The 101,954-nt window shown below is 34.4% G+C and overlaps 11 protein-coding genes across 14 annotated transcripts; 8 read left to right on the top strand and 3 right to left on the bottom strand.

Moving 5' to 3' along the window:
- Nucleotides 1–25,353: 25,353 nt before the first annotated feature.
- Nucleotides 25,354–30,850, top strand: LOC108214701 (uncharacterized). The gene is made up of 6 exons (XM_017386856.2): nt 25,354–25,557; nt 26,793–26,906; nt 28,025–28,221; nt 28,398–28,595; nt 30,188–30,247; nt 30,481–30,850. The coding sequence occupies exons 2-6, from the start codon at nt 26,798–26,800 to the stop codon at nt 30,640–30,642; spliced, it is 726 nt and encodes a 241-aa protein (XP_017242345.1). The 5' UTR covers nt 25,354–25,557; nt 26,793–26,797; the 3' UTR covers nt 30,643–30,850.
- A 1,406-nt stretch (nt 30,851–32,256) lies between these two features.
- Nucleotides 32,257–34,394, top strand: LOC108214700 (CBL-interacting protein kinase 18-like). Of its 2 annotated transcripts, none has more exons than XM_064089048.1 (2): nt 32,257–32,369; nt 32,680–34,394. In XM_064089048.1, the coding sequence occupies exon 2, from the start codon at nt 32,855–32,857 to the stop codon at nt 34,136–34,138; it is 1,284 nt and encodes a 427-aa protein (XP_063945118.1). In that variant the 5' UTR covers nt 32,257–32,369; nt 32,680–32,854; the 3' UTR covers nt 34,139–34,394. The 2 variants fall into 2 exon arrangements, with proteins under 2 accessions (XP_063945118.1, XP_063945119.1); XM_064089049.1 differs by having other exon boundaries at nt 32,262–32,397.
- A 1,787-nt stretch (nt 34,395–36,181) lies between these two features.
- On the top strand, nt 36,182–39,319 carry LOC135146739 (CBL-interacting protein kinase 18-like). Its single transcript, XM_064089050.1, has 2 exons — nt 36,182–36,378; nt 36,646–39,319. Exon 2 carries the CDS (start codon nt 37,073–37,075, stop codon nt 38,351–38,353), a length of 1,281 nt encoding a protein of 426 aa, XP_063945120.1. The 5' UTR covers nt 36,182–36,378; nt 36,646–37,072; the 3' UTR covers nt 38,354–39,319.
- A 2,674-nt stretch (nt 39,320–41,993) lies between these two features.
- Nucleotides 41,994–44,770, top strand: LOC108214159 (CBL-interacting protein kinase 18-like). Of its 3 annotated transcripts, none has more exons than XM_064089052.1 (3): nt 41,994–42,134; nt 42,904–44,607; nt 44,645–44,770. In XM_064089052.1, the coding sequence occupies exons 2-3, from the start codon at nt 43,332–43,334 to the stop codon at nt 44,683–44,685; spliced, it is 1,317 nt and encodes a 438-aa protein (XP_063945122.1). In that variant the 5' UTR covers nt 41,994–42,134; nt 42,904–43,331; the 3' UTR covers nt 44,686–44,770. The 3 variants fall into 3 exon arrangements, with proteins under 3 accessions (XP_063945122.1, XP_063945121.1, XP_017241473.1); XM_064089051.1 differs by lacking the exon at nt 41,994–42,134 and adding an exon at nt 42,315–42,596; XM_017385984.2 differs by lacking the exon at nt 41,994–42,134 and adding an exon at nt 42,315–42,596 and having other exon boundaries at nt 42,904–44,770.
- Nucleotides 44,771–46,780: 2,010 nt separating this feature from the next.
- LOC108214158 (uncharacterized) lies at nt 46,781–58,927 on the bottom strand. The gene is made up of 4 exons (XM_017385981.2): nt 58,672–58,927; nt 56,871–58,515; nt 53,130–54,178; nt 46,781–47,158 (listed from the first exon to the last, which is right to left on the bottom strand). Exons 2-4 carry the CDS (start codon nt 58,335–58,337, stop codon nt 47,035–47,037), a joined length of 2,640 nt encoding a protein of 879 aa, XP_017241470.1. The 5' UTR covers nt 58,338–58,515; nt 58,672–58,927; the 3' UTR covers nt 46,781–47,034.
- A 9,110-nt stretch (nt 58,928–68,037) lies between these two features.
- LOC108212549 (receptor like protein 24) lies at nt 68,038–70,563 on the top strand. Its single transcript, XM_017384276.1, has one exon. It carries the CDS (start codon nt 68,038–68,040, stop codon nt 70,561–70,563), a length of 2,526 nt encoding a protein of 841 aa, XP_017239765.1.
- A 4,156-nt stretch (nt 70,564–74,719) lies between these two features.
- LOC108212088 (receptor like protein 22) lies at nt 74,720–77,501 on the top strand. The gene has a single exon (XM_064089053.1). The coding sequence runs from the start codon at nt 74,830–74,832 to the stop codon at nt 77,353–77,355; it is 2,526 nt and encodes an 841-aa protein (XP_063945123.1). The 5' UTR covers nt 74,720–74,829; the 3' UTR covers nt 77,356–77,501.
- Nucleotides 77,502–80,100: 2,599 nt separating this feature from the next.
- Nucleotides 80,101–82,795, top strand: LOC108212550 (receptor-like protein 54). The gene has a single exon (XM_017384277.2). It carries the CDS (start codon nt 80,135–80,137, stop codon nt 82,658–82,660), a length of 2,526 nt encoding a protein of 841 aa, XP_017239766.1. The 5' UTR covers nt 80,101–80,134; the 3' UTR covers nt 82,661–82,795.
- Nucleotides 82,796–83,703: 908 nt separating this feature from the next.
- Nucleotides 83,704–85,506, top strand: LOC108213649 (serine/threonine receptor-like kinase NFP). Its single transcript, XM_017385451.2, has one exon. The coding sequence runs from the start codon at nt 83,704–83,706 to the stop codon at nt 85,504–85,506; it is 1,803 nt and encodes a 600-aa protein (XP_017240940.1).
- Nucleotides 85,507–85,803: 297 nt separating this feature from the next.
- LOC108212551 (lysM domain receptor-like kinase 4) lies at nt 85,804–87,633 on the bottom strand. The gene has a single exon (XM_017384278.1). The coding sequence runs from the start codon at nt 87,631–87,633 to the stop codon at nt 85,804–85,806; it is 1,830 nt and encodes a 609-aa protein (XP_017239767.1).
- A 1,319-nt stretch (nt 87,634–88,952) lies between these two features.
- On the bottom strand, nt 88,953–91,229 carry LOC108211737 (lysM domain receptor-like kinase 4). Its single transcript, XM_017383415.2, has one exon. The coding sequence runs from the start codon at nt 91,000–91,002 to the stop codon at nt 89,068–89,070; it is 1,935 nt and encodes a 644-aa protein (XP_017238904.1). The 5' UTR covers nt 91,003–91,229; the 3' UTR covers nt 88,953–89,067.
- Nucleotides 91,230–101,954: the final 10,725 nt, after the last annotated feature.

Raw genomic sequence — 101,954 nt, forward strand, 5'->3', positions numbered from 1 at the left:
TTAACGGTTTTCTTGTAGTGATGTTGGGGATTTTAGAAAATAATTTTTATTTCTTCCGAAAGAAGGATGTGCTTAAATTTTATTATCTGCACATTATATGCGATACAAATTATAACAGATCTGTTTAGTTTGATTTCATAGCATATAAGAGCATCTCCAACAGTGTCCTAAGGAGGTTCCCTAAATATATAATAAATATTTCAAATTTTAAATAACAGAGATCCTATGTTGATTGACAACTCCAACAATAATCCTTATTTGTCTTCCCTATTATTATTATAATATTAAATTCAAATTCTTTTAACAAAGAGATAACAAAAAATATGTGGGGAAGAGTGTGCAAAAGGTGAGAGTTGAACATTTAATCATTAAAAATGAAATGAGTAGGGATTCTGCTAGAGTGAATTTTTGTGCATATTTCTTAAAATAATAACTTAAGATCTCATATAACTAATCTGCTGGAGATGCTCTCACTAGATTCAAAACTCACCGAAGAAGCCTGAAAAGGAAAAAAGACTCGCCCAAGAAAAAAAAAAACTAAACCATCTCAATTCACCGACTATCGATTACAGTTAATTTTTACGATGTCTACCTAGATTAAGAAACAACTAATAGAAAATGAATATATGTCTACATGAAAAAACAACGACGTACTTAGAAAGGGTAAGGATGAAAAATTAAAGTATATATGTGGGGTTCATGTAATATATTAACTGCAAATTGAGGTTGTGTTTTTAACAGAAAAGGATGGTGATGCTATATCATCATGTCACGGATCGACCGGTAAGTTTTTGTCTAGCTTTGAAGGGTAAGAGGATCCAGAAGCCTCACAGTGCTTTTATTAAAAATTAAGTATTTCCTCTGTCTCTTATTATTACATTGCTTGTTTGATAGGTGTGTTTTTAACATAATTTATAAAATTAAATATAGTTGTAAGTGATTTTGTTGGATTCGTACCATTAATACTTTAATATGATTTATATTTGATACTATTGCAAAATTATAAAAATTTACGATAAAATTGTGTGTTGACAAACGTGATTAAAACAAAGAGGAAAAATTTTTTAGAGACGGAGGGAGTAGTTTTCTAGTAATTTAATATTGTAAATATTATAATTCTAATAATTTTTTGTTAAATTTATAATCATAATAATCAGGAGAAACAAAGGAAAAGAAAAGAAGATTATATATTTAAAATTTCAATATTTTATTTACTGTCAGATTAGCAAATGATGATGTACAAAACTGAAGATGATACAAACCAAATACAGCACTATCATTATAATTCTTCTGAAAAACTACATTACTTGAACACATCAAGACTGCTTGGCTATTTATACAGTTAAAGAGAAAGATCTGGAAGGTTTAAGAGCATGTTTCAGCTTAACTAACTAACAAACTTTCTAACTGAAATTGTACAACTGGATGGACAGCTCAACTAGCACAGCTGGCTCCCTCTGCTGCAGTTGTATTCTTCTTAAGATTTGTGACATCCCCCCTCAAGGTGGATGGCTGAAAAAGATTGCAGATATTTAGCTTGGAACATAGAAGAGATAGCTGGCAAGTTGGTCATTCTTTTATTAATATAGCTGCAGGCTGAAGAGCTGAAGGTACGTGTAGTGTGGAAATGATACCAAGCTGAAGTTTCTCACGAACAATGTGATAATCAATTTCAATGTGTTTAGTTCGCTAATGAAAAATAGAGTTGGATGCAACGTAGAGAGTAGATTTATTGTCACAATGAAGCTGAACACGAGTTAGATTATTAAAGCCACATACTCTGAATATGGCTAGCAACCAAACGATTTCAACTGATGATTGGGAAACAGTGTGCTGGTTTTTACACTTCCAGGAAAAATGAGATGGACCAAATTGTATGCAATATACTGTTAAAGAATGACAAGATAACAGATCTCTTTCCCAATCTGAGTCTGAGAATACTGTAAGTACGTAAAGGGAATTTTAGTAAAGTAGAAGAGGGCTTGGCCTCGAGACCTTTTGACAAACCTCAGAATTTTAAGCACTGCGGTTAAATGATATGCTCTAGGCTGAGTAATAAATTGTGAGAGCACTTGGACGTAATAAGCTAGCTCAGGACGAATAATGGTGAGATACAACAGTCGGCCAACCAATCCTTTATGGAGAAGAGTCCTGAGAATTTAAGAATGAACTTTCACTTTTCTGCAGGGTATGATTTTGCTCCATAGGAATTTTGGTGGCTTAAAATCAGTAAGACCAACATCAACAAGTGATGGAGATAAATGCCTACAGATGATCTAGCAATTTCAATGCCTAGATAGTATTTCAAGGGTCCAAGATCCTTTAACTTGAATTGAGAAGCCATGAAGGTTTTGACATGAGAGATGGCATCATTTTTGTTACTAGTGATTAGAATGTCATTGAAAGGCATATGTTCAGCCTATTTGTATTTAAAGAGGTACAACTCAACTCAGATCAGAAAGCTCAGTAAATAGCAAGTCATCGGAATCCGTACGAAGAACGTCAAATGATTTATGGGAATTATATGTCAGATAAATTCCAGGATGCTGCTGCACGCCACTGAAAGAAGTTCATTAATATGTTCAAGCCTCAGTGCACAAATAATCTTTTGTGGCACGTCCAGGAGTTCAGAAGACATAAGGTTTCTATACTTTATTTCATCAGAAGATTCCATTTAATGAAGATGTACGTACAAGACGAAGACTCGACGAACTAACCAAATTCATATTGTTTATATGACGAAGAATATTTGATTTAACTAGATACAGATGAACCAGACAGTACATCTGTGTATCAGTTATTCAAATTAAATATTTGAAGTCAAGCAGAAGTGGTAGTTCGTTCGTTCGACAAATCAAGAAGAAGTTATTAAAGTTTAAAGAAGACAGGAAGCAGTTCTACTGAAGATTGGGTGATTAAATATTTAATAGACTATTATTTCACTTCTCAAATAGTTATATTAATTATGTAATTTATTTATTAAATTAATTCACTCTCGAATTAATTTAATTTATGAATTTATATGATTAACTTAATTAAGTGAATAATTTTCTATTTTATATTTACTACATTATTACTTCTTTTTATCACCAAAACCACCCAGCAAGACAATCTGTGATTGTCTTGCCGATCTGCCCACTTGGAATGAAATCAGTGTGCAAGACAATTCAGTTGTCTTGTCTTGCCGAGTGTTTCAATGGTGTGCAAGACAATTCAACTGAATTGTCTTGCCGAAGGACTTGTGTGGCAGCAAGACAATCCTTTTGTCTTGTCTTGCCGAGAGTCACACATCCTGCAAGACAATCCTGTTGTCTTGTCTTGCCGAATGCTTGAAGGCGTGCAAGACAATCTTCAATTGTCTTGCCGTTTGTAGTGTTTGTCTTTTTGTCAAAGAGATTGTCATACCTTCCCTTCTGATTGTCTTTCTGGCTAGTTTAAGGCTTGGTAGACAATCTGAAATTGTCTTTCCTTGCCTTGGTTTGTCTTGCCCAAGCCTAGATTGTCATACCCTCTTAGTAATTGTCTTGTCTAGTGTTTGTCTTGCATGTACAATGCTTTGCCTATAAATATGGCATTCATTCTTCATTTCTAAGTGTTCATCACTTTGATATTCAAAGCATTTGTAAAGCTTTCAAGTTGTTCGTAACTTGCTTGATCGTTATATCCACAGTTTTCTGTGCTTTGATAGCCCCGTTGTTTTAATCACTAAATCTAGAATATACCCTGTCAAATTTATTCTACGAACTTTAGTGGACATTAAAACTGAACCATTTTAATTATATAACGACTTCAAACATTGTTATATTAATTAATTATAATCTGATTAACAAATCATATTCAATCAGATTCACTTCCGCGATAATTTGGTATTGATTGTATTCAACCCCCCCCCCCTTCTACAATCATATCTAGACCTAACAGTCATCCACGTATACTAAAACAACAACAAAGATCAATCCTATTTTAAAAGTGAATAAGCTATTGTCTACATGACATTGACAGAACCCATATGAGAGAAGGGTCTTTCAAAATTTTGTAAACTAGCATCCGGGGCCTGTTTTAGGCCATAAATAGACTTGACCAATTTACAGACAAGAGTGGATGTAACAGTGGCCGGATCAAGACAATAATGAGTGGATAAATTAATATATCCAGGAGGAAATCTCATGTATACTCTCTCGTGAAGGTCACCATGCAAAAATGCATTAGTGACATCCAACTGATTTAATTAAAGACCAGCCTTGAGTGGAGGCAACATCAATTAGCACTCTGACTGTAGTCATTTTTGCAACAGGAGATGAATTTTCAGAATATTCCAGTACAAAATTTTGTGTGAACCTTTTGGCAACAAGTATTTTTTTGTATCTGTCAATAGAACCATCATGCAGATACTTGATTTTAAAAATTCATTTGCAATCAACCACATGTTTGTTTGAAGGTTTGGTACTGGTTCCTAGGTGTGATTGCTTTCCAAAGCATCAAGTTCTAGCTTCATAGCCTTAAGCTAGTTGGAGTTTATGGAAGCCTATTTTTAAGTGTAGAGAATGGGTTCTTGAGCAGTAACAGCCATATACTGTGTATAGGTAGATGTGAAGGCATCATAACAAAGATAAGTTTGAATAGGATAAGGACTGGAATCATCAATAGTGCATAAGTTTGAGTTAAGGCTTGGTGGCAGATCCACATGATCTTGGAGCTTTTTTGGTATTTGTGTCTTTCTTGTAGGTCTGGTAGTATTGGTAGTTGGATGAGTTGCAGTGGTACTGTGGTCATTATTTAAATCAATATCATGATTCGTTTGTGAAGCACGGAGGTAGTAGAATCAGAGACTATAGGTATTGTTTGACCAGTATCCAATTAAAAAAATAATAGATCAGATGGTGTAAACATGAGCATTGTATCTGTGACAGGAGTAGGCTGTTGTGCGGATTGTTGGAGTGGAAAACAATCTTCCAAAATATTATGTCTCTGGAGACATAGCTTTTTTTGAATCCAAATCTATAACTCTGTATCTTTTTTTGTTGAATCGATACCGGATACCCTAAGAATACACACTTTTTGCTTTTGGGTACAAATTTGTCTGGAGTTGGTGAAATATTTGAGATGTAGCATAAACATCCAAATGTTCTGAGTAGAGAATAATCTGGTATTGTTTGAACAGTACTTCATAAAGACTCTTAAAATTCAGAGATTTTATAGGCAGTAAGTTAATGAGATGCGCTGCAGTTAGAAAACAATCCCCTAGAAAGAGATGGGTAGATTTGATTAGAATTTTAAGAGCCAGACAACATTTAATAAGTGTTGTTGTTTGCTCTCAACCACCCCATTTTGTTGGGGTGTATGAGAGCAGCTAATCTGACGTACAATGTTTGGAGAAAGAAAATATATAATGTACAAAATAATTAGGTCCTAAAAATAAAAAAGAAGAGTGATCACTTAACAAAAAATCGAAGGAAAATGCTGTTAGAAATTAGAAAAGAGAGAGTTTTAAGATGTCACTGGAAGAGGGACAGGGCGAAGTTTTTGTTTCAGAATTTTAATATGTGAACCAGAAATCGGCCACTTAGAATTGCTCTTATTATGATCAGGCCTAATGTGATTGCCTCGATCATAACTGCATAAACATTTATTCAAGTAGAGCGTGATTTAATTATTGAATAGCAAAAATATACTTTGTAAATTTAATTTTTATTCATCTTAAAATTTTTCCGAACCATATCAAGTACCGACCATTTCAAATTTACAAATCGAATACCATACTTATTACTCCCTCCGTTTCAAAATACATGTCCACTTTAAAAAATAAAATTTGTTTCAAATTACTTGTCCATTTCAACTTTCAATGTAAATTTATATTTCCAAAATTAACTCTCCTTCACATATTACTAATTTATATTTCCAAAATCAACCATACACCACATATTATGTTCAATTAATGACTTAGCACACATCTTTTTTCTCACAATCCACTTTTCTTAAACTGTGTGATTTTTTTAAAGTGGACATGTAATTTGAAACGGAGGGAGTATATTGGATTTTTGAATCACTACAAACAGAATTGTTTATTTTATATATATAACTCTGTTTGTGTAGGTATGAACAGATACATTTTTGGTCAACATGTGTGGATATTTTTCGAATATATAAGTTTATTTTAATAATTCGTATGATGTACGAATATTTTTGAAATATAAATTTTTATTGATATATGTAATATAATATATTATTATTTGATTTATTTTATGAATTGTTTTACTAATATTCTCTATGCTTACTAATATTCTATACGCTGATTTATACTCCCTCCGTCCCCTCCAATTCTTATCGTTTAGAATGGAGTGTTCGGCACGCATTTAGATTTTTATTCAGAAAAAGAAAATTATAAAAATAAGTTATAGAACTATATTATATATGAGTTTTAAAATGCGTGTCGAGCCCTCCATTCCAAATGATAAGAATTGGAGGGGACGGAGGGAGTATGTGTTTAGAGTCGAGATTTTTAAATAAGTGAAAATAAATGAATTTAGTGATGATTTAACAATTATATTTGAATTAGAACGGAGAATAGAAATGAGAAAATAATTATGAATTTTATAATAAAAATCGTATTCTATTTAAAAAAAGTTATTTTTACTTTTATATTCTAATTACAAATTTTTTTTTTTCGATTTTACAAAATATATTTATAATTTGTTTATAGTATAAAAATAATACGAAAATGTATTCTATTTACAAAACTTTCTTCAAATCGATTTTTGTACTACAAGGTTTCTTTTTAAAACCCGTCTAATTAAACAGGGATCATCTGACCAAGGAAGTTGAGTTGGTATCTTTCTATTAAACAGATAAGTTGCGAGTATTTATGAGTTGCAGGTATATACAGATTTTTTTAAAGTTTCAATTTTCAAGTCACAATTATACGTAGAGTGATTGACACCGCACTCTTTATATTTAGGCGTTTTTTTGATTTGGTTTCAAACAATTTTTTTAATAGTATGCACCCTATAATTTGAAAAGCGCTTCGCTTTGCACCCGTTTGACAACTCTCCATTTAATTGATCGTTAAAGTTAACAGATTTGAAATCTCCCTTTCCAGGTGCATACTGCCAAAAAAAATTATTTGAGACCAAATCAAAAAAACGTCTAAACATGGGGTATAAAGTGTCAATTACTTTTATAAATATCATGTTAGAATATATTTGTTAAGGCTAAAATTAACACTTAACAACAGAAAAAAAAAAGGGACTGAAATCAACAAACAGAACTCTCAACAACTTTATCCACGGCGACATGAACTCTCAAATCTCAATTCTCACTCACTATTCCTGATATCGTAAACTTATCAAAATGCGGTAACAGTAGTATTGTTTAGAATGCTTATACATCCAATCGAATCAGCTGCGTTGAACTCCATTCCCCAATTGCGTGCGATATCATTTATAATCGAATATCTTTTCTTGCATATAGAGGTGACAGTAACATTTCCTCAAACTATTAATTCCTAACAGTCTGAATATTTTAATTCCTAAATTATTGAAATGAAAATGTGTTGAAGACCAAATTTTTCCAAGGAACCTTTTACCTAATGATGTGAAAGACTACCAACGATATAAAGAGTGTCCATTGAAGTGGATCGGATCTTCTTAGATCTTATATTTGTGTTTATATATTATGCAACCAAAAGCCTGCTCTCTATTTTAATTTATATCCCAACCTACGGTCTCCTACGTTAATTGGCCACCTAGGATTATAATATTTACACCTTTCTTTATTATTTGCTCTTTCATTGGCTTGTAAAGTTGAATTCTATCTCTTTTCCGAACGTATATGATGAGAGTATCATTACAATAGTAGCCTCGTATTTTATATTAGTACATGTCTATTTCACGGTGCCATTCACGTCACACGCTACTAATTTAAATAAAAAGGTTTTTAACTTAAATATAAAATTTTAATCCAACAAAAAAAGGCACGAATTCAAGTTTAAGTGAAGACATCTTATGCGGACCGAAACTTACAAACCAGCAAAACAGATTCTTAAATGAATAATGTGTCTAGACAAAAATATGATTGGTGCGAGTTAAATAGAAATAGCGAAGAGCTAGAAAACCAAAGGGGGCTTTTATTAAGTAGACACTAGACATTCTCGATTGAGTCACTTTCGACTCTGATGATAAGAAACAGACATTCTCATGGTATGGCTGCAGATGGCTGCACACTTTCCAAGTTCATTCTTTTTTTTGCTACTTTTTCCCTTTCATCTTATACCCCATAATACTGTTTACATGGATGATATGTGTTGTTATGTTATAATCTCTCCCTCCATAAAATTTCAAAGGAATATACAAGGAGCCAAAGAAGAGAGAAATGAAAAGGAAAAAAGCATTAAAATGAAGACAAATGTGGGTGGTCAAGTCCAGATGAGGTTTGACACCTTTAGACGATAATGGCCGTGGTCCCGTAACAGGGCATCATGATTTAATTGAAACCAAAAGACTTCGAGTCCCTTCTTCCTTTCATTTTCATTCAGCCTCTGTTATAAATATTATTCGAGATGATTCGAGTTATTTCACGACTGTTATTTTAAAATATTAATTCTTGTACCTGTCCACTTTATTTTTTAAAAATCGTAACAAGGTTTCCGAACTGAAAGAAAAGAAGTGTTAAAAATAGAGAAATAGGAAGAAACAAAAGAGGGATAGGAGTTGAAGGGTTAAATGGATGGAGGGCAAGTAGAATCAAAGGGATAGGTGGTCCATGGAAGGCGGGTGGGGTGGCACGGTCGGCAAGAATGGCCACGTCGGAAATGTGGTCCGAAAGAGTCATGAATCATGACATGTTATGTAAGCTGACACCACCTGTATTTGTGGGGAGAGCAAGCAAGCTATATATGTGACAGCCTGTTAACCAGCAAGATACAAACTTATAATTTATATATACCCACAGCCCACAGCCCAAAGGCCACAACTTCTCAACCATGGCTATGTGTAATTGGAAGATGACGAATTTTAGGAACATTTATACATTTATCGTATGTTCGACATAAATTAGTCATTTAATATAGATTTTAATACTTATTACTCTCGAATTATGAGTTGGTGCACGTATGGCAAAAGATGTTCTTTCCATTCTAGCAAGTAGTGTGGTAAGTAAATCCTCAGTGTACAAACTAGAGAAGTGCCCTTGGGCCTGATAAAGTACAACCTTTAGTTTGTACTTGCCAGTTGCCAATATAAACATAACTACCTAGATTCTTAACGTAACTAATTTTACTACCCCTGCAGCATGCACCTATGCAAGCCATCCTGATTCCAGCTCTTATGTTCTTCTGTCTCAATCACGAAGCCACTTCTTGAAAATTCTTCGTATGATCGAGCACGGATACTGATACAAGATATGAATGGTTGCTCCTGGGAGTCCTTGAGTCTTAATCACATCACCTGCCATGAGTGCCACTGTGCCAGTCTGCCAGCTTGTAGCTTGCTGGGCGCATCGAATGAACTCATTGAGTTACCTTATGTTGAGCTACATGAATTGTACAGTCCAACTAGCATCTTCGGATCTTCCCTCAAGCTATGAAGTGGAAACAAGTTGATCACACATACCTGGATGAAATATAAGACTTAACGAGAAGGTAGAGAATTTGTAAATAGTTATGGTGGACAAAAAACAGGCATTGGTATAAATCCGATTTGCAATTTCTCGCCAAGAGACCATCAATTTCAATGTGTGTTGTTCTTTAACAAGATTGGAGTAGAATTTAGAAAAAGATATAGAGAGAGCTGCTTTATTATTATCTCAGAGTAAAGTAACATCTTTAAGACTTGTTGCCACACATCATGTAGGCAGATTTATTTGGGATCAATCGGGCGTCAGAGGATTAATAAACTTGGATAATATCTTGATAGCAAAGTGGGTGTTTGGGTCACCATCTAAGTCGCTTATATAATATTGGGCCTATTTTCAAATTTAATAGACCGTTCGGTGATTAGCAATTGGGCATTTGGGCTTATATTATACAGGAGATGCGACTGCGACATGCTCAAGCTTAACTAATCACTATAATCGGAATTGCGAATATCACGAGTTTGGACAACAAAACCTATATTCCCGCAAATTTTACGGGTATTCATGGTATCCTTCTTTCATTCTTCTTTTACTTTTTGTGCTAGAAAAACTAAAATACAAAAAATCAAAATGACAAAAAAATGGATGAATATTACAAAAAATATTTGACTATATATTAAACATTGTAATCATATAAATAAGTAAAAATAGTAAGAACAAACTTTTATTATTCTAATCAAAGGATTCTTAAAACAGCTCCAATAACTGTGCTATTTAGAATCTTAGACTAAAATATGAGGAGTATCAGAAGAAAAAAAAACCCATTACAACAGTATGATCTTCTTCGCATTTTTCTTTATCTTTAGCGAACCTTTCTCCTTCCCTATCTCTTATTTTTTTAATATATGTTATAAACAAACACCTTCTCCCTCTTCAATTTTTATAATAATGCTATATTTTAATAATAAAATATTATATAAATATAAGGAATGTTGTTGAAAATCGAGAATAATTATTGATGTATTAAGTTACCAGGATCCGATATTTTATATTAAATTTGAGGAAAACCCTGAATCAGTTAATGTTTTTTTTGGTTTGTTCTTTTTTTTTCAATAATATTCCTCACTGGATCTGCTTATGGATGTTAGATTTGCTCGATTTTCAAGATTTTGATTCGGTGATGAATCAATTGTAATAAGTCAATGACGAGTGAGGCAACTATAATTCAATTTTAGTCATATCCGGTATCTACATCTATTTACATTCGGGAAGATAAGAATCGTGTAAGTTGACCTCATAATATGAATTTAAAATCTTTTATCTTAGTGCTTTCAAATGTATTGGTTATATAGTTCGTAACTGGACTATATATGTAATTCATTTATAGCTATATTTATGTAAATTGTGTTATAATCTTTTGAATATTTAGTTTTAATTATTGTGTTTTTTTCGAGTGAGTGTTATAGTTGATGATTTTTTGATTATATATTGTAATTTTATTTTTTCGTTAATTAATGATTGTGTCATTTTGATGATCTGTTTCAGTGCCTGGCGACTTTGTGCTTGATTCTTTCTTTTCTTTCCTCATACTTTTCACTCTTTTTTTTTCCTTTCTGCGGATCTTATATCTTATATCTAGATATTCTTTTCGGTCATTAAAATTTTATTGACTAAATTTACTTGACCATCTCTTATGATTTTTGGTTAGTTGATAGAATTTTTTAAATGAAACTCTTCTTTTCAACATCGTTTTTCAATTTTTGTTTGGGTCGAAGCGTATAGACGGGCGAGTAGAGCTCACAAAACATGAAAGCTCGTCATAGAGAGTCATAGAGAGAGCAGTTGACTAAAGACAGAAGATTGCTGCCCTACCCTGAGAGGGGGCGGTCTCTCTCGGGGAAAGATGGCCCAATTTCTTTTGTTTCTTTTTTAGCTCGTTAGCTTTTTTTTCTGGGTGAATGTCAAGGACACCTGGGATGGATGTTAATAAGTTAAAAGGGGGTTCCATAGGGCTGAGTTACCCGATGCTGGCGAAAAGTAATTACACGGTGTGGGCTCTTAAGATGAAGGTGTTTATGCAGGCACAAGGAGTTTGGAGTGCTGTTGAACCGAGTGACCCAAAAGCTGCTGTCGAAGAGAAGAGTGACAAAATTGCCATGGCTATGATTTACCAGGGTATTCCAGAGGAAGTGTTGTTGTCACTTGCGGCGAAAAAGACGGCAAAGGATGTGTGGGAGGCGATAAAGACTTTGTGTCAAGGAGCAGATCGAGTCAAGAAGGCACGGATTCAAACTTTGAAATCCGAATTTGAGGCGTTGAGTATGAAAGAAAGTGAACAGGTTGATGATTTCCACCTGAGAATGAATGGATTGGTGACAAACATTAGAGCTTTGGGGGAGGAAATGGGAGAAGCATATGTTGTGAAAAAACTTCTACGAGTAGTGCCTTCGAGATTTTTACAAATTACATCCACCATGGAGCAATTTGGAAATCTTGAAACTATGTCCGTGGAGGAGGCAGTAGGCTCTCTCAAGGCACATGAGGAGCGTTTAAAGGGCAAAACAGAGACGAAAGAGACGAAGGAAAGTCAATTGTTGTTGACTAAAGAAGAGTGGGAAAAGAGAGAAGGTGATGAGAAAAAATTGTTGTTTACCAGGGAAGAGTGGCTAAGACATTCAAACAATGAGGGATCATCAAGTTTCAGGGGCCGAGGGAGTCGTGACAAGAGCAAAATTCGATGCTATAATTGTCAAAATTACGGACATATAGCTGCAGAGTGTCGAAAGCCTAAGAAAACACGAGAATATAGGCAGGAGGCAAATATGGCGTTAGTGGATGACGATGAGCCAGCTTTGTTGATGGTAAAAGTCGATGACGGGGCACCAGGGCTGAAAGTCATTGAAGAAAATCATGTAGTGCATACTTTGCTGACAACTAAAGAAGAGAAGGCGAGTGATTCGGCTGTGTGGTACCTCGACAATGGAGCCAGCAACCACATGACTGGCTCCAAAACAAAATTTGTAGACTTGGATGAAAGCATAACTGGTCAGGTCAGATTTGGAGATGGGTCGACTGTTGAGATTGCAGGAAAGGGTACAGTGATGATGATTTGTAAAACCGGGGAAGAAAGGATCTTGCGAGATGTGTATTTCATTCCCAGTTTAAAGAACAACATTATAAGTCTTGGCCAATTGTCCGAAGATGGTAACAAGGTGGTGCTAAGAGGTGACTTTTTATGGGTTTTCGACAAACAGGAGCGTCTACTAATGAAGGTGAAAAGGTCCTCAAATCGTTTGTACAAGATAACTATTGAGACTGAAAAACGTGTGTGCCTGATGTCTAAGGTGGAGGAGGTATCCAAGTTGTGGCATAATCGCCTTGGTCATGTTAATTACCAAGCCATGTCACTGATGACAAGAAATAAGATGGTAACAGGGATGCCAAACATTCAAAAGCCAAAGGGAACGTGTGATGGGTGTCTCATGTCCAAGCAGACTCGTAAGCAGATCCCAAGCAAAGCTAGTTATAGTGCCAAAAAAGCACTTGAATTAATTCACGCGGATCTGTGTGGACCAATTTCTCCAGAGACAACATCAGGTAACAAGTACTTTCTGCTTCTTGTAGATGATTTCAGCAGATACATGTGGGTTTATTTTCTTAAAACAAAGGATGAAGCACTCAAATCTTTTAAAGTGTTTTGTGCCTTGGTCGAAAAGGGTTCAGAAAAATATATTAAAACTTTGAGGACTGACAGAGGAGGGGAGTTCTGCTCGAATGAGTTCAAGGAATTCTGTGAGAGTGTTGGCATCGAAAGACACTACACGACGCCCTATACGCCACAACAAAACGGCGTAGTAGAGCGTCGAAACAGAACAGTGGTCGAAATGGCAAGGAGCTGCTTGAAGGAGATGGGTTTACCAGCTATGTTGTGGGCAGAGGCAGTAAGAAATGCAGTGTATGTTCTGAACAGATTACCCACCCGAGCTTTAACCGGTTTGACGCCCTATGAGGCCTGGACAGAAAATAAACCAGATGTGGGTCATTTCCGAGTTTTTGGGTGCTTAGTACATATGAAGACTCCTGGAAATCATGTTGGAAAGCTTGATGATCGAAGTAGTCGAGTTATTAATTTGGGGAGGGAGCCAGGAACAAAGGGATATCGATTATATGACCCGATCAGTAGACGTGTTCATGTAAGTCGTGATGTTGTGTTTGAAGAGTCAAAAACGTGGGACTGGAGTCAATTGGAGGAAAGTGAAAATAGAGTTACATATTTCTCAATTCTGAATGAACAAGAAGCAGATGATGGAAACAAAGAATTGGAACATGACATAGAAGAACAGGGTACACCTACAACACAGTCGACTATATCGAGAATCGATACAGATGTTTTCGATGATAGCACTGAACCAAAGAAGTTCAGGTCTCTCAGTGAAGTGTACGATGAATCAGAGCAAGTGACCTTGGATGAAGAATTGTACCTTATGGGGATTGATGAGCCTGCAAATTTCAGAGAAGCAGCAACTGACAGCAACTGGAAGAGAGCTATGAAACAAGAAATTGAATCCATTGAGGCAAATAAAACATGGGTATTGACTACTCTCCCACCTGGCCAAAAGAAAATCGGTTTGAAATGGATATACAAATTAAAGAAAGATGCAGAAGGAAAGATTATAAAGCACAAAGCCCGTTTAGTTGCAAAAGGGTATGTTCAAGAGCATGGTGTTGATTTTGATGAAGTGTACGCTCCAGTGACTCGGCTTGAGACAGTGAGACTACTGTTAGCTTTAGCAGCTAAAAACAGTTGGGAAGTTCATCATTTGGATGTTAAAACGGCGTTCCTCAATGGAGATATAAAAGAGGACGTATATGTTTCACAGCCCGAGGGTTTCGAGAAGGAAGGTCAGGAACATATGGTTTATAAGTTGTTAAAGGCATTGTATGGATTGCACCAAGCACCCCGTGCATGGTATGAAAAATTGAATGCTTGTCTTGTGAATCTTGGTTTTGTGCGCTGTCCCTATGAACATGCTGTTTACACTCGTAAAGAAGGAGAGGAAAGCATGGTCGTAGCTGTTTACGTTGATGATTTATTGATAACTGGTTCGAATGTGAGCATGATAGAGATGTTCAAGAAACAGATGAATGATAATTTTGAGATGAGCGATATGGGCAAGCTCAGGTACTATTTGGGTATTGAGGTAACACAGGGTGATGGTTTTATCGAACTAAAACAGACGGGTTATGCACGCAAAATCCTTGAGAAAGCAGGTTTAAGTGATTGTAATTATGCTAAGTATCCAATGGATTTGAAAGAGCAACTCTGTCGTGATGAAAAGGGAGAAGCTGTGGATGCTGCAAAGTATAGAAGCATGATAGGTGGTCTGCGATATCTGGTTCATACTCGTCCAGATATTGCATATTCCGTAGGAATTGCTAGCAGATATATGGAGAGGCCTACAAAATTGCACCTAAATGCAGTTAAGAGAATCATGAGGTATGTAAAGGGTACAACTCAATATGGCTTGGTGTATTCTAAAGATAGTGGCAATAATGTCTTGACAGGGTTTTCGGATAGTGACTTGGGAGGACATTTAGATGATAGACGAAGTACTGGAGGCATGGTGTTTTACTTGAACGAAAGCATAATAACATGGGTTTCTCAGAAACAAAGGTGTGTTGCTTTATCGTCTTGTGAGGCTGAATTCATGGCTGCTACAGCAGCAGCGTGTCAAGGAGTTTGGTTACGGAATCTGTTGGGTCAAATTACTTCTGAGCAAATTGGTCCAGTTATACTGTGCATTGATAACAAGTCGGCCATTGATCTTGCGAAGAACCCCATGTTCCATGGACGGAGCAAGCATATAGACATACGCTTTCATTTCATCAGGGAGTGTGTGGAACGTGGGGATGTGGTCTTGAAACATGTGAGCAGTAACAATCAGCGTGCAGATATCATGACAAAAGCACTGGCAACAGTCAAGTTTGAGAGGATGCGCCAACTGCTAGGTGTTAAGGATCTGGTGACTTGAGTTTGAGATTAAAGGGGGGAATGTTGGAACTTAATCTCAAATGAGTTGTTATTTCAGATATGTTAGTATTTTATTTTGTCTGAGTCAATAATGCAGGTGGCTGCTAGTCTTCATCTGTAGTAGTTATCGTTAGTTTGCAATAGTAATCTAGTATGAAGGATTATGGGAATAAGCCATAGTAGTTAAGAGTTTTCAGCAGGAGGTAGTTTGTTTAAGTTAGGAGTCTTTCTATCAAGAAATCTAGATTATACTATTAGAAATGGAATATAAAACAAGACTCTTTATTTTATAACGTGTTTTATGGGATATTTTTCTTATCGGTCTTTCTAATGTGTGTCCAAGGGCACACAATAATCACTAAATTCTATAAAAATGGCCTATTTTGATTGGTGGAGTTGATGTGAATGCAGGGGCCATTATCATTTATTATTCATCCACCAATCAAAAGGAACTATTTTTATTGGAGTTAGGGACTATTGTGTGCCGCACACCATAGAAAATCCATTTTATTATAACTAACACATTTAAACATTTTCATTAAAAACATATGTTCAAACTTTAAACAAGTACCAGCAAGTGTCCGTTAAACTAACCGGAAAAGAAAACCTCTGAAAGTAAATTCTTTTTGTCCATTGGCAAAAAGGTTAGTAAACCAAAAAAATTTCTTTTTTTATCGTATATATGAATTTGCAGTTTCAGTATTGGTGATTATTATTATACGTTCTTGGCAATGAAAACTGGGTGTACAAGTACAATTCCCTGTATCCAGTCCAAAATCTAAGAAAATACATAAAATCGAACATGGTAAAATTTCAACTAATTCATCATAAACAGTTACATTAATACAACTTTCACCCCCTCACTAAACAATTTACTTCTTCTGTCCCAAAACAGACATGTTTAAACAAAAAAGAATAAAAGGCTTACTAATTCAACAAGGCCACACATATGGTTACAAAAACTATATGAATATCACTCATGAAGATTAAACTTGATATTCATACAGATGAATAAGGAGGAAGCGGCTCGAAAGAAAGAATTACAGTCAGTAGATTTGGTGGTTTGCTTCTTCTCCTTTCTAAGAAACCAGTTCTTGGCTCTCTGAGCAGGACTCATCATCTGTTTTGGCTTGTTATTGTAGTTAGCATCCAGAGTGTAGCTTCTGAGATATCTCTGTCGGCAAGCATAGTCTCTCCCGGGGCTGGGAACAATGCTGATCAAAGGAGAAGGCGATGACATATATATAATCGGATCTAAGGAAACTGATTTCTCCAGCTGTCGAAGCTCTTGCTGCTTCGGGTTCATCGGGCTGTCACCTTTAGTCTTGTAACTATTGCTCACCATTCTTAAGAACTCTCTGTCCTCTTCAGCCCATTGATGGAGTCTTATCAAGCGTGGATTTTCAACATCCAAACAACCTGCTATACAACTAGATGATCTCATCTCTCTCTCTCTCCCTCTCTCTCAAATCTCGCCCACAAAATATATATTGTTGTAAATATGAGGTGAAGAGAGATTGTCCTGGGATCTCCTGTCGTTGAGTGTGTGTTTATATAGGAAAGGGCATGCTTGGTCTATGTCACAAGTGAAAATGACACAAAAGTCCTTTCGTAAATCCTACTATACTGCATTTGATTTGGATTTGCGATCAAAGTTTATATTTCTATTTTTAATAATAAAGTTCAATTCGAGTCCAATTAGTACCAGGGTGTTGATAATTACTACTACTTAGAGTTTGAGACCAGGCAGTGGCCACATTTGACTTGTTCCTCTGCTTTCTCAACTTACTCAAGAGTCTAACCATTTTGCTAAATACAACTAATCCACCTTTGGCTTACTGTGGAGGCGTGCGTACGTCATCTTTGAATATACTATAGAGCCACCACCGGTTAATGTCAAATTCACACAATTAAATTTCTTGACCACTACGTCAAAATTCAGATTAATACGATTGAAATTTAAAGTTATCACTAATATATCTTTTTTATTACTCTACTAGTGTTTTTGTTATATGGGTCCTATTCCCTGACAATTGATTGTGAGGGAACGTTTACACAACGTCCCAGCCGTTGGATTAACGCTCTGCACCAAAATCTAGGTCTGAAAATGAAATTATACTCTACTTTTTAAATTTACTAGCCTTAAACCCGTGCAGAGCACGGGCGGCTATATAATTTTAAATTTATTATATATAATTTAAATTTAATATATATTAATAAATTTACTTTTTTTATTTATTAACTAATTATAAATTATATTTAAGAGAATAATGGTGGAGTTTTTATCTTGTAGTATATAAACTGTTTAGAGATGTAAGACTACGAGAACTCCACGTGTAGCAAACTTTTAGTTATAAAGTGAATCAACAAACCAACATGACCAAACCAAAATCTTATACGACTACAAATTATACAAATGTTGGCTTAGTATAGTATAGATAGATGGATCTAGATGATTCTCCTAATTAGACTAATTTTGTTTTGAATAAATAACATTTAACTTTATTTTATATTGTGTGTTTAGAATTCTTTGTTTATATAATTTTAATAGTTAGTCGATTATTTTTAAAATTATCATTATTACATATACATTCTTATGTTAGTATTTTATTATAAATTTAATTATTATTACTTAGACAATGTATGCTACTTAAAACAAGAAAAACGTCTAAAAACATACATTGTCTAAGTAGCATATTTTATATTTTTGTTAAATAAATTAAATATACAAATATATTTTATATAACACAAAAAATAAATAATAATTATAATATAATATATGACAAGAATAAAAATTATATATTAATCATTCACAAAAAAAACATACATTGTCTAAGTAGCATTTTATATTTTTGTTAAATAAGTTAAATTTAAATATATTTTATATAACACAAAAAATAAATAATAATTATAATATATAATATGTGACAAGAATAAAAAATATATATTAATTATTCACAAAAAAAATTAGTCAATCAATAAAGAAACCTAAAAAAATAACAATTAAATTAAATTTATAATAAAATAATAACATAAGAATGTATATGTATAATGATAATTTTAATAATAATCGACTAACTATTAAAAATATATAAACAAAGATTTCTAAACATACAATATAAAATAAAGTTAATTGTTATTTATTCAAAATAAAATTAGTTTAATTAGGAAAATCATCTAGATCCAAAAATTTAGAAAGGCTAGTATAATTTTATTTTTACGGAGAAGGAGAGACCTAGGGTTTTGGTTCAGAAGTCGAAACTCTTCTATGTTGTCCGCTGTTATTTTCAACGTACCTCTGTGTGTCCGCGTAAAAACACGCCGAAAGACTTAGTGTCCGCGGATATTTTCGACGGATACTTAAAAAAATTTCCTTTTGTCCCATCTGTTGGATCGTCGATCTAACAGCAGGGACCCAGTATGTTGTGTAAATGTTCCCTGACAATCAATTGTCGGAGAACATGACCTTTGTTATATATATATCAAACATACTCCCTCCATCCCAAATTAGATGACCTTATTTGACTTTGAGCACGCAATTTAAAATTCATTGACCGCATAGCTACATGACTTATTTTTAAAATTTTATTTTTGCAAATAAAAATTATAATATGAAATTTTCATTTACAAAAGAAAAAAAAATTCAGAAGTAGACGGTCAATGCACCTAAAGTTGTGTTCCCAAAGTCAACAGGGTCATCTAATTTGAGATGGAGGTAGTAATATTCTATTTGTGGTTTTTGTTGGTTGTCAAATTGTATACCCCTGCATTGATTTGATCCATTGAATCATTTTTTTTACGTATTTTAATACACTCAACTAGATAGAGGTACTTGCATATAGTGTTTTTATTGTTGCGTTGTATAAAAAACAAAAATTTATATTTAATAAAAAAACAAAAAATCCAGTATATACTTTGCAAGTGCGTTGAAATAGAGGCAGTTTTTCCAACTTCAAGAGAGAATCTTTGTTCTGTCCCATATTGTAGTTTTCTTGCCAACAAAATTTATCTATTCAAGCTCCCCCTATTCGTGCAAACATTTTATCAATTTGTCTTCATCATTACCGATTTATTACAAAAAATCCCATTTTACTCACCCTTTTTAACGTTAATCAACTACTATGGCTTAGCCTCGGCAACTCTGTAGCCTCGACAGGAACAAATGGACGTAAACATAACTTTTGGTGTCTCCCAAAAACATTGGACGAAAGTAAATTTATATAGTATTGTTTTTCAGAAAATAAATATTGAAAGTGAGTTTAATAATTTTATCACTAACTTTCATAACCAATATGAAATTATACTTTCTTCCTAAAAGTTATTTTTTTTACTATTTGTCACATTTTAATAATAATCATATACTAATTTCAAAATATTTATCACATCTTATTATTAATGATTGCTTTTTTCTGAGAAAAATGTTTATCACTATATCAAGTTGTCACAATTAAATTATATTATTTAAAATAATAATATAGTGTCAAAATATTCAGTATTATTAGATTGGGTAGCTCCCGGCATGCAAATATAGTGAATCATGTATATATATATATATATATATATATATATATATATATATATATATATATATATATATATATATATAATTTCTGCGTTGACATGTTAAATGAATATTTCAATTAAATAATTTGTCCTTCCGGAGATTCTGAAATTTTGGATACCAGAACTAATCATTACTTAGACTAGATAATCACACTCTTCGATATAATTAATTATACAATGATTTAGTTATATTAAATCACTTATTATTAACTAAAATTTATACAAAATAACTGCACGAGCGTGCACTTTCAAATCCGATTTGACTTGGATTTCAATTTTACTTTCACTTTGCATTCTCCTCTCGTTTCTTCGTTCCCGTCCATGCATGGAATGACCCAGCAGAGGGAACGCATATTAAAAAAATGTTTGCATCACGTGGTGTATAGATTTAATAAAATAAATTAACGAGCAATACAGTTAGAAATTCCAATATAACCACCTTCACGAGGGTAGGGTTGTTTCGCGCATAAACTTACATTCCAAACACAAGATCAACATGATAGTCATTTGGCACTCCATTTAAACAGATTAAAAGTAGTCTATCTGATGAACGAGTCAATAAACAACAAAGAATATGACCACAATTTCTTGGAGAAGTCTTAAATTCTCCAGTCATCTGCGGGTGCACAAACATGTAACACAACTTACATAATATCAATATGAGTATTGCATGTGCACTCAGCAACCCTCGATTTTGAATGGTGGCTAATCTTATTACAGTGATTAATTAAACTAGAGCGTATCATTGTCATGTGTTAGTTTCTCACTTTCATGTCATTCGTGGGGTTCCCAACTGCTAGCTAGGGTGCGCGCTTATGAACTTCATTAATTAATTCGAATACAGTTAAGATTATATGAAAACTAGCTAGCGTACCAATTTTCGTGCTCGAATCTCGATTTTATTATTCCTTTACCAATTAAGCTGCTCGCGATAGACTAAAAGGCTGTTTGGGCAAATTTAAAAAAAATGATTAATTGCTTAATGTAAAGAATTGGATGAGAAGTGAGAATTAAATTAGTTAATAAAGTGTTTGGAAAAGAAGTCTCTGAGAGAAGGTAGTGGCTTCTTAAAAGTGTTCTACTTATTTAGACAAACGAGTCAAAAGAAGCAAGAGTTAGAAGCAGCTTCTGCTCTTTGAAACAAACAAGCCTAAGTGTCTCTGTTTGACAACACGAGCTTTCTTATTTTTTTATAAGAAGCTGACTTCATTATTCTTACCTGTTTGCGTACAAAATCATAAGCATCTATAAAAAGTTGAGAATATTAACTCACTTATGAATTTTAATTTATTTCTCATTTATAATTCAATTTTTTATTTTAAACGGAAAACATTTTATTTTAAAATTGCTCAAACGATCCTAAGTTCTATGTCCTACCCGACCAATTGTAACATACAAAATCTTAATAAAGAGAAAGTCCTCTCGAAAATATCCATCTTTCCTCTTATTTGGTTCGCAAAAGAAACTATTACAGCAAATTTTACGCGAAATTCATGGATGGAGGGTCCTTGAAGATGCTCATCGAAAATATTCAATGTCTCTACTTTTGGCAAGATATTAATTACCAAACACCACTATTCATTTTAAATAATAATTAATGACAACTATCAAACTCCAGTATAGAATAATCCACATAGTTAAATCACTAATTTGATACGAAATTCTATTTTTGCCTAAGTTCCTAACTTTTAGACATGATCTTACTATAAACTCGACTATGTGATCTATGGAAATCAATGTCGTGAAAAGCGCAAATCCGTTTCAAGCGGTAAAAGGACCTTCTGATGCCTAAGCGGTAAAGCGGACGCTTAAGCGGAATTTAAAGCGGGTCGATAAGCGGATTTATTATATATAACTAAATATTTAATTATAATATTAATATATTTAAAAATAATATTATATTGTGGTAAGAATTTAAATTTATAATATTTATAATAAACTATATATTTTTAATATTTTAATATAATTATAGTTATATTATAAAAAAATTAATATTTTAAAATTGAAAAAATTAACAATTCAACATCATTTTGACCGCTTAATCCGCTTAATAGTCCGCTTAATTTTAAAAAACGCTTAATTATCCGCTTTGTACAAAATCGAAGCGTTTTTAGACCGATTTTGTTTAGACGGCCGCTGAAACGCCAGCTTAATGCGTTTTTTTAACACCGATGGAAATAAACACAAAACTGTAGCGTCACAAGGATGAATTTAAATGATTAAGGATATATCATGAATTATGATTTTAGATATTGGATTCAACTCCCACTCTCCTTCCTTTAAAAAAACACATATTAAATTTGGAAAACTTTATTTCCGCTCACTTCCAAGAGTTATTGAAGTAGTACTCATTTGTCATTTCTAAGGTGTCTGAGTGTTTTGCCCACGAGCTCTGAGCTCGTTGTCTATGCTTAAATTTCAGATAAAAATTCATTGTCGTATTTATGTTAAAAATATTTGTCTATATAATAAGTGAAAAATCGATTTAGTTTTAAAATAATTAGAAATTGAATTTACAGAGTTAGTAGATGTATTTTTTTATCAACTTAATTTATTTTAGTAAATTTCTGTGATAAAAGTTAATATTATCATTTAACTAAATAAGTCATCAATAATATTTTATAGTTATATTTTTATAATTATTAAATTATTAACGATACAGAATTAGCCGAATCGACACTTATTTCACTAATAACTTTAACCTACTTCGAATTATACTTTCACTCGAAACTTTAACCGATTTTAAATAATTAAGTAAATGTCCTGAATTTTTATTTTTTTTAAACTAAATGTCCTGAATCCTGATTAGAGTTTTTTCGCTGACAGTAAAATGGGCCAATATATCTGAATTCCTGTATCAGAAAATATCACTAAGCAGGCAGCCTATTTAAATTGACGGGCTTCCGTATTCCAGTTATTCCTCCTGATGTTGCTATCATCCAGGCCATTAATGTCAACAAAAGCCCGGTCTCCTTCGGGGTAACGTAGACGGTATCTTTTGGACAATACAAAATGGGCTAAAATGGCTTTATCATACTTAAACTGATCCTTAATTTGTAAGCTGATAATTAAATTCATAAAGTTCGTTTTTAATACACTAGATCAATTTCTACTTAAAATTAAATAATTAAGCTGACTTTGTCAAAAAAAAATAAAATAATTAAGCTGACTAAAATTTGTGCGTCCCGTCAAATAATGTCAATTTTAACTAAGTATGGTAAAAAAAAAAAGATTGACACTTTGCCCCCCTTATGTTTAGGCGTTTTTCCGATTCGGTCACAAATTATTATTTTTGACAGTATGCACTCTAAAATTTGAAAAGCGCTTCGCTTTGCACCCTTTTGACCACTCTCCATTAAATTGACCGTTAAAGTTAACAGATGTGGGGTTTTCATTTTACACTCTACAATTTTAATTTTTTTTTCATGAGTATTTTGAAATATTTTTTTATTATATTAATATTTTTGCTAGTGTAATTTCTAAGAATATATAATTATTGACTAGTTATCGTATTAGGATTTGGTAACTTGTTGCTTTATGCATAAATCTTGAAAAGCTTCATTATATAGTGTAATTTCTAAGAATATTAAAGCATGTAATTCATTCTTTATCACATTTGGCAAAAAAAAAAAAAGTGTATCTAGAGACCTTACAAAATTTTGGGGATGTTCCTGGTAAATACGATTCGTTATATTACAAAATTGAATTTGAAATTAAGTTGGTCAACAATAAGTCATTGCCTGAAGTTGCTGAGTATTTTAAGAGTTGTAAACATGTGGCTACATTTTTTTTTAATGTGTCATCCCATCTGAGGTTGATTTTGATAGAGAAGATGAGTCTGATATAGATGATAAGGATGATAGAGATGGACATAGCTACATTGATGATGAATTTGTTGAAATAAGAAAATAAATTTGACGAACTTCAAGAAGAGAATTACAATAATAAAGATATTGAATTTGATAGTTCACTTAACAGAATATCCCTAAATTATAAAGATATTGAAAAAGAATCAGATAATGAGATTTGTTATGCAACACCTCCCACTTATGTCAAAGAAAAAAACATGTACTATTCAATAAAATGACCCCTACTAATATATAAAGCTGATAAAGTTGAAGGTGGGACATATTTTTGTTGACAGAAAATGATTAAAAAATATTATAAGGTCTAGCTCAATGGAGACATGTAAACCCTATCATTATTTATGTTAGAAGTATGTCAATCTTGATGATAAGTCGCAACACGTTAAAAATTATTAGCCGTAAATGAACAGAGTCGTTCGTAAACAAAACTTAAGTTCAGCGCGTTTATCAGCTCAGTTTTGTTTGTTAATTAAAAAGAACTCGATATTGATCATTGAACATGAAAATCTGTTTGATTAATAAACAAACTCGAGCCGAGCTTTTTGCTAGTTCAATTCGAGCTCGACATATTTAGTTCAGTATTGTTTTAGTTTGAGTCTGGTTCATCATAACTCATTCTCATTAAATTTGTATATATTATAACCCGATTCAACCCAGTTCGTTTGCAGTCTATTCAAAATCCTGATTTAGCCTCGACTGTAGGTATGATATAATTAAAAATTGTTCAATTTATGCGAATAATGTCAAGAGTATTAAATTCACTCGCGTATTTTTTTAATTCATTATATCTAATTGTACATTGGTTTTAAAATTGATTTGCTAATTTTATAAGTTAAGGATAGAAAATTCACTTGCGTATTTTTGTAAATCTTTATATCTAATTGTATTTTGGTTCTAAAATTGATTTACCAATTTTATATTTACGGTTTTTCTGATGTGTGCCCATGGGTACATGCTAAGCACCAAATTCTATAAGAATGGTAGATTTTAATTGGTTCTCACTCCTTTATAATGGTGGACCATCCGGCAAATTCACCAACCACACCAATTAAAATCCACCATTCTTATAGAATTTGGTGCTTAGCATGTGCCCATGGACACACACTAGACAAACCACTATATTTATAATAAACCAAATATTTGCAGTCTTAAAATTTTCCTCAATGCATTTTTTTTTCCAGAAAATGACGCGTTTATTATTTTCAGAGAGAGAGAGCAGAAACACAAGCGTGCAAGGCAAAATTAATAGGTGTCTGACGTGGAAAGATATTGATTGCACATGAAAAAATACTGTATATACAAACCTGTATTTAACCTAAAATAAAGGTACAAACCAAACTAAACACAAACACACAGATTGACGAAGAAGTAGAAAAAGGACAAGACACGAAACTTCACAATAATTGTTAATCATAACTATTTGGTACAAAAGAAAATCATAAATTACTCGTGATCCCCTTGTTCTTTTTCTTCATCTTCTTCTTCACTTTCTCAATCAACCCATCCAACTCTAACCTTCAACCTACTCAGGTATCATCGTCATTTAACTTCAGCTTTTTTCAATATATGCTTCTTTACATGTACTTGTGTGTGTGTCTTGATTGAAAAACTGGTGGTTCTTTTTTCTAATCTATATATATTGATTGTTTGGTGTTTTTTACTTCAATGATTTCTGTTGCACTTTGAATCTGTGTATGTGAGTATGTATGATGTGATTAATAATAATAACCTGATTTCTTATAGTTTAAACCCTATTTTTTCACTGTTTATATTAGTTACGTTAATAAGAACTGAATAGACTAGAACTATAGTCAATTGGATGATTCAAGAATTGAATATGATGTGAATTGTGAAGCTAGAGAAACTGACTTAATAATCTAGTTATTTTCAATCCTATGGAACAAACATGGCCTAAGTTTTTTCCTGGATTTCCGGCTAATTGTGTGCCGGATATAGGTAAAGAACCTGAGGATATCCACATAAGTCTTTTTATGATAATTTTTGGCAGCATTTATGTTGGGAGAATTGGTAGGAAAAGAGGAATTGTGATTCTATGGACAATTGAATGAAAAGGAACATGGCTCCATAAACATAATGAATAGGAAAAGACAAACAAAGTAAACAAAATGATTAGTTGCAAATTACGGCTGATTTTAATGCTAAAGCCAAACAAAAAGATACTCAAGAAAGAGAGATAAGAATACAAAAAGATTGTACGCACTGAAAGGTGTTAGTTACTACGAAAAAGTGCAACTCAAAAGTGACAGGAGGCATCCAAATGAGAAGTCACATGATAAACAGATTCATCCTTGTTACTTTGCATTCTCTTCCAAATATTATTTATCCAATCTTTAATTGAATGTACTGTTAAGATCTGTGTTCATTTAGGTTTGTCCACAACTTTCATTTAGTTATTGTGAAGTCAGTCTAAGCTCATTGACCACCTGACAAAAGACTAGATTAGGTTCTTCCTGTCATTCTGTCAATGCTTGAACGAAATTGAGATGAGGGATCCATGTGATTACGATTTCCAAGTTTATAACCCCTTCTTAAATGTAATTGATCGGCCATATAAAATTATGCACCTAATTGTGTTGCTTGGCTATTAAATGCAATTTGACTCTATCCATCCTTCGTTGTGCCATATTTGTTGAATGATGTCGGTGTTTGTTCCCTACTTTAGATATTTTTAACAAACTAATTAATTGTGCATGTCTTGTGTATTTATGTGTATAGATTAATTGATTAAATCGTCTTGGTTTTAGGCAACATGGGCATGAGACTGGAGTTCACAGTTCTCTTTTTGTTGGGGGCTAGCTTGGTGTGTCATTCTAGGGACCTGGGGATCAAGAATTCTTTTGCTGGAAAAACTTATTCAGGTAAAAAGAAAATACATCTTTGTTGGATATATGCCCTTGTCCATCTCGAAAGACTTGAACAGTTTCTTGGTACAGATGCACAGTTTCTTGGTATAGATATCCTTGCATAGTCTCACTTTAGATTTGTTAATCCTTTTAATGGAAGAACTTATTCAGGTAAAAAGAAAATACATTCCCTTGTCAATAATGTAGATGAGGATGAAAACTTGCATAGTTAGTTTTGCTTAAGATATCAGACAAGTTTATCGTACCAGATATTTCGAGCTACTTAACTCTTGCCTAATCGCTTCTATGTCATCAAGCAGCGCTGTCTCAACTAAATTCGAGGCTCTAAGTGAGATTTTAACAGATGGCCTTTTTATATATATAAAAATATATTATTTTATATATAAAATTTATATATTGTTTATAATAAATTATCATATTATACTTATTTTTTTATATTTAAAATAGTTTATATTTTAAGTTATTATAAAATGATTATATGTAAAAATTATTTATGGTAACATAATAATTATATTTACATTTTACACAAAATGTTTACATCATTTTATATATTGTTCTTTTTACTTATTATTAGGTTAATTTGTATATTAATGTAACGTTTAAACTAATTAAACATTAAAAAAATATTACAACACAAAAGATAAAAATCACATAATTTATAATAACGTAAAACTTATGAAAAACAAAAATAGATATTATTTATCTAAAAGTAAGTTTTATTACATTTACTAAGTACTTACACATATCACTAAAAAATTCAAAATCATATAATTCATCTAATTCTCATTTTTTTAAATCAATCTTATTTATATTTAGTAATATTTCATACCATTTATATATTTCTTAAAGTATATAATTCATATTTGTTAGATATATATTTTTTTTCAATTTAACACAAATAAAAATATAACTATTATAACTTAAATATATATAACTATAAACAATTTGGGGGCCTTTTTAGGGTTGGGGGCCCTAAGCAACCGCTTATTGGCCTTACTGTTGAGCTGGCCCTGTCATCAAGTTATCTAAAGAAATCTGTAGGACTTTCATGCTTTTTCTAAACCGAGTTTGAATCTAGAAGTCACACGACTAAGGGCGTGTAATTGTTGCAGTCTCACAGGCAAATTATCTGGACTTAAAATGGGAAACTAAAGCTTCCAAAGATATTGGCAAGAAAGAAAATGTTTGCACGCTGTGTGAAGAATTTGCTACGGATGCGCAGAATTACTTTTCTGCAAACAAAACTCAAAAGGAAGTTGTGGACATGCTTCAGAAGTCCTGCTCAAAGCTGCACTCTTTCAAGCAAGAGGTGAGTCCTTTATACTTCTTTAAAAGCCTCAAAGATATAAGTGTGGTTTAATCTTTTCATTTAATATCACAAGTGCCAGAGTCTTTTAGGAATCAAATTTATCAAAAAGCAAGCACATTTAATTCCTTGTTCTTCTGTTACTTTATTCTTCTCTGATTTTCTGTTTCTTCTTCCAGTGTCTCACGTTGGTGGATTATTATGTTCCTCTTTTCTTCATGGAGATCGCCTCTCTAGAGCCTGCAGATTTCTGCCAAAAGGTCGATCTTTGTGAACAAGTAGCTTTTGTATCTGAGCATCTCAAGAAAGATAGCTGTGAGTTTTGCCAGAAAACCGTTGCAGAAGCTTTGTTAAAGTTGAAAGATCCCGAGACTGAGGTACGTGCTTACACTTATGAACTGTCCAGGGGTTGTTCTCACTGCAAAGCATATATTGTATATATGTAAATGCCAATGCTTTCATAAACCAATCTTGTGATAAAAAAAATTTATGTTAAGCATGTACAGTGTAATACTTGCTTCATCACCATATACCTTTAAAGTCCAAGAAAGATAGGTTCTAATTAATATTTTGTTTGTATAATGAGGTAACTTTAATAAATTAAGGTTCTCTACTTGGATCAGGTAATTACGATTTGTACTTGTATAAAGGCCCAAAACGCTAATGTTGTGTTTGGTTGGGGTGAATGAATATGGAAGGAATGGAATGAAGTTTGACTATGTTATGGGCAAATGTTTATAAATTTCATTCCTTCCTCCATTCCATTCCTTACACCATATATTAGAGATCACGCCCCCAATTTGTGAAGGAATGCTCCATTCCTTCATATACTCATTTTCTTTTCAAATCTCATCATAACAATATTACGCACTCTCAACTTTTTTCAAAAACTTTCCTCCTACCTCTACTATTTCCATTTCTTTTTAGTCATTCCATTCCATTCTCCCCCACCAAACACAACATAACAATAATCCAAAATAACCAAATCTAAGATTTCTTCCGGAGTTGGCTTGTTGGTTTCTATATTGATAAGTTCTTGTTTTGTGTCATGCTAGTCTTGGTACTCAAATTGTGGGTGGACTATTCAGGATTTTAGTTTCATAGGTTAAGACTAACTGGAAAGTTCAGAAAGAGGAATTTTGGTAACAAAAGCAATACCTGGTGTGCTTGAGTTCTCTATCTAAAACTGGAAACCTTTGGTTTTTAGTTTATCACTGTGCTAAGTACTGCCAAATAGCCAAAACACATAAGTAAATTTCTATGAAAGACTTTAATTTTAAGTTTAAATTTTAATTTTAGATGCCTATATTTATCTGTCCTAGATTTTGTTGCTTCCTGTGAGACTGTAAGGTCCATCGGACCCTAATGGGCCTTTGTGCATCATATTAAATTATGTCCTATGGATATATGCAATTCCGCAGTCATTTACTAATATTCAGCGTAAAACCCCCTTAACCAGCAATTCTAAAGGTTTCGGGGGATTAATCCTTTACATATTTTAAGCGGGAGTGGCATAGGCTCTTGTAACTTCTTTGTTGAGTGTTTTGTTTTCAGTTTGGGCTTTTGGTGATCATCTTTGTTTTGGTTGTTTCATTCCATGGTATTCCTTGGCCTTAAGTGAGGGTTCTCACTTGGATATCAGTGTCAAGGACATCTCTCTCTTTCAAAAACCAAAGAATAATTTTTTATTTGAAAGTGTCACAATAATGGCCTTGGATTAGGTAGTGTTCTGTGTGTGAGTACATGAGATATAGGTTAATAGTTGGTCAGGTTTCAGGAAGTCATGGCCGGGTGATTTAAAACTCTAATTAAAAGAAAGAGATATGATGAATTTATATACTTGCCCATCCTCTTGGCATTATATCAACTCACATGTGCAAACTGTAAGACCTCTGAAGAATGCATGCAATAATGACCTGTTGTCATTTTTGACTTATCTGATTAGTATTTTCATCAAAATTTCTTGCAGTTGGAATTGGTTGAAATGCTGCTGAAGGTTTGCAACTCGGTGAAGGGATATGAGAAACAGGTTGGCTAGAATTCTCTTAAAATCTTGAACTCTTGAACAGGCACTTTGTTCCTCTATACCACTGTGCTGAAGCTTGTACAAAGTATTTTAATCTTAAGCGTGGGTGTTTTTTGCCTCGAGGATTCTGGCATATCCTAGTTAACTAATATTCACGGCCATTTTTTTTGTTTCTAATTTTATCAAGCTGTGTTTGTAGTTTGAAATTTGTAACATCACTTCATTTTGATTTGCAGTGTAAGAAGATGGTGTTTGAGTACGGACCTATACTACTTGTAAACGCAGAGCATTTGCTAGAATCAAACGACATATGCACCATGCTACATGCGTGTGAGTCACCCAAATTAAATATGGAACAAGCATCCACAGGAGAAACAATCATGCTTGCTTCATCTTAAATACGGATGAGCTAAAAGAATTGTGTCTGCTGGTGAGGATTGGCATATACTCCTCATCATTACCAATTTGCACTCCCTGTAAATTACTGTGGTTTCTGAACAGTACTTGGTAACCATATTCTACGCTTCATGTATGAAGATCCCTTTTTTTTTTTTTTTTATGTCTGCAAATATGTTGCTAATTTTATATATCTATTGAAGTTGTGTATCTCTAGTTTATTTATTTTCAATTTGTTTCCAGTGGTACCGAGCTTGGATGGGTAAAGAATATCAACTTATCATGGATTGTCATTTCAGTTGATTAAAATGCTTTACAAGTAAAATGACTCATCCGAACCTTACAAGGGTGATGTCCACCAAGATTATAATCTCAATCAGGGGATATCCAAGAATATTATAATCTTTAGAATACCTAATACACCTATGAGGAAAAGATAATAACTCATAGCAAAACATCATTTGATGAGTCATTTGTGGCTTGTGCTTATCAAATTATTTTCTGCTCTAAGCAAACAAGACAGCTGCTAGATCACATAGATGATGGCTAATCCTGACAAAAAAAAAAACAAGAAGATGCTGTCTAAATATTCCCACTCTGATTATTTTAATGGGTGTATGCCTGTACCGACCCCAGACTTGGTACATTTAAAAATACATATGATTAAATATGATTAAAGTAACAAACTGTAGCTGTTGTCATCATAATCAAAATGCATGCTGTACTATATTAATCCATTCAAGGATAAGACTGAGTTACGCTACGCCTTTGTATATTTGTTACGCCGAATGTTAGGTATCTCATATTATTTTTTCAAAATGTTCACAAATAAGTGATTGTGTCAATTTGGAATGATTTTGTTGATGAGATTGATGTAACTGTAGAGGGGTCCAAATCTATTTAATAGCTCGATATCCAACAAAAAGATGACAAGAGAAATTTGAGAAAGTTTTTGAAATACCTAACATTTTTCATTTGTTATTAGTCATTTGTCGGTCTTAAGGTTGCTTAGAGCATCTCCAACGGCGTTGGCTATAATCGTTGGTTAAATTGGACCTGTAAGACATTATGTAAAATTTGCTCAACCTGTAAGACATTTTGCTTCAATGGTACTGGCTATATTGGTTGGCTATAATTTAAAAATAGTATGTTATTAATATTTTAAAATTTTAAAATAGAATATATCAGTTTAATATGGTAATAAATGATGTACAATCTTCATACAGATTTTCTTACAGACCTGTAGAGGTTCGACAAATTTAGCCATCCATAGGAGGTTGGCTAAATTTTATAGACAACAGCTAAGTATGGTTGGAGGTGAGTTTCTGGAGCTGTTGGCTAAATTTTTTTATTTTAAGTATGCCAACTCACCTTTTAGACAAGTGCTTTAGATGGTTGTAGATGCTCTTAGCAGTGTTCTTATTCCTTAACGGCTACTAAGTTGAGACACATAATTATGATTTATGATCTATCGTGATTTCAAATGAATATCTGTGGGGATGAGATGAGTTCTAATATTTCTGAGGATAAAATGAGTCAGAATCGAACATGGGTGTCCGAGACAACATACGATAAAACCCATCACTTGATCCACTTGAGTTATATTTTTAGTACGCCAGAGGTGAATATTTAGTACATTCATATGTAGTACTTTCATCTTTTCTGTTTCGCACCCTTGTCTATTTCATTATATCATTCAACTTTTTTTTTTTAAAGGGAAACTAAGGAGGTAAGCCTGCTATCTTTCTGATTTTATGGTATGTAATAATGAGAATTATAAATATTCAATCTCAGATCGGAATTTATTGCTTGTATGTTCTTGTATGATCTGTAGTTTGCTACGATATCTATTTGAAATTAATTTGCATCCTTGACTTGCATATGAGTATTCTTATTGTACATTTTTTTACATGTAACCTTGTTCCTTGGATAGATTGGAACACTTTGATTGCTTCAAACAATCATAGTCCTCGATATGTTTACTCTTGTTTCTTGCATCCTTAACAAGTCTTATGTTACAAAGTATTTTCGTTTTTCAGGTAAATATCTGTTACAATGCCTGTCTTTGCTGAATGTGTCAGAAGTCGCATTTTGTGATGAGTTGTAGTGAATGTAATTGATTTGAAATCTAGACCTAAAAAATACAAGCGCGGTAGATTGAATCAGCTGGAGGAATTGTTGTATGTTATTGTGCATTAATTTTGATATATTGTTATGGAACACAAACCAGTTGTGTTGATGGAGCGCTATGAGTTGGGGAGACTTTTAGGAAAAGGCAACTTTGCCAAGGTCTATCATGCAAGGAACATTAAAACAGGGATGAGTGTTGCCATTAAGATGATCGACAAAGAAAAGATTATGAAGGTTGGGATGATTGAGCAAATTAAAAGAGAGATTTCAGTTATGAGATTGGTTAAACACCCCAACATAGTGCAGCTTCACGAAGTTATGGCTAGCAAATCCAAGGTTTATTTTGTAATGGAACATGTTAGAGGCGGTGAGCTGTTTAGTAAGGTGGCAAAAGGGAAGCTGAATGAAGATGCTGCAAAGATGTATTTTAAGCAGTTGATTAGTGCTGTAGATTTCTGTCATAGTAGAGGAGTGTATCACAGGGATTTGAAACTAGAGAACATATTGTTAGATGAGAATGGGAATCTTAAGGTCACGGATTTCGGATTGAGTGCTCTTGCTGAATCAAAGCGTCAAGATGGATTGCTTCACACGACGTGTGGGACGCCTGCTTATGTTGCTCCAGAAGTGATTGGTAAAACAGGTTATGATGGATGTAAAGCTGATATCTGGTCATGTGGAGTGATTTTGTATGTTCTTCTGGCTGGATATCTCCCATTCTATGATTCTAATTTAATAGAAATGTATAGGAAGATTGTCAAGGCAGAGTTCAAGTATCCCAGTAAATTCCCAATAGAAGCACGCAGATTAGTATCAAAGATGTTGGATCCGGATCCGAGTACCAGAATATCCATAACCAAGATTATGCAAAAACCTTGGTTCCAGATAGGGTTCGACTCCAACACCAGAAAAGCTGAGAAAGCAGAAAAAGGACCTGAAGTTTTCAGCTCTTTAGAGAGTAGCAGCAACTTATTAGAACGACCAGAACGTGACAAGCTAGGTGACCTAACTGCTTTCGATATCATCTCCCTTTCAGCAGGCTTTGACTTGTCATGTCTGTTTGAGAAGAAGTGTCAAAAGAAGGAAGTAAGGATAACATCCATGCATCCACTCGAGACCATTGTTTCTAAGTTTGAAGACATAGCTAAAAAGCTAAGATTGCAACTAACTAAGGAAGGTGGTGTGTTGAAAATGGAAGGGTCAAGAGAAGGTCGAAAAGGGGTTTTGTCCATTTATGCAGGAATCTTTGAGATTACACCAAATTTTCATCTGGTTGAGGTCAAGAAGGCAAGGGGAGATAGCTTGGAGTATCAGAAGGTGGTGACAGAGGACATACAGCCAGCACTGAAAGACATTGTTTGTACTTAACAGGGTTATCTAGCAAAATCTAACCAGTAGTAATAAGAAACAGTGTCTCACATAAGAGGATTTATGAAATATTGTGATAATGGTCCGTTTGTTCATATCAGATTGTAACACTTAAGTTTGTTCATGAGTGCTTCCATCGCAAGCTTGTAGGTGTAGCTTCCTTATCTTTATAGGAAATCTTCATGCAGCCACTATGTTGTGCTGTAATCTAAATATGATTGCAGTGGCAGATGCTCTGCCCTTGCGTTTTGAGACATTTGGTGGCCAATTGAATACAATGACAATCAAGACCCAATTCATTCATCCATTGATAGGCTACCTAATCAATCAACGGAACATATAAGAGTATGATATCCGTTGAGTAGTTATATTTACTCAAAATTATACTTTTGACTTATCGAAGTTAACATATTTCTAAGCCATGCAACAAACATTGGCAGTGTTTTGGAAGCCGACCTCTTTTTATTTCAGTTTTATCACGAAGTTGATGTTAAGAGGGTTATGGATGGCTGCCCATGGTCATTTAATAGTAGAGCATTAGTCATGTCTCGGATGAAGGAAGGGGATAATCCACGTTGCGTTGATTTGAACTCCATGTATCTGTGATTTCAAATATATGATCTTAAGGCAGGAAGGAAGTTGATACTTATATTGGCAACTTTGTGGCCTCTGCTTCTAGTGATTTCATGGGAGTTTGGAGAGATTGTTCAAGTATGAGAACATCCCTACCTTTAATTTGTTATCATAGATGACACTAAACCTCTCAAACGCAGAATGAAAGTTAGAAATGCAGGAGGGGAGTGGGTTTTGAATATCTTTCAAGTATGAGAACGTCCCTACCTTTAATTTGTTTTATTTGTGATGTCCCGGGACACACTGAGAAATTCTGTAGTCGTTTATTTGTAACACCAGAATCAGGAATTGTTAAAGCCTTATTTGTGGTGATTTCATGAGAGCACCCTTGGCATGTGAAACCTATTGGTACGAAATGGCCCTGTAATGGAACAGATGGTGGTTGTGACCATCCTCAGATCCGGGTCTGGATCTGGTGTTCACATAAAAATCATCTAGCAATTTCATAATCCCGCTAAATGATATGGAATTTTATATTTTGAATAATAAATATGTTGTTCTCTGTAGCGTCTTTCGAATTACATGCCATGTATTTGAATTTATAATTTATTTTATAATATATATCAACTAAAACAAATCATATTTTACTGCGTTTAACTTGCTTATTGCGTTTAATTATGACTCATTTGATATATTATTATGGGTCATTTGACGTAACTTAAAAAATGTTTATTACTTATAAATGAGAAGTTAATAATAAGTGTAACTTTTATTTATGTGTTCGGATATGTTGTTTACAACTTATTAGATATAAAAATTATTAATATAATCATAGATTAATATAAATTATTGATAAAACGGTTATCTACATATTTGTAAAATCAACAAGTCACAAAAAATTAGGATTTTCAAATTTCTTGGATTCCACCTTACAGTTGATTTATAAATTTATTACTTCTTTGTCAAAAAAATAAAATAAATGTATTACTTCAAACGATACAAATTGCTGCTATTAATCTCTTAAATCCAGAAACTAAGCCCAGTCAAACACCCATTATCTTTTGTGCTTCTCATAATATTTTCTGCTCCAAGCACAAGTGCACAACTAACACAGCTGTTATATCGCAGAAAAGATGATGTACTAGTGGTTGTAAATTATTCGCACTCTTGATTATTTTAATTAGCTTATGAATTATGCCTGTAATTACCTCAAACTTATTGTATCATAAATTATACTACTATGACACTATGACAGAGATTGAAGCAGGTGATGGAGCATTTATGATTAATAAGCTGAAATCGGAATTTCAAATTTAATTTTAAATTAAAGATTTTGTTATATAGAACAAAAATATCATTTTACTTGCTTGATAAAATCATTCATTTCTCATTTTTAAGATTACCACTCCCGTATTCTATAGCTCTGGTCCGCATTCCCACTTGGCATCCAAATTATGGTTAGCTATATCAATCTGTTCAAGGATAAGACTGAGTTTGTTGTTACTCATCTGTCGATCTTAATGTTGTTTGTCATTGTTTTCATTACTTACCTTCAGCTAATTTTAAGTCAACACAAATACTCAACTTGCAAGGAGTAGTACTTAACAAAGGGGAACTAAAGAGGAGCATCATCATATATTTAAGCTGCCTCTCTTTCTGATTTTATGGTATGTAATAATGAAAATTATGAATATTCAATCTCAAATCGGAATTTGTAGCATGTATATTCTTGTATGATCTGTGGTTTGCTGCAATAGCTATTGCATATGAGGAGTATTGTTATACTACAATTTTGACATGTAACCTGTTCATTTGATATATTTAAGCACTTTGATTTGCTTCAAAGAATCATTGTAGTCAATACAGTATGTTTTAGGCTTACTTCCCTTGTCCGTATCTAATCCGAACCTATTGACTTTGTTTTCGGTTTTCAGGTAATTTATCTCTTACAATGCCTGCTTTCGCTCAATGTCTTAGCAGTTTGCATTTTGTGACATGATGGGCCGTTTGGATAAGCTTAATAAAAGTGTTTCTTGCTTAAATTAGAGAAACTGATTAGAAATGAGAAGTAAATTACGACTTATAAGTGATTAAACAGTTTGGAAAAGAACTAGAAGTCCTGAAACAAAAGGTAGCATTCTCAGCTTCTTGTAAGTGTTTCTGGCTTTTTACACAAACGAGTCAAGAAAAGTAGATGGCGGCTTCCTATCGGAAAATGCCGGAAGTAGCGTTTCCCAAACAGGCACGATGTTGTGGTGATTGTATATGATTTGAAATCTAGAGCTACAAGATATAAGCCGTAGATTGCATCAGCCGGAGAAATTATTGTATTGTATTGTGTATTAAATTTGATATATTGTTATGGAACATAAACCGGATGTGTTGATGGAGCGCTATGAGTTGGGGAGACTTTTAGGGAAAGGCACCTTTGCCAAGGTCTATTTTGCAAGGAACATTAAAACTGGCATGACTGTTGCCATTAAGATGATCGACAAAGAAAAGGTTATGAAGGTTGGGATGATTGAGCAAATTAAAAGAGAGATTTCAGTCATGAGATTGGTTAAACACCCCAACATAGTGCAGCTTTACGAAGTTATGGCTAGCAAATCCAAGGTTTATTTTGTAATGGAACATGTTAGAGGTGGTGAGCTGTTTAATAAGGTGTCGAAAGGAAAGCTTAATGAAGATGCTGCAAAGATGTATTTTAAGCAGTTGATTAGTGCTGTAGATTTCTGTCATAGTAGAGGAGTGTATCACAGGGATTTGAAACTAGAGAACATATTGTTAGATGAGAATGGGAATCTTAAGGTCACAGATTTCGGATTGAGTGCTCTTGCTGAATCAAAGCGTCAAGATGGAATGCTTCACACGACGTGTGGGACGCCTGCTTATGTTGCTCCAGAAGTGATTGGTAAAACAGGTTATGATGGATGTAAAGCTGATATCTGGTCATGTGGAGTGATTTTGTATGTTCTTCTGGCTGGATATCTCCCATTCTATGATTCTAATTTAATAGAAATGTATAGGAAGATTGTCAAGGCAGAGTTCAAGTATCCCAGTAAATTCCCAATAGAAGCACGCAGTTTAGTATCAAAGATGTTGGATCCGGATCCGAGTACCAGAATATCCATAACCAAGATTATGCAAAAACCTTGGTTCCAGATAGGGTTCGACTCCAACACCAGAAAAGCTGAGAAAGCAGAAAAAGAGCCTGATGTTTTCAGCTGTTTAGAGAGTTGCAGCAACTTATTAGAACGAATACCAGAACGTGACAAGCTAGGTGACCTAAATGCTTTTGATATCATCTCCCTTTCAGCAGGCTTTGACTTGTCATGTCTGTTTGAGAAGAAGTATCAAAAGAAGGAAGTAAGGATAACATCCATGCAGCCACTCGAGACCATCGTTTCTACGTTTGAAGACATAGCTAAAAAGCTAAGATTGCAACTAACTAAGGAAGGAGGTATGTTGAAAATGGAAGGGTCAAGAGAAGGTCGAAAAGGTGTCTTGTCCATTTATGCAGAAATCTTTGAGATTACACTAAATTTTCATCTGGTTGAGGTGAAGAAGGCAAGGGGAGATAGCTTGGAGTATTTGAAGGTGGTGACAGAGGACATAGAGCCAGCACTGAAAGACATTATCTGAACTTGGCAGGGTTACCTATCAAAATCTAACCAGCAGTAATAAGAAACAGTACATCAGAGGAATTATGAAATATTGTGATAATGGTCCGTTCGTTCATACGAGCTTGTAACACTTAAGTTCTGTGCATGAGTGCTTCCATCGCAGGCTTGTGGATAGCTTCCTTATCTTTATAGGAAATCTTTATGCAGCCACTATATTGTGATGTAATCTAAATAAGTTTGCAGTGGCAGATGCTCTGCCCTTGCGTTTTGAGACATTTGGTGGCCAATTGAATACAATGACAATCAGGACCCAATCGTCTATTTCGTATTTCTCCATTCATTCATCCATTGATAGGCTACCTAATCAATCAACGGAACATATAAGAGTATGATATCCCTTGAGTAGTTATATTTACTCGAAATTATACTTTGACTTGTCGAAGTTAACATATTTCTAAGCCATTCAACAAACATTGGCAGCGTTTTGGAAGCCAGGTATGGGTGTATACAATAAATAGCTTAAAGCCAACCTCTTTTTATTTCAGTTTTATCATGAAGTTGATGTTAGGAGGGTTATGGATGGCTGCCCATGGTCGTTTTACAGAAGAGCATTGGTTATGTCTCGGATGAAGGAAGGGAATAATTTACGTTGCGTTGATTTGAACTCCATGTATCTGTGGGTTCAAATCTATGATCTTAAGGCAGGAAGGAAGTTGATACTTATATTGGCAAGTTGTGGCCTCTGCTTCTAGTGATTTCGTGGGAGTTTGGAGAGATTGTTTATGTGTGCGTGTTATCATAGATGACACTAAACCTCTCAAACGCAGAATGGAAGTTAGAAATGCAGGAGGGGAGTGGGTTTTGTATATCGTTCCAAGTATGAGAACGTCCCTACCTTTAATTTGTTTTATTTGTGATGTCCCGGGACACTGAGAACTTCTGTAGTCGTTTATTTGTAACACCAGAATGAAAAATTGTTAAACCTTATTTATGGTGATTTCATGAGAGCACCTTTTGGCATGTGAAACCTATTGGTGCGAAATGGCCCTGTAATGGAACAGAGGGTGGTTGTGATTTGTGACCATCCTCAGATCCGGGTCTGGATCTGGTGTTAACATAGAAATCATCTCACAGTATCATAATCCCCGCTAAATGATTTGAATTTTATGTATTGGATAATAAATATGTTGTTCTTGTAGTGTTTTTTGAATTACATGCCATGTATTTGAATTTATGATTTTTTTAAAAATATATATCAACTGAAAAAATTATATTTTTATTGCGTTTAACTTGCTTGTTACGTTTGATTATGACTCATTTGATATATTATTATGGGTCGTTTGACGTAACTTAAAAAAATGCTTATTACTTATAAATGAGAAGTTAATAATAAGTTTAATTTTTATTTATGTGTTCAGATATGTTTTTTGATACTTACAACTTATTAGATATAAAAATTATTAAAATAATCATAGATTAATGTAAATTATCATTAAAATGTTCATCTACATATTTGTAAAATCAACCGGTCGCAAAAAAATTAGGATTTCCAAACTTCTTGTATTCCACCTGACAGTTGATTTATAAATTTATTACTTCAAACGATACAAATTGCTGCTTTTTATCTCATAAATCCAGAAACTAAGCCCGGTCAAACACCCATTAACTGTTGTGCTTATCATATTAATGTTTTCTGCTCCGAGCACAAGTGCACAACTAACACAGCTGTTATCTCACGGAAATGATGATGTACGCTAAGTCTCTAATTGACAATTAGCCGGTTTCTTTTGGGTTAAATATCAAGTTGGTCACTGAATTATTCTTAATGTATCAAGTTGGTCACTGAACTCAAAACAGTATCAAGATGGTCACTAAGGTCACCATAAATATCAAACAAGTACCTTGAAATATGAGTTCAAGAAATAAAAATATTATTTATAAAATTTTACACATTATTCTTAAATGTTACCACAACCAACTAAAAGGTTATGACTTCTAGTATTTACAATAATATATTTATATTTTATCAAGTTTATTTATTATTTATATTTTATTATATAGTTATTTTTTTTGTTTTAATTAAAAATAAATAATAAATAAACTTAATAAAATCTAAATATATTATCATAAATATTAGAAGTCATAACTTTTTACTTGATTTTGGTAACATTCAAAAATAATGTGTAAAAGTTTATAGACAATATTTTTACTGCTTAAACTTATATTCAAGGTACTTGTTTGATATTTACGGCCACTTCAGTAATCATCTTGATATCGTTTTGAGTTTAGTGATCAATTTGATTCATTAAGCCCACTTCAGTAACCAACTAGATAATTAACTCGTTTCTTTTGTGCAACTAGTGGTTGTAATTTGTAAATTATTCGCACTCTTGATTATTTTAGTTGGTTTATGAATTATGCCTGTACCTACCTCAAACTTATTGTATCATAAATTGTACTATGACACTATGACAGAGATTGAAGTGGGTGATGGAGCATTTATGACAGGGGAGGAACTCGGGGGACCGAAGGGAGCCTCGGTCCCCGCCAACTTCGAAATAACCGTAAAATTTTAATATAAAAATTTAAAATTTTTTATGATTTCTATTTTCGGTCCCCACTAAATATAAAAAAAATTGAAAATGAAAATTGGGTAAACAAATTTTATTAATTTTGTTAAATATATATCTAATCTAACCCATATTATTTTTGATGTATTATATATAGTTATTTATTAGCTAATAAAACAAACATAACATGTAAATTGTAAAGTAAGATAGCAGGGAGGGGGGAACGACTAACACATTAAGAAAAAACAGAACACTGACTTGTCTGCTTTAAACCCCCAAAACCAAAATCCCCAATTTACAAATTACAATCCCTAGTTTTATCAGTAACATGAGCAAGAGAAAAGAAATCACATCTTATTTTCAACCCAAGAAGAAGCAACCTATCTTTGAAATTGAAGCACAACCTATTCCTACTGCTGCCTCAGTTAGAGTCACTGGAGATGGAGATCATGGAGTCGAGCCTCAGATTTTCGGCGGGGCAAACAACAACTCCGAGCAACATGATGTTAATAGAGGTGCTAACTCTGATAATATTGATGAAAGTATTGATTTTAATTCATTGATACGTGATCCTGGTTTGCGGAAACAAATTGAGACTTATGACCCAAATAAAAAAGATTTAATTAGGAGGGCATATATTGATCTTGGTCCATATCAACCTGTGCAAGTCTATCCTTTCTCGGGTCCAGAACATCATCCCCGTCGATTTCAAAAATGTTGGTTTCAGCGAGCAAACGACAGAGCTTCTAATTCTGAGTACATCACTAAATCCTAGGGATGGTTACAAATCTTTCAATATAGAGAACATTTGCAAGCTAGCTGAAAATTTTTATTCAGAAGATTTTTTGGGAGATGAAAAAATTCACTTAAGGTATGAACTACAACATTATGGCTTAGATGTTCCTGTTCATCCAGATTTGAAGAATTTGTCTACTCTTGGAGATTTATGTCATGGATTGGTAACCACCGGCAAAGCTGACATGTATCCATTAGTTGATAGACTATTGAGGCTTGTCTTGACTCTTCCGGCATCTACGGCAACATCTGAACGGGCTTTTTCAGCTATGAAAATTGTGAAAACAAGTCTTCGGAATCGTATGGAAGATGAGTTTCTTAGAGATTATTTGTTGCTATATATTGAAAAGGAGATTGCCGAGACCATTTCTACTGACGAGATTATTGATTCATTTTATTCAATCAAAGAAAGGCGCGCGCATCTCAAATAAACCGGTATGTTTTCTACTTTAATCAATTTGGTCCCTCCCATATTTGAATCCTGGTTCCGCCCCTGATTTATGATGAATACGATAAAATCGGAATTTCAAATTTAATTTTAAATTAAAGATTTTGCTATATAGAACAAAAATATCATTTACTTGCTCGATAAAATCATTCATTTCTCATTTTTAAGATAACCACTCCCGTATTATATAGCTCTCGTCCGCATTCCCACTTGGCATCCAAATTATGGTTAGCTATATCAATCTGTTCATGAATAAGACTGAGTTTGTTGTTGGTCATCTGTCGATCTTAATGTTGCTTGTCATTATTGTTTTTATTACTTACCTTCTGCTAATTAGCCTAATTTCAAGTCAACACAAATACTCAACTTGCAAGATTAGGAGTTTACAAAGGGGAACTAAAGAGGAGCATCATCATGTATTTTAAGCTGCCTCTCTTTTTGATTTTATGGTATGTAATAATGAAAATTATGAATCTCAGATAGGAATTTGTAGCATGTATATTTTTTGTATGATCTGTGGTTTGCTGCAATAGCTTTTGCATATGAGTACTGTTATACTACAATTTTGACATGTAAACTGTTCATTTGATATATTTAAACACTTTGATTTGCTTCAAAGAATCATTGTGGTCTATATGTTTACTCTTGTTCATTGCCTCTCTAAGTCTTACGTTACAAAGTACTGAGATCTTCTATAATCTTCCCTCCCTTGTTTGTATCTAATCAGAACCTATTGACTTTGTTTTCGGTTTTCAGGTAATTTATCTCTTACAATGTCTGCTTTCGCTCAATGTCTTAGCAGTCTGCATTTTGTGACATGATGGGCCGTTTGAATAAGATTAAAAAAAGTGCTTCTTGCTTAAAGTAAAAAAAATGGATTAGAAATGAGAAGTAAATTAAGACTTATAAGTGATTAAGCTGTTTGGGAAAGAAGTAGAAGTCCTGAAACAAAAGGCAGCGTTCTCAGCTTCTTGTAAGTGTTTCTGGCTTTTTACACAAACTAGTCAAGAAAAGTAGAAGGCGGCTTCTTATCGAAAAAAGCCGGAAGTACTGTTTCCCAGACAGCAACGATGTTGTGGTGATTGTATATGATTTGAAATCTAGAGCTACAAGATATAAGCCGTAGATTGCATCAGCTGGAGAAATTGTTGTATTGTATTGTGTTTTAAATTTGATATATTGTTATGGAACATAAACCAGTTGTGTTGATGGAGCGCTATGAGTTGGGGAGACTTTTAGGGAAAGGCACCTTTGCCAAGGTCTATTTTGCAAGGAACATTAAAACTGGCATGAGTGTTGCCATTAAGATGATTGACAAAGAAAAGGTTATGAAGGTTGGGATGATTGAGCAAATTAAAAGAGAGATTTCAGTCATGAGATTGGTTAAACACCCCAACATAGTGCAGCTTTACGAAGTTATGGCTAGCAAATCCAAGGTTTATTTTGTAATGGAACATGTTAGAGGCGGTGAGCTGTTTAATAAGGTGTCGAAGGGGAAGCTTAATGAAGATGCTGCAAAGATGTATTTTAAGCAGTTGATTAGTGCTGTAGATTTCTGTCATAGTAGAGGAGTGTATCACAGGGATTTGAAACTAGAGAACATATTGTTAGATGAGAATGGGAATATTAAGGTCACAGATTTCGGATTGAGTGCTCTTGCTGAATCAAAGTGTCAAGATGGAATGCTTCACACGACGTGTGGGACGCCTGCTTATGTTGCTCCAGAAGTGATTGGTAAAACAGGTTATGATGGATGTAAAGCTGATATCTGGTCATGTGGAGTGATTTTGTATGTTCTTCTGGCTGGATATCTCCCATTCTATGATTCTAATTTGATAGAAATGTATAGGAAGATTGTCAAGGCAGAGTTCAAGTATCCCAGTAAATTCCCAATAGAAGCACGCAGATTAGTATCAAAGATGTTGGATCCAGATCCGAGTACAAGAATATCCGTAACCAAGATTATGCAAAAACCTTGGTTCCAGATAGGGTTCGACTCCAACACAAGAAAAGCTGAGACAGCAGAAAAAGAGCCTGATGTTTTCAGCTCTTTAGAGAGTAGCAGCAACTTATTAGAACGACCAGAACGAGACAAGCTAGGTGACCTAAATGCTTTCGATATCATCTCCCTTTCAGCAGGCTTTGACTTGTCATGTCTATTTGAGAAGAAGTATCAAAAGAAGGAATTAAGAATAACATCCATGCAGCCACTCCAGACAATCATTTCTAAGTTTGAAGACATAGCTAAAAAGCTAAGATTGCAACTAACTAAGGAGGGAGGTCTGTTGAAAATGGAAGGGTCAAGAGAAGGTCGAAAAGGTGTCTTGTCCATTTATGCAGAAATCTTTGAGATTACACCAGATTTTCATCTGGTTGAGGTCAAGAAGGCAAGGGGAGATACCTTAGAGTATCAGAAGGTGGTGACAGAGGACATACAGCCAGCACTGAAAGACATTGTCTGAACTTGGCAGGGTTACCTATCAAAATCTAACCAGTAGTAATAAGAAACAGTGTCTCACATCAGAGGAGTTATTTTAATAATAAAACACAATTACAAAGTATGTTGTCGGAGTCCATACATTAAAATTACATCCTAAATTATTGGACACTATTTTTACTCCTCGTGTCCTACTTATTTTTATACTTTTTCTCGATGTTCGACACGCATTTTAGGACTCCCATAAAGTATAGTTTTATAATTTATTTTTAAAATTTTCTTTTCTGAATATCAGAAATAGAAAATTTTAAAAATAAGTTAGAAACCATACTTTACAATAGTATTAAAATGCGTGTCACGATTCCGTCTTCTAATCGAGGGGAACATAGATAGTATCATAATCATAAGACATTTTTTATGATATTGTTGGACTTGCTATTTACTCTACACAGGGTTCCGATTTGTTAGAACCGAAACAACCTAACAATCTTAGAGTATATCCATTAGTATCCTAATGGATTCCCTAATTACATTATAATAAATTCATATTTCTAGTAAGTTATTATATTATATTCAATAACAACTCCAATAACCATCCCTACATATGTTTTATATTATTATTATAATACTAAATTCAGAATCTATTACTAAAGAGATAATGCGAAAAAATTGAAAAAAAATTATAAAAAATGTGGAAAGTGAATATTTTATTATTAAAAATAAAATAGGGTTAGCCAATAATGAGAAGACGATCCAAACATTTTAGAGAATGGTTAGAATTTTATTAAAGTTGGGTTTTCTATCATAATTCTCAAAATTATTATTTAGACATCAAATAACTAATCTATCGATAATACCATATTCCTCGAAAATTTTATTGTTAAGAGATCAAATAGCTAATTCCTCAAAATTAAAATTATTACTATAAAGATAACAAATAGCTAATATATCAAAGATTATCTTAGCGATATAAGAGCATCTCCAAAGATATAGACATATTAGCTACATCATTCATTTGGTATCTACCTAGTTGGCATCATTAGAAAATATGTAAAATGTGAAACAATCAAACCATTCACCCATTAACAAAAAAAATATGAAAAATCATTTGATGAACTATATTTGTTGAATCAATGTACCTTTTATGTATAATTTTACCTAATCAAATTATACATAACCCTTTTGGAGAACATGTCTTCCCTGTCAGCAAAAATTTTACATTATGAGTATAACTAATGATTATAGCCAACCATTTTACAAATCTCCCTTGGAGATGTTCTAAATGCTTTAATCTCATCTCCTTATCAGTAGACTTCCATTTAAATGCAATTTGTAATGATTTTAAGGCATTTGAAGCAAATAAGTGCTCCAACAATGTACTAGTGGTGCCTTAAAACACTAAGACATCTAACAAGGGTCTTATGTTTGAGACACCACTATGCATGCCTTAACCCATTTCTATCAATAAAAAAATTATTTTCATTTTTTTTGAACACATCTCTCCCCTCTCATCTTTTCGTTTCTCTCCAATAATAAATCAAATATATCACTTTTTAATAATAAGGTACAATAATAAGACATATTGTTGTTGATATATGAGGATTGTGTCCAAGAGAATGATGTCCTAAATCAGCAGAATACCAGTTTTTTACTATATTTTTAAGGCACCTGCTGTTGTTGGATTTGTTCGTGGTAGATTCTAGATCTTTTAATCTCATCTCTATCAGCAGGCTTCCATTTAAATGCAGGCAAGTAAAAAAAAAAAGTAGATTTTATTGGTATATTCTAGATCTTAAAACATTTTAAACACCTAGATCCCTAAATAAAACAATAATCTAGCATGATTAAAAGTAACCTGTTTGTTTATATTAAACTGAAACCTGCTGATTTCATGAATATTAGTATATTTAGCTTAAAGGAGACCCTTCCAATTTGATGAAGAAAACCATGTCATCTTCCACTGCCAGAAAATCTATAAACCTAATCCAACCAAAATATCCCAGCATGTCAAACTCAGAGAATAGGCTTACCTCACATATCCAGTCCGCTTGGTTCCATAGTATTTCTAGACTTCGAGTACAAAAACTCGGTATATTCCCTCTATTGCCTTGTACATGTATATTTACTCGTGCTATTTTAAAATAAGTGTTCGGTTTAATTATTTAAGTTTCTCATTTGTAAGTAAAATAAACGCAATTTTCAAGGAAGACGGACCAAGATATTATACCAAAAAAGCTTGATATGTTACCTACTGCCTCCTAGCACATGCCTTGCACTAGCAAGTCATATATGCTATTGCAAGTAAACCTTCCCTGATAAACTCAAGGACGATATATTGGATCCAGTATTCTAAATCCCAGACAAAAGAGGAAACCTTTTTCCTTTCTTCTGAACAGGAAGTATATTTAACAAGTCCACTATTAGTTCTCCTTATCCTTTTAACATCCTTTTTAATCATATGACCAAATTGATTGTACATCCAAGCTAGAGTGTACACCACCAACAGGAGACCTTGTGACCACGGAGGAGTTATTGCTTGTGCTTACACCTGTGTTCTGCAACGTCCAATCCACACTGCCAAGAAAATTCTATCAGGTCCAGATCTTGGAAACAGAAGAAAGAACATTACTAGACAATTAAATTGACACAAGTGAAGGATCCACAATTCTGTAGATATTAGGTTCTACTCTACTCTATACTATATTATTAAAGCTAAACATGCAACAGTTTGATCATTAGTTTGTAGTCCAGTACAGTGCATTACAACCGTTATATCACTTAAATCAAATTGATGAGAATCGTTAGATTGAATTTTCTATATTTCAATAAGATGCTACTAAAACTTTTAGATTCGAATCATGTCAACATATATAATGAATTATTAATTTAAACACAAAATTAATAACTATTAATATACATTCGTGCATCGCACGAGTTATAGGCTAGTATTAAAATAAACAAGAGACACACTCCCACCGTTAGTGTTACCTCAAAAGTACCTAAAGTCATAAATTACTTATAAGCGTGTTGTTTGAATTTTTGTGTAAAGTATACGCAACTTGTAAGTTAAATTCTGAAAAGTAAAAGTTATGTACTTATTTCAGTTTAATTTTAATTACACATTTTGACTTCATAAAGTAAATTTAATACACCTTTAAAAGGTAACTCTAGTACTTCATTGTTATTTTGTTATATTAAAATGATCTACACTGATAGTAACTTGTAAGACAAAATATATAGCACCTGTTTGGGAATTAGCGGTTAGCTGTTAGCGGATTGAATCAGATGTTTTGACTAGCTGATTGAGCTATTTCTCGTAAAGGTATTTGGTAAATAGCTGATTAATTAGCTTTTTCTTACACAAACCAAAACCTCAAAGTAGCATTTTCAAAATTAGCTTTTTGGATCCAAACCTCTATTTCAATCCGCCAACTACCAAACACTAATTTTAGCGGATTCGAGTGGTCAAACCTCTAAAACGCCTCAAACCTCTGATTTTGCGCCAAACCTCTAACTTCCAAACAGGGCCATAGTACTTTTTACTCAAGAGTGACAGAAGTAACTTTTTAAAGTAGTCAAACAAAACCTTAAAAAAGAAAGTTGTTTAAAACAAAAATGAGACACTGTGTCAACGATTTTACTGCAAACTCTGTTTCTTTTTTACTTTTTACTACCCCGGCCTATCACATCAAATTTACTTATTACACATCACAAACTTAAAGCTTATACTACAAGATTAAAACAAAAGAGAGCTCAATAGGCAACAATGAACAAACCTAAAAGCAAAAAAACATGTAACACAGTGATGTGATATTAAAATCTAAAACACGGTGCACAAAGGCAACTAAGGGCAATCTAGTAATATTGGTTTGTCATCACCCCAAACAAGAACACCGCCCTAATCGCAGTTTCATATACGCAGGCGGGTAATCGCTGAAGTCCACTTATTTAGAATTACACAGACCTCAACATTAAATTTATTAAGAACTTGAGAACAGTCTTTTCCTAAGTTACCCGGACTCGTGTACGGGTGTCGGACACGGGTGCAAATCCAAGTGTCAAACCCTTAATTTCTTAAAAATTAGTATTCATGGATATGGATCCGAAATTGGACATGGGTACGGGGATTCAGCATATAACTTACATATGTGATATTACATTTATACCTACATTTTATATATTATAAAGTTACTAGGGTCTTCTACTAATATGACGACATATACTAATTGCTTATCTTATAATTTATAGCATAAATCAAAGAATAGCATGGAAATAGTAATTTATAGGCATCCCTTGCTAAAAGCAAGTTATTGTGAGGCTTTGTAAATCATCTTGAACTATATTGCTGGAAATCGAAGTGTTCAGTTTTCAATTGAAGGATCCGACCCAGATCCCATACCCACACCCATGTCATGTTCGATCATAGAGATGACAATTCAACCTGATCCGATGGATATCCAACCCATACCGACCCGTTTGGGTTTTACCGAACCCGAATTTTCGGGTTCCGGGTTTGGGTTTTTTTTGAACCTGAACTAGTTTCGGGTTGGGTTTATTTTTGGTCATACCGCCCCGAACCCGACTCGAAAACCCGAAACACGTTCCAAACCCGAATATATATATATATATATATATAGAGTTAAGTTCTATGGAGTACATAAAAACATTGGAGTATTGGAGTACAAATCATAATTTTTTAGTTTGATCCTATATAATATCTTTGATTATCCAAATTTTGATATAATCTGTCATTTATAAGTTGTCTTGCACATAATTGTCAATTAATCATTAATATCTTTCAACTTCAACAAGTATTAAGATTATTGTTCTGCTTATTAGTTATATTGCAGAACATAGAGTCCTATGATTTATAAAAGTAATTATTCTACCATTTGATCACGATGTTTATGTTGCAGAACATAATGTGCAGGTTGTCAAATATTTACAAATATTATTGGACAAAAAAAATTGAAATTTAGATGACTAAATTACATTTTATCAAACTTTGTACTCCAATACTCCAATTTTTTTTGTACTCCATAGAACTTAACTTTATATATATATATATAAAATCCAAATTATAAAGAGTAAATCTAAAACACCTCACAGACTCTCTCACTTTTCACTAATCGTTCATGCTGTTCCTGCTTCCACTGGACCAAACCTATTTCACATCTCTCATCTCTTGCAAGCCGTCGTCAAGTGCTACCACACCAGTATTATTACACCAATGGAAAAATGATTAGGAACTAATTCTCTAGCCAGGTAAAGCAGCCTTGTAGTCCGTAGATATATTGATTCAGTAGTTCTCGGGTTTATGATTGTTTGGTATTTGGATTGAGGACCGGTGTGCCTTGATCTTGTTTGTTGTTTTCTTCGTTTAAATTGTACTAAATTAATTGTTTTGGCTTCCGAGACTTTATTTGGAAATCAGCTTTACATGGTTGCTAAACTTAACATTGTGAAGTATTCACCTATCTTGACATGGGTGTTGGCCTTTATTTCTGAAACCCGTTCCGACCGACCCGATTACCATCCCTATCCGGTCAACACGGGTATGAGGGCAAAATTGAAGAGTCCGGGTAACATAGGTCTTTTCAAAGACAACACGGATTGAAGTGGTCGGACTAAATTAACAGGAAGTGCTATAGAAGTATATGTTCTAAATCGAATTTGAAGGTGCGTGAACTCTTTAAAATCTTCTTCAGAACACAAGCTTAATCGAAGTTATGTTACTTGGACTTAGGTCTGGAGTGATGAACACAACACATATCCTAATATTGGACTCATAATTTTTAAGAATTAAGCACATGGGGACTTTGTCCTGTATTTTGACACGGGTACATGGATGAGTCATAATTTATTAATAAACAGGTATATTAGACAAAATTTCCAGAATAAAAAACAACTCATGTAAATTTTTTTTTTTTTTTGGAACTTTAAAAGTTAAGCATCTTACATCAGCTTGGTACATGTAAAACTTGATCTAAAATTACTCAAGTCTTTGGTAGCTAAATGTTACTACTGCACTAGCTCCATAACATTTATAATGAAACCAACAAATCCATTTCTCATATCCTCAGGATATGTAAGATATCAACATCACAATGGGGTGGCATGCAATATAAGTTGTGATACCCTTGTAGTTTTAATGACCACTCTGTTAGTAAGCTAATTGGCTGGCAATAATAGTATCTAACATGTTTAACAATTAATATGGACTAAAAATAACATGATTCTATGTAATATTAATCGTGCAAAATATATATACATGATTCTATTCTTGATTCTATAATATTTCATATTAATAATTTGGATGAGTTTGGATGTTAGATTTCGTATATTATTTTTAATTGGTGTTTAATTATAAAATTATAATATTAACAAATCATTTTTTATGAAAAATAAAATGTTATGATAGTGTTCTTTGTTGTTCTGTTTTTAAATTGTTCTGTTTGGAGTGCAACCCATATATATATATACATATATATATATATATATACATATATATATATACATATATATATATACATATATATATATATATATATATATATATGGGTCGGGTTCCAGATAGAACCGCTTAAACTTAGAACCTTAGAACCATATTTAATAATCATTAAATGAAAGTAATTTGAATTTGAATGTGTGAAATTAATTAACGTATGAATGTGTTTTAATATAGTACATATTTAAATATACATTTCTTAATCAATGCACATTCTTAATTTATATTTGATCATTTCAACAATAAAAATACATTTAATATTTAATTCAAATATCTCAGTAGTGTGATTCAATAGAACTCCAAAATACGAAAAACTGGAGTGTGTTTTGATATTCTATTATTGTCTATATGTACTAGAACAGAATTTCGTGTTTTTTAATATTATATGAGCCAGATATGTACTGCATCAGAATCTCGTGTTGTGTAATATTATATGAGCTAGATATGTACTGCAGCAGAATCTCGTGTTTTGTAATATTATATGAGCTAGATATGTACTGCAACAGAATCTCATTTTTTGTAATATTTACATATACTGCAACAGAATATCGTATTTTGTAATATTATATTATTAAAATTGATTGAGAATCACATGTTATAAGTTTGATTTTCATTTATAACAAAGTGCATATATATTAACCGATTATTATGGTGATTAGGTAGTAGTTAATGATTATTATGATTTGTAGTAATGATTTACATATAAAGATAAGATATCTTAAATAGCATTAAATTGTAATTTATATTTATATAGTGAGGCAGATCATGACCATTGAATTCAAATTCATCTGATGGATGTGTGTGGTCCTAAGTTCTAATTTTAATATTGTATCTAATTTGAACCTCACCATATATATATATATATATGGGTGGAATCTGGTACAAACTTACAAACTTTATGCGTTCAACACATATATAATTTGAGTTCAACATTTTTTAACATATTTTGTTGAAAATCGATTAAAATTGTGTTCGAGAATTACATAAACTAATTTTTCAATATAAGAACTAAGTTAAACGTATTATATAACTAATATTTATGTTTCTAGACCCTATCCAAAGCCTAGAGGTATAGTTTAAGTATCTTTATAGATATATTCAACACAATGATAATTAGTGTTCTACACCCGATGTTGAACCCTAGTTACAAATGTGTTGAATGCACGATTTACTTATGCGTTATTTTTAAAAATTGTGATGTTTATTCAAGAATTTTCGACCTGGATACTTTCTATAACTAAGGATTAACACGATGGGAGAATAAAAAAAATCAAAAAAAACGTTTGTAAGTTTGTAACTTAAAAAAGTTTTTATTTGATCATATCCCTATATATATATATATATATATATATATAGGCAATTGCTCAAATACAAACCAAGAGAAACCACCCCTAAAGGACATTATCCACCCTCTATATGCCATCACCCGCCCCTATATGTCATTACCCACCTAGGGCTAGGACCCACCCTCACCCCCACTCAATTCACCCTGGGTCCACTAGAGCCTCGCAAAGGCTCCGGACAGGGCTTGAACAGGCTCCAGACAGCCCTAGGAACCAAAACTTGGTCAGCAAGCTTTTAATAACTGGTATCCTTTTAAAAATACAGTAGTTGGCCAATAAACCTATTCAACTCTAGGTGTGCATTCTCAAGTTGTATATTAGAATGACCCTGACAAATAGGAGTTAAGTATGATAAAGGTTACAGGTCCAAGGTTGAACCAACAATAGTAAGAGTGGCTTGAACTCTCAACTCTGAAGAATGAAAATATACGGTAAATTGGCAATGTTTCGAGTTTAAATGAATGTAGTTTATAACACTTAAATAAAAAAAAGGAATTAAACATTTAGATAACTTAGAGATGGACTGCATAGTATTAAAACATACTAAACTGAGTGTGTTTCAATTTTTTTTTCTACCCTATACAAAGTTTTAGAAGCTAAATTATTCCGGTTGATACCTTCAATAATATCTAAGACGCACAAATTAAGCTTAAGAGCAGTTAGATTAGTAAGGAGTTTAATAAGATAAACTTACTCGCGCCAACGATCAGCTAGAGAAAGCTCAAAGGGATCATTAGTTGCAGACCCGTTTGGGCTCTTACAGATCGGCTCATTCTGAATAATTACTTCCTTTGGGTTCATAGAAAAATTGTCTTCTCTACCCAATGCCGGTCCAAACAAAGTTTCCGGCAACCATGGATCATCAGTACAACCAGAGATCGAGTTACCATATGTCCTTCCATTATGATAACTTCCGGGTAAAAGGTTCTGTGGAGCACCAGAACGGATTGGCTCATCGCTTTTAAAAAGTGAGGCCATGGTTTTCTGATGAAAGGGGCTTGCAACGTTTTCCTTGTTTGATCTGATTGAGTCTGGTGACAAAAGCCAACTTGCTCGACCACCTAGTAAACCTCCATCCTGACCGAGAGGAGAAGTATTCCACATCTGCCATGTTCCATTCTCATTTCCATTGCACGAACCATTTATATGAGTATTCTGCACATCCTGAGCTTTAGGGGTAGTTGGGAAAGGAGGAGCAGCATGCCTTTCATCATGTAGTCTTAAACGAGATAATGGAGATTCAATTGGTGATGGCCAAATAGCTTCAGAAGATATGGGTGTACTTTTTATAGGGTGAGGCTTCTCCAGTTCCATGTCCGTTACAAAGCCAAGGTCTAACTGAAAATCATCAAGAGACTCTGAAACTGGCCCCAGCAGGGATACTGGATCAGGAACATAGCACGGGTCTTCAAATATGTCAGACTCCTCTGGTAAATATTCAGGAAGAGCTTCTCCAAACAAAGGCAAATTAGATTCAGCTGACATCTCAATACCTATACTACTGCTTATTGACCCACAGGAATTAGTAGATAAAGGAAACGGGGATGGCAACCCGAAATTAATAGGATTGTCATATTGTTGCGTTGTACCTATGTGATTTAAAAATGAGGGACTCGTAATTTCTGATTGAGACTTTCCATTTGGTTTGCTTATTACTGACGAATCAGAGGGTGCAGGAACAGTTGCTGAACGAATAAGCCATGGATTCTTTGGGGCCTCATATGGTTGAGGTTCAACAGGCACCTGTCACAGAAAATTAAAATTTAAATATGACACATACACATTTTCTGCAATAAAGAATACACAGCAAATTTATTTGTAGCAGCAATATCCATGAATCCTTGGAAAACATATACTATGTTGCTAACTGAATGTACAAAAAGTGTCTTAAATTTCTAGCTATCCTTACTCCTGCCAAAGCTTTCTCAATCGCAAGACTTAAACAACCTCCATTCAAAGCATACCTAGGGCCCCTATCCAGAACTCAAGATATAAATTTTTTTGTTACAAACATCAATCGGATAAGAGTTCTGAAATAAATAAAGTTAAATAGCCAAGCTACCACATAGTATCAGCATGTTGATTCGTAAATACCAGCAATGCCCTTTTTATAGTAATCACAAGCTTTGATAACTTTCTATTGTTCTAAATTACAACTATATATTTAGTGAATATTTTCATGTCACGTTCTAATTTACCGCTTATTTGGTTTCATGATACAATCAAACTTAAATCCAAATTCCAGATATAACAAATGTGAGGCGGTCTGTCATCTAGATCCGAGCTGTTAACTCAGGAAAAGAATTAACTAGAGTATGTGGTAAGACTTGGAAGCATGAAAACGGGTGCAGGGGTGTGTAGTACGACGATACTGAAATTCGGCAAATCTAAAATTATAGGGATTTGGGTTGGGGGGCTTCAGCGTATATTAATATATTAAATATATATGTAGTACATATGTAGTACATATATTTCAAGATCCATTAAATTTAAACTAAATACTCAACTAAAGAAGTTCATTATCCTTAATAATATGTCATTATTACTTGCCAACATAACTGATGTATTTTAACGTACATAATCGACTAAGATTTTAAGTATCTACATTACTTTCTCTCACTTGTGGGTTAAAGAAGAATCCCCAAGTATGGGTGCACAATGCGGAAGCCAGCAAGTAAGTCAATAATCCCTGCTTCCTAGGTGGTATACAACAATAATAATAAAAAATAGCGGCCACTGATTTTCTATGAACCTAGAGCAATTACTTCATTCAGTTACTGTCATTCACGATTCTGATATCATTCTCTTGGATCGACACCTCTGCCAATGAATCTAGTAGCCAAAAGGTCTTTCACGATTAAGATTTACCTATATGTTAACTGTTTTTAGTTATGAAAGTTGGACGGTAAATAAACTGTTAGTCTGTTTTGGGAAGACTAAATCTAATATTTTTATTTATAATCAAGATTTTCTCATTTAGTACATAATTATTTTCTGCCAAAAGAGCATTTCCCACTTACTTTAAAATAAATGGAGTTTCTAAAGGTGGAAAATATATATTTCTTAAACAAACTTAACATTTCAGATCACGAGTAAATCCTTCAGGGTCATGGATTCCTAACTATCAGACTATCAGTCAGAAGGCTAACAAGTCATGTCACTATATATCAAACATACCAATTTTCAGAGGTAATCATGTGATTACGGTAAATAAATTAGGCAAGGAGCCAAATGCTTAAACTTCACAAGTTTATGAGATCTACTAAAATTAAGATGTATTTGTTACAAAATCGAGGATAAAGGGGAACTAGGAAGTACATTGCTTCCTACAAGCGATCATAATTTCTTCAAGGATGCTTCCAATTCTACCGAAACAGATTATAATATATAGTTCAACCAGTACACCCAATAAATGGGCTACACCAGCAAATTCTTTTGCCGTATTTATGGAACAATATATATTTGTCACCTTTATTGGATGCTTCCAATTCTACCGAAACAGATTGTAATATACAGTTCAACCAGTACACCCAATAAGTGGGCTACACCAGCATATTTTTCTGCCGTACTTATGGAACAATATATATTTGTCACCTTAAAGTGACAAATGCTTCAATTTCAATGGTGCACTAATGGCGGATTATTTATATACGAGCAACTCTGTTATCCGGACTCTTCGATTTTGGCCTTATACACATGTCAGCCGGACATGACATGGGCATGGGTACAAGATCTGAGTCCGATCTTTCATAGTGAAACCGGACACTTCATCTTGCAACAACCAAAATTTAAAATGAATTTGAAGGCCTTACAACAACTTGTTCGTAAAGAGCAAGGTCCATATATGACCTTTTCTATGTTATTCTTTGACTTTATGACACGGATATGACACATATAACGTGTATAAGTTTTATTGGTAGAAGACACTAATCACACTTACTTTTTAGTATGGATCAAGGACATATAATTTTCACTTATCTTAAGTTTATATTCCGAGTCACCGCACCCATGTCCGATTTCGGACTCACATCCAAAAATCTTAATTTTCAAAAAGTAAGAATCTGACACTTGGATCCGCACCCATGTCGGACAAGTGACAACCATACCCATGTCCGGGTAACTAAAGATGAGCAAAATGCAGAAATGAAGTTGATGAACATGCTAAATGCAGATATAAAGTCCTAAAATAAATGAGTTGGTCACAACTCACAAGTGACGAGACTATATGAATGTAAGCAACATTCCTGTGTATACATTGGTCAATATAGGTGCTTGCCAACTACACTCCAAAACAGTAAAACTATAATACTAGAAGAAAAGTCTGATCTCAGACTTGCTTTCACAACAGACATAAATCTAATTTTGCATGCATGATAACTAAGATATAATCAGCTATATTGACAACATAAAAGATATGTTGAGAAAGATTACTTACAGGATGGCTGACGTTCTTATCTTCACTACCGACATTCAGTTTCGGCAATGAACGCTCCGGCTGAGATGTTTCTCTTTTAGTTACAGAAGTTTGGTAACGATCGCCATAAACATTAGACTTGTATGCAGCTACAGAATTTATGGTACCCTTTCCATAGGAATTACCTCCAGCTGCTCTTGAAGGGTACAGGAATGCGCTCTTCAAATTATCAAGGTTTTTCGTTCCAGCAAGTTCACGGCTATAATTGTTTGTCAGAGCACCCTTATTGATATCATTGTTAAAAGACTTTGCGGTATGTACCATAGATCTCTGATGATTTCTACGATCATTCTCACACTTCCTAATCTTTTCACTATCTCTACCTGCCCTTCTTTCCAGCTCCTCGGCATCTGAGTTGCTTTTACTAGATCCTCTGTCTCTTTCAGTCTTTCTTTCATGTCGCTTCTTTTCTGTTTCTTTTTTAACAACTTTTTCCTTAGAAGGAGTTGCCCCTTTTCTACAATCTTTTTCAGCATCTGTCTTCTCATCTCTTGATCTCCTACGTTCTTCTATTAACCTAGCAACTTCCTCTCTTTGCTTCCTATCTTCTTCATCCCACTGTTCCTTCGTCAGTTTAGCTTGTCGCTTCTCTTCAGCTTTCCTGCGAGCTTTTTCTACTCTACTCTCTTGAAAATTTGAACCATTCTCACCTCTATTAGCCATTTTCCTGCGCTCTGCGTCAACTGATGCATCATCTCCGGATGTCCCGACTCTAAATATCTTTCTCCAAACCCACATTATACTCAAGAAAAAAGCAGTCAGTGCTCTGCAAGCAAAAATGAGAGCATGAGAATAAGATTTTTCAGCTAAACAATGGTCATCTCCAAAAAAAATCCGTCCACCATGCTTCCGCCTACCCTTGCCAGGAAAAGATCCACCAACCCAATTTCCATTATCTAACCAATCATGACCACACATCCAACCACCACTATCCGACCAAACCTTCTCATTCAGCATCCTCCCACTCTTCCCTACCAAATCTTTCAAAATCCCACTATTTGATATCCCCAACCCCGGCGGCACAGGCAAATCCAACACCGGTCTCTTCGAAATATGCCCACAATATGAACACATAAACTTTCCACCACCCGGGTTCTGCTCCCTATACGGAGTCAAACAATTCCTGCACCTCCTGGTAGCTGTCTTCCTAAGTTTCTGCAACTCAATAGCCTCAAACCTCTTCTTCTCCCTAAGCCTAGCATTCCTACGTACACGCCACGCCGACAGCTGTGGCATCAAAATCTCATACCAAAACAATGTGACCAGAAGCACAAACACACAAGCCAACCTGGGAGACGTAATCTCAAACCGAAAAGCTGGAGGCAGCAACTGAGACAGTGCCCATAGTCCAATAAGTGGAATCACTAACCATGGAAGCATGGTAGCAATTCGTCTCGACCACTTCTGAATTACGCAGAGTATACACATTATCCTCTAACCCCCGCCCACACCTATCTCTCTCCCCAATCTCTCTCCCTAATCTCTTTCTCCAGTTATATCAATCCAAGAAATTAGGGCAAAAGATAAAATTAAATATATATATATAATATTATCAACAATCTCTTCAAATTCCAAACCCTAGGAGAGACAATTACAGCATCAAAACCTAGTTTCAATTACAGAAAATAAACAACAATAAGATAAATAACAATAAATAATTGTTAGAAATGGAGAGAATTAATTAGGGTTCTAAGGCCTTAATTTTGGGAGCTTTTTGTGAATATTAAAATTAAAGTGAATAGATAAGAAACAAAAGACTTACAGATGCGAGAGTAAACAAATCGACGACGGCGATTGACGGTGGCGAACGCACGGAGGAGAAGTCACGGTGACCGTCTATGTAAATATTTTATGTGTTTTATAATTGTGTGAAAGAGAGAGAAATAGATTTACAGATAACGAGAGATTTATTATTTTTATTTTAAGGAAAAAGCCCAAATGGAACCTTAAATTTATTAAATTATTATTATATGATAATATTTGTAAATATTTTAGTTACTCCTATTTTTATGAATGGGTGTGTGACAAACCAGGGGAAAACTCAACCGAATAATGGTTCGTTTCAACTCCTCTGGATAACTTGTATTAACAAGAGTTAAGAGTATTAAAGGGGGGCTAAACCATAAGTCATAACTGGGTTTAAGGTTTTTCTTTTCTTTGGAGGGTTTGTAGTTCATATCAATAAACATGTTTAGCTTTGGTCCAGACTACATTGCAAGTTGCAAATTAGTTAATGTTTGAACTTCATATTTAGGAGGGAGGTGCATCTCAATTAATTACGTGATAATTTTTCTTAAATATTTAGGTTTTTCTCACGTAAATTTTTAATATCTTTAATTATAGAAGAAGAAAACAGTATTGATACGATTATAGATCGTATCATGAGTTTACACCGACTTGGATCTATGTTGACGGCGTTACACATACAAGTTTGATGGAATTTTTTATATATTATCATACTCTAAATATAGGTTATGTTGAATATATCATCTTTTGATACCAATCTACAGTATTAATTTTTATTTTTTTTTGACAAAATCTACAGTATTATTTATCTCAAATGAATATGTTAACTCTAAAACTAGCTCATGAATTAATTGATTCATCATAAGTTTACATACATATTCCTTATTTATTAAATTACCATAAAAATATATTTTTTATGAGAGTTACAGCAACGACATATATAAATGAAACTAAACTCGTGGTGATAACTGATAACCAATTTTGTCGGATATTTGAAATTCTAATGAAATGATTAATCACATAAATATTATACAGAGGATCGTCTAAGATGGGTGATATCATATATAACAGTATCTCCTGTAGATTAGTTAGATGAGGTCTTAAGTTATAATTTTGAGAAATATGCATAAAAATTTACTCCAGCAGAGTCCATACTCATTCCCTAAATGTTAGGATCCATTTTTCATTTCTCATGAATAGCTAATTTATAACTCATTCCACATTTGGTTTTTAATGATTAAATATTCAATTCTCACCTTTTGCACATTCTTTTCCATATTTTTTTGTTATTTTTTTATTAAAAGAATTTGAATTTAATATTATAATAATAAGAGGGATTATTGTTGGAGTTGTAAATCAATATAGAGTCGTATTTTTTAGAAATTGAGTTGTTTATCATATATTTAGGGAACCTCCTTTAGACATTGCTGGAGATACTCTACCGTTTACGCGTCATATGGGGATGAGTAAATGTTATGGGTGGATAGTCCCATGTATTAAGAAGTATCCTTTACGATGTACAAATTAGTTAATGTTGAACTTCAAATCTTAGTGGATAGGCGCATCCCAGCCAAATACATGATAATTTTTAAATAAATACCGAAAATATTATGTGTTTCTCACATTAAATTTTAATTTCTTTATTTATAGAACAAGAAAGCGACAACAATGCAACCATGGATCACATCGTGCTTGGATGAATGTTGACGGAATATTTACACATACAAGTTTAATAAATTTTTTGATATATTATCACATAAATTTTTTTGATTACGTACAAGATATTGTCTTTCACCAATCTATCATTTATTCTGAAAAAATATATTAATTATGAATCTAACTCATGAGTCAATTTGTTCATCATATATTCACATACTCTGGATAAAAATATTATTCTTCATGAGAGTTAAACCAATGATATATATAAATATTAATAAAACCAAACTCGTCGTGATAACCAACTTTATCACAAGTGACAGTCGAAAATTCTAATAAAATTCACTAATCATATAAATATCATATAGAGGATGGGGATTTAATCTCTGTGAGTGATATCATATAAGGGGGTGATGTTATACGAGGATGAGGATGAGTGATGATACAAGGCGGGTAATATATGATTGGAAAGTGTCCCAAGTCCAATTGAATTAGAAAGAACTTTTATGTAATCTATATGATATCATTTTTTTTTGATAATGTATATGATATCATTTTTATTAATAAGAAAGTTATTTATGGGTTTTATCTATTTAAAATATTTAAATTAGAATATCCATAATTTAGAGTAAAAATTTTATGGATTATAACGAAATTATAATAATAAGATTAAAAATTATAACTTTAAACTTTAATAGTTCCTGGTTATAGGATAACTAATTAGAAGTTAGTTAATCTGTAAAGATTGGTATCTAGTATACTTGCTTCATCATTAAGAATATCTGTTGTCATAGGCATTTGTGTGGTGATACTATAATTAGTATGTGGCTGCTCATTACTGAATAAATTCATTGAATATAACTCGAAAAGTTAAGTTATTACTGGAGTTCACTCACATGTTAGTTGTTGTTCATATAGTGATGGCTGTACAAGTATCCTTAAACTTGATATCATCATAGTCATCTTGTCTACACTGAACTGTAATTTATTTAGTTCTTAATCTCAAGGGACAATTAGGGTTGAATATTCGGTTCGGAACCTAAAACCGTACCGATTAACCGAATATTTTTCAGTATGGTTAACCAAACTATATATTCCGGTTGGATTTTTGGTAGCAAAAATTTTAAAATCTGTTTTTTCGATTTTTAACCGCGGTTAACCGAAAAACCGAATGGTTAACCGAATTTTCAACATTTAATAATATTTTATTAATATTTATAATATATATATATATATATATATATATATATTAGTGTAAAATACTGTGATTTTATTTATTTATTTAAATATTTCTATTTAATTATTATTGTTATTATGAGTTAGATTTGAGATTTAAAATTTGTTTGTATTTATATTATTAGATGTTAGCATTAATTGGGAGCTTCTAGAATTATTTTGTGTTAGTTATTTGAATAATAAAATAGAGGAGATTCTTTATTAATGGAAAGAAGCGTAGAAATATTTTTGAAAATCGAAATTCTTTTGAGAAGACCTTATATTTGGAAATTGGTTTATGAGGTGGAGAAAATTGTGACCCAAGTTTGGAACTTTCTATTTACGATTAGGTTTTATGTGCTATATAATAATCCTTTTAGAATCCGAATAAGTCGTACAGCAATTTACGTAGACGGGTATGCTCTCTTTTCCTCTTTGATTCTAACACGTATGTGTTGACTTGAGTTATTGATTTATTGCTTCTTGTCATGCGTATTTGATGTAAATATATCATGTTTGCTTAATTGTTTATGCTGAAATTCGTATATAGCAATTTCTGTGAATCAGTTGGGTTGTAAAAATCGTAGTAAATTGAAAATTGATCGGATGTTGTTGATTCTGGACATTATGAAAAGCTCTCGTCGATACCTACAACCTTTGTCTCAGGACTTATTTCGAAATTAGCAGTGTATCTATGCTAAAAATCACATTCTTTGTTACCCTTCAGTTCTTAGTCGCGAAACTTTTTTTCCATGTTCAAAAATTCGCTATAAATTGATCGTATGTCGAAAATTTACTCATGATACCAATCTGAAAAGCTTGAGATATAATCTTTAGTTATCAGTCATACCCATATGTTGTTTAAATTGATTTAATTGTCTAAACTGACTTACAAAGATTCAGGGCTGTTTATACTTTTCTGCTGAGTTGTTCCGTGTTTAAAAATTCATATCTCCCTCGTTATTTGCCATAAAATTGTGATCTTTACCAATTCTGAAACCTCTGAGAATGATATATAAGTGTTTAGTTATAGTCTAATTGATATCAGTTTGTTTGCTTTGTGAAAATCTGCTTTGAATGTAAACTGGTCCTGAGTAAAATTCTGCTGTGTTACTTGAACTTCTAAAATTCATAACTAATTCGTTATCTGTCCGTTTATTATGAATCTGGTCATTTTGAAATCCTTGTTGAATGTACTTTAATTATCCAGTTGACTATTTTCTCATATTCAGAAGTTATCTTTGGTTAATATTGAGATTTGTAACAGCATGCATTGTTATTTGTCTTATTCGGTAATTAAATTGTGTTAATTGTTATTAGTAGTTAAAGTTTGTATTTTGTTAAGACTTGTTATATGCCTTGCTCTTGATTGTTTAAGGAGTACTATATGTTAATTATGTTTTGTTTATTAATTAAATGTATAGGCTTTGTTCGTGTTATTAATTTCGGATTTTAAGTGTCGACTTTGAGGTAAGTACTTTTTGACTTACTTTTATTTTTGAAAAGATATTTTGATTTTGTGAATTTCGGATGTTTGTTATAAGAATAAGAATTTTGTTTCGAAGTTTATAAGATATAAGATATGAGAATCTTTGAAGACCCAGTCTCTACGTTTCGAACCCGTTCGTAATTTACGCTATAGTTCCGGAACTAGCCTTAGATACCCTTAGTAGGCGCACAAGTGTGCAACTTCAGATACCTATTAAGGGCGCGTGATTATTGAACTTTAGATCCCGGTCACTGGGTAAGTGTGGCAAAAGAATAAGAATAAGATCCCGGTCACTGGGAAAGTGTGGCCGTAGAGCAAGACTGTGGTATTGATAAGATTTTTGTTTCTGATCTGTTTTAAATTATGTTTGCTTTTAAAATATAAACTGTGGGTTGGATTTGTTTTTACAAGTGCTTTAAAAATTATTATTGTTTTGAGGAACAAGGTTTTATAAAAACACCCACTGATTTCGAGATTAATTGTTAGTCAAATTGTTACTTGCTGAGCTGTGTAGCTCATCCGTTTCTCTATATTTCAGGTTCTATCATGTGGAAGAATTTTGAGAATAAGATTGAGGACTTTTGGATTTTATGCTTCGTGATTATTTGCATTAGTGAATAAAGACTTGGTGTTTATTAAGCATAATTTGATGAATTTATTAGTTATTAGTTTTGGATTATGGAGCTGCGTCTCCAACTTTATGACTTTTAATTATCGGGTTTGACCGCTGCTTTGACTTATATATTATTTGAGGATTTTGATTTAAGTAATTGTATTATTTATGTCGTGAAATTAGTTTTTAATATTCCGAAAAGTCGGGATGTTACAATTAGTTATTCACAGACTGTGATTTTATTATTTATAGTTGTTATATAGTATTGTATTATTGTGGGGCTGTTTGGACAAATTTAAAAAAAGTGACTTCTTGCTTAAACTAGAGAAGTGGAGTAGAAGTGAGAAGTAAATAAGTGAATAAAGTGTTTGGAAAAGAAGCAGAAGCTGTGAGAGAAAAGTTAGGATTCTCAGCTTCTTAAAAGTGCTTCTGCTTCTTTACACAAATGGGTCAAGAAAAGCAGAAGTCAAAAGCAGTTTTTGCTTCTGGCAAACAAACATGCACACAATCTAAGTGTTAATTTATCTTGCTTTTCAAAATCTGCTATAAGTTTTTAGCCAAAAAAAAAAATCTGCTATAAGTTTGTATTATTAACAGAATCAGAATGCATGAGAAATTGAGATTTGAGAGTTGGTTGACCATAGATTCCTGTGTGTACATTGTGACTCCTTGAAACAAAACACGATTTCATTCCATCAACTCCATTGCATCAGTATTTGCTTAAATTTTAACAAGTGAAGTTCTGTAAGTGTGGGTGTAACTTTAACAGATGTATAGATGTTGTCGTAGAAATTATTTAAATTTCGGTTATTAATATCGATTTTCGGTAATAACTGAAATAACAATTTCGGTTTCGGTTATAAATCAAAAAAAATTCGATTCAGTTTTGATAGCTAATTTTCGCTTATTTTGATTTCGGTTAACTGAAACAAATTTCGCTTTCATTTTTGGTTAATCGAATGCTCATCCCTTGGGACAATAATAAAAGTTCTCTTGGGTATAGGTAGGTTTTTCATATTTTAAGTAGTGAATTCGTATTATTCAGATAGTCACGATATACTGAAAAATATCGTTGATGACGTAGAAAAAATATGATTAGTTTATTATTCATTTCTACTACGGGATTTATTATTAATATTATTTTAAATTATTAATAATAATTTAATAATAATATAATATTTTTAAAATATAGTGAAATCTTTTAGAGATTCAACAAATTTTATGCATTGCATTATTAAATTTCCAAACTTTATAATTAACGTATTTTTTTAGATTTCAAGTTAATAATTTTTGAAAGGGAAATAAATGTTAAACTGAAAACACGGACGTCCTTGGCCCTCTCCGCCCCTCTTGACTTGCTTGGTCGAAACTTACAATCTATAAATGTCAACCAAACAACTGCATATATAGGAGCCAGATAGAGGCCGGCATGGAGCTGGTCCAGTCAAATTGGAGAGATGGCTCTATACAAGATAAGACTATTATTATAGCTAATAATGTTACTATTATTGCTCGACTGTTTGCATGGTAATAATGGCATATCTGCGAGTTGAAGTCTGAAAGCGGATGATAAGATTTATGAGCAGTACAGCAGTACTCTCTCTGGTTTTTTTTTATATGACGTTTTGATTTTTGACACATACTTAGTACTTTGATCGGATAGTTAAAAATAGAGTTATATGCAATTGGCACCCCTTATGTTTGGACATAATGCACATTGCACCTAATAATTTTGGAAAATACACTTTGCAGCCCTAGACTTTTAACCCGTAGACACTTTGCACCCTTTCCGTTAATTTATGCCGTTACTGTTAACTTTTGCAGGGGCATTTTGGGAAATTTAATTATATTTAATTAAAATCAGAGCTTTATTTAAATTTTTTCACCATCTAAACGATATTTTTCGGAAAAACTTAAAGAACGAAAGTTGTAGAGAATAAAAAGATCTTTTTAGAACAATAAAGTTCAAAATTTAAATAATTATTTAAAAAGGATTGTTCATTTTTACAAGATTTCTAATTTTTGAATTTTTTTAGAATAATTATAAAAAGAATTACGAAAATTTTGAACCTTATAATTTTAAGAAGATGTTTTTATTCACTACAACTTTCGTTCTTTAAGTTTTTCCGAAAAATATCGTTTAGTTGGTCAGAAAATTTTAACAAAGGTCTGATATTAATTAAATATAATTAAATTTCTCAAAATGCCCCTGCAAAAGTTAACGGTAACGGCAAAAATTAACGGAAAGGGTGCAAAGTGTCTACGGGTTAAAAGTCTGGGGTTGCAAAGTGTATTTTCCAAAACTATTAGGTGCAATGTGCATTATGTCCAAACATAAGGGGTGCCAATTGCATATAACTCTTAAAAATATTATTTTTTGAATTTTCTTTTTCTGAATAAAATTTTTGATTATATATTATTATTCAGAAAAAAATTTTAAAAAAAATAATATTTTTAACTACCCGGTCAAAGCACTTAAAAGTGTGTGTTAAAAGTCAAAGCGTCATATAAAAAAACAGAGGCAGAAGTATAATTTTACACGTCATTCTGACCAGCTCATTATGTATAGAATTCTGTATTTATTTCTGTGAATGTAGCATTTCTCTTTGTACTAATAAATAAGAAATAATTATCACGATGCTTGCAGGACGATACGGTGGGATGGAACTCAAAAATTATTTTTTTATTATTATATTTAATTTTTATGTTTTTTTCTCTAATCAAAGTATTTGATGTAGATTATTTATATATCTAAAATTAAAGTGAAGTTGAATGGAAAATGATTGTATATCTAAAATTATGAAAAATGTAATAAGTGAATAGGTGATTTTGGTTCAATCATATTTTCTTATTTTATGTAGGACTTTGAGTTTTAGAAAAAATGTACAAAGAAAGTGTTATAAAAATTGTGTTAATTGATAGAACAAAAAAAGTTGATTAAAGTAATGTGAGATTTGTTTTATAATAATGTTTTTGAATCATATACAATATACAATTTAGATTAACGTCCACAAACAAAATGTAAAAAAATGAAGTTTCTTATGTTTATCATAAAATAGAACCTAATTTTTCAAAATTATGTTCGATTGAGATATGAAACGGATTGTATGTTGAAACTTGATTTAACATTAATTGGAAATTTCATTTAGAATTATTTAACAAGCGGTTAAATAAAAAAAGTTAAAAAAATAACTTCATTATTAAATACTTAACATTATTAGATGAACCAATATATTTAATATTATTACAAAACTCTTTAAAATGATAAAAAAAATTACTATTTAACATTTCATATTACAGTTCAATTAATATTAAATCAATTTATAAATATAAAAAAATAGATAGTGCAGCCATGCTAAGCGGGCAACACTACTGGTAATAATAATGGCATATCTGCGAGTTGAAGTGTGAAAGCTGATGATAAGATTTATGAGCAGTACAGTAGTAGTATAATTTTAGACGTCAGTGTGACCAGCTCATTATGTACAGATTCATTTATGTGAATGTAGTATTTCTCTTTGTACTAAGAATATCACGATGCTTGCAGGACGATACGGTGGGAATGTGGGATGGAACTCTGGTTTTCTTCATCCACTCCTACATTTTCCCTGCACGTTTAAGCTTATGCTTTATGAACGCCATGAAGATTCAAGAAGCTGCATTATTGATTGCAAGTTTGCAACCGCGGTTACATCCGTGCATGTATAGATTTTTATAACGTTGAACTTGCTTCTATGTGGATGTGCTGAATAAATTTCTCAACTGAGGGTCAATTTTAGCTGCATTTTGCTCCAAGTCTTGTTCAGTTTCGGTTATGTCAAGCTCCAACTTTTATGACTTTCAAACCTTCGTATCTCTGACTTGGGCTGGCCGCATACCTCTCTCAATTTTCTAGTTTTGTTTTTAAACTGGGATGCTATTTGGATCACGACATTCCAACCTAATTAACAAGTTGTAAACAGTAAACATTAATCATATTGGATTCTCGTCATTCAAAAGATTTCTGAACAAGTAACACTTTGGTTGCTATGTAAATATTTGAGAAGTACAATAGGTTGCCGTTGCAAATAATTTTATCAAACGAGTCTTTTATATTTAAAGGAATTTCTGTAGTCTTCTATACAAATAATTTCGAGGCTGCTAAAGTATTTCATTTCAAACTTTGCCGATGTGCCAGGGCACAACTAATACGCCAACTTTCATTGTCATAAATGTAGCAATATATTTCTGGTCCCCAGTAGTTGAGGTCCAAAGGCTCACCATTATTAGTTCAATTATACAAAATTTTGACCCTGAACATGGTAGAGACGCCTCTGCTACACACGACCATTATCTAAAACTTGGTGATCTTGCACAGCTATAAGTAATGTCTTTCCTCACTTAGTTTAAGCTTATGCTTTATGAGCACCATGAAGATTCAAAACTTTATAGTACTTCTGACTATAACCCTGTTCCAGATTTTGTTTGGATTGGACAAAGTTCTTGTTTCAAGCCAATGTCTCGCTGATCAAAAATCTTTGTTGCTCCAGTTCAAGGATAGTCTCAATTTCAACTCGACGTTATCGACCAAGTTGGTCACTTGGAATCCAAGTACAGATTGCTGTGACTGGGAAGGTGTGACTTGCAGCATTAGTAAAAATTCAGGCCATGTTATTGGCCTAGATGTAAGCTCTGAGTACATCTCTGGTTGTCAGCTCAACATTACTTCAAATAGTCTTTCTGGTCTTCGATATTTGGAGAGATTGAATCTTGGCTTTAACAACTTCAATGCTTCAGAGTTTCCTGAGGGGCTTTCAAGCCTCACCAGTTTATCATATTTGAATCTGTCGACTGCAGGTTTTGGTGGAAATTTTCCAAGTTCCATTGCCAATCTTACTCAACTTGTTTATTTGGATTTCTGGACCAACAATTTTTCTGGTACAATCTCTTCCACTCACTTTGAAAATCTTGTTAATCTGGAATATATCGATCTAGGATTGAATTTGTTAAGTGGAACTATTCCATCGAGTTTGTTTGGACTCCCATCACTACGTAAGCTTTTCCTCTCTTACAATGATTTCCATGGTTCACTGCCAAACTTTACAAACACACAGTCCTCTCAGTTGAATACATTTTATGCAAGTTGGAACAATTTGAGTGGACCGATTCCTATTTCTTTGTTTGATCTTAAAAGTCTTGGCAGTTCATCTTTGTCTCACAACCAACTTAGTGGTGAGTTTCAGCTACAAAAGCTCCACAGATTCAAAAATCTCACTTATATCAACTTCTCATTCAACAATCTGTCAGTGGAATCAAGACACGACAATTCAAGCATATTTTTGCCTCCATTGCTTAAGGAATTTAAAATGGCTTCTTGCAAAATCCAACATTTTCCTGATCTGAGGCACCTCCCAAGTTTGGTCACTGTAGATCTTGCAGAGAACCAAATATCTGGAGATATACCAAACTGGATCTGGAATGTAGGAAACGGAGGTCTTCAATACTTGAATCTTTCTTTAAACCAGTTTGACAAGCTACAAGAGCCTTTTGTCATTCATAATGTATCTTGGATTGACTTGCGCTCTAACAATTTACGCGGGGATATACCAGTACCACCAAATAATGTTTTATTTGCAGATTACTCTGACAATTTCTTTAACTCAACTATCCCTACCAATATTAACCTCACCTCTGCCATATTCTTTTCTGTTTCAAGCAATTTACTCAGTGGAACCATCCCTGTCTCAGTTTGCAATGCTCCTAACATGAAGTTTCTTGATTTGTCAAACAACTATCTTGTTGGTGGTATACCGTCATGTGTATTTGAATTTGGCCAGACTCTAGGGGTACTGAGACTGGGAAACAACAGTTTGACTGGTAATATATCTGGAATTTTTCGGAGTGATTGTGGTATAGAAACTCTAGATCTACATGGAAATCTCTTGCAAGGGAAGGTACCAGAATCATTGGCAAACTGTCTCAAGTTAGAGGTGTTAAACCTTGGGAACAACCAAATAAGTGATAGCTTTCCATGCTTTTTACAAGACTCTCCCCGTCTGCATGTCCTTGTGCTGCACTCCAACGCATTCCATGGGGAAATCATGTGTCAAGAGAGAGATCAAAGCTGGGAAAATCTTCAGATTTATGATATAGCCTCTAACTACTTTACTGGAAATCTGTCACAGAATTTCCCAGCTTGGAAAGCTATGAAGGATGGTAGGAATGTTGTTAATATACTTGGTTTTGAGTTCCAGAGTTTTGGCAACTCAAGGAAGACCTATGAAGATGCTGTGACAATTAGCATAAAAGGGAAACAATTGGAGTTGGAGAAGATCTTAAATATCTTTACCTCCATTGATATCTCAAACAATCATTTTGAAGGGAATATACCACACACAATAGGCGAGCTTAAATCACTCGTGTCTCTCAATTTGTCACTTAATGCATTGACAGGCTCAATCCCAAAATCCATTGGGACCCTGAAACTGCTTGAAACTTTAGATCTTTCGAGAAACAAGCTAACAGGGAAAATCCCAGTGGAGCTAGGAGATATATCATTCCTTGAAGTTTTGGACTTGTCATATAATCAACTCACTGGAAAAATCCCAACAGGCAGCCAAATTCAGACCTTTCCAGAGAGTTCTTTTGAAGAAAACAAGGGATTATGTGGTCCCCCATTGCATAAGTGCAGTGGAGTTCCAGTTATAACAGAAGATTATGATGACGAGGATCCTGGTAACAACATAAAATGGGAGTTTGTTGCGCCAGAAGTTGGCTTCGCTGTCGGCCTAGGCATTATCATACTGCCCCTTATATTTAATAAGAGATGGAGGTACTTCTATTATAAACATGTTGATCAAATTCTTTCCAGGGTTTTTAAAATGAAACACCCAAGTGAGAAGTTTTCTGATAGAATAAGAAGTCGGGGCAGTAGAATTCAGAGAGATAGGAGCTGAGTATGGAGGTAAGAAACCAAAAGCTTTTCATCTTTAATGTGTAATCAGATTCAAAAGATCTTGTGTCATCTCATTCTGAATAATATATGTACATAAGCAATGTTATTAGTGCCTAATACACATTTTGCATAGCTGTATGTGGTATCTAGAATGGTGCGAACAAACAAATTGAAGTTGCGTAAATCATCTGTAGAAAATTTTAGACTCTATAAAACCATCTTATCTATTTATAGAACAGAAGCACCCCCTTGGCACTGACCTTGGTATGCAGTTAGGCTCCAGACAAATAACATCAATAATTGAAGGCATTTTTTTGTCTGTACACTTATCACATAGTAAACCTTGGTGAGGGCGCTGTATCTGAGAAGTTTGCGAAGCTTAGGCTTGTCTAACAGGTTGTGCTTTCAGACGAATCTCCTAGTGTCCAGTCGTCATCTCCGGGGAAGGAGTTACGACTTTTCCAGTTCCATAAAAAATTTAAGCCGGTAAGAGAATTTTAGGCAGAATGCCTTGATATCTAATTATTCTTATGAAGGGAGAGCTTCAAACAAGTCTCCAAAAGACAACCAGTACCAGCAGGAGCCAGGAGGAGGTACTATGTTAGGTTTATCTGATAGTTTAAATTTGAAAATTTTAACTGGTGTACACAGAGTCACAGACTACGCAGTAGGTAACAATAAAAAGAAAATGATTAAGTTTATTTGATAGTCTCTGCATGTAAGTTTTCTAACAGTGAGGTTTTCTCTATACCCGGGCATTTACTTCATTACTTCACTGTCATTAGCAATTTACATTAGCCAATAGGTAATTCACGATTGAGATTTAACTATACAATTACTGTTTTTAATTATGAAATTTGGGTGGTACTTAACCTGTTTAGTCTGTTATTGCAAGAATAAACCTAATCTTTTTATTTTAAATCAAGACTTTCTCGTAACCATTTGCTGCTAACAGAGTGATTCTCTTTTACATTAAACAAATGGATTTGAACCGGTGGTAAACATGAATTCCCTGAAAAAACTTAAGATTTGAGATCTCAAGTGAATCGCTTTAGGATCAATGGATTCTTATCTATCGGAGTGAAAGGACTACCACGTAAATAGCAAAGAAGCACAAATTGTATCACTTCTTGCTTAAACCTAAGCATATATTGTATTACTTCGTGCTTAGTAAACCTTTTGCCACCACTACATCTGCTGCTTTCAGTTTTGTGGGAGCTCTAGCTGATGAAACGAGTTTAAGTAAATCTGGATAAGACCTTTCTGGAAACCTTATTTAAGCCCTGATGATGGAGGGTTCTCCTAAATACATTTGACATGGAAGAATGTGGAGGTTCAGACTGTTGAGCTTCCGTTCTGAAAGTCGAAGAATAAAATTCAAATAAGGGCGAAGACCTTGTTCAAAGAAAAATCCAATATATCTTATGAAAACAATCATACTTAGATAATTAGCACCTTGTCATTATATCTTGCAACAAATAAACACATGTTGCTCCAACAGTTTCTGAATTTGGTTAACCCAATTGCAGAACTCTCTCTAGTCTGCAGAAAAAAAAAGAAGAGAAAATGAATGTCTAAGTAATTCATTTACAAAAACTGATCACAGGTCCGAGCACCAACAGTGAAGAAAACTAGTTACAGATTAATAACTTCACAGTTTTCTAAGGGCGGACCTTATCACTTACATTAACATGAGAGTGTGACCATGTTTCATAAGTTGAATGAAATAGATGGCAGTCTGAGCAAATTTCCCCGTCAGCCGGACTACTAGGTTGAGCAAGAGTCAATAATAGGCCAGATCAAACCATACTATAGCCGGTATCTCAGAGCATTCCAGAGTGCTAATTTTTGGGTGACAATAGTCAAATCATCAAAAATACTACTCCCTCTGTCCCATTTAATTCTATACGTTTCTTTTTAACTGTTCGACACGCATTTCAATGCTCTTATAAAATATAGTTCCGTAACTTATTTTTGAAATTTTCTTTTTCTGTATAAAAATATAACATCTAAACTTTAATTCAGAAAAGAAATATTTTAAAAATAAATTGCACAACTACACTTTGCAGGAGCATTAAAGTCCGTGCCGCGTCCCCGTCCCCCAATGTATACAACTCAGGGGGACGGAGGGAGTATTAATTTAATTTGACTATTGTCACCCAAAAATTAGCACTCTGGAATGCTCTGAGATACCGGCTATAGTATGGTTTGATCTGGCCTATTATTGACTCTTGCTCAACCTAGTAGTCCGGCTGACGGGGAAATTTGCTCAGACTGGGTCAGGTTCCAGACAGAACCGCTTAAACTTAGAACCTTAGAACCACATTAATAGTCATTAAATGAAAGTAATTTTAATTTGTGATATTAAACATATGAACATGTTTTAATATGGTACATATTTAAATATACATGCCTTCAATTAATGCACATTCTTAATTTATATTTGATCATTTTATAATAAAAATACATTTAATATTTAATTTATCTATCTCAGTAAAATACGAAGAGTTCGAATGTGTATGTTTTGATATCTTATTATTATTTATATGTACTGCAGCAGAATTTCGTATTTTGTAATATTATATGAGATAGATATGTACTGCATCAGAATATCGTGTTGTATAATATTATATGAGCTAGATATGTACAGCAGCAGAATCTTGTGTTTTGTAATATATTTTAGCTAGATATGTACAGCAGCAGAATCTCGTTTTTTGTAATATTACATGTACTGCAACAGAATCTCGTGTTTTGTAATATATTTTAGTTAGATATGTACTGCAACATAATCTCGTTTTTTGTAATATTACATGTACTGCAACAGAATCTCGTGTTTTGTAATATTATATTATTAAAATTGATTGAGAATCGCAAGTTGTAGGTTTGATTTGCATTTATGACAAAGTGCATATATATAAACGGATTATTATAATGAGTAGGCAGTAGTTAATGATTATTATGATTTGTAATAATGATTTACATAAGGTATATTAAATAGCATTAAGTTGTAATTTATATTTATGTAGCTAGACAGATCATGACCATTGAATTCTTATTCATCTAATGGATGTGTGTGGTCCTAAGTTCTAATTTTAATATTGGTTATAATTTGAACCTCACCCTAAATGGATATTAAGTTTATATGTTTTGTTAAAGTTGATATATATGTGAAAAGTTGAGAACTTCACTTGACATGATATCACTCCGAAGGAGCGGCACAAGAGTGTTATGTCACAGGATACTGTGACTTTTTTTTTTGACGCCCTCATAAAAGGTTGTTTTTATCCTGCAACTGGTCTACATACCAGAAAAAACAATTGCAAAATAATTATCATAGTTCCCTTTCAACATTTTTGGATCTTTTCTTTCTTTGAAATTTAAAACTGATGACTATATCCTGTAGATCAGGGAGTTGCAGGGATACATTGCTATTTATAGGAAGCTTGGGCTGGAATGTTATTTCTAATATTATATTTGCATGTTCCTCTCTTTTGCATCATAGCTGGTGGCTTCTCCTGAAACTCAAGGAATATTGGTTTTTGTATCCAGTCCTGTAAAAGGAGGTGACTCACTGACTGGTCTTTGGTGGAAGGAAAAAAGAGAGAATAGATTACAAATCTCAAAGTATCTTTTTTTCTAGCAATAACTTAACAAAGATATTGGACTATTTTCATTTTACTTAATTATGATGAAAAGGTTAGAAAAAATGTCTCAAATGGTACGATCCCTCTGTAGAACCCTGAACCCGCAGTTTCTGTCTTGAGAGGGACTTTTCTTCGAATTTTCAAATATTAATGCTTATTATAATGAAATTTGTACACACTTAGAAAAGAACATTTACTTTGTAAAAAATTCTACTAAAAAATCATACTCACTTATTCAGAAAACGCTACAAAATTTATCCAGGCTCTTATTTTTGGTTTATCCGGTATGTGTGTGTTGTGTTGTTGAGCTCAGCCTGTATGACTTCCAGTTTGCCAGGTTCTCTGCTGTGGGGTTGAATGTGACGTGAACCAGGCTAACAAAATTAATATGCCACCTTTTAGTGCTACCAATGTTGATGTACAACACGTATCACTCTGATGTGGCCTGTGGAGTTCAGATATAATATTGTGATTACCTGACTGATGAGGTAACTCGACCAACTTTAGACTTTGAACCATTCTTCGACGACTCTAGTATACATGATTTTTTACATCTTATCTAGCATGACCCTCATGCTTCTATCTCAGATACTCAACTTTCCTTTCTACAAAATTTGCCTGCCATGAAAATTCCACTCTTTACAAAAGTTTTCTTAGTACCTTTTCTCAGTATCTTAGTTGGGTTCGGCATAATTTCAGTTTCAAGCCAATGTCTTGCCGATCAGAAATCATTGTTGCTTCAGGTCAAAAGAAATCTCATATTTAACCCGAGCTTATCTACCAAGCTGGTTCAATGGAATCAGAGTACAGATTGTTGTTCTTGGGAAGGTGTGACTTGCAACACAAGTAGTAATTCAGCGCATGTTATTGAGCTAGACTTGAACAACGAGTCCATCTCTGGTTGTCTACAAAACAGCACTCTGAGAAGCCTTTCTGGTCTCCAACATCTAGAGAGATTGAACCTCGCTTTTAACAACTTCAATTCTTCACAGTTTCCTGCCGGTATATTCAGTCTCACCAATTTAAAATATTTGAATTTGTCAACTTCCGGTTTCAGTGGAGAGTTTCCAAGTTCCATTGTGAATCTTACTCAACTTGTTTATCTGGATTTCTGGACCAACAATTTTTCTGGTACAATTTCTTCCATTCACTTTGAAAATCTTGTCAATTTGGAATATATCGATCTAGGATTGAATTCATTGAGTGGGACTGTTCCATCAAGTTTATTTGCTCTCCCATCACTACGGAAGCTTTTCTTCTCTTATAACAACTTTCATGGTTCACTGCCTAACTTTACAGATACAGACTCTTCTCAATTGGATACGTTGTATGCAGGTTGGAACAATCTGAGTGGATCAGTTCCCAATTCCTTGTTTGATCTTAAGAGTTTTAGCCGTTTAACTCTGTCTCATAACAAACTTACCGGGGAATCTAAGCTACAAAATCTCCATAGACTGAAAAATCTCACATATTTCAACCTCTCATTCAACAACCTGTCACTAGATCCAAGGCATGACAATTCAAGCAGTTTCTTGCCTCCTCTGCTTAAAGAATTGAAGTTGGCTTCTTGCAGACTTCAAGAGTTTCCTGATCTGAGGCACCTCCCTAGTCTAATCACTCTAGACCTTGCACAGAACCAAATTTCTGGAGATATACCAAACTGGATCTGGAATATAGGAAATGGAGGTCTACAATACTTAAATCTGTCAGTAAACCAGCTTGAGAAACTTCAAGAGCCTTATGTTATTCGTAATCTAATTTGGATCGACCTGCGCTCCAACCACCTACGTGGGAAAATACCACTACCACCAAAAAATGTTTACTTTTTAGATTACTCCAATAATTTCTTCAGTTCAAGAATCCCTACTACTATTAACCTCACTGCTGCCATATTCTTTTCACTTTCAAGCAATAGACTTAGTGGTACAATTCCTGCCTCAATATGTAGTGCTACTAACCTACAGCTTCTAGATTTGTCCAATAATTATCTAAGTGGTAATGTACCATCATGTTTATTTGAATTTAGCGATACTCTAGGCGTACTGAGACTAGGAAATAACAGTCTTACTGGAAATATTTCTGGAATATTTGGGAATGACTGTGGTTTAGAAACTATAGATCTAAGTGGGAACCTCTTAGAAGGGCATGTTCCAGAATCTTTAGCAAACTGTGCCAATTTGGAGGTGTTAAACCTTGGGAACAACCGGCTAAATGATAGCTTTCCATGCTTTCTAAAAGACTCTCCACGTTTGCATGTCCTTTCTCTGCACTCCAATGCATTCCATGGGGTGATCACGTGTCAAGAGAGAAATGGAAGTTGGGAAAATCTTCAAATTTATGATATAGGCTCTAATTACTTCACAGGGAATCTGTCACAGAACTTCCCTGTTTGGAAGGCAATGAAGGATGGTAGGAATGATGTCAATGTCTTGGGCTTTGAGTTTCCTAGTTTTGGCAATTTACGCAAGACTTACCAAGATGCTGTGACAATCAACATCAAAGGGAAACGGTTGGAGCTGGTCAAGATCTTGAATATTTTCACGTCCGTTGATATCTCAAACAATCATTTTGAAGGGAATATACCAGACACGATTGGTGAGCTTACATCACTGGTCTCTCTTAATTTGTCACATAATTCATTATCAGGCTCAATCCCAAAATCAGTTGGAACCCTGAAACTGCTGGAAACATTAGATCTTTCGATGAACAAGCTTACCGGGAAAATCCCAGTAGAGTTGGGGGAAATCTCATTTCTTGAAGTCTTGGACTTGTCAGATAATCAACTCACTGGAAAAATCCCTACAGGCAGCCAAATTCAGACCTTTTCAGAGGCTTCTTTTCAAGGTAACAAAGGATTATGTGGACCGCCATTGCATATAAACTGCAACAGAATTCCAGTTATAACAGCTTACGACGATGGGGACCTTGGTGACACCATAGAGTGGGAGTTCGTTGCCCCTGAAGTTGGCTTTGCTGTTGGCTTGGGCATTGTCATACTGCCCCTCATGTTTTACAGTAGATGGAGGTCCTTTTACTACAAACATGTAGATAATTTTCTTTTCAAGTTTTTTGGAATCAGACACCAAAAGAAGAACATTCATGGTAGAATAAGAAGCCAAGGCAGCAGAATTCAGAGAGCAGGGAGCTAAGTTTGGAAGTTAAAACCACACATGCTTTTCAGCTGCATTGTTATATAAGTTTAAATAAATACCAAAGAGATGGTGAAATTTGTATTTACTTTTCTTTTTTGGATAATGTATGCGCGTGTACAATTTTTTAGAGCTTGATGCATCAACTTTCCTGGTATGCAGGCATACAAAAGTTTAAAAGATGATACAGATAGAAATCGAATATAAAAGAAACCATCAACATAACACATTACATTGCATTACATAACAAAAAGAGTGGCAGTGTTTCATACAGAGTGTCTAATAGTCCACATAGCTGATCAGTTCGGTGATGGCCCTGAGTCTGAAACCAGTAACCTGAAGGTTTAAATTATCATCAAGGAGAGGAGTTTCTCAGGCTCCATAAAATTTAGGCAAACAGATGCAGTATTAATTTTTCAGCTCCGTTAAATCTTTCTTTGTTGCCGGTAAGATATTGATTTGAAAGCTCTAACGAAGTCTGAATGCTGCTTTTTACTTGCTAGATAAGTTTATATAAATTACATTGCAACAAATTCTGAATCCTCAATTGTAACTAATTATATACCCCTATATCAATAGGGATCAAAGTAATTTGTGAACTGCAAGAACCAACACCATTAAATACACTGGTTACAGGTTTGCATTCCAAAACTTTGTGCTCATTCTTTCAAGTCAACTTACTTCTAGGTTTATCTAGTGTGGGTTTAGATGTTGAGATGAACCAGGCTAGCATTAATATGCGAAGTCGAATGTTACAGTCGGTAGAGTATTTATTTACGAAATGGTTATCCTTGCCTTACGGACACAGGCTAAGGAAACGTTTAATGCAGGTTCAAATGGACTCAGAAGTCAGGGACACCAGTGTATATGAATATATAACAGACTCTTTAAGAGGTTGCTGGTTACTTGTTAAGTGTTGTTACATAGTCGAATGTGAAAGCCTATCTATTGATCAAAAGAACCCATGCATAATCTAGTTATTTTCTGCATAAGATCAAGCAAACAATAAGAAAAATACAAGCTCATGCGAAAGTCGTACAAAATCTTAGCAAAAAAATAGAATTTAATTCAACGTGGGATTGGACATTGAGATGGACAGGCTGGCAGATATGAAAAAATTATTACAAGATATGCTGACTTTGATGTTAGAATCGGGAGAATCCCTGGAGATTGAGATTTAATATTAACGCGATATTGAGATGGACTTAAGAAGAAGTTTAAGTGAACCATAAAGATGTCAGAGCTCTAGTATATGTGAATACAGAAGAAACTCTATATCTTCACCTTACTTCTGGCGGTACCCTTGTTCCATATATGATTGGGATAAGACATACTACTGGTTTTAAGGCAATATCTCGATAACCAGAAATATCTAATTGCTCCAGTTCAAGAACTGTAACATAACTCAAAGTTATCAACTAAATTGGTTACCTTGGATCAAAGTACAGACTGTTGTATTTAAAAAGGTGTGACTTGCAATTTAAGTAGTAATAAAAGTCATGTTATTGGCCTAGACATAAACTCCGAGTCTGTTTATGGATGTCTACTCAACCGTTTTTCAAGTAGTCTATCTGGTCTCCGGTATCTTGAGAGGTTGAATTTTGGTAAAGATACAATTTGCAAGGGAGTTCTAACAATATAACTCGATCATTTCGAGTGAGCTAAGATGAAGAAAGTGTTTAGCAATAATACTCAAAATTTTAAGATATTAAAACAGAGATACCAGCCCAACACACATGTTAGAGGTGAAGTAGAAGAAAATAAATGCTCTTTAACCCTTGCCATAAGTGCACATGATTGCCAACCAGACCTAATTTTAAAGAGGTTCCTGTTAACTTGGTTATTTACCAAAAAGGAAAAGAAAGTGTGCCATGAAAATTCAGCTCATTACCTTGCTCAAATTTCTCGACCATCAGAAATCTTCATTGCTCCAGTTCAATATTTTTCGACCATCAGAAATCTTCATTGCTCCAGTTCGAGATTAGTCATAACTCATAAGTAGCAATACAGATCATGTTATTGGCTTAGACATAAACTCAGAGTCCATCTATGGATGTCTAGTCAAAAGTACCTCATCTAGTCTTGCTGGTCTCCGGTATCCTGAGATTATATGTCTCTAAAAGCAGCTGCAGAAATCTAGTTCTTCTTCCACTCTACATTTTGCAACAAATAATTAAATACAGTGTAACTAATTACAAACTTTACACAGGGAGCATTATTCTCCTATGTAGAGTAAACATCAAGTAGTTACAACTAATTACACCGCGGACAGGTTCTGATTTCCTACAGGTTGAACTTACCATAAATTTGGCATCTAATGCTTAATTAAGTTTTGGACTTCCTAAGTCTAGTATCTCATAATTAATTAGCCACTAACAACAGGCTTGCTTATTTATTAATCTCACAAATTCATTTTACTTCTGATTTTCTGGTAGAAATTTCCTTAATTATCTAGTTGTGTCTTTTTGAGAAGGCAAACTTACAAGCTCATAAATTGATAAACATTCTAATAAACCTTGGATGAGAAAAATAAATGCATATATAGTATACAATCTTACTGAATTTTTTTTTAAATTCAATGTGGGGTTTGACATTGAGAATGACCAGGCTGGCAGATGTGAAACAAAAATAATACAAGAGATGTTGACTTTGAATGTTTCAATTAACAGAATTCCTGGTGGTTGATAGGAGTATAAAATATAAATACAAAATTGAGATGGACTTAAACAGGTTCAATTGGTTGCTGGTTACCTGATTATTTACAAACAAATTGTGTGCCATGAAAATTCAGTTGCTTACCTCGCTTCTGTTGGTTCCCTTGTTCCATATCTTGTTCGGGTTAGACATAGTACTGGTTTTGGGGCAATGTCTGGACGATCAGAAATTTTTCTTGCTCCAGTTCAAGAATAGTGTCAAGTTTAACTCAACATTATCAAGCAAGTTGGTTTCTTGGGATCAAAGTACAGATTGCTGCACTTGGGAAGGTGTGACTTGCAACTTAAGTAGTAACAGAGGTCATGTTATTGGCCTAGACATAAACTCAGAGTCCATCTATGGATGTCTAGTCAAAAGTACTTCGAATAGTCTTTCTGGTCTCCGGCATCTTGAGAGTTTGAATCTTGCTTTTAACAACTTTGATACCTCAAAGTTTCCATCCGGGATATTCAGCCTTACCGCTTTGACATATTTAAATCTGTCAATTGCTGGTTTTAGGGGAAATTTTCCTAGCTCCATTGCCAATCTTACTCAGCTTGTTCACTTGGATTTTTGGGCCAACAATTTTTCTGGTATAATCTCTTCCACTCACTTTCAAAATCTTGTTAATTTGGAATATCTGGACCTAGGATTAAATTTACTGAGTGGAACTATCCCATCAAGTTTGTTTGGTCTCCCATCACTAAGAAAGCTTTTCCTCTCTTACAACAATTTTCAAGGTTCAGTGCCTAAATTTACAAACACAAATCTCTCTCCATTGGAAACATTGTACGCCAGTTGGAACAATCTGAGTGGACCAGTTCCCATTTCTCTTTTTGATCTTAAAAACTTTAGTCGTTTAACTCTATCTCATAACAAACTTAGTGGAAAATTTCATCTACAAATTCTCCATAGACTTAGTAATCTTACATATTTCAACCTCTCATTCAACAACCTGTCAGTAGACTTAGGGCATGATAATTCAAGCAAATTTTTGCCTCCTTCACTCAAAGAACTAAAATTAGCTTCTTGCAGACTACAACACTTCCCTGAATTGAGGTACCTCCCGAGTCTAATCACCCTAGACCTTGCAGAGAATCAAATTTCAGGCGCTATACCAAATTGGATCTGGAATGTAGGAAATGGAGGTCTTAGATATTTAAATCTTTCTGTAAATCAGCTTCACAAACTTCAGGAGCCTTATGTTATTCATAATCTATCTTCAATTGATTTGCGATGCAACCACCTGCGTGGGGAAATTCCAATACCAATAGAAAATATTTACTTCTTAGATTACTCTAACAATTTCTTCAGTTCAATCCCTACTAATTTCAATCTCACCTCTGCCATATTCTTTTCTGTTTCAAGCAATAGGCTGAGTGGAACTATCCCCGTTTCAATGTGCAGTGGTACTAACCTACAACTTCTTGATTTGTCGAACAATTATTTGATTGGTAACATACCATCATGTTTATTTGAGTTAAGCAAGTCTCTAGGTGTACTGAAACTTGGGAATAACAGCCTGACTGGAAATATATCTCGAATATTTAGTAATGATTGTGGTTTAGAAACTCTAGATCTACATGGAAATCTCTTAAAAGGGAGTGTTCCAGAATCTTTGGCAAACTGTTCCAAGTTAGAGGTCTTAAACCTTGGGGACAACCGGATAAATGATAGATTCCCCTGCTTTTTAAAGGACTCACTGCATTTGCATGTCCTCGTTCTGCACTCTAACCTATTCCATGGCGAGATCAGATGCCAAGAAAAAAATGGCAGCTGGATAAATCTTCAAATTTACGACATAGGATCTAACCACTTCACCGGGAATCTGTCCCAAAATTTTCTAATTTGGAAAGCTATGAAGGATGGTAGGAATGATGTCAATATTTTGGGTTTCGAGGCTCTGAGGTTCGGGGGTTCAAGGAAGACTTACCAAGATGCTGTGACAATTAGCATCAAAGGAAAACGGTTGGATCTGGTGAAAATATTGAATATCTTCACCTCTATTGATATCTCAAACAATCATTTTCAAGGAAATATACCACACACGATTGGCGAGCTTAAGTCACTGGTATCTCTCAATTTGTCACATAATACATTGTCAGGCTCAATTCCAAATTCCTTTGGAACCCTCAAACTCCTTGAAACATTAGACCTTTCGGAGAATAAGCTGACAGGGAAAATCCCGATGGAGCTAGGAGATATATCATTCCTCGAGGTTTTGGACTTGTCAAATAACCAACTCACAGGAAAAATTCCTACAGGTAGGCAACTTCAGACTTTCCCAGAGGCTTCTTTTGAAGGTAACAAAGAATTATGTGGGCCTCCATTGCATATAAAATGCAGCAGAACTGCAGTTACAACAGCTGGTTACGGTGATGGGGATCTTGGCAACAGCATAAATTGGGAGTTTGTTGGCCCTGAAGTTGGCTTTGTTGTCGGCCTGGGCACTGTCATACTTCCCCTCATATTTTACAAGCGATGGAGGTCTTATTATTACGAACATGTGGATCATATTCTTTTCAAGGTTATTAGAAGGAAACACCAAAAGAAGAGTATTCATGGAAGAATAAGAAGTCGATACAGTAGAATTGAAAGAGCCAGGAGCTAAGTCTGCAAGTTAGAAACCACAGGCTTTTCTGCTGCATTTTTTAGTTTTAATAGTAAATACAAAAGAGCTGGAGTAGTCTGTGTTTTCTTGTCTCTCCGGAAAAACACATGAATGGAAGCAATGTTAATTTTGTTAGATATTCTTTAACATATCCGTTTTTACTAAATTTTGTATAAAAAGTTGTTTAAATGCTAAACATAAAAATTGGATAAGCAGCGCGGATTATTTCTCCAGGACTTTGGCCTCTGAAAAGTGCTCAATTGTCGAACCCTATCATCTATAGTTTAAAGAGATATCGGCACTCGGTTTGAAATCTAAAGAGATCAAGAGAAATGGAAACACAAGGAGAACACAATTCGAAGAGGTTTATAATGACCTTCTGTTTGCTATCAGCCTCCATCAGCAAGTTGTCCTTGTCCTGCCTGTATATCAGAGGAGTATTCCAAGCTCATACTTTCTCAGCAGGTTGTTACTCTAGGATTATCGTGACATTTTCAGTGCCGGGCTTAACACGATTACATGTTCATGTACAGGTCATCTGAAGAGAAAATATATATATTTATTGTGACTGATTTTCACCACTAGTTGCAGAAATTTGACCCGAGTGACAATAATTTCTGACTGTATAATTCGCAATGGAGCAGATATAAAGGAGGTACACTTTTAGTGAAGCAACTTGATCAAATAATCAGAAACAACCAGCAGGAGGAGCTATCATGTAACACTTTCCGGGTAGTTTTGTGTTTGCTTAATATATTTATAATTGTATATAGTATTAAGATCAAGACAATTCTTTGCCGTCCTTAATTAGTTTTTTACAAGTTTCCTTTCAGCATTGGAATTCACGGAAGACATTACAGTAAGTTCCAAAATACTAAAACACAAACATCCTATTCAGGTCCAACCTAAAGACAGGAGACACTTGGTAGACCTGAGTCAATTATATTAGAATGAGCATACCACTTGGCCTAAAACTCAGAAACCAAACTCTTTTTTAACTAGCACAGAAATGTTGGCTGAGAATTCGAGCTAAGGATTCTGAGATGGCTGTTATTCTTCTCTCCTTGCTGAATTTCTTCTTCCTTCTACAACGTGTCTTCGCTCAGTCAGCTGCTAATTCAGGTACAAACTTTTCATGCTTCTCTGACTCACCTGTTTCCTGTGAAACATATGTTAGTTACAGAGCTAGATCACCTGATTTAATGAACATTGGAAACATATCCGACCTGTTTGGAGTCAGCCGTTTGAGTATTGTCAATGCGAATAACCTGCCTTCAGATGAGGCAAAGCTAAGACAAAACCAAATCTTGCTCATACCAATCACCTGTAGTTGCAATGGCTCTTCTTTCTTCTCTAACGTCACCTATCGTATCAAGGCAGGTGACAGCCTTTACTCGGTTTCTATCAACACATTCCAGAACCTCACAGATTACCATGATGTGCAAGAAATGAACCCTTTACTGATTCCTAATAGGTTGAAAGTCGGCATGCAAGTTGTATTTCCTTTGCTCTGCAGGTGTCTTAGTAAAGAACTTGAAGAGCAAGGACTCAAATATCTTATTACTTATGTATGGCAACCGGGGAATGTTCTCTTGGCTGTAAGCTCTGCATTTAATGCATCTCCGGTTGATTTTCTTAAAGAAAATAACTACAGAAACTTGAGTGATGCAGTATGTCTTCCGCTTTTGATGCCAGTAACGAAACTGCCAATTAATCTCTCCTCCTTAGGTGATCTCCACATGACCAGACGGCTGAATCTTATTATTGCTATTTTAGGCTCGGCAGGTGCTTTTGTTATTTTGTCAGCCTTGCTAGTCTACATTCATCGGTTATACGTGAAGAGGAGACTACTGGAACCAAATGTTTCTTATACAGAATTTTTTGAATCAAAGGGGGGGACTATTGAGCCACAGCTGTTTAAGAGTAATCTTCTGCTTAAGGTCTCAGGTTGTCTTGACAATCCAATTATATTTGATGAGAAGGCAATCAAAGAAGCAACAATGAATCTAAGTGATAAGCATAGGATTGGGAGATCAGTGTACAAAGCAACGATTGATGGCGAGGTCTTTGCTGTGAAAAAAGTTAAAGATGCTACTGAAGAAATAAAGATACTACAGAGGTTAAATCATGCAAATCTGGTGAAGCTAATGGGTATCTCATTTTGGAATGATGAGGATTGCTTTTTGGTTTATGAGTATGCTGAAAATGGTTCACTTGATAATATGTTATTCTCAAGCACACCATCTTCCTCAAGCTCTATGGCTTTCCTTACTTGGACTCAGCGGTTAGATATAGCACTAGACGTTGCCAATGGCCTCCAATACATGCATGAACATTCGCAACCTAGTATAGTCCACATGGATATACGTGCAAGTAACATCCTCCTTAACTCCAATCTCAAGGCAAAAATCTCAAATTTCTACTCAGCTCGACCTGCTACGTGCGCTAAACAACTTAAAGAAGATGTATTTGCTTTCGGAGTTATTCTTCTTGAATTGTTTTCAGGGAGGAAGGTCATGCAGCAGAGCAAAAATGGTGAGACTGTGATAGAATGGGATCAAATGAGAGAGCTTCTGGAAGTTGATGAGAAGAGAGTCGAAAGGCTAGAGAAGTGGATGGACCAAAACTTGCAGGGATTATACCCTACTGATAGTGCTCTGAGTATATTACATCTAGCCAACGCTTGCACATTAGACATATATTTAGCCAGACCAACAATGACAGAGATAGTCTTTAATCTTTCATTTCTCCGGCAATCATCATCTGAGATGTATGAAGGGTCTTGGATGTCAGGAATAGAACCAGTAGAATCTTCTGAAACTTTCAGTCCCATCATAGCACGTTGATTCATATTTCCTTGGCAAATATTTGTTCTGTTGTTTGATTGTTTCATTGTATAGTTTCTTAAAGGTTAAATTGTGAGAGCAGAGTTTGTAAATATAGAAGCCTTTGCAAAGTAATGTTAGTTTTGGAGTGTCAATACCCTGTACTTTGTTGCCACAACTTTTATTTTATTACTAATTTAATTAATCTTTTGAAACAACCATCAAAATGAGAAGTACATTCATGTGCAACACACAATTTAATATTTTCAAATACATGGAAATGCATACGATAAAGAGGCTATGAAGCTTGGAGAACTGCTACATGGATAAAAATTCTGGCCTCAGAGCATCCATCTGGATCTTCAGCAGAGTTGAAACCACTTCAGATGCAGTTAATCTCCTCGATGGCTCTACTTGTAAACAGGCGACGCTTAAATTTATCATCCGCAGAGTCAAATCAGTTTGATCAATAATGTAACCAAGTGGATGCTTCATCTGCAGACAGGGGTCTACGAGTTCTTGAAGCTTAGTTTCATTATCTTTTTCATTCATAATTGCTAGTACTTTTTCAGACAGCAAAACCTCTTCTCCATCCTGCTTCAAAACAACTTCTCTACCTGTAATTAGTTCCAGCAGAACAACCCCGAATGCATAAATATCCACCTTAGGTGACACTTTGTTAGCTTCTAAGTATTCAGGTGCCTTGTAGCCTTTTGTTTCCATAGAAAATTTAATGGAGGAGTTTCCATTTTCCCCTATGTCGGCTGATCTTGCTAAGCTGAAGTTAGCAATCTTGGCTCTTAGATCTCTGTTGAGTAATATATTGCTACTATTGATGTCCTTATGCACATATGCTGGACTGGTGAAATTATGCAGATACAAGAGTCCATTGGCTACATCCAAAGCAATACTAATCCTGCAATTCCAACTATGAATCTTTGGGCTGCTCTTTTTTCTGAGCCATTCTTTCAAGCAACCATTTTCCATAAGCTCATAAACAAGATACAACATATTACCATGCTCACAGGCCCCATATAGTGCAATCAAGTTAAAGTGATTGATCCTTTTGAGAATGTGAACCTCTCTAGATATATCTCTGCTCATCCTTTTAACGGCTAACATCTTCCCACGAAGAACCCCGTGATAAACAGAAGTCCCCAATTTGTTCTCAGGACTAAAATTCTCCGTGGCCTCCTCTAATTCATCAAAATCAAAAACTTTTAAGCAATTCTGGTCAACATGATGAGCAACACCTGCTAAAAGATCTCGTGGTAATTCCCATCTCTGCTTTTTATAATCATCTACTTCATGTTTGCGCGTATAGCATAGAAACAAAACAAGACAGAAAGCCGCGAATGAAATACCACCTGCAATTCCAATGAAAACTCCCTTCTTTGACTTTGAAGAGGAAGAATTGATTCTTGTTAGAGGGCCAGCAGGCTCTTTCTGCAATGGAATTAATATAGTCGTCGCCCCATAAAGAACTGATGCTTCTTCAGATAGCCCATTTGCATAAGTTACACTTGTACTTTTTACCTTGAAACTGTCACTGATTTGTGATACAGTTTCATCGCCAATAACCCCATACGTCAAAAGAAAATTTGTGCCATCAACTTTTTGTTCTTTCGTCGGACAGGCACATCTAAGTGGTATCAGCAATTTAGTGCCAATCTTCAACTCCAATGCATTGTAAGGATTTTGACGCGTTACAGAATCACAAGTCGTCAAGGACTGATAATTATACGTAGACACTGTATAATAGGTATCAAATGGAGCCACAGTGTAAGAGGTGTTGGCCTGATAGTATTGACCAGAACATGCACAAGTAACAGGAACAATCACTTCTATGTTTGGTTTAAAGACTGCAAAGATGGAAACATTGTTAACGCGAGCAAGCTCTGACGGGTCTGAAGAAGTGAGCATGGATATGTTGGCCACCGAAGCATAAGGAGGTTGAGGTCTGAAGATCAAAAAGGCCCGGCATGGTTTCCTCTCACCATTACAAGTGTAAAGAAAAGCCGGAGAAGGACCTGCTTCGTCAGTGTTATTGCAGTCCCACACCAAAGGACCTGAGTAATTTTGTTGGGCATATGCACCTGAAATTAAAGTAGCAAAGAACATGAACAAATTAAAAGAAAAATGATTCATAGCGAACTATAATTCTTGAATAAACTGATAACAGAGGAGAGTCTGAAGCTGTGTATAAAGTCTGATGATCACAAACTTAAAGTATATGTTAGGCTCTCCTAAAATGAGGTAGTTGCAATGTAGTTGACTTCGATGAGCATAAATGCATCATCTAAATATATTAAGAATCAAAAATCTCACTAGCAAACAAGCTTCGACTTTTCGAGATGAGTATATCTGAATTAAATAAAAAGTGTTTCTAAGTCTATACCAGCTTACCTTTTCGAACAAAGACCAAACCCAAACGATCATCAAAGACTTAGTGTAGAGTGGAAACTATTCATGACATGATTAGTATATTTGGTCGTGACACATTGACATGGACATTCGAACAAAATAGAACGCGGCCAGGAATAAACAACTTATAAGCTGCTGTCAGCTGGAAGTGAGAACACGGGAGGACAATGTGATGATAGTAATTGTTTGTTTATCTTATAAATGTGTACACTATGTTACAGCAGTTTATGTCCTCATGAATATGTTGACACTTGACAGTATTGAAAAACAATAATCATGTTTACGGCTCAGAATGTGCTAATTGTTTTCTGACAGAATTTGATCGTTGATTGATTAGGCCGCTTAACCTTGCTTTTAAACAAGACGAGTTGAGGCAACGATTCCAGCTGCCTCGCCTGCTGCTTGTTAAGAACGAGTTCAAGTGATAAGGATCCAAGTAATGAAGTCACCATCTGCCAAGTACAGGAGCATTTTGTTACGATTCATTGAGGAAACATCGTAAGAAATCAAACAGAAAAGCTTTTGAAGACCGATCGGCTTAGTATAACATTAAATCTGAATTAAGCAAAGGATGTTGAACATGTCTACATCCTTACCATTTCCACAGGCCAACTCAAATGATAAAAAATGTCTTCACATTGGAGATGAAGAGTACGATGCTCCGAGTTTTCCGGTGTTCAAACGCAGCCAGTGAATAAATAATCCAGTGATGCATACCTAAATTTGAGTTTTCAAATAATTCCAGACTCTGACTCGTTAAAATAACGAACTATTCGCAAGTTGCTTTTTCGTGTCATTTCCTTACTTATTTTTCTGGTGAGAGTATCATTTATCAGCATTGTTTTCACACGAGCAATTTGTTTATACTGTTAGCAAGCTTTCAAACGTGTGCTCGCGAGCAGCTGATCATCAACTATACTCGCGGCTTTACCAGTTAAAATTTAACATAAATTTTAAATGCAAAACTGATTCTTAGCTTGTACAGAAATTTAGCAAGCCGCCTGATATAGATGATTCCTCCTTTCGAAGAGAAATCATTAAACTTTTCTTTTAATAAGAAACATAATCTGTATTAATAATGAATCACACAAATATAATACAATAGAGAAGAATCAAACCTAGAAAATATTTCAACACTAAGATCATACACAAATAATGCTATTCTGATATGCTTATTGATCTTTCCCATGAAACCGAAGTCTTCAATATTCTCAAGAGACTTTGCACTATTTCATTCATGTCGGGGCGACCTGACGGATCACTCTTGATGCAGTTAGCAATTAGTCTGACCATAAATAAGGCAAGTTCAGCTGGATAATTCCTCTGGAGAGAGATATCAATGAAGCCGCTTAGATTCTCTTTGCCATTTTCTTTATTTAGAATTGGTCCTAGGACATCGGATAAGTCAGCTTTTTCTCCATACAAATAAGCTACTTCTTTCCCAGTGAGCATCTCTAACATAAGAATCCCAAATGAATAAACGTCGAGCTTTGTTGATACCATACCATTTTCCAGATACTCAGGAGCCATGTGACCTTTTGTTCCAACTATATGCCTGGTCAAGACGAATTGACCTCCTTCCCCATTAGCTGATCTTGCTAGATCAAAGTTAAATATTTTGGCTCGATAATCACCATCAAGAAGAACTGTGTCACTCTTAATATCCTTGTGAACATAAGGAGGGAACGCATAGCTATGCAGATAGTTGAGCCCTGTTGCCACATCCAACGCGATCTGAATTCTCTGAGTCCATGTCAGGAGCTTCTGATTGTTGCTGTTAAATATCCATTCAGTCAAATGACCGTTAACAGCATATTCATAAACAAGGTACCAATCTCCATCGTTGAAACAGACACCAGAAAGGCGAATAAGATTGAAATGGTTGATCTTGTTCAATATACTAATTTCCTTTGATACATCTCCACTTATCCTCTTGATTGCAGCTAGATCCCCATTGAATGAACCACGGTAAACTGACCCCTTAATCCAACAACTAGGACTGAAATTCTGAGTTGCAGCTTGAAGTTCCGCAAAACTATACACTTTGAGAGATTCTGCTATACTAGACACACTGTCAAAGAAATCAGAATCTTCAACTTCCAACTTCTTGTCTGTTGTTTTCTCACGAGCCTTATAACTATCTGAGACGATTCCAGAGTTCAACTGCTTCTTACTTTTGCGGAAAAATAAACAGAAAATAGTGACTCCTATAACTGATAACAAAGCAAGGCCTCCAAGAACTCCAGCTACAGCATATATCCATGCTTTGCTGGAGCTTTTACCTGGTGGAGAAAGCGGTGGACTTGGAGGAGGTGGCGGTGAAGTATCTGGCCCTGTAACTTGAGAAGTTGTAGGTGGATTTTGTAAAGGAATTAAAAGGGTAGTGAATGGATATACAGTGTCTCCTTCTGATAGCCCATTAGCTTCCAAAATCCTACTAGTTTCCACTCCAAATCCTCTGCTGATAATATCAACAGTTTGGCCAAAAGTAACCAAATAACTAAGCAAATACTTGACACCACCATCACTCTGACTCTGAGTTGGACAAGCACACCTCAAAGGAACTTCAATTCTCATACCAACATCCAATTCAGTGGAACTCACATTATTCTGAGCCTCGATAGCTTGACACGTTGACAGCCCTTCTAAAGTATTGTTAGCAATGACAAAAAAGCCATCAATTGGCCGGACAACATATGAAATGCTGGCTTGATAGTACTGGCCCGAGGCAGAGCGCGAGCAGTTTACAGGAACAAGAACCATTTTGTCTTGTACAAAGGTTTCATCCTCTGAAACTGAATTCAGTTGCGCTAGCTGAGACGGATTAACAGACAATAAACTCGAAATGGTGGAAACAGAGTTGAAAAGTGGAGGCTGAGACCTGAAAGTGAGGTAAGCTTGGCAAGTTGGGGTGATACCATTGTAAATGTAGCCAAGGTTTGTGGTTGAGTTATCAGAAACTTCACAAGGTGTGATGGCCTTTCGAATGTAAGGTTGTTGCGCCTTGATCAAGCAAGGGAAAGATAGTAATAGAACAGTAGACAAAGCATAGATGATCGCGAAATAATGATGACGATGATGATGATAATTCATTACAAAGTGGTAGCAGAACTTGCCTCAAGTTTTGTTGCTAATGATGATAATGTTCCTGATGAGTTTAAGGTTTTGTGAGTTTGGGTTTGAAAAGAATGAACTATCCATGCATGATAATAAAGTTGGTCAGAATCACATTATTTGAAAGATCTAGTGATCTGAATATGACTAAATTTCTGCTAAGTTTGACAATTTCTTTGTTTGATCATTGCTAAAGACAATTTCAACTCTAAGAAATCTGCTGGGTCAATTGTTATACGGTCGAATATTGCCGTCAAACAGACGATGTTGAGTGTTACCTAATTAATTAAATATGAATAAATAAAGATATTATTTGAATAGTGTAATTTTAAAGCAATATATAAGAAGAAAAAGATAAAGTTCTCAACTTTTAGCTTGACTCCAAAAAGGCTCCATCGAACTCACGGCTGGAGATTATGGCAGCCCATAACCTCTTCCTGCGTATTATTTATTTGTTATTAACTGATTTTAAGTAACGAGAAATCAAAATTTTAGTAAATCCTTTTTCTATTTTTTTTTAAAGTTTCTTCTCTAATTTAGATTATTGAAGAAGTTTTTATTTTTTATTTTGTGAGTAAAAAGATGTTCCACATTAGAATAGATTATTCATTAACAAAAGAATTATAGTGACTTGTCCAAAAAAATAAATGGATAACGCGTGCGCTTAAATATAAGTATTAAAGAGTAGAAAATATAAGCAAAAATAAGAGGACATCTGAATAGAACCGAGGGATGAGCTGGAACATGCGCCGATGCGCGTGCCGCCATAGCAGACCCTGGAGTCCAGGACCGGGCAGAAATGTCCAGAAAAACTAAAATTTGAAATCTCGTCCGAAAGAATTTGAAAATTCCGATTCTAAAATATACCTGGTCCAGCACGGTCTGAGAGCTTAAAACAAATCTAATATTATGAAAAATCTGAATTTTTATCGAGATTTTTGAACGATCGGATTTTTTTAGAGTAAACAAGTCTTAGTAGTTCGATATTCTCTCAAATTAAATCGAATTTAGTAAAAGTATTTATATTCTAACTTGAGTTAAATTTGGGTGCAATATCATAATAATGATTTGAAAACAGACTGAATTTAAATGAGCAATTATAAATCCAAGATTGGTGGCGTTTATAAGAATTCATATTAAAACCAATCTGTTGTTTTATCTATTAATTTTCAGAATTAAGTTTTTAGAAACATTTCATAAATAAAAACTTACTTTATGAAAAAACCATGTTAATTTATATGCTATTTCAAAAATAAAAACTTTTTTCATCACGAATAACTTATTGAGTTATTTAAAAATAAATAAGATGAATAAAACATGCACATATTCGACTAAATTCCATCCTTACTCTTCACTAAAATATAAAGGGAAATTTATCAAAAATATTATGTTTTTTTTATAATTGTATTATATTTTAAAAATATTTGCGAAAATACTGTCGACAACTAAAAGCAACTAAATGCAATTTTTTTAATACGATTTGCTACCAAATACAATATAAAGCAATTTTTTTAGAAAAAATTAGAGTTTTTTTTTTTATTACATTGTATGTTGAATTTGTTTGTATCTACTTACATCTGATTCTAACACAGTAAATTTGAAAAAAAAAAAAATCAAGTGATAATATTTTTATTGTTTTTTAAAGAATTAAAGTTTTTTTTATTTTTTAAAATTAAAAATATTTTTATGAAAAATTGAAAAATGAGCATATTTTTCTGAAAAGCCCAAAAAACCGGCATCAATATTGGAGTCATGTGTCCATTTGCTTTAATTTTCAACAAGGACTTATTGTTTATAAAGGAAATATTATTTATAAGTGAAAAGTGACTTATATTCATGTATTTGGATAATCTTTTTGATATTTACAATATGAGATAAAAAAAATTATTATATAGTAAAAACTATTACAAAATTATCATTTAAAGTGTAATTTAGATTTTTGTAAAATCAATTTTTGAAGATGAAAATAGGTCACTAGAAAAGAGAGGATTCTAAACTTTTTTCACTTGTAAGTTTAAAGTTAAATTAAACTTTTTTTTAACAAAATCATAAACAGTATTGTTAAGTTATTTCTCATATTTAAACCTGGAGCTTAGACTTAAAAGTCTAGCCAAAAACAGTAACTCTTTTGAACAATAAGCATGGAATCATATAATTTTATTGTTCTCCATAGAAAAGTCCAAGTTAGGAGCGCCGAGTCTTATATTCGTAGATCTTATATCATTTTCAATTTTAAATTGAAAGATATTTATTTGTGTATAAACTGATGACTTACAAAAATAAGATACAAACTAACCTAAAATATATAAGATGTAGGTAGGATGAACTTTTTTGAATAAATTTTTTTTAATTTTTCTAATAAAAATTACTCCCTCCGTCCCTCCCAATTCTTATCATTTGGGTTGGGCATTGGGTTGGGCACGGAGGTTAAGAAATATGTATAAAGTAGTGGAAAAGAGAAAGAAAAGTGGGTGAAGTGGTGGGACCCATTGATTTTAATGTATAAAAAGAAGATAGTGGAGTAAAAGTAGTGTGAAAAGGAAAGAAAAGTGAAGAAGTGGTGGGACCCATTAACTATTTTGGGTAAGTTTTGAAATGTAAAGAATTGGATGGGACATTCCAAAAAAGACTGTGTAAAAAGACTGTGTAAAGAAATGGGAGGGACGGAGGGAGTATCAATTATCGTATATAATCAAAAAAATCATTGTGTATCGGATCATAAAATTGTATCAATATACTTACTTTCATAAGAAATTGTTTTCGGCATATATACAAGTTCATGTGTCAATCTGACTTTTATTTTAGTTATATGAAATTTGATGAACTTGTATCACTAGAGTTTAATCTTGGTTTATAGTTCAAAAATAATACTCATATTTGTTTATTTATTATAGTACAAGTGTACAATACTATGATCAATATGAAGTACGTGAAAATTTAAGTTAATAAAGATCGTGAAATGTTATCATATTTATATATATATAATAACACATTACGTGTTATGACATATATAAAGAATACATATGCGTGTGTGTGAATGTAACGTGTATATATATATATATGACCCATTAAAATTAGAGTTGTGACTTGTGAAGAACTGTAATATCTGCATTTATTTATTATTATTATTAGTAAATCTGAATTAGAATAGTATTAATAATATTAGTTTGGTAATTTGGTTTGAAAAAGAATTAGTAATATAAGTTAGTAATAATACTTAGTATTTTAAAATGATTTGATTTAGAATAGATTTAGTAATTAGATAATAAAACGGTTAATATTAATTATTAGAGTTATAGTAGTAATAGGATATCCAGGAGGACTGTATATATTCACATAAGACCTTCGCATCAGAACACAATCTTATTAAGCCCTAGATGTTAAGAAACGGAGGCGCGTAGACGAGAAGGAAAGAAACACAGGAGCAGGATTTTTGATTCATTAATTCAGGTAGATTACATACTTATAAATTTATTATTATTATAATGAATGCTTCTTGTACGGTGATGAACCATTAGCTCCTGCCATGATATATGATTGTTGAGGTGCATATTAATACTCACACCCTCGCATGTGCCATGTTTAGTACAGTAATTCACAGTGGGTAAAGTTAATCTAGTGTACGAGTACTGTGACTGAAGCACGAGCATGAGTTATATTACAGGACACGCATTCTATCACGTATTATGTAGTTATTAAGCCGATGGCTTGTAATTAATTATAATTTTATATTTAGGTTCGGAGTCGGGAGTTTAGCGAATTATTTCCGGATTCTCGTGAGTGTTCGATTAGCTATTTTCGAGGTACGGATTCTATTCATTTTATTCAGCGCTACTCCTTTCGATATTAAATGAATTTGATCTGTCCTATTTTAATCCGTCCGATTTGCTAAGTTGATTTGTGCTATTCATTTGACTGTTTTGATTTCCGAAAATTATTTTAAAAATCTGTTTTGAGAGATTGAAATATTTGTGATGCGGTTTTCAAAGAATTTACAAAATATGATTTGTTCAGTTTATTTGAAATATAGGTACCATGTGATTTTAAAGTTGTGAAAATTGTTTTGTTTGAACCCTTAGAGAGATATAGGGTATACCGAGTTTCCCAGCTGTGGGGGTACTACAGCCATGTCTTTGCGGCACCATTGACATGACACTTCCGTGACAGTGTGATTGGTCACGGCGTATCCTTCTGTTAGCTCTTGGGAGGAGTTTTGGCCATTTTGATTATATGTTCAGGATACGTGGGTGCACCCAGTTCAGTTGATATGATTGGTGATTTGGCGGTGACGTTGTATATGCCGTACACGTTATCCGATTTGTTGCACACATTAGGTACCCTATGATGTGTGTATCTGTATATGTTCTGATATGATCTCGGTATGAAATATCCTAACCCCTTGTTGCTTCAGCCTGTTATTTTAAAAAAATAACTGATTTATATTACTGTCAAAATATTTTAAGTGTTTCTGGTTTTATAAATGCTTCCAATCCGTACTGGGCATTTGGCTCATGCCGTATTCTTCTTCTGGCAGGTACTTAGGGGGATTCGGGACTGTGTGATGGAGAGCAGCCCATTCTTTTCGCATTTTTAGGATTTATGGACTTCTAGCATTTATTCGGATTTTATTGTTAGAGATTCTATTTATTCGCATTATTCGGATTTAATTGTTTTGGAGGATTTACATCATTTTAGGAATTATTAGACCTGTTTATTATTGTTTCGAATATATTAGCGCTCTGTTTGCAGGTTTTGGGTTTGTAGGTAACTCCTCGTCTTAATTTAAGATGGGGGTGTTACAAAGTTGGCATCAGAGCGAGGTTCTTTCCTGTAGAAAACCTATTTAGGTTGACCTGTGAGAATGGGTAGACGTTAGGATGGGTATTCTGTTTAAATTCATTTCAACTGCTCACTTCATCTGCGCAATTCATTTGATATCTGCTTGTACTATTTTCTTATCTAATCTCGTTTCCTTATTCGTTTCGTTTCTTATATTGTAGATGCCTCCTAGACGTGAGAATCCTAGGCGCGATAACGTTAACATTGGTGCAGCTGAGTTAGCTCAGTTGATAGCTCAAGCAGTGACTCAGGCTTTGCAACAAGCTGGGCAAAATCAGGGAAACCCAGGAAATAATGAAGAGCAACAAAATCAGCCTGATGCACTAGCTTGGTTCGATAGGTTTGTTAAGCAGAAACCGGATTCTTTTCATTCAGCACCACAACCTATTGATGCTGAAAATTGGATTGTTCATCTTGAGAAGATTTTTGATGCATTGGGATGTGATGACGCTACAAAGGTGAGGTTGGCTGTGTATAAGTTAGAGGGGGATGCTCAGAGGTGGTGGAGAGGAGTGAAGACTATCAGGGGTGATGCATTTGTTGAGGCATTGACTTGGCAGGGGTTCACAGATTTGTTTTATGAGCAGTACTTCTCAAAGGCAGAGAAGGATGGTTATATGAGAGAGTTTAATTCTATTGAGCAGAAGCATGATGAGAGTATCACTGAGTATCTTGCGAGATTTATCAGGTTGGCGGGATTTGCTGGGACTTCTGCAGGGACTGCAGCACAGCAGGCAGAAAAATTTAAATGGGGGCTGAAGTCGTCTCTTAGGATGTCTATCATTTCTTCCAGATTTCAGAATGTAGCAGAGGTGGCTGATGCAGCCAAGGATGTTGAGAAGGAGCGTATAGACTTTCGGACTAACAGATCTGACAGTGGTCGTAAGAGGGGTAGAGATGATCAGCTAGTCACAGCGCAGGGTAGACAGGGGTATGGTGGTCAGAACAGTCGGTATGGACAATGGCGTGGACAGAACCAGAATAGGGGAGGTCATACAGCTTATGGTCAGAGACAGAATCAGTATAGTGGTCAAGGGCAGGCTCAGCAGGGGCAGACTCAGCAGTTTCAGCAGCAACCTAGACAGTGGCAGAATCGTCAGAGGGGACAGGGACGTTATCCAGCGTATGGGGGTAACCCCAATATGATTCCGGTGGCTCCTTGTGCTACATGTGGTAGACACCATCCGGGCAGAGCTTGTTACAAACAGACTGGGGCATGTTTCTCGTGTGGTTCGATGGATCATAGGTTAAAGGACTGTCCACGTAATAATGGTGATGGAGGTAGTGGCAGTGGAGGTCAGCCGAATCAGCAGAATCCTACAGGCAGAGTCTTCGCATTGACTTCTTCTCAGGCAGCAACTAATCCAGGTACTGTTTCTGGAACGGTCTTTGTGGGTACACGTGATGCTTATGTGTTATTTGATACTGGTTCGACTCATTCGGTGGTATCCCTATCATATGTTCGTTATCTTGGTGTTTTACCTTCATTATTATCTCCGCATATGTCTATTGCTACCCCTATGGGGACTTCTGTTATTATAACTGATGTGTACCGAGAGTGTTTGATAGTTGTGGGGGATAGAAATTATAAGGTCAACTTGCTTCCGATGATGATGCATGACTTTGACATTATTTTGGGTATGGATTGGTTGAGTAAGTATAGGGCGACGATTAATTGTGAGGAGAAACGGGTTATCTTTGGGGATGTGAATAAGCCAGAGTATGTATACCAGGGGTCTCAGCCAAAAGGGGAGGTTAAGTTGATTTCAGCTCTTAAGGCGAAGAAGCTCTTGTCTAAGGGTTGTGATGGTTATCTTGCTTTTGTAAAGGATACATCCAAGGTTGAGTCTCGTCTAGAGGATTATGCAGTTGTGAGTGAATATGCAGATGTGTTTCCCGATGAGTTACCAGGTTTGCCACCGCATCGAGAAGTGGAGTTTAGTATTGAACTTGTTCCAGGTGCAGAGCCTATTTCTAAGACGCCGTACAGGATGGCCCCACTAGAGTTGCATGAGTTGAAAGAGCAGTTGCAAGAGTTATTGGATAGGGGATTTATCAGGCCTAGTGTGTCTCCGTGGGGTGCTCCAGTGTTGTTTGTGAAGAAGAAGGATGGGTCTATGAGATTGTGTATTGACTATAGGGAGTTGAATAAGGTGACTATCAGGAACAGGTATCCGTTGCCACGTATTGATGATTTGTTCGATCAGTTGCAAGGGGCGAAGTATTTTTCAAAGATTGATTTGAGATCGGGTTACCACCAGTTACGAGTAAGAGATGAGGATATTCCTAAGACAGCTTTTCGCACTCGATATGGTCACTATGAGTTTCTTGTGATGTCTTTTGGGTTGACGAATGCACCAGCCGTGTTTATGGACTTGATGAACCGGATCTTTCATGATTACCTTGATAAGTTTGTTGTGGTCTTCATTGATGATATTTTGATATACTCTAGGAGTAAGGAGGAGCATGAGGAGCATTTGCGCATCGTGTTGGGAATTTTGAGAGAGAAGAAATTGTTTGCCAAATTTTCAAAGTGTGAGTTTTGGTTGGAGCAGGTTGCATTTCTAGGGCATATTGTGTCTGGTAAAGGAATTGAGTTGGATCCTGCGAAAGTCGAGGCTATCACAAATTGGCCAAGACCTAGCAATGTTACAGAGGTGAGGAGTTTCTTGGGTTTGGCGGGCTACTACAGGCGCTTTGTTGAGGGGTTTTCGTCCATAGCCTTGCCAATGACTCAACTAATGAGGAAGGGTGCTAAGTTCGAGTGGAATGATGATCGTGAACAGAGTTTCCAAGAGCTAAAGAAGAGGTTGGTGTCAGCTCCTATTCTTGTTTTACCATCAGGCAGTGGGGGATATCAGGTTTACAGTGATGCTTCCAAGAGAGGTTTGGGGTGTGTTCTTATGCAGCATGGGAAGGTGATTTCTTACGCCTCTAGACAGCTTAAGCCCTATGAGGTGAATTATCCGACCCATGACTTGGAGTTAGCAGCAGTGGTATTTGCATTGAAGATTTGGAGACATTATCTATATGGAGAGACTTGTGATATCTTCACTGATCACAAGAGTCTTAAGTACATTTTTACGCAGAAGGAGTTGAACATGAGGCAGAGGAGGTGGCTTGAACTTCTTAAGGATTATGATGCTAAGATACAGTACCATCCAGGGAAAGCTAATGTGGTGGCGGATGCTCTTAGTAGGAAGAACTTCGGGAGTGTGGCATCTCTTGTTACTCAGCCGCACCTTATTACGGATTTAGAGCGCTTAGATGTGGAGTTGTATGTTAGAGGGTCAGATGGCAGTGTAGCAAGCTTAAAGGTGGAACCTAATCTTATTTCGAAGATTAAGGATGCTCAAAAGAATGATTCGGAGTTGGATGCTATTAGATTGGAGTTGGCGAATGGGAAGCAAACCGATTTTCGTGTTGATGATGAGGGTGTGATATGGTTGGGTAGTAAACTTTGTGTTCCTTCAGATTTGGCAATTCGTGAGGCAATTTTGACCGAGGCTCATAGTTCTTCATTTTCTATTCATCCGGGTTCTACTAAGATGTATAGGGATTTGAAGACACATTTTTGGTGGAATGGAATGAAGCGAGATATAGCGGAGTTTGTGGGAAAGTGTCTTACATGTCAGCAGGTGAAGATAGAACATCAGAGACCTAGTGGATTGTTACAGCAGTTAGATATTCCGATTTGGAAGTGGGAAAACATAACCATGGATTTTGTGACCGGTTTACCAAGGACTTTTAGGAAGAATGATGTCATATGGGTGGTAGTTGATAGACTTACTAAATCTGCTCATTTCTTGCCTATTCGAGAGACTACTCCTGTTCATGAGTTGGCGGAGATTTTTCAGAGGGATATTGTTAGACTTCATGATATGCCTGTGTCTATAGTTTCTGACAGAGATACGAGGTTCACATCACACTTTTGGAAGGGATTTCAGCGAGCTTGGGGAACAAAACTTAATTTTAGTACGGCCTTTCATCCTCAGACAGATGGACAGTCAGAGAGGACGATTCAGACATTGGAGGACATGTTGAGAGCTTGTGCCTTAGAGTGGACAAGCGATTGGGATAAGTATTTGTATCTTGTTGAGTTCGCATATAATAACAGCTGGCACGCAAGTATTGGCATGCCACCATTTGAGGCTTTGTATGGTAGGAGGTGTAGGGCACCGACTTGTTGGGATGAGGTTGGAGAGAGAGATATTGAAGGGCCAGAGTTGGTTAGAGTGACTAATGAGAAAGTGGCGCAGGCTAGAGAAAATTTACAGAAGGCTCAATCACGTCAAAAGATTTATGCAGATCAGAAGAGAAAGTTTGGTGGATTTGAACCCGGTGATCATGTGTTTTTGAAAGTGTCTCCTTGTAAGGGTGTTAAGCGTTTTGGTATGAAAGGGAAACTTAGTCCGAGATATGTGGGTCCTTTTGATGTTATAGAGAGAGTGGGTGAGGTGGCATATAGAGTTGCTTTGCCACCGCAGTTGTCTCATGTGCATAATGTGTTTCATGTGTCTGTTCTGAAGGGCTATAAGTATCATCCGTTTCACGTGGTTCAGTATCCATTACATAAGATTATGGAGGATCTATCTTGTGAGGAAGAAGCGGAAGCTATTTTAGATCGAGAGGAGCGAGTAATGAGGAAGAAAAATATTTTGTTTGTCAAAGTTTTGTGGAAGAATCATTCGGAGCGAGAGGCTACTTGGGAATTAGAGGAATCTATTCGTGAGAGATATCCGCACTTATTCGATTCAGGTACGAGTATTAGTTTCGTTAGATTCCGGGGACGGAATCCTTTTTAAGGGGGTATATATGTAATATCTGCATTTATTTATTATTATTATTAGTAAATCTGAATTAGAATAGTATTAATAATATTAGTTTGGTAATTTGGTTTGAAAAAGAATTAGTAATATAAGTTAGTAATAATACTTAGTATTTTAAAATGATTTGATTTAGAATAGATTTAGTAATTAGATAATAAAACGGTTAATATTAATTATTAGAGTTATAGTAGTAATAGGATATCCAGGAGGACTGTATATATTCACATAAGACCTTCGCATCAGAACACAATCTTATTAAGCCCTAGATGTTAAGAAACGGAGGCGCGTAGACGAGAAGGAAAGAAACACAGGAGCAGGATTTTTGATTCATTAATTCAGGTAGATTACATACTTATAAATTTATTATTATTATAATGAATGCTTCTTGTACGGTGATGAACCATTAGCTCCTGCCATGATATATGATTGTTGAGGTGCATATTAATACTCACACCCTCGCATGTGCCATGTTTAGTACAGTAATTCACAGTGGGTAAAGTTAATCTAGTGTACGAGTACTGTGACTGAAGCACGAGCATGAGTTATATTACAGGACACGCATTCTATCACGTATTATGTAGTTATTAAGCCGATGGCTTGTAATTAATTATAATTTTATATTTAGGTTCGGAGTCGGGAGTTTAGCGAATTATTTCCGGATTCTCGTGAGTGTTCGATTAGCTATTTTCGAGGTACGGATTCTATTCATTTTATTCAGCGCTACTCCTTTCGATATTAAATGAATTTGATCTGTCCTATTTTAATCCGTCCGATTTGCTAAGTTGATTTGTGCTATTCATTTGACTGTTTTGATTTCCGAAAATTATTTTAAAAATCTGTTTTGAGAGATTGAAATATTTGTGATGCGGTTTTCAAAGAATTTACAAAATATGATTTGTTCAGTTTATTTGAAATATAGGTACCATGTGATTTTAAAGTTGTGAAAATTGTTTTGTTTGAACCCTTAGAGAGATATAGGGTATACCGAGTTTCCCAGCTGTGGGGGTACTACAGCCATGTCTTTGCGGCACCATTGACATGACACTTCCGTGACAGTGTGATTGGTCACGGCGTATCCTTCTGTTAGCTCTTGGGAGGAGTTTTGGCCATTTTGATTATATGTTCAGGATACGTGGGTGCACCCAGTTCAGTTGATATGATTGGTGATTTGGCGGTGACGTTGTATATGCCGTACACGTTATCCGATTTGTTGCACACATTAGGTACCCTATGATGTGTGTATCTGTATATGTTCTGATATGA

Source organism: Daucus carota, chromosome 3, assembly GCF_001625215.2.
Source record: "Daucus carota subsp. sativus chromosome 3, DH1 v3.0, whole genome shotgun sequence".
Classification (NCBI taxonomy): domain Eukaryota; kingdom Viridiplantae; phylum Streptophyta; class Magnoliopsida; order Apiales; family Apiaceae; genus Daucus; species Daucus carota.

Bases quoted from the DNA above. Each gene is read 5' to 3' on its own strand.
- LOC108214701 (XM_017386856.2), top strand. From the start codon at position 26,798: ATGGGCATGAGACTGGAGTTCACAGTTCTCTTTTTGTTGGGGGCTAGC. The intron at 28,222-28,397 runs GTGAGTCCTTTA...TTCTTCTTCCAG, and splicing joins TGCACTCTTTCAAGCAAGAG to TGTCTCACGTTGGTGGATTA. The intron at 30,248-30,480 runs GTTGGCTAGAAT...TTTGATTTGCAG, and splicing joins TGAAGGGATATGAGAAACAG to TGTAAGAAGATGGTGTTTGA.
- LOC108214700 (XM_064089048.1), top strand. From the start codon at position 32,855: ATGGAACACAAACCAGTTGTGTTGATGGAGCGCTATGAGTTGGGGAGA.
- LOC135146739 (XM_064089050.1), top strand. From the start codon at position 37,073: ATGGAACATAAACCGGATGTGTTGATGGAGCGCTATGAGTTGGGGAGA.
- LOC108214159 (XM_064089052.1), top strand. From the start codon at position 43,332: ATGGAACATAAACCAGTTGTGTTGATGGAGCGCTATGAGTTGGGGAGA. The intron at 44,608-44,644 runs GAACTTGGCAGG...ATCTAACCAGTA, and splicing joins AGCACTGAAAGACATTGTCT to GTAATAAGAAACAGTGTCTC.
- LOC108214158 (XM_017385981.2), bottom strand. From the start codon at position 58,337: ATGTGTATACTCTGCGTAATTCAGAAGTGGTCGAGACGAATTGCTACC. The intron at 54,179-56,870 runs GTAAGTAATCTT...TTTCTGTGACAG, and splicing joins ATAAGAACGTCAGCCATCCT to GTGCCTGTTGAACCTCAACC. The intron at 47,159-53,129 runs GTAAGTTTATCT...TTTTCTTGGCAG, and splicing joins CTAGCTGATCGTTGGCGCGA to TGTGGATTGGACGTTGCAGA.
- LOC108212549 (XM_017384276.1), top strand. From the start codon at position 68,038: ATGAAGATTCAAAACTTTATAGTACTTCTGACTATAACCCTGTTCCAG.
- LOC108212088 (XM_064089053.1), top strand. From the start codon at position 74,830: ATGAAAATTCCACTCTTTACAAAAGTTTTCTTAGTACCTTTTCTCAGT.
- LOC108212550 (XM_017384277.2), top strand. From the start codon at position 80,135: ATGAAAATTCAGTTGCTTACCTCGCTTCTGTTGGTTCCCTTGTTCCAT.
- LOC108213649 (XM_017385451.2), top strand. From the start codon at position 83,704: ATGGCTGTTATTCTTCTCTCCTTGCTGAATTTCTTCTTCCTTCTACAA.
- LOC108212551 (XM_017384278.1), bottom strand. From the start codon at position 87,633: ATGAATCATTTTTCTTTTAATTTGTTCATGTTCTTTGCTACTTTAATT.
- LOC108211737 (XM_017383415.2), bottom strand. From the start codon at position 91,002: ATGAATTATCATCATCATCGTCATCATTATTTCGCGATCATCTATGCT.